Below are 131,995 nucleotides of genomic sequence, written 5' to 3'. Positions count from 1 at the left end.
TTGGCCCTCTGAAGGCTGATGCAGAGCTCCTGCGTGCTGAGCACCCGCGTCTGTGAGCCAATCCCTTCCCTTCTGGCATTTAGGCTCTGGCCTGAGCCCCAAACCCTCAACATCCTTTGAAAGTCCTGATCAAGGCTCCCTTTTTCTAGAGGAGCAGCCCATGGCGGTGCCTTCCTGTCACTGAGGGTGATGGCTAGAGGACACAGCCTCACTCTTTGCTCTCCCTGTAGAAAACTTTCCCTACAGCTTTAAGTGCTATGGGTAGCAAGACAGTTACTTCCAATATATACTTCCATATCTTCTAGCCTTTATTGCTGCTTAATTAGTGACTTGAACAGGAGGAAGCCAGGAGCTATCCGCACGCAGGATTGTGCTGTGCATTGAAGGTTAAGGGCTCACAATAAAAACACATGGACCAAAACCACACACAAACTCAGTTTGCACAACTATAATAGCGGTGACTCAGCTTGCCCCAAAGAAGGGATGGCTGAACATGTTCTACCTGGCCCTGAACCTTATCATTTCACCCAAGGGTAAAATATTAGCAAGTAACCATTAAGGCAAGTACGTTACTGTCAGGCCATGGGCAGCAGCTGTCTCAGATCATTTCAGCCTTAGCTCGGAGGTGAGGAAATTGGACATGACTGAGAGCCCTGCCAGGGATGCCAGTGGCCAGCTGAGATGTACAGGTGAGGAGGTGAAGGCGAAGGCACTGCGTCCCACACAGGCTGTGACCGGCTGCTGTCTGGAAAGGTCTCAGGAGCAGAGAGAGCAGACTGAAATTTTTTCCTGGTGTTTTTGGAGTGGTGTTCCCATGGTCAGAAAGCAGCACAGAGTTACTGTGGTGTTTCACAGGAGATGAAGCCCAGCCAGAGAGTCTGGCTGGGAAGACATGGAGCACAAACTGCAGCACTTTACTCCTTTTCACATCTTCGGGAGGAACAGAGCAGAGCCTTCCTTCTGCCCCATCTGAAGCGAAGTAATGCTGGGCCCAAGGAGCAACCTGGTTAACCCTTGCATGCCTGGTTAACCCAGGGCATCTGGAATGCCTTTGGGAATGCTCTCAGCTGGTTCAGACAGCAAAATCAAACCCAATGAGGCTGCAGAAATGGGTGCCCAAGACATCTGTACTAATACAGGCAAATTTCCTAAGCCTTATTTTTTTCCTGTTCATGCTGTGTTAGCTGGTTATGAGCATCCCCATGGCGAGTGAGAGAAGAGCAATGCTGGCCAGGGTGGCCAGGCATGACAGGAAGAGAGAAGGTCCAGGTGATGCTCCCAGAGCTGGTCTGTGTCTCCAGACAGCACTCTGCCCTTTTCCCCCTCCTAGGTTAGAACAGGAGGATCCCTGTTTATACCGAGTGTGTCTGCAAGGCAGAGCCGCCTTTGGACTACCATGGCCCAGCAGTGTGGTGGCTAATGACTTGCAGAGCTGCTGAGGAAGGGGAAATCAAAGGGTCCTGTTGGGTTTTCCTGAAAATGAGAAGGTATTTAGGAGAAATCAAGCAGCAGCTGTGTCAGCCCTTGGGAAGAGTGGAAGTGCTGGCAGCAAGATGCAATTTACACTTGGAAGGCAGCAGGGGAGAGCCCAAGGCAGTGCCTGGGGTGTGCTGGGCAGTACTTGGCTCTCCCCTTCAGTGCTAAGTGGTGTTCACAGCTGGGGCAAAGAGGTGCTGAGGGATGGCAAGTCTTCTACATGGCCTGGAGCATGGGCTACCCAACAGGAGCTTCTGACCTGAAAATTTTCTTTTGCTGCAAGGCCCATCACGAGAGGAAGAGAGATGTTTGTTATCTTTTGTCTGGTGGCGCCAGCGGTTGAGCAAGAGGAGCGAGAAGCGGGAGATCGGCTGCCGGCAGCTATATTCGTGCCATCCAGAGCTCCCACCTCATCCTGCTGGGTGGAGGAGTCACAGTCTTGGTAACGTTCCTGGTATGGCGTATCTCATCTTTTGTTTCAGTGTAATTAGTCTGAAAGGGGAGAAAGGATGTAGCATCTTCTACCTCAAGGGGAACCACTAAAGATTCGTTATGCTCCCAGAGCACATGCGATTTGTAGTTTTGGCTGGATTCCCCACAAGCGGCAATGCTGACAGCTCCAACCAATACCGTTGGTCCCAGTAGCTGAGGGCTGGGCAGGTGTGCCAGCCACTCTCAGCCACGTAGATCCCACGGTCAGGCTGCTTTCAGGATGTGGGTCATGGCTGCTGGGTCAGTGCTGCAGCTCCCAGTGCAGATGTTCAAGCAAACAGGGAGGAACATGCATGGTGCCAGCTGAGTGTGGTAGGGTGGGTGCTCACCAGCCAGGCTTTCCTCCTCCCTGCAGCACCTGGGTTTGGTGGGTGTGTGTTTACTTTCCTCGCAGCCTCTCTGATGGCTCCAGAGGGGTGGGCAAGCCCAAGCGGCCAGGAAAGCCTGGTGACAGCACCATGGGCTTGTGGCTGGCATGGTGGACCCAGCAGTTTGCTGGGCACAAGAGAGCACGGCATGTTGGTCGCTCATGGCTGCGGTTTTGGAAGATGCATGTGAACATCCTTCTCTTCATAGCCATGAGTGAGGTGGGAAAAACCCTCCTGAGCCGCGTTGTGCTGCGAGGGCCGGGTGAGTCACCTGGGGAAGCACAGGGCACAGCCAGGCTCAGGAGAAAGTCCGTGTGTACTTTGTCCCATCCTTAAGAGTCGCTGTTGGGGCCGTGTTTCGATGTGGGGATGGTGATTGTGAAAGCGTTTGCTCGGAGCACCTCAGGGTGTCAACCGCACACAGCTCAGGGCTTTCCCTGGGGACCTTCAGTGACAAACCCCTTCCTTGCAGCTGTAGGAAACAAGGCCAGGCTATGAGGCCAGGATTTTCAGCCATCACCCCACGGCTGGTGAGGAGGTCATAGCCTGCCCCATCTTCTCCCAGTGCCACGGGCTGCCCCTATTAAGAGGCTTCATTTTTCCTTTGACCTATTGGGCACAGCAAGGAAGGATGAACTTTCACTAGAGCTGTTTCCAATGTGCTTGAGTGGAGGAGGAAATTAAAAAAAATGCCATATGAGGTGGCTGAGGGCTTTCCCCACCCAGCGAGCTTGTCCCCCCGCACCCAGCTCCTCTGCTTGGAAGAGCCGAGCTGTGGCCCCACCACTGTAGGCAGGTAACTGTCACAGAGAAAATGATAGACATGAAACTGCTCAGCTCCTTCTGCCTCACCCAGGGCCAGAAGGGTTTTTTGAAAACAAAAATACAGGGGAAAATTCAGTCTCCACCCATCCACCCAATTTGGCCGGCAAATCAAATAAAACAACCTCGGAGCTGGCACCACCGGTGCGGTGAATGCCAGCTCCCAGCCTCTCACACGAGGTGTCGAAATGAAAGATGAACAAACAACCTCCAGGTGCCTGGGGGCAGCAAACTGGTTTTAAGATGCTGGTGGGTTGGTTTTATTTCCTGTGTGGTGGTGGGACCAGCCCCCTGAAATCCCCCCAGCACTGGGCAGCTGCCTCCTGCAGCACTGGCCACCCCCAGGCCATGGGCACACAGAGATGGGGCTCCATGAGAAGGGCTTCAGGCAGAAATGCATGTCATCACAGATGGTTTTCGTGGGCATCCTGGCATGAGGTGAAGGCGTATTGGTGAACTACCAATGTGGTGAAGGGGATGTCAAGCTCGGGCATCACCTCGGCTGTGCCCAGCCGCTGCAGAGAGCCTGGCACTGAGATGCCCCACTACTGCTGCGGCCCCCTGCCCTGGCTGGGCACACTTGGCCCGTGCGTGTCCCGTTACTGCGACTAATATGAGGCTTTTAAAATACAGAGCTTTTGTTTCAGTGGTTTTCCAGCCAAAACTCCCCTGCTAGAGCTATGTACACTCAGAGGTGGCTCTAGGTTTGCCATGAACAGGCCTTTCACAGGCACCACAAAGATCCTTGCAAAATTTGCCAGGGGGTCCACATTCTCCTCTCTGTGAGAGGGATGATAAAAGAGTTTATTCCCCACCTTTGCTATGGTCCATTTAAAGCACCATGAGCAGCTGGGAGATGCCTTGCAGGGCATTCACACCTCCTTCCAGGTTCTGCCTCACTGCAGTCAAACCAACCGGTTTCATTTCTTGTGCTGGAGCTGCCCAAAGCACATTGGTGGCAAGCAGTGGCCTCAGTTGTCACCAGCAAAGCAGAGACCAGCCTTTAGCCTGGCACTTGCAGCCGGTGTCAGGTACAGAAGGAGGGGATGGTGATGCTGGGCTGTGCTGCGAGGTCAGCCACGCTCCTGGCACTGCCGGGAGCAGCGGGGGCCAGTCAATGCAACGTGTTTCCCCAGACTTGGGAGCGAAGCCACCCTAAGGCCATTGCGAAAAAGCCATGTGAGATAAAACCAGCTGTTTTTTCCAGTGTTTTTTCCCCGTGTGCTGGAGCCGCTGGGCTCACACGCGAGGCAGCGCGGGAGCTGCTTATCGGCTCACCCCATCGTGGCAGCAGACTGGTGGTGCCGCTGCCATCTCTGCTGTTAATCTCATTACAAATAAAGGAGGGGTAGAAGCCGAACTGAGCTCATATTAATTCCCTCTGCCCTGCCCTGCTCAACCTCAGGAAATACCCACTGGAACTGCCATTCTCGTTATCCAAACCACCCCTGGAAACGATCATTAGCAGACTCGTTCATTTGCCAAGCGTGTCCACTTGCCAGCCCGGCTCCGTTTGCCCACGGGGCGCAGGTGTTGCCTGTTCCTGTCGTGGCACACACCGCGGTTGCCCGCACCACGCTCTCCTGCTGTGGCCTCGCCCGCCACCGCCCAGCCAGACCACGGCTGACCTCCGCTCCCCGGCAGCTTGACGGCTCTGCCATGCCCCAGAAACAAGGTGAGGGTGGCCAGGCAGCTCTCCAAGTTGCCTGTTTTTGCTTTCTCCAGTTCCTGTAGTGCACTAGATTTATTTTTGGCAGGGTTGGATGGTGGCCAGGGGGTTGGGACATGTTGACATTTATGATTTTTTTTATTATTTTCGTTTTTTTGCTTAACAAAGTTTTGCTAAATGAGAAGGAAACAAACTCAGTGCCAGCTTTCACCATGTGTTTAAAACAAGATAAAAGTAATGCTGGGCTGGCCGTGGCAGCCACTAGACCTACGGACACAGCAGGTTGCTGCCACAGAGTGTGCTCTGGGGACAGAGGAGTGACACACACACCCCGTACACTGTGCTCCGGGAGGATATGGGGGGCCCTGCCACGCTCAGTGACATCTATTGCACTCTCCCAGGTGGGCCCCCCCCGGCCCAAAGCGGAGGCAGGGCTGTGCCCGGAGTGAACAACGGTGCAGGATCCGGCCGCGTGCACGGCTGCGCTCCGTTGGTTCGGGGGTGCCGGTGCTGCCACTGGCACCAAGGCACCTTATACACTGGGTTTGGGCTCCCACCGTGTAAATGGGGTGGTGGGAGGAGAAGCATGCACATATATGAATCTATGAATCTATATGTGCCCATCCACGCCTGGGGAAGAGCATAACGTCATGGGACCCGGCCAGGGTCATACCCCGATGTACAGACAAGCAGCAACATTTCCCATAGGAGCAACTGCAGAAACAAAAGACGTGCGTTCTTTCCTTTTTTAATATAGTTCTTCCCCAAAGCAGGACTAGCCCATTTTTATCTCACTGCCAGCTGTTCTGTTCTTTTTTCCCTCAGGCTGGGCAAGGGTGTGGACAGGAGGAAACAACCTTTTTTTTTTAATGACAGTTTTTCATGGGAAGATGTTTGGCTGCCTGTGAGATGTTGGCTCTGCCCAGGTTTAACCAGGAGGGATAAGCAGTGATCAGTGCAATCTCTCTCTCCTTCCTCCACTCACATCTTTCCCCTGGCCAAGTTGCTGCTGTGCACCAGCAACCAGCTGCTGTAATGCAAAGGTGACAAACCAGTCCAGGCTCTGCTCCCACAGTGCCTCCGAGGTGGGGACACCCTTGTACAGGGACTGGCCAACCTTAGGTGCAGCAACTGATGGGGATGGTGCCACCCAAATTGTCCATCACCAGGGCAGAGATGCAGCAGCAGGGCAGGGAGCTGGCAAGAGGGCTGCAGCTGCAGGGTGGGATGAAGTGGCAGCAAGAAGAGGGTCTTCAGCCGGGCTGGCTGCGTGCAGAGCTTGTCGCTGAGACTGACCAGGCTGTCAGTCCAGCTCCTGGGAAATAACGATGCACAAAAGGTCCAAACACACCATATTTTATAAACTTATGCCTCAGCTTGGAATCAATGGGGATTAGTAATCATCCAGTGGAACTGCTGGAGACTGACCTGTCCACATGGCCCTAGGCCTCCACAGCAATACTGGCAAGGTTCAGTTGCTTAAAATTAACCCTCAAAGAGTCTCACAGGCTAATGCCAGTTTTTATTAGACTCTGTAGCCACTGGACATAAAGAGCTTTAGGTATTTCAGCCTTAACTGTGGATTCAGGAATTTGTAAATGCCCGCAAGTCTTATTTTCAGGTGAGGTTTCAGAGATGATCTTTTGGCTGGAGGAAAACTTCAAGCAGCCAAAGCAGCCACTTGCAGTAAGGCATTTACAACTCAACAGGGCTCAGCCTCAGGCTTTCTGCTGGCTCCATTGGCGGTTCTTTACTTGTACAAGGTGTTTTCCATGCTCCTACCCTCTGCACAAGGTGTTGGTTGCCTTGCTGGGCTACTGTGACCACTGCTAGCCACTGCTCACCATGCCTCGGTGCCCTCACTGCCACCAGCTCTGCACACTCTGCTGCTGCATCCCTGACCATGAAGTGCAATGATTCATCTTCTCCTTAATGAAGGCATCCATTTCATCTGTACTTTTTCCTGAAACATTACTGACTCCTCGTTGCTAAGGGTACACCTGTGGCACAGGCTGGGCTCCCTCCTTCAGTTCCGCTCACCCCCTGCAACTCTTACCAGCAGCCTTGTGCAAGGACCCACCAAACTTGGCTGAGGCCTCTTTGAATGTTAAAATTAAAGCTCCTTGCTAGTAAAGATCCCCTGGCATTGAGTAACACCTTGCAAGGCTTTGCTGTCAGAGCAAGGGCTGCACCCAAGCACGCACACACCTGCGCGCGCACACACACTCTCTCTCTCTCTAAGCCACTTCAGTTGTTGTTTTACATACTTTTAAATTCTATTACCTTTCCTTTGAGTTTTTTTTTTTCTCGTTGACTGTCATAAATCAACCCTGCTAATCCCACCCTGCATATATTATTAGTATTAGGAAGGGCACGGCAGAGTTAACAAGGAACTAAGACATGGTTCAAGCACCTCCATCTCCAAGCCGCTCCCCTTGCTGGTGATAGAACCAGGGCATGGATAACAAATGGCCAACACCTAAGTAGGTTGTGGCTCCCTTCGGTGGCCAAGCCTTGGCTAGAGGAGCTCAGAGTTGGTCCGGGAGCTGCGAGGCTTGCTCTGCAATGCACATCAGCTTTATTCTCAGTGGCATAACTGGGCACTGCCTCCTTGGGGAGCTGCTTCACGAAGGGGCTTTGGGAAGCAGCAATTACCAGACTGGCATGGCAACAAGAGGGGAAGAACAAACGTGAGTCGATGTAGCAGGAAGCAAAAATGTTAGTGCACCAGGCTGTCCCTGGGGCATATTTGACCAAGGAGGAGTATATGCATTTGGGTTTTGTTGTTAGTTTTCCTTTTCCAGGGATGCGGGTGCCCTGCGGGGAGTATGGATGTGATCATGACAGCTCTGGCAGATGCCAGCCCCCTACATAAAAAGTAAGAGTTAAAATTAATTTCTCAGAGGCTAAGCCACCTTGGTAGCAACCCATCCCACTCAAGATACAAAAGAGACACAAAAACCTATACTATATTTTGGTGCATGGCCCAAAGAGCTCTGTAACTTGCTCCTGTGTGGCTACAGTGTGCCAATAAACTTGGCAACCACCTCTGCTGTTGCAGCAGAAATACAAATCCTCTCCTGAGCTAGACTTTGCCAGAGCAGAGAGCTGGAAAAACAAACAAACAGGAAAAGTGCCTGTGACTCACTGCATTCCTGTTTCCTGACTTCAGCCTGGTCTCAGTGGCAGAGCAGCGTGATGAGCGGCAAGGCCAAGGCAGCTGAGAGTCCTTCCCCTGCTTGCGGATTTGGGGTTTGTGCTTGCAATTGAGTTCTGAAATGTTGCATCCTTCTGAGGCTGCTCCACCATTCTCCACCAAAGCTGTTGTTTCACTAGGTGTCAGCTTCACTCTCCAGCCTGCTGCACATCCCAGCACTGCACAGGGGCTGTGACACCCTCCTGCTCTCTGAATTGCCTGGTGTGCCAACGGTATGTAAGTTATGAGGCAGCTGGATGCAGCGCAAAGGAGGCAGACAATGCGTGTGTGTGCTCCAGGGCCTGGGGTACGAACCCCCCAAAGGGAGAGGCACCATCGTGAGACAAACTCCACACCCCTCAGTCTCCCCTTCTAATAACTGGCAAAAGAAAGACCAAGACAGGCCCAGATGTTGTGTTTAGTTTATTCCCCCTGGATTTAGACACAGCTCTGGCTAACCACCACAGTAGCAAATAAACCACGGCTGGTGCCAGCCCCCCCCGCCACCTTCCCAGGCGGAACCAGCTGGTGGGATCCCCATGCCCAGGCTGGGAGGGCAGGGGCTGCACCCAGCTGCTCGGAGGGGGCAGCTCTGCAGGGTGGGCTTGGGCAGACGTGGTTGTCAGGGTGGGGAGGGGCAGCACAGACTCACACTGAAGGTGCAGCGTGTAGGAGTCAAGCCTTGGATGCAATAGCATGGTGCAAATGGGGAGGGGACAGCATAACTGGCATTTCAGCTCTCTGGCTACCCTCCCCTTCTTCCCTCCAGCTATTCCTCTGGCTATTTTAAAAAACGAGGTGTTAAGCATTTACAGGGGAGGCATTTAAGCAGGGAAGGGTCTCTGCAGGGTGAACTGTGGGCAGTTCCTTGGGGAGCCAACACTAGGACTCTCTTCAACAGCCTATGAGGAAAGGCGATAATCTCAAAGAAACTGGTGGTTCATAAACACTCAGAGCTTTCTCCCCTGCAAATTTGACATTGGAGGATGTGTAGCAAATGACCTTTCCATCGTGTTCTAGGTGATAATGCTGCCCTCTTCACAGTCTGGGCATTTGTTTTTCCAGTTGTGCTGAGTTCCCCTTTATTTTGCCTAGGACCAGCTTTTGAGGAGGTCTCTACAGAAGGACCATCTGTCTATGGCCTTTGCAGCCAGTGACTGGACGAGAAGATGGTGCTGCTGAGCCTGTAAGATTGGATAGACACAGGCTGCATCAACAAAGAGAAAAGGCAAATCCCTATTGCAGATTTTAAGTTCTGGAAATGCCAAAGCTGGCTGAGGGGAGCAGAAAAGGACTGAGAAATTGTCAATACAGCAGGGAGCTGAGCAAAGCCGCTCAGAGATGCAAATTCCAGCCAAGCTCCCTGCAGTGCTTTCTGGAGAGACAGCAGCCTTGCAATAAATTCAACAGTAAAGATTGATGCAACCTGCCTTTTAGGGACTGCTTTCTAGCAGCAGAAGCAGCTGTTGGGTCAAAATAAAAGCTGTTCATATGTCTGGGGCATGGGCAATTCTGTGACTTCAGTGCTCGTTCTGATGGAGGTAAGGGCTGCTCTGGTCCCAGGCACAGGAGTTAATTTAATGGTGGGAGAGGGATGATTTAGTAGCGTAGCAGTAGTAGCTTAGCAGTACTACTGGTGCAGTAAATCTCTTGTGATAAGCAACATGTGCTTTCACTGCAAAACTCTCAGACTGGGTCAGAAATACTCTGAGCAAATAGATGCTACCACACCACGAACATCCGCTGCTTCTGCACTGTCAGGATGGGAGGATGCAGCCAGGACATCTGGAGTACAAAGCTGCACCATGATCATCCAGCAACATGGCACTGTGACATCCCTGAGCCTTTCATCTGCTTTCCAACATGGACCTGGAAATGATGACTTTTAACCTTGGGTTTTACCAGCAGTAGCACTGGGCTGGAAGCCATAAATGACATGATGTGAAGCAATTTCTTTCATGTACCCCAGGCCATTAGCAAGAGAAGAGACTGAACATGAGTGACAGACCCTATTTCACCTGAATCAGCTGCAAATCAAACCCCTTTGTGCCTTTGCACAGCTCATGCCCCTGCCCAGCAGGTGATTTCTGCAAGCTCTGCTCAGAATTAATGCCCAAACACCAGCTTTGCATGGCTACAGAAATATGCATTTTGTTAGCACCTGGGTTTTCCTTTCGGGTTTGTTTTTTTTTTTTCCTAAAAAGCATACTTCAAATGCTGAAGGGCTCTGCAATGGAAGGACAGTCATAACTGACTTGTGCTCCAGTTTCCCCCATGGCAGCACTGCTCAGGTCTTCAGCCAGAACTTAGCAGGGGCAGGAAGACTGGTCTGTTAGCACGCCTGAGACATTTCTATAGCAGAAGCTAAAGAGAAGCAGCTGTTTCTGGTTGAGGAAGAAAAAAAAGAGGTCGTCCAAGGGGATACAGTGGGCCTGAATGAGTCCTGAGAGGTGCTAAAGGAGAGAGGGAATGCTGGAGGCAAAGTCAGTCCCAGCAGGAGATGCTGGCACAGGGATGAGGGGTCCCAGCAAGAGCTGTGCTAAACACAGAAGAGGCACTCCTGAAACTCCACAATCATATTAACCTGTTAATTTATACAGCGTCTCTGTACAAAAATAGAAGGGTTCTAATAAGATTAACAATATTAAATAAATATTTAATAGAAAAAGTCTTTGGCCTAGTTCATAGCTCATCCTTTGGGTTGATGTTCATTTCACTGGGTCCTAGATGCTCCTGGTCCAACATTGCGATCACTTCATCTGCCTGGATTCGCTCCTGCAAGAGGGGAAGGGAAGAAACCGTAACAGCAGAGCTCCAGTGCCTACTCACAGGTTATTGAGTGCGGCTCAGCCTGCTGGGAGGACCCACAGCAAGCAGTTCATCCAAGGACCAACAGTGTAGTGGAGAGGACAGGGGACAGCCTGGGAGTCTAGCTGGGAATTTGCTGGGCAAAATGAACCAGATCGCTTTGCATCTCAATACCTAATTCTGCCCTCCCTCCAGGGCCTTCGATGGATGGGGCAGAGCTGATGTAGTGCTGATGTAGTGCTCTTCCCTTATCATGCTCCACTGGCAGCCACTGCCACAGCGCACCCTCCTCCACTTCCCTCCGCTTGACGTGGATTTCCAGCTCCCTGGGCAGGGCTGATGTCCTTCCACACATGCACCAAGCATGGAGGAATTACAGCTAGCACCAAAAAGCAGAGGGACAGTACAGTAAAAATCAGCTTCTCCCAAAATCTCGCAGCCCACCTTCATCACAAGGCAAAGGCACGAGGGTTTTGCTCTCTCCCTGTATTTAGTTTTCCTTGGTCTTTTATCTTCTATTCTTACAGATCAGAAATGCTGCTGAAGAGAGACAGGGGCTGGTACTACAGGCTTTTAAAACAGAATCTGGAGGTTGCCTGCTGAAAGGCACCATAGCCTAGATCTTCCAAGGCACCCAAGTGCCCAGATCCATGGACTTAAAGCTTCCAAACCACCTTCAAGGACCTGGCAGCAGCTGGACACCACTGGCCTCTGTGCTGCGGATGGTGGAGGACTTCCCCGTTCCTCAGGTTGTTGCCACTAGGTGTCAGAAATGGCCAGCCCAGCCCTGTGCAGAGCCCTCCGGCATCCCTCTGCATCACCACAGCCCAGCCCTGCACCCCACGGGCCGAGGGTGATGGGTGCCCAGGAAAAACTATTTGGTCCTGGGGCCACAGGCTCATGTCCCCGTGGTGCAGCGGATGGGAACACTGCTGCAGGGGGCTGCGATGGAGGAGAGAACAGATGTGCTGGGACTGGAGGCTGAAGATGGTCCAGGTTCCTCCAGGATGCTAGGTACCCCCCAGCTCCCCTCACATTGCGATGGACTCACCAGCTCTCTGTAGAGCGGATCCAAGGTGAACCAGAGAGCCACGGCACACCGCTGCCCTTTGGTAACCGCCTTCACCCCATGGGGGTTCTCGCCGCCCGATGAGAAGCTGATCATTCGCCCGCACTTGGGTTTGATGGAGGCCTGTGGGAAAACCGGAGACACCAGGGTGGCAAGGAGCTGCATGCACTGGCCATGCCTGGGATTACTGTGGTCCAGGGCCTGGGCATCTCTCTGCATCGCCCTGGGACATGGTGAGCTGCTCTGGAGCACATGCAGAGCTCTGGACATGGCTCCAAAAATGCGTGGGTAAATAGGAAGCTGTGAGGCTTGGTCCTGCTGCACAGACATCATGCAGAAAGGAGATGGTGGCATGAGTCCTTGCAAAGCCTGGTAGGTGACCACCTACGGCAAAACAAGGCCATGGCATAACTCCAGGAAGGTTCAAGCTAACCCTGGCACAGGCTGTGAAATGCCTCTTTCTTCTCACTGCCGATTCCACAAGAATCATTCTACAGGACGTCAGGGGCAGAAGTGCCAACCAAATCAACCCTCAGGCACTTAGGTAAATGCAATCTACCCTCCAGCATCTACTGGATTCCAGAGCCCCATTGCAGTGCCCAGACCCTCTGTCCAACCATGGAGCAGGTGCCCAGCTTCCCTAATGGCCCCATGCAGAGGTTGGGGCTTGTGCCTGAGCCCCATGCTTCTCAGAGACTCATGTCCACCACTATGACCCACTCTGGAGCAAGAGACCTGGACCAGGCACTGCATACGTATGGAGGCATCACTTCATTTTTGGCCACGAGATGGGGTGGGAAGCTCAGCAGTCCTCCAGGCAGGGACCACAATCAGCCATCTCATTGCCTGCGCAGGGCTGGTGTGAACCCCTGACTTGCAGGTTTCCTGCTCGGCACAGCCTCTGGGAAGGGAACAGGTGGTCTGTGCATCTCTGCCAGCAGGATTTTGTATGGGCTGGTTGCAAGGCAGGAGCCACACACCACCTGGGAAAGCCCAGAGCCCCTGGGCACGAGCTGCCGAGGAGCAAAGTTTGGTCCATGGCATCCACTTACCGTCACAGTTTTGGCATCCATCTCGGTGAAAATGAACTCGCCTCCTTCGAAATCCGCATTCATGTACAGCAGGGCACTGGGAGAGGAAGCGGGAGACCCCCGTGAGGGCAGCAGCAGGGAGGGCTCATGGCTGACCCCCACCTCTAGGGCAGATGCCACATTGCTCCACTGAGACCTGGGTGGGGGACTGTCAGAGAGGGGAGAGGTCCCACTGCGGTGCTGGTTGGGGCCACCCAAGTGACCCTCATTTCAGAGGCACAGCTGAGAATCAGCAGATCTCTCCTTGGCTAGGGAACAATTCTCAAAATAGCCCTTGGGTCCCATCAGCTCTCACCCTCCTGTTTTGCACCAAAAACACCTGACAGAGGCACAGTACTCTGGGCCACAGCTGGGATCTCCTGACCCTAAAATGACACAGAGCCATTGCGGTTAAACTCTGGCTAGAAGCTTAGCCACAGTGCTTGCTGCCACCAGAAACTACCTGCTGGATCTCACTTCTGCTGTGGCTGGGATGTACCAGCTTCGGGTCCGTGAAGCAAGCTGCCCTGCCTTGGGGAGGGTCCCTGGGCACCCTTGGGAGCAGCTTCCCCTTCCTTCCTACCTGTAATCCCGAAAGGTGTACGCAGGAGGCTCCTTCCAGCACTCGTTGGCCTCAGGGTCCAAGAGGCAGTTGTCAGCGTGGATGGGGTGGCTCAGGTCATTCCTCCTCTCCTGCTGGCCTAGGCAGGACCATGTGGAGGAAGGGGGAAGGAGAAGGGGTGGATGAGATGGAAATGCCATGCTCTGTGGGGTCCGTCATGGGGTGGGAGCCTGCCCCGACCCCACTCTGGGTGGTGCTCAGAGGTGAGAGGAGGAAAGGAAAGGCTGGGCAGAAAAGGCAACATCTGAGAACTCAGATCTGTACAGTTCTGCTTGTTCCTTACTGCAGGGGAGTGAGATGGGGGTGGGGGTGTGTGTGGAAAGGAGAAGGTACAGGGAGAGGAGCCAGAAGAACAGAGAGGAGAAAGAAGAAGAGTTGGAGACATGAAAAACAAGAGACATCTCAGAAATGAGCTTCTTTGGGACAGCAGTGCCCACCCTTTGCTACTGTGGGAACGGTGATTTTGCCCAGCCCTCGGCCACCAGTTTGAGCATCAGGCAAAACAGAGCTCCTCTCAGGCTTTGGTCCCCTACTCATAAACCCGCCGTGGGAGGCTGAACCCCTCACATCCTCCCAGCCCTGCCCCTCCACCAGCCCCTGAGCCCTCACCAGAGAGGGCAGTGCGGCACACCAGGTGGGTGTAGGAGAAGTAGAGTGTGGAGTTCAGCATGAAGTAGGACTCGACGATCCTGCGAGCCTTCTCGCTGATGTCGTAGAAAAGCCGAGCACTCTTCAGCGGGACGCGGCCCTCATAGCCGTACTGGGCAAGGAGAAGGGGTGAGAGAGGGTCAGCACCATACGTCAGCTGGGAGGGAGGGCATGGGAGAGGAGGAGGAAGGAAGGAGATGTACCTTGAGGGCTTTGAGGACAGTGGCTCCTTCAAATCTCTCGTTCGGGGTGTGGGGGGAGGTTTTGCCCCTGTAACCATCTCCAGCCAACATGATCCCCTGGAAGACAGGAACATGGGTGAGTGGTCAACTGGTTCCCCAGGAGAGGAGGAGCTGTGACAGAAGCACCTGAGACCTTCTTCACCAAATACCCCAGGGCTGCATTCACTGGGACAGGCGAGCTGGATGGGAAGGCACTGCAGCTCTCCATGAGCACGGTCCATTCTGAGATGCTAGAAAACAGCTGCTCACCTTCTGACTGGGGATACTCAGGCACCCTCAGTCCTTCCCCAGGCTCAGTTGCTGATGGATGAGAAGACTCCACCAGACTTGTGGATAAGCATAGAATCACAGAGTCATAGAATGGTTTGGGTTGGAAGGGACCTTAAAGATCATCTAGTTCCAACACCCCTGCCATAAGCAGGGACACCTTCCACTAGATCAGGTTGCTCAAAGCTTCATCCAACCTGGCCTTGAACACTTCCAGGGATGGGGCATCCACAACTTCTCTGGGCAACCTGTTCCAGTGCCTCACCATTTTTTGGGGTTGTACATAACATGGGACAAAGAGCTATTTCCTCATGGGCTCTGTCTTGCAGCATGTTTCTAAGAACAGCCCAAGGTGGAGCTTCTGCACTGTCGTTATGGATGTGTTATGGGGATAAGCATCTGACTGCTCTCCTGGCATCAGCTGCAACACTCAAGAGTAAGGCGTGAGCCTAGAGCCTCTCCAGGGGCTGGTCACACATTCAGCTTTCACAGCCGAACGCTGGGGAAGACATCAGGCACTCAGCCCAGGTGGCAGTCGTGTCCCCGCCAGGGCCACTGCTCACTCACACTGGCCACCCTGTGAAGCTCTCGGCACTGCTCCTCCGAGATGACGTTATCCAGTAGCACTCGCTGGGTGCCGTTCAGCTGTTGCGAGTTGTAGACAAACTTCACGTCGCTGTAGAGAAGCGGACCCCCTGATGGAAAGAGAGACACAAACTGACCCTGTTGAACATGCCCTGGCCTCGGTGACATCCTGTACCTTGGCCGAGGGCCAGCTGAAGTCACCAGGGTGTGCTGCCAGGGAAAGCTTCACAGCAGAGAGCAGAGTTTGTTCACATCAGCAACAAAAGAAAGAGAAGCAGAGGAAACACCCGGAGACCAAATCAATTTGCTGCAAGAGCATCAGCATTTTCCACCTTCTCATTAGCTGCCTTGCAAATGCAGGGACCACAGCCTGAAAACACCAAAACATGCAGGACACGATGAGAGACACAGACACTGGCCAAATTGTCTCTCCTGCCCAGCAGCCAACATCGACAGAGACCATAAGTCTCCACTGCATTTGTGCTGTGTGGCCCTTGCTGATTTGTCATGCAAAGCCGCTCTCTGCAATTGTCACCAGTGGGGTTTTTTATGTCTTTTACCCATGTAGAAAACCCGACACGGTGCTGAGCTTGCAGCAAGCATCACTTGTGTGCTCCACCAAGAAGAGGGGCTGGGAGTGGGTGAGCTGGAGGACCCTGAGGACAATCCTTCTCCACAGAGGCGAAGGAGCTGCCACAGCCGTCCCTGCCATCCCTTGCTCCCCAACTCTGAGCTGTGTCTTTCTGCCTAGCAGCAGGCAGTGGCTTGGCTGTGTTTTGGAGGTCCCAGATAGCCATGGAATATAACCATGGCTGGGCTTGCACACTGCTGACCCTCTGCCTGGTATGGGGCAAGTGAGTCTTGCCATGTGCTGAGTGAATGGGTGAGGAGAAGAAAGAGATTATCTCTTTACAAGAAGTTTGGATCCATCTCTATCAAATTTGCCTGATCAGAAAAACATGGCAAGGCCACTAAATCACCATCTTCTGAAGCCTATTTCCCCTCATCCCCTTGACTAGAGCAAATGGAAGAAATGGCAACAACAATAATAACCTAAACCAGATGTTTCTCCAGGAGGAAGGTGAAATGCATTTAAATCATGGGAAAAATTATCTGTTGTCACAGAGCCACAATAAAACAGAGGAAACGGAGCCTCAGAGCTCCTCTCACCATGTGGCACAAGGAAATTTCACTGTTACACTGCTTTTATAATTACTACTTTTCCTGTCTGTTGAGGCACACTGTGTGTTTTTGGAAGGTCTCCTTGGCCTAAGGAGGACAAGTAACCCAGAGGGCAGAGCCCCACCACTAGCCCACGACTTTATTTCTGAAGAATTAGGTTTCTTGGAAATGGAAAAGATGGGACATTCCTCGTGTTCACTTTGCTGTTCCTGTTGCTCGATAATAGCATTTATTATAAATGCAGCTGGATCAGAAACAAGACTTTAAAATCCAAACTCCTGGCACACTCCAACTCAAGGCTGAGTTTTCCAGCTTAGATATTGCTCTTCCCCAGCCGTAGGCACATGAGGAATGAACCTGGAAGGCATTGCTCACCACTGCCCCAGCTTCTTCTGTTCCTCCCAGGGAACTAGCAGGGGCTTCCCTGTGCCATGAACACTGAACCCTTGTCCCACACCAGCAGCGTGCTCCTGGGTGTCTTCCTCGCCCCTGCTGCCGCTGAGCACCAGCAGAGCGAGGGACTTGTTTCCTGTGTGTATGCTCTGTGAAAACTTCCCAAAGAAACTGGGGAGTTCTTTGGACTTTTGGGAGTGAAGGAATTGGCAGAAAGGAGGAAGGGGGGAAGGAGAGAAGTACAGAAGAGTACAAAATTAAAATGGACTTTTCTTTTTCTCTTTCAGCCTTTTCTCTTCTTTTTTCAAGTGAAAAGAGAGAAAGAAAAAAAGGCAACAGAGGAAGGGAGCAGCTGGATGGACAAAAATCCCATTTTCTTTTTGAACAGTTTCAGTTTTCTTCGTAAACTTGAAAACATTCTGCAACTAAACCAGAATAAAAGCATAGACAGAATTCAAACCAGAGAAAGACACTCTCTGAAATTATTTGGTTATAGAAGGCAAACATGCCAATAAATATAAATCAACCAGCTCTTGGCTTAAGCAAGGTCTTCAAGATCTTCCTGTGGTATTCGCCTATTTTACGTATGGCTAGAGAAGGGATAACGATACTCTGAACAAGACACCGAGCAGCTGGAGACAATTTGGGGCATGGAAAGCTGTGAAATTCCCCCAAAAGCGCGACCATCCATTGCATTACAGGGAGGTTTAATTGCCTGCTGCTGTGGAGCTAGCCCACTAGACACACAAGACTCCTCCCGGCTCGGGATCCCGATGTTTCGCAGCCAGGAGCATGCTTCGGTATTTGGCCCCGATATAGCTTTTCAAAATTGTTATGGGGGAAATGTTGTCTTTAGTAGAAAATGTTATAGTATTTTCTGTGGCTGTCGAGAACGTGCTGAAATCAGTTGAAATCTCTGATGATGGGCTTTCAAACCAAGTGATTTTATCTAAGTCAAGACATGAAATCACAAGCCAGTCTGCAAACAGAAACGGTTGTTAACATGATGTGATCCAGTCCACTTAGCAAAGCATCAAGACTGGAGTTCCCAAAACCTATTGTCTCCAGCATCCATCCTTCTGCAGCCTGGAGAACAGAGAACATTTTAATCTTAAAAGCACCTGGCAGAAAGACTCCTGTTTGTTGGTGTCACCTTCCCCACGGTGAGGAGGAACAAGCCTCCCAGCCCTGAATCTCAGGGCTCTGCATGGAGCAGCTCAGCAGGTGGGAAAGGCAAGTCCAAGAGCAAGAGCAGTGCTGGTGGGACCCACAGACCAAGAAATGCTATGGCAGCATGAAAGACTTCTCTGTCTCTTAAACAAAACTTCAGCCCCTCAGGTAGCATCATTGCTCAGCTGCCAGCCTTTGCAGTCTGTAGTCTCTAGCAGTAGGAAAAAACCTTCTGATTTTGTTGAAACGTCTTCATCAGACTTACCCTCCTTCAACTCTCGATCTGGTTTCGGCATGGGTTTCTTTGCCAGGGACAGCCGGGGCCCATCCTCTGGTTCACTGCTAATACTTGATGGGACACTGAGGAGCAAGAGAGAAGAGGAACATCATGACTTTGGCCACACTTCTCCAATTCTGGGAACTGTGCTGTTTTGTGCTCCTTGGTAACCAATATATGAAAAAAAAAAGAGGAAATTGGTACTTCGTACAAATGCCACAACTGTACAAGTAGAAGCCCACTCCCTGTCCCATGGAAAAATGTGCTCTTCTGGTAACGAGAACAATGGTTTCCACCAGCAAAGGACAGACACCAACTATATCTGAACAGCACCACTTGCCTCATGGACCAAGTTCCCTCTAGACTGTTGATGGTTTTGAGGCACTTGGCTAAAACAAGGTGCTTGTGGGAACGTTTGTAATGGTAAGGGGCAAAGGGCCCTAATTCAACCCCAATGGTGTGCTGGGGTGGGTGGGCAGCACACCTCAAGTGGCAGGCTGTTCCCCATCACGGGCACGTCCCCTTCACAGCCGTGCTGCAGGGAACAGCAAAGCCGTGGGCGCAGGTAGGGGGGCAGGGGCTCACCTGTGCTCATCCTGCCGGGCACCATACCTGTTCCAGTAGTTCTGCGGGAAAAGAGAGAGGTTGTGCTTCTTAACTAATGCTCCGACCAAAGCCAGAGAGCGAGGCTCTGCCTCGCATATGGGGACATCGGCCAGCCTCTCTGGTATGGATCCGATCCATACAACGTCGGGTGATCGCCTGGGGTGACCAAATGGAAAATTTACCCCAAACCCAAACTGGCATTGTACGATGAGTACAGAAAGAGGCCAGTTTGCCCAGCCTTCTTTGTACCACCCCATCACCACGGCTGAGACACAGCCAGACACCGAGACAGGAGAGCTGGACTAGGCTGTGTCTGCTTCTCCTTCACCCTAGGAATGGTTGCCTCCCTTCCTTTGCCATCACCCTTTTCCCATAGGGAACAAATTGGGCCAAGATGAGCTCCTGAGCCACCTACATGGGACTCGCGTTACAGGAGAGAGAGGGGGGGGAAAGCTGGTCCTATAGCTGTGGACTCCTAAAGGTCCTCGCCATAGCAGCCACAGGCATTACCGGCTCCGTGTAGGTGTATCCGAGGCCAGCCGCAGCCACCTGCAAGAGGTGAGACTCCAGCTTATGGCGCCGCAGCAGCGTTTTTGCTTCCTGAAAAGAAGAGGAGAAGGGGAGCAGTTGCACATGTAGCTTTCACAAGACACAGTCAATGTACGTCTGCTTCAACAGGGGTTTGCTTGTCATGCAACACTGTAGACTCCTACGGGGCGAGGGACGCCTGGGTCATGCCTTAGAGTACCCCTAGACATAGGGTTCAGCCACTCATACATTACAGAAGGGGAGGTGTTCAGCAACTCATTCGGGAAGCCTGAGTCCCCCGAATACACGTGCATAGCTAGCAGAGAGTGCTGAGCACCTTGGAAAGCCTCTAAATATCCATACAAGAGGCCACCCGGAGAAATGCCGGTTGCAGAGTGGGAGGCAGGGTCAGGCTGGCGGAGCAGGGACCCCGGCTGGGCTGTGCCTCCCTTCCCCATCAGCAACGCAGAGCCCCTGGCCTGGCGGTGGGTGGGCTGCAGCATTGCAGCCTGGGACGTGCTCAGGGCGCTGGGATGGGGACCACAAAGCACAGCCAGCTGGAAATCATCCATCAAAAGTGTGGGGTTTTTTTAATAAAAAATATGTAAACAAAACACTGGATTTTCTCCTAGAAAATTACTTCGCAAAGCAAAACATTTTTTTTACAGAAAACTTCAAAACACTGGAAACACTGACATGTTTTTGTCAACTTCAGTTTTTTTCCTAGATTCACTTTGAGAGGAGAAACTATTGTTTTTGTTTTCTTTTTTATCATTTCCCTTCTCCTTTTTAGCATTGCACCAAATACACCTTGATTTTCCTGGAAATGAGGGAATACCCAAGGGAATGGAAAATCCAATTCCTATCCCCCTTCTGCCTACAGCACAAGGTGATTGAGCCTCAGCAGGGCTGGGATGGGATGGGAGGAACTTCTCCTCTTCTGCATCATGAGAAAGGCAGCCCCAGGACTGCAGCTGAAGGCTGCCCGGACCGGAGAGGAAGCCTGTCTCGCTGGGTGACTGAACACGCTCGGTTGTTTGACCCCAGCCTAACCCTGAGATAGCAAAGCTACTCCCCGCAGAACAGGCTGAGTGCTGAACTCCAAGCTCAATGACTGGAGAGGAACGCTGACATCCCAGCTTCCCCTTGAGAAAATGTTTCTTAGCCCTGTCTTAAGGGAGGTTGCCCTCAGCTCAGTGCTTCATCGCATTCCTCCTCTGGAGCACTGAACGAGGGGAGGGTTTACATTGTTGAGGCACTCGATCATCGCCCTCCCTGCCCTCACTTGGGCTTTGCTAAGCTGAAGACCCCATTTAAAGAAGATCCTGCCCTCCAGCTTCTCCCCCACACCAGCACCCCGACAATTTGCATTGCCAGCTACTCCAGCATCTCCACATGTGTCTCCAAAGTGGTCCTACTGTGGGAAAGCTGCCAAGCTGCTTTTATTTCCCGCTGACGCTTTTGTTAAAGTCATCCACCAAGGGCTCTTAGGTGACACTCGTTCTCACCTTTCTGGGCTTGATGGTGCCTGGATCCATTGTACCTTCCAAGAGGCCTTCGTAATAACCTGCATTCTCCAAGACATCTTCATCGTCCGGGTGGAAGAGGAGGTAGGACTTGGCGCACTCCAGGGCTTTTACGTAGTCACCGACTGGGAGGCAACACAACAGGTGTCAGGGGGGGCAGAGGGGGGCACAGACCCGCTGGCGGTGCCAGGGGCTCACGCAGAGCACGGCGGGGCAGAGCCAGGGAGGGGAGCCTGCAGAGAGGGAGAGCATGGCCTGAGCTCTCCATCAGCTGAAGGGTAAGCCCAGCTCTTTACAAGGCTCTTTTGATACAACTTCGTCTTAACCGTGCCATTTCACCGGCGGGGAAACTGAGGCATAGAGACATGGCTTCTCTGTGGTCATGCACAGGTCAGATGGTATCCACATTGGATCCAACTGCATGGACAGGATGTGGATGCTGTTTTGTAGCAAACTGCCTCTCTCTGTGCAGCATCTCTCAGGGCTCCGCGAGTTTTAGCCACCACATTAAACCTCTAACTGGGCAGAGGAATAAAAAAGCCTATACACCATGCACGAAACACTGCTGACTTCTCCAGCTTTCTTCCCACTGCATTGATGAATGAAGAAGCTTTAGCTTTGAGTAGCAATTTTGACCCTCCCACATTCTGCCCTTTTCAGGAAAGAGCTCTTAGCACAAGCCTGAGAGAGCAAATTTCTGCCCAGATTTTCTTTTGTGTAACAGAATGTAATAAAATGCCATATAGGACCACAGAACTGGCAATATTTTATATAACTGCCAACTCCTGATATTTTGCAATGTTGCCAACTCCTGCAACTTTCCTGTAACTCTTAAAATATTTGGTAATTAGCAAAAATTGGCATCTTGGGATAAGTTTGGGCTAACTTGTATATCTGTTATATTAACTTAGAAAGTGTACCAATTGGTCTCGGAAAATGTGAAACGTACAACATCCCCAGAACTTTAATATGAAAAGGCAAATGAAAGCACCCTAAAAAAACGAATGGTTTATTTAAAGAACAATAATGTTTAAGCTAAAGGTGAAGCTTTTAAAACCTGACTGATGATTTAAACCACTTTTTATAAAAATACTTAATTGAATTTCAGTCAACCTGAAAGGAAAAGGACTTGTGGAGAGACAATTTCTAATGTCCTTTGCTTTCTGACTCTTTCAGACCATGCCACTGCATCACTGTAACACAGACATGGGGGGAAATACCCTGATTTCCACATGAAGCAACTCAAACATGTACAAAATGTGTCAAAACTCAGAAAGTGCTATGAGGAACAGCCAGCCAGCCTTTACCTCTGTAATAGGCAAACTGTAAGTAGTCGTAATGGAGGGGCAGGAAGTTTTCGATGGGTGAGATACGGCCTGAACGCGTGGCGAGTTCTCGGACACAGTCATGTTTGCAAGCCAGGACCTGCATATAGTGATCTGCCAAGGAAAGAAGGAAAAGACGGTCTGAACTGAGAAGGATGACAATGGTGCTGAGATGAGGACAGACAGATGTTGAACCTCCTCAGCCACAGGACGTGCAACTCTTGCTGCTCTGGTCCAGCAGGCTACTGAGCACCTAGAGAAAGAGCTCAGGATCCTTCCCAAAGCCAGCGGAGAGTCACAGTCACGTTTTTGCCTCCCTTGAGAAATGCCTTTCTCCTTCTGTCGACTGTAGAGGGAGCCTGAGCATCTCTTTTGTGAGCTCCATCCTGCTGCTGCCCAGGAAAGCCGGATGGACGCGGGGACATGCAGGTGGCTCTTCAACCTCAAGAGCCAAACCAAAGGTAAGGACACCCACAAAGCAAGTAGAGATGTGAAGACAGGGTAGCCACATGTGCTGCCACAGGAGAGCCACCTCCACACTCTCTCCCTTCAGCTCATCTTTAATCCTCCTTTTTCTGCAGCACAAAAGCTCCCGAGGGCACAGGGGTCAGGGTGGGGGGGTCAGGCAAGAGGGGTTGGTGCAGATTTCAAGCGTGGCTGAGCGAGGCACCCACGCTACGCGACTGAAAGGTCTAACGTGCAAATATTGGCAGTAAAATCCCCATGTTTGCTGCTTCTCAACGATGAGATATCTCCCAGGGAAACCCAAGCACGTGGTAAACATCTGCCATTAGCAAGGTTTCTTAATTGGCAGGAGTCCACAACATAGGCGTTGTATCAGCTGTACAATTTTGAAGCCAATGCTGACATCTGATTCCAGTTTGGAGCCTTTGCTGCAATGTACTTACAAATCTACTTACTTGCTCTGTCTCTGTACACCATTAAAAACCTTAAGAAACAAACACAGGCTTGAAAAAAAACATGTGTTCAGCTATCAAAGCATTTCTCAGAGCTGCCAAAAAACAGCCTGAGGAATTTGAGATGAAATCAAGTGGAAACTCAGAGCAGTCCCCATTTGCTCTGGGCAGGCAGTCTGAGTAGTTATCTGTTTTACCATACACATCCAGCGTATTACACTAAGGAAAGCGAGAAGGAGGACATAAATAATTTTGTTGTAATTTAAACCTATTCATGCATCCTGGACCTAGAATAATCCATCACTGCTTTTTCTTGGCACCTTGTCGAGGTGCCCTAGAAACAGGCTATATAGACCGGAATCAATTCCCTGAAATGCATCTGTCCCTGGGGTGGAGAGGTGAGAGCGTTTGAACCCCGTGCAGCAGCACAGCAAACCAGCCTGGGACTAAAAAGAGAAATGAGATTTGAAGAAACTTAAACTCTCTTTTCATGGTGTATTAGTGTTTCCACTCCCTGCCAAAACATCTGGGGCTGAGCGCCCTTGGTCCAGGGGTAAACACTGGATGATGCTGTCCCATAACCAACCACTCAGTTCCCTATAGGAAAGCAGTGGCATTACGAAGCTTATTTCCCTCCATGTGCGCTCACTTCCCTGTTCCTGGGTTTTAGAGTTGTTATTCCCAGGCATATTTGGCCAAGCCAAGTCATCACGCTTGCAGAGACCATTTCGCTTGTTCTCACTCCCAAATGACGTGCTGGGCTGAGGACCACCACACCATGACCATGTCTGCGCTCCACACAGACCAGCACGGAAACTTTAAAAGAGACTAAAACCTGTTCCATAAGCAGCAGATTTCAGTGAGAAGGAAGGTGGGTTTCCTTTGCTACTGAAGGTTGGCGCCTTGGAGGGCTTGGTATAGCCCTTGGTGTCTTAGTCATGGCTTTAAAAGCAGGCACGATCAGCTGACAGTTATACTGGTACCAAGTCAGCTCTTACAACACTCCTCATATTTTTTGCATGGGTAAATAAACCCAACAAAGGAAGCTTCCCATCCGGTATGTTGGTGGTTTCTCATCTTGATCGTTTCAATTAGATTTCCTGTCTCGACACAAACAGAATTATGCAAAACTAAAAAACAATCTGCATCTGACTGAAGTATTTTCCACACAAGAAGCAAAACTCCAGAGCTTGATCAACTCCAAGACCATGAGCAGATAAATAAGATTTCTGTCACCAAACAAACCTTAATTTATTGCTCTTCCTTCCCTTACGACTAATTAAATGTAATCTCATTTCTACTGAGAATGAACCATTTTAATCCCCGCTGGCTCAGAGCCACACATGCAAATCTGAAGATTGCATAGCAGTGTTCAATTCTCTCCAGAGATTTCAGAGAAGATCATAATTAGGTGGGTCTCTGCTAATAACAAATCCATCCCTTTGGACGGAGAGGAAATCTATGTTCTGAGTCTTCCTGGCAACTTTCCTGGCCATCTGGAGTGTGGCCAAGAGGACTCTGCTGCTCTCTTCATATGCATGAAAAAAACAGAGAAAATATAAACAGGGCCCAGCAATGTCTAGATTCCAGTGAGGTATGCTAGACTGTGTACAGGGGGAAACTGAGGCAGTTTATGTTAAAGCACCTGTACTTCCAGCTCTTATAGAAAGCTGCAAATGCTCCACACATCTGGAAATGCAATTCTTCCAGCCCAGCTTCTATTTAGGACCAAAATGAGATGTTCTAGTTCCCTGTCCTCTGTATTTGCACCTTCTGGCCTTACAAGTGCCTCCTGCAGCGTCACTCATCATGAGCAGCGATGGAAGGGAAGACACTTCACCAATTCCAGCCAAAGGCCCAAACTCAATAATTAAAAACATTGCAGAGCCAAGGGTAAAAACCTAAGGATGCAAAAAGATCTCACCTGCGATAGCTTCGTAGAGGCCAGCCTTATATTCCAGGTACTCGTGCTCCTCAAATCTCTGCGGTCCCTCGCACATGATCTGGCAATCTTCATCCTCGGAGTAGTACCCTTTCAATGCGCGCTCCAAGAAGTCAATGGCCAGCTCATACTCCCCCTTGTCATAGTGCCTTACCCCAGCACTGTAGTCCTCCTGCAAAGTGGGTCGGCAGAAAACAGGACCATGAGCAGCCTGTGCTGCTCAGACCGCAGCACCCTGCCCTTGTACAAGCAGGCAGAGGCAGAACGACCTCCCATGGTACCTACGAGGCATATGTGGTTGTACCAAACCACATTTAAGCCATCAATGGACTTTTGGACTGGTGGAATCTTGTAAGCCTGCCTAAATGCTCTTCTGAACTCCTCCATACTTAGGGCACCGTCAGTACCACTGCTGGATTACACATTAGGTGAAAATCTACTCCTTTTCTCTGTTTGAACCCTCCTACCCAACAACGCTGAATGCCAAGGGGAAAGACTGCACTTGACCCAGGCAGATCTGTCTTAGAACCTCCATTAATTACACCAAATGGCCACTTCTCCTTCCTTGTGTCTTGTGGGAGAACCCAGCTCAAAAGGAACACACATAAGCCAAGATCTGTCCGTCAGTGCCCATGGAGGCTTCCATCAACGCTGCCTGCTGGTACGTGTTCACAGCCGTGGATGACCTCAGAGTTCCCTGAAGAGAGGGACTACGTTGGGGACGCAGCCATCAAACAAACAGCAGAGAGTGCCTTGGAAAAGCAGGAGCTGGCTTGCCTTAAGGGAGAGCTCCGAAAGGGAGAGTTTGTTCTGCTGTGCTGTAATATGCACCTCAGCAAGAATCTCCTCACTAACAGATGACACTCTCCTGGCCTCCTAAATCTCTTCTCTCCAGACTGCTTGACATTTAACCTGGGCACCTTTCTAGCTCAGACTCACCATGTGCTGTCTGGCCTCCCGGTCAATCAAGCTGACCTTCCCTGCTGTGGTCTTGTAGTTCTCGATGTCCTGCTGTATCTCCATGTGCTCGGGGTTTGCCATGAAGAAGGTGTGAGCTGCGTTTGCTGCCTCCTCCAGCTTGTTCAGCTGTAACGAGATAAGAAAGACCAAGTGAGCTGGTGATGCAGGACAGTAAATACGGCAGTCTATGCTGCACCCTGTGACATCTATCCTTCTGACACCCTTTTGACACCACTAGGCTGGGCAGTGATGGGATAACCAAGGAAAATCTGAAAGCAGAGGTTAAAGAAAATGGCTGAAATGAGAGGAAAGCCCCATTCAAGGAAAGTCAAGAGAGCAGGAGTTCCCTAGAGGCAGGCAGGTCACTCCTCTGTCTGTGACATGGTCTGTTGGCAATGGGGTCCAGCCTCTCTTCCAGCTGCACATCCTCTGAACTCAGCTGCTCCAACCCCCTGCACAGTCCCAGATGGAGAGACGGTCTCATGAGATATGAGATGAAGAGAAGAGGGGAAAGTAGCTGCTTAGACTGCTCTCTTTACAAGCCTTGGAGGCTGAGCTATGTCCAGGCTAAGGGCTTCTGCTTGTAAACTATTAAGCTCAGCTTAGTATAGCTGCAAAAACCCAGACTCTGCTGATTGTGGCAAAGATATAAAGAGTTTATCTTGGTATATCAAGTTACTTTGGATTTAGAGATTCAGAACTGAGACCAGATATTAGTTTCACCCTGGAGAAAGCCTCCTGAACAAACAGAAACGCTAGTGCTGAACACACCCACAGCAGCTGCCGGGAGCATGGGGAACACGACAGATGTTCAGGTGCAACATCTGCATGACCTAGCAGGAGAGAAGCCACTTCTACAGCTAATGCATGCACTCCTGAAAGAAAGCCAACACCACTGAGTACCAGCAAGGTGCAGAGTCAGGCCCCTGGGATATGTCTGCAGGCTGAGCAGGCTCACCCAAGCTTGTTAGCCAGGACCAGGCTAATGCTAGCCCTGGCAAGGCTGTGTCCAAGTGTTCTTGACAGCGAAACCCACACCGTGCCCCTGCCACTGCTGCTAGGCTCCTCCTGAGGCACCGGAGCCAGCCGGCTCAAGCATGTCTACCCTGCACTGCTGCCACGGTATGGCAGCTCATCTGCAGAAACCTGCACACTTACCCACCAGGCAACCCGACCAGCAAAATGATGAGAACTGAAAAAGAGACCTGCAGAGAAGCAAGAGCTTCACATCCTGTTATCCTATGCCTGGAGTAGGGCAGAGAGGCCATGTGAGGTGAGGTGAGGCCATGGCTGCCCTCAAGACCCTGCTCATCCTGGGAGACAATGGTGGCTTCCTCGGGGCTCCTTAACCCTGGATTAATATTTGCATGAACTTCATGAGCATTAACTACAGCTTGCCTTTCAGCCAAGCCATGAGAAACACCCAAAACCTCTTTCAGTGAGCCCCTGTGAATTGCCTAGTACCCTGCATTTCTCAGGGGCTCAGAGAGGGTATACAAACACTCATCCTCAGCCACACATACAATAACTAGTTTAATCTCTGACATATGATTATCTTCAGAGATGTGGCTGAACTGTCAATTGTCTGAGTACCCACCTGGTCAACAGGTTGCTTGTTACCTTTGCAGAAGTGTTTGCAACCATCTTTAAAATTAAAATGCACATCCAATAGCACATGAACCAAGTGGGACTGACATCTGGGTGAAATCATGGGGCCTTCTCCTTGAGGGATGCCCCTGTGTATGTATCCTATGGCAATTTTGCATGTGTGGCTTGTGAGAGCTTTGTGGTGAAATATTAAGAGAAAAAATGTGAAGGATTTGATCAGGCCACTCGGTTGCAGCAACAGCATGGCAAGAAGTCCTCTTTTTATGAGCAGGAATGGCCAGAGTGGGGCAAGAGCAATAGCTTTGATTTAGCTGGGCAAGGAGAGTCCCCTTGGAAGCACCGAGTCCACACCAAATCACTCTGGAAATCTGTTCCTATTTGGAAAGTGGGGCTGTCTGCGTTAATCAAATGCCTCAGTTGTTTAACTGGCAGAATGATGCCTCCTTTCCTACTGCACGTAAAGCTTGGCAAGACTCAGGCAAATACCGGGCGAAGACATGCATTATTTTTGCAAGGTAACCTTCCCTAACGGCGCAAAGGAAACAGCCGGTGCCTTTTGAATCTCCGCTCCCAAACGCAATTTCCAAGTGGCGAATATTTAAAAATGACTGTAACAGGTTTTCTTTGGCTTTTCCTCAAAACAAGGTGGAATTAGAAAGTGCAGCAAGCTGCTGAAAACAGTTTTTGCGTTAAAAAAATGGGAGAGAAGGATGGTGGGAAAGGGGGGGAGAGAGAGATATGACAGTGATTGGGAGCCCAGCTTAAAGGGAAGGGAAGCGGGAAAGCTGTGGAGCACACCGGGACACACACCAAGCCTCCCGGCACACAGCAAATCCCCCTGAGAAGTGCCCCGCGCTTTCATTTGCGCTCTGGGGCTGTTTAAATCAGGACGAGTGCAAAACCAGTCTGCAGAGCAAACAAGGGGGCTACCGTGAGTCAAACCAGTGGCAACTGGAGACATCACAGCTGTTGGAAATCACTGGCTGAGCTTGATAGAGATGCTTGGATGATTCTGATCAGGAGACATTGAATGGGAGCACACACCCAAATCTATCAGGGAATTTGTGAAGTTGGCACTTTTATATCAGATGAGCCATTCTGGACACACTCTCACATTGCTCACTTGGGAATGGAGATGTTTCGAAAGCAGGTGCCCAGGCACATGAAGACTTTTTGGAGGAAAAGTCCAGCTGTCGCCACAGGGCCAGACCCACACCAGGCGGGTACTCTCCTAAACCCCATCTGCTGCTCCAGCACAGCCAAAATTGCTCGTCCAGTTCCCAGAAAGGCCAGAGCAGAGCTGGCCAATGAAGCACGCGTGAATACCTCCAAAAGGAAGATGAAAGCTCCAGTCAGACGGCATCTCAGCCCCATCCCCAGATCTGCCCTTTGAACAGCAAAGCACCGCTGTGCTGCGATGCCCACAGAAACGCAAAAAATTTGCCTCGTGTAAACATCAAAAGTTTTTCAGGATTAGCTCTGTGCTGACAACATATGCAGGGAAGCCAGCTTCTACTGCAAAAACAAGATCTATTCCAGTCCTTCGCTTGGAGTTTTCCTAAGGACACTACTCTCCAGCAGAACTACTCTCCAGCATAACCCTTTGGCTTCTCAAGAAGTGAGCAATATGACTGTAAGAATTTTTTATCCAGGGCAGCACAAAAAAAAAAAACAAACAAGCCCCTTCAGTGTAGAATTTTATTTTTTTTTTTAAAAAGGGACATTCCTATTGAGAAACATACATCCCATCCTGAAAAAGCTTGCCTCAACATAATCCCATCCTGGAAAAGCTCATCACAGCTGGATAGTATCTGATACAGGATAACAGACCAATCAGAGCATCTTATGATGGGAATTTTCAGGTCATGCTGAGTGTAGGTGGGACTGCCACTGCAGCTGCTAATTAGAGAGGTCAAGATGGGGCAAGAGGTTTGTTGGAGGCACATGAGCTGCTGACCTGATCCAGAAGACTGCTATTAAGCCACTATTCGAGCTGCTCGGGAGAACTGCATTCTTCCACACCACACCACAGATCTCTGTTCACAGACAGCATCCTGTCTGTGCAGACTTAAAAGAGACCAAATGGATCTGAGCAAGGGAACTGGTCCCTCGAGACACAAGCCACAACAATCTGTTGTGGGATGTCCTTTTGGTTCTTTGAGAATCCTTTGGTTCTAGCTTCTTTTCAGAAAGCTGTCAAAAACTGTCACAGATCCTAGGATGGGCTTAGTTCTGCCTGGGTAAAAATCCACTCGTGTGAGATAGGAATTGTTTCTAGACATAACAGAAAATCCCTTTCCCACCCTCGAAACAAGGCTCATACTGTGTCTAATCCTGCTGGTTCTTCACAGCAGAGATGACCTTTGGATTTAGCTAAGCAGACTCGAAGCAGAATGTTTCAACTCAACACTTTTCAATTTATCACATTCCATATTTGCCTTAGAAACATTCAAGTAACACAAAGAAGTCAACAGCTGCTAAGTTTGGGGGAGTTTTTAAGTGGATGCATGTATATAAAAGCAAATTCCTAACTGGTAAGACACGTTCAGAGACTAGCACTGATATTAATTATGAAACACTCTGGGGAAACTTTTGCCAAAACATTCTAAATTCACAAGGAGGAGGATATTTTGGTGTTTAAAGGTCTGGGCTGGGACTCAGGACACCTGGACTCAGTTCCTGGCCCTGTCGCAATCTCACTGTGCAGCCACTGGAAAAAAACATTTTGTTTTCTTTATGCCTGATTTTCCATTGTTTTAAATGAATAACAATACAAATAATAGCATTCCCCCCACAGGGTAATCATTTTGTTTACTTAGATGGCAAGCAACTCAGGGACCATAAGCATATGCAAGCATGTAACACAGGGGGATTTTGAACTTTGTACTGAATGAAAATCAGCAAGGAAAAGATGACAACTGTAGAATCACAACCTTAGTATGTGCTCTAATGGGGCTTGTTCACCCCACTGGAATGACATTGCTGGACTATCACTGCAGCTTTGCACCGAACTCTGTGTATTTTAGCCAGAGAGGAGACACGAAATCAGAACACCAGCACTGAGAGAGCCTCGGGAACACCCTGTCCATTTTGACCTTACCATGCCAAGAGCTAGAGCGAAGAAAGGGAAAATACAACATTCAAGTGCTTTCCGGGTTTTGATGCTGAAAAACATTTTTTTTCCTCATTCAAATGTTAGGAGTGTTTCATTTCACAGAAAAACAAGGAAATTATTTAAGAAGCAAAACCTCAGACTACAGAATTTCAGAAAACTGCAAATCATAGAATCATAGAATGGTTTAAGTTGGAAGGGACCTTAAAGATCACCTAGCTCCAAAACCCTCTGCCATAAGCAGGGACACCTTCCACTAGATCAGGTTGCTCAAAGGTTCATCCAACATGGCTTTGAATAGTTCCAGGGATGGGGCACCCACAACTTCTCTGGGCAACCTGTTCCAGTGCTTCACATCCTCACAGTAAAAGATTTCTTCCTTATATCTAATCTAAATCTACTCTCTTTCAGTTTAAAGCCATTATCCCTTATTATATGTCAAACGCCTGGTTTCATTCCCATCTGGGACAGTGCTGTCCTGGACTTCAATGGGACAGTGGCTTCCAACTTACAGCAGTGGCTTGGAATAGGAAGGCTGTTTTAACTGGAGCATTAAAAAGGACCAAGCACAGGCTGGAGAAAGGACCTTGAGTGAAAATCTTGAATATCACTATACAATCGATGCCAATTCTCATTGATAACCATAGAGAAAAATCCTTTAAGAAGCTTTCACAGGCAGCGTGATGAAACATACAATTTAATGTTAACAGTCCCTTAATGGTATATAGTCATTTTGGTACTTGTCAAGCTACGTATCAGCCAGTACACTCTATGCCAAGCAATCAGATTTGTACCTGTAAGGCCCCTCTCACCAACTTGCCACGCTTAGGAAATAAACTGTCTCACTGGAACGTGTCTAACTTGCTCTTTGATTTTATCATCACTTCAGCTGCTGCGTCCCTCAAAAAGAACACACAGGATTCACCTCATCGCTAACCCCCACTCGAAAACAGCGCGGACTGGCTCAGCTCCACATGCAGGCACCTGCGCTGAGTTCACACTTGTCCTCACTATTTGCAGACGCACGAATTCCAACCGAAGCCCCTCTCATGCCCGATGCTCAGCAAGCCTGCATAAACCTCTAGCCCCTTCCCTAGGAGACACACCACACAACAGCACCGTGGGTTTAGCTACAATGACCCTAAACTTGCAGTCCTTAAAGTTTGCTCTCTAGTGCTCGGCAGTGTGGATAAGGAACTGGAACAGGCGTTGTGCCAGCTCTGAGAGATGAGCATTGCACAGCTTTACAGTCTGCTCTTGCAGCCGGGGGCACAGTGGCCGTACCACCACCACTGCTTTGCTTACATCGAAGACTGACATAGTGCTGCTTATGAAGGGAAGCAGTTGTAGTCAGAACATCTACAGGTGTTCATGTGCTCCCAGCTCACGCTTAAGTTTTCATGGCAAAAACAAGGAAAAAAGAGATGCAAAAGTCAGAGGATTTTAGCAAAAATGTAGCCAAAGCAATCTCGATTTTGATTGTCTGAGACAAGGGGACACAGGGTATGATATAACGAAGACCTTCCACTGTTTTTGACACTGATTTCTCATTTCATTGAACATATTATCAGATATTGGCAGCTGCCACACATTCCGTGTGACTATCGTAACCCAATCTCTTTCTATATTAAGGTATCTTCAGCGCATAAGACACACTTTGAATGTAAACAACTTTTTTTTGGTGGGTAAGGCTTATGCACTGGAAAACGTGTCAGATCCCTCAAAATCCCAGCGTTTCTTGCCATGCCAAGACTGGACCTACCTGCACAAAACCTCAGTTAATTGCTGAGTGCATGAGCCTGGCGCATGGAGCTTGCAAGAAAAAAATTTGAAACCATTTAGCTGACCTAGAAACCAAAGTCTCAAACTTTCAGACAACTCCTGGTTTGCTGAACAGATAATGTTTTTTTTTAAACTTTTCCACAGCTCCACTGCTGCTGTGTTATATCAAAGGCTTAGTGCACTGGGCTCCACAGAGGAGGGAGGTTCTGGAGTCAGTAAGCACAGATAACAAGGGAAATAAAAGGTTCAGTGTCATGAAGGATTAATCTCGTTGTGTCTATGCAGAGTTTACTGCCTGGGCAAGTAGAAGCAAGCAGCAGTGAGATGGCTATAAATAGCATGTGACCTTGTCTCAACTATTTTATTATTGCAAATGAAAAAGGAAAAAATTCTCCAGAGAAGTTAATCAGGATATTTTCCCTCTGCTGATGGGATCGCACACTTGCAGAAGGATGCTTGAGCTGTCTGCAACCCAAGATGGCACCCGCTGACCCTGCAGAAACACTCAAATCAGAGAACACGGCAAGCATATGGCAGAAAAGGGCCTTTGTCAAGTGTAGGGAATAGGTACCAAGCGACAAAGACATGAAGCAGCCTTTGAGTTCACTAAAACACCATCCCCTGTTCTCCGAAGAGTTTACCAGTTTCTTGTCTTCCAACTCAAGATCAATAGTGCTGGTCTCCCCTCCTTGCTACTACTGTAATGAGGCGCAGGTTTGATGCCTTCCTGGAGGCTCCACATGCATCTTTTCAGAGGTCTCCTCCATTTTCAAAAGGCAAACAACCTCCAATGTGCTTTGGACGGTTCTTCTCAGACCACCCCAACGTGCCTCGCTGTGTGCTGCTGCTCACCAGTCGCTCTGGCAAACTCAAATCCAAACCAGAACAAATCTGGGGAATTGGCTCAGGGAAAACTTCTCATGAGAAAGGAAACTTCAGAAGGGTTTGGGGTTTTTTGTTATTCCAACAAGCAATTTTTCAGTACACAAACATATGTGGCTTGGTAGGTACATGGTCAAAAGAGCTGACTAGACATTGAATTAGTCTCCAGAAAGTGGCAGATGCTTGGAAATTTAAAACTAAACTGAACAAATCACTTCAATATTCTTCACAAAACAAATTCTTTCAATTAACCAAGACAGAAGTCAGATTTCCTAACAAATCACTCACTTGGGCCACGCTAGCAGTATTTTACGGAAGCATTCACATGTACATGCCGAAGGGACCAACTGCATCCCCCAGCCTGAAAAGGCCATTTGCATCGAGAAAGCAAATTAGACTGAGACACTTCCTTCCCTCTCTGACATGCTCCTCTTAAACTGTCACAGTCAGGTAAGAATGAAGATTTTCACAAGTTTCTGGCTGTGCATTATATGCTTCCATGCACACGTGGTGTAACAAACACTGCACAAGGAGCAGGACATTACTCACAGCAAGTAACTTGCAAAACCACTTCTCAACAGGAAGGACCCTTCCCACATAAATCTCGAACACACTGGGGCATTGCAGGATTCATCCACGGAGGAAGCAGTGGGAAATGTGTTTGTGTTTACTGAACCTTCGATTCGGCTGATTGTGAAAAACTCTCCAAGCCAGATTTTTGTCCTGTGTAAACACTCAGTTCTGTCTATCACACTCTGCTGACAGCTAAGTTGTGTGTGAAACAGCATTTTCAACGAGGAAAAATTCCTAGAACATACAATGTGGGCTCTCCTGGCAAAAAATAAAACCCCTAGAACTGGGTTTTAAAGCTTGGGCAAGAAAACCCTTGTCAATGGGACTCTTCCCTCTGTGCCGTAGACAGCAGCTGAGATCACAGACAGGAGCTGGCAGAACATGGATTTCAGCACACTACTCTGCACAAAAAACAGTCCCTTCTATCAGCTGGTAGCTGGCCAGTTGTCCCCCTCCCTCCAGATGCAAACACACAACCACACTGCCAGCCATGCCACAATCAGTGGTGCAAATTACCCTGGGCCACGGGAGGTCTCTGAGCAGCTCCTCTGAAAGCCATGTCTGGCTAGAAATGGATCCTTTCTCTATTTTTAAGGATGCCAGGATCATTGGAAAGCTAAGTAAGAGCTTCCCTTATAATTTCCACTAGAAGAGGTGGAATATATTCAGCCCTCAGGAATCTGTGCAGATGGTTATCCACAAGGCTCCTACACCCCAGAGTTTTCCTCAGTCAGCAATTACAGATAAGCCAGTGGCCATCAGAGATCAGTAGCACAGGAGGAGCCATACACTTAAAGACTAAAGACAACAAGCAGTGCTAAATACTAAAAGATGGGGAGTATAAAGCCAGCCAGGCTTTCCAGAGCAGAGGCCTTCTCATGCAGAAGTCTTTCCTCCTGTTACAGCATCCCAGCGGCAGCCCCAGTTGTTGCACACCTGGGAAATATCAGCCTGTGCTAATGAAATTGAGCAGCTGGAAACAAGCAGTACATGACTATCCCCGCCTCATGGACCACCAGCAAGAGTCCCGTGGGCCACAGCCTGTTAGACAAATAATGAGCTTTCACCTGATATATCATAGAGTCATAGAATGGCATAGGCTGGAAGGGACCTCATATCAACTGATATATTGACAGAGAGGCACGTAGCCCTCTGCAGAAAGTCTCGGAAATACCTGGGAGGAGAGAGGTGAATCTTACTAAACCCACCAGCAAGGAGTGAGGGAGCCCTTTGCCTGTGAAGGGAAGAAGGTCAAGGCTGGAATGCTTCAATCTGATTAAGGCTAAAACTAATGGCATGCTTTCAGAGGAAAAACAGAACAAAACAAACTTGGCGGGCAGTTAAAAGGGCTGAGGGGTGCATCATGTGAGTCAAGGGAGAAGCAGACAGGGAAGACAAGGGGAAGCATCTCCAGCAACAGACATGTCACAGGAACATAACAATATTCTACGTTTCCACAAAGTCTTCCAGCCTCAGGAACCCGAAGGCATTTGATTCGGGCCAGAAACAAAGCAAACTCATCTGTGATGAAAGAACTGCAGTGATGACACAGAGATGGAATGGGGGATACTTGGGAGAGGATCACTGGACAGTGATTTTTCAGACAGTGTTACGGTGTCTAAGATCCCAACACGAGTATAATCCGCAACACAGAGTCATTGGCACAGAAACAAACTTAATAGTGTTTATTCTAAGGAGGATGAAGGCCAAAGCACGCTGCACCACGTCTCTATCAAAAGACTTTCCATCAGTACAGGACTTCATTAAAACAACGGCGACACACAACCTCCTCTCCCAATGAGGGGATGAGACTCTCATGACTGAGTTGATTAACAAATACTACACAAGCGATGGTGAATGACCTGGGGGCTGTGCATGACAGGCTGATGCCATCCATGCGCCAAGAATGAGGCAAAGCAGCTTACTCCGGCAAACTTCCAGCCATCAGTACTTCTGCCTGGAAAGGATCAATGGCATTTCTCTGGTATGTTTGCAAGAATGCAGCAACGCAAATTGGAGACTGGACTCAAAATTAGCAGAACTGTGACATATTCTGTTTTCCAGATTCTGCGTTTTTCCTCCTTGTATTTATCTTCCCTCTCTGAGACCCATAAAGCAGCAGCTTTACAGTTTAAATGTGAATTTTCTCTAGCATCCTGCCTTCCTGGACATTGCAACTAGTTGAGCTGCACTAGTTGATAACATCAGGAACTGGGGCAGACTCCTAACCAAGCTGTCTCTGCCTTGGTACCTCTATAGAAATAATTACTAAAACACTCAAGAAAAACACAACAGAAAAATCCGAGACAAACAGGAAAATTCTTACAGCAGAAACTTTCCTCCCTTTCCAGGATTTAGCAATGGCTCAGCACCTTTTAAAAGAGTCAGACATGATGAGCTGTTGAATGCCCTTTGAGAGCCAAAGTTTCCTGTGAAAATGCATATGCTTGTCTGCTGTTACACATCATCATCCAAACAGCTACACATGCCTCTAGAAAACTCCTTTCTGAGAGGACACATGGATTACTCATGACCACCCTGGAGTCAGGACGCCACACTCATCTGGTGACAAAATGATACTCCTTTTTTGCAGCCCTCTTCTGACATAAACAGAGTTTTGTCAAATGGATTATCTAAACCCTGTCCCAAGCGTGAAGAATGCTTCTTCCTATCTCTTCCCTAAGCAACAGAAAGGTCATCTCCCACAGAAGCTACCGACCCTGACAGTGATTATGGTCTGTTAATAAAATAAACACCAGAGCATTTGCTTGAAAAGCAGAGTGCATAGCCCTGAGGGTGGACTGCAAACAGGACTGTGCTATCTGAGAAGGAGGTTGTTATCTCTCTCTGCCCTGAGCCACACCGGTTCAGCAAAGGGAGAAGCAAACAAACCGTAATTCCCAAGGAGAAAGCAGACTCATAGCATATCGCTGCATCGTCCCCTCACTCAAAACCCTTGACAGTCTTCAAGGAAATGGTTTTAATTATCACTTTTTTTTCCAGACACAATATTTCTGGAATATCCTTTCCAGGGCCCAAGTTATAAACGAATCACGACTCACAACTGCTGAATGCTTGGAAACCATTGTGATGGTGAAACATTAGGGCACTGCAGACCTGATTAAATAAATCATCACATCACTGTTCCAATTCAACAAGCATTTTGCAAAGACTAAAGAAGACCTACAGATCAGGGGTTGGCTGTCCTCACCATGAGGGGAACCGGCTGAAGCCACAGGGAAACAAAGTGAGCTTATGCCTTTGGAGAAAACTGCTGTCTTTGCAAAGAAACTTCTATGTTGATCCAATAGATTCACCACTACTGGACCAGCGTTGAGGAATTGCATTTACTTTCTGCAAGGAAGTAATGCTTGTAGCAAAAGGGAGGGAAGTGAAAATACATCTATAGTTCTGCGGTATAATCTCAGCTGGTCTGGAAAGCAAAGGAAAGGTCCTGCAAGGGGCACTACCTGCACAGGCTGCCAAGCTAGCTCAGGCCAAATGCTCACAGATCCCAGGAACCTTCCCCCAACAGTGGCCGGGTGGACACTTGTGGGCAGAGCGTAAGGACATGGCAGGTACACAGTGACCCTGGCACACAGGGTATCACCAGCAAAAGCAGAGCTTACAGGCTTCCTGAGTCAGGATTTGCCTCTGGACCACTGTGCTTAAAAGCCCCTGATGGACCTATGCTCCGGGGAGCTGTGTAAGCCTTTCCGGAACATATTTATACAAGCTGCAATAAATAAGGGATTTGGGAGATTTTAAGACATCAGTGTATTATTTTCACTGCAGTATATGCGTGGCTGAGAAAGACCTACCGCTAGGCCATGGTAGAATTGTCAGGATGTGGAGGCAGTTGCCTGGAAGGTAAGAGCCATTGCAGCAGCACTGCAAACTTCCTCAGGTTCCTCCAACATTTGTTACACTAAAACTCAAACCCATCTGAGTAACAGGGATGAGTTTTCCCACAAAAATGCATCTTCTGAAATGAAGGCAGACGAAACAGGGCAGGGGAGGGTGCCCACAAGCCACCCTCTCATCCAGGACCATAAGAGCACATCAGATCTCAAGGGCGCTCTCTTGGTGGACAGGATGAGTATGCTGACATGAGATGGACTGTGTTGGTTTCATAATGTAGCAACTGTTGGACATATACTCAGAAAAATCTGATCCTGCAAATCCTGGAGGAGAGGTCTTCTTTCTTAAGAGCTTCTGATTGCTGCAGCTGAGGCTGACACAAGGTATGAAAGCACACTGAAGAACCCACCTTCATGCACTTCCACCTTCAGTTTATCCAGCACTACTGAAGAAATATGTATTTCATTTGGAGAGGATGTAATTCTACCCTTGCAAATGTGACTCTTACCCTACTCCGGCTCCCCAAGCTTCAATGAGCATTGTGACTAATTTGAGAGAGGAATTGCCAGCTTTGAGAGAAGAGCAACACCAGTCTCCAGAATGACACCTCCATCACTCAGCCCAGGGGCATCTTACAGACAGTGCCTGCTGCTGCTCAGACTCTTGGTGCAGCTCCAGCATCTCCTGTGGAGTTACACCAGGGTAAATTTGGTTCTTGCTTCAGCAAGCGAGGCTGCATACCACTTGGACAACTGCCTCCATACATGACACACGCCACAAGTCTCAGCTGGATTTGCTGCTTCTGAAATGAAAACATTTTGCTCGCTTTCCCCAGCCATAGCTTGGTAATCATTACTAAACACTTATCAACTAGACAGCCTTCATTTCCTGAGAGCCTGGACCTAATTACACCAGGAAACGCTCCGCTTTTTCTTCAGACACTGAGAAATGTTGGTTTCTGAGCCCTCCTCTACAAAGTCAAACTTTACTCCAATTTAGTAGAGGGGAGAGAAAAAAGGCAGCCAAATCTCACAAGGCAAACTGCAGTGATTATTCAGAGATGCCCTGGCTTCACTCTACATCATTAATAACAACAATAAAAAATCACAGCTATTTCATCTCCCCTCCCTCCCTTATTAATCTTAGCTGAGCCCTGTGAGGCCCCTGCAAAGAGGTATCATTTTCCCTGGCTTGCAGGTAAGGAGTCCGACGTCTCATGACAAATCAGAACCAGATCTCAGGGTCACTGGCTCCAGCGCCATTCCTCAAAGGAGCGAAACAAGCCCCCTCAGCTCCGTTTCTTTATCAGAACATACGATCCAGCAGCGGGATGAAGGAGCTTTTGCCAAAGGCGCTGTGCACAGAGCAGCACTTTCAAATCCCTCCTTTGTGCTGGGGCTGGCTGGGATGTTCAGTTACAATTGGCTTGCTTGTAATAGAGCTTGGAATATCGCCCTCAAATCAAACCATTGGTTAATTATTGCATAAAAAAAAAGACCTACAAATGCACAGTAATGGAGTCAGAACACCAGTAGCACCAAATCACAAGATCTTCTGCTGCAGCAGCATTCGTTTTCTCCCGTGAGCCGCCCAGGAGCTGCCACCCGTCCCGGCGGGTGGCCAGGCAGTGGCTGCAGGTGCTGCATCTGATGGGGGTCACCTGCAGCAAACCTGCTCGGGGAAGAAAACATTAGGAAAACTTGTGGTAAGGGGTTGTACTTCCTCTGACCAACATTTCCAGGCAGGCTCGTTAATCCTATTATCCTGGTTTGAGAAAGAGCCTACAGAAAGGCAGAGCAGAGCTGTGGGCCCTCCCAATGCTGCAGTTTTCCCTTCTCAAGAGTTGGTGGAACGGCATGAGCGTCATCTCTCAGTTTGGCCAGTGCACATGTGGCCAAAGGGGTGACCCAGTGGCAATTCAGCATGTCTCTTTTTGAGAGCAAGCAAGAGATGTGCCCTCTGCAAAGGGCTGATCAGAAGCACATCCCACGTTTCTGACTCTGGGTTGCTCTCCTACAGGTACCTTCATCTTGCTTCTTCCTCGCAGCCAAAAGCTGGAAATAAGACACAGAGCTATTACCCTGGCCAAGAGGAGTTCAAGGACTGGACTCCTGGGGACTGGTATAATCCAGAAGGGAGGCTAGAGCATGAGAGCCAACCCTTCCCATTGATCGCTCCAGCACCAAACTGGAAGCACCAAACAGCCTGAATGAAAGAGTGCTGAATTTTCCTGTACCACCATCCTTCCTGACCTCTCTCACAAACACATTGCCACTGATGCAGTTTATTTGTAACCCACAGTACATAACTCACAGGGCTCAGAGATTGCAAGCACGTGCCTGCCTGGACTTCCCCTGGAGATCCAGCACGTTGGGGAAGAGCTGCAGGCTCAGGGTGCTCTGGCAAAGCACTTCTTACCCCTGGCACATATTAAGTCCTGACCTCGCAGCTCTGCCATGCTTGTAGCAACTGCTGTGGCCCTTCAGCAATGCGAGTCTTCCCATTTCAGGCCGGCAGACGGCACTTTTGGGAGTGCAGTGCTTAGCGGTAGGGGAAGAGCTCAGTCCTTGGGCCGGGAGGCTGCTGAGCCCCGACACCGTGTCCCACACGGGCTGCTGCTCAGGCACAGGGTCATCTGCAACAGCTGCTTGTGGAGCAGGACTTCAGAGAGACTTGTGTTCACCGCTGGAAGAAACACAGAGACAAAATACAGTGATATCTACGACTGAGCAGATAAACACTTGGCCTTCACAGATTCCTGTACAGGGGGCAGATACGGATAGAGCCAGACTGGATGGCAGCCACAACCTGGACAAACTTAAATGCATACAATGTTCAGCTCCAACTTCTGACACCTTCATGCCCTACTCGCTGGAAACCCTGTGGAGACCCACTCTACCACAATCTGCTTCAATTTAGGGGCTTAAAAGCATCCGCAGTGGCAGACAATCTTCACTGGTCTCCTATCCAAGCGCTGGCTCCTTAGTTTCTCAGCTCTTACTGGCACCAGGAAGCAACATCCTAAAGGATGCGTTTGTGTCACTTGTAAGAACACCGCAGGTGTTTATTCCATTACCGCTTGCTCTGCTCTGCCTGCCCGAGACAGGGAAAGCAGCTGCTTGGTGCGGCTCCAGCGAAGGATGGCAGCCCTCCGGAGAGGGAGCCCCGCCAGCAGCTGCAGGATGAACAGCAGCCCGGGGCCTGCGGGGAGCCGGACGCGAATATCGCACGGCGGCGTTCCTGGGCGGTGGCGTGTCTCGCAGGGATGCCAGCAGGGATTGCTTCCCTTCCCTCCAGCACAGGCTGCTGTTACTCACGGCACCGACACGTTCTGCATCCCGGCTGCAGCCCCACCACCGATGGGCTTGAGAGACGTTACCCGCTGTCTGGGGCAAAACTGTTTTCTAGTATGCAAAAAACGAGAAGCTGTCTGCCCCCGCTGAGGACACGGCTGAAGTCGTGCTCCTGCCAGAAGCCAGTGTTTTCCAAGCACTTCCAAGGGGAGTCTGCGTTTCTGCTTTTAATTCCTGGCTCTGGTTCTGACTTACTGGGAATGCTTCAACGAGTCACTAAGCGTCTCCATGACTCAGTTTCCCTGTTAAACAGAAGCACGAACCTTCTCGCCCTGGCTGCTGGGAGGCTGAATGACAGCATTGAAATACCTCAGATGATGTTTCAGGGCTTAAGACATTGCAAGATTTTTCTGTTGATCTTAAAATCATGCACCGGTCTCCTGTAAGAGCTCACTCAATCCTTATAAGTGGCTCTTTGTCACTGTTCCCACCCACACCCTGGTTCCTCTTTGAAAAGCAAATACCAAAAAAGGCTGTTTATAGAGACTGAGATCTAGAAAGGAGAAGTCAAATAGGGTCAGGCTCACTATGGCTTTGCTGCCCTGAGCTGCGGCCAGGGAGGGCTGAGCTCCCGCTCCCCCCGCAGTCCATGGGGAACAGCAGCCCGTCTGTCCAAGAAGCCTCCAACATGGGTGGGTGTCTCCTGCCCCTTCGCAAAGAACCGTTTCATCTCCAGTGGAAATAGCTAAGACGGAAAAGGTGGGTGATGCCAAGATTAAATAAGAGAATTAGGAAAATAGCAAGCGTCCCTAATCAATCACGCTTGGACAGTGAGGGTTTTATGTGCACAAAGACTTCACTTACATTCCTTTTCGCATTTATCCACGAGAAAGAAAAAAAAAATCTGGTGACTGAGGAAATTGCCAGATGTTGATTCACCCTTGCTTTCTGCAAATGTTTTCATTTTGTTGAAAACCCAATTTGCAAACTCAGGAACCCTCAAAAAAAGATTTTTTTTATTTTTTTTTTAGAAAATAAAACTTGCAAGCAGCTCCAATGATAGCACATGATGTGGATAAAGGCAGAGGAACTCTGCCATCTAGCAGACTTCTTGCTAACTTTTCCCTGGCCTGGAGCAGCAGAACCGAACTGGTCGCTCTCTCACTGTCTGGTACCAAGTCCGGGTTTTCCCTGGCACACAGTGCTTAAAGAAACAAGTATGTCAATGCAGAGATTTTTAAAAGAAAAGACAGCTAATTATATTAATTAACCTCATTGGTATGGATCCTAATCATCATCTGGTCCACAAGGTCCTTTAACTTGGTTAAAGATGATCCAGGGTCACCACTGAGAGCAGCAGAGACTGAGATAGAAGCCACAGAAGGCAGTGAGGTGGCCAGGATGTGATAACATCCTATGGGACTTACCCCAAGCACCTGAGTGGAAACCACGAGCCCTGAGAAATCCCATCACAATCAGCCAGAAGGATCGGCGTTTTGCATCTCAGTCCAAAGACAGCATCTCCAGTACAACAGCCCCTTAGAAAGAGCTCCAGAGTTATTCCAGTGTTAACTTTAAAAAGACATCACTGAGGAAATCATCCATAATTTCCTATCTCGTCTCTCATAAGATCCAAAGCACCCTTGCTCAGCCTGAGTCATCCACAAAACCTAGAGCCTAACCAGTGGGTACAGCTTCCCAGAAACACTAACCCTGTGTTCTGGTTGCAGCAGGCAATGGTACCCCACAGACCATGCAGGGAACGGTGCGTTTGCACCACTAACAACATCCCAGAGCATCCCATGGCGCAGACTGCATGAGCTGCACCACATTCCAATGGTTCTGTTCTAAACACAAATTTACAGCCAGCTGTTGATGGATTAAAGATGAGAGGGGAGACCGAGTCACAAGTCTATTGTCTCATTTACTCACTTAGCCTCCTGGCACGTGCACCTAACCATAATATCACATTTAATTTTGTTTTTGTTTTTAAAAATAATCACTTTGGACTTACTTTCCACAAAGTCCGTCTGTTTGATTTACTGCAAAACAGCTGTTCATTTCAAGAAGCTGTTGGAAAAACATTCATCTCCTCCCAGCCCAGACTACTGTTAAAAAAGCAGAGCATACTTCTAAAATTAAAAAAAAAAAAAAAAAAAGATTTAAAAAGTACAAATATGAAGAACTTTTGACAAATATGTTTCAGTCATTGTTGAGGCTAATTCAAAACATAAATCACTGCAGGTGTAACTTCACTGGAAACATGCAGCTTTCCATCCAAAATAAATCTGGGCCACAGAATAAAATCCGCACCACCTAAATGGACTTGGTCGGCAAACGGAGGCACAGCTAGTGCCATTATTGCATTCAGCCCTCCAATTATTTACAGATGCTCCCTATGACGACAGCATCCCTCCCTTCCTGCTTTCCCGGAGTGCTTCCCCAGCGCAGGATGCTCCTGAGCCTCTCCCTGGGCGGGGAAGCACGGCTGGCCAACCTGAAGCCACTCAGCAAGCCCAGAAGCAGGGAACAGGGCACAGGTCTCTCACTTGCATCGCAAAGCCCAGCAAAGCTTGGCACGGCAGGGCTCAGGTCGGGGCTCTGGGCTGTACCTACAAGCCCTCGAGGTCTGGCAGAGCGGGCTCAGCTCACGCTGCCAGGCTGCCACACAGGCGCGCGCAGCAGGAACATCCCAGGAACGACACAAATATAAAAAAAACTGGTTTCCAGTGACAGCAGCAGAAAGCTCTCTCACTGCCAGACCACAAACAAGCTGGAGATGTTTCCCTCCCTCATCCTACTTGACACGAGACCTGAGCCAAGCTCCTTCTTCAGCAGCTCTCCAAAGGGTTTACCACGGTCCACGTGTCTGATTCCCAGTGGCACGTAGACCTGTCCTTGCACTGGCAAGGTCGAAAGGCTCTGATTTATGGGGCACTGATGGTAGCAAAAGCACTGTCTCGTGATGAGCCAGGAGGGAAAACACTGACTTCCAATCTTCCAGCAACTCCAGGCTGCATTTTACACCAGATCAACAAGAGCATTAGCAGCTTTCAACTCCTCTGGAAAAAACATAGTTGCTTTGAGTGAAGCACCAGGAAAGGCCAGAGGCCCAGCTGAGCTCCTCAACAGTGGCGCACCTTGGTGTGCAGGGCAGGACAGGGTGGGCTTCTCACTGCAGCTCGAGATTCAAACTCTCCTCCAGGCATGGGCTGAGGGCTGCCTGCCGTGCCTGGACACCTCAAACTAGAGCTGCAAGGCAACTGCCATATCTCACTCCCATGCCGTATCATGCGCTGTCCTCTTGTGCCCCACAGGTCAGCTGGCTTGCAAGAGCTTCTGGTCCCAGGCTATGCAGGGAAAGGGGTCAGACTTGCACATCCACTAACTGCACAGAAGAACAATCCTCTTCATCAGCCCTCCCATGGAAAGGATGTTACTTACGTGTCTGATGACAGCGGTCCAAAGAGCCAGCTCGGTGCAGGGCCCTCTATGCCAGCTGGCCAGTGCAGTCCCAAACACATACAAGAAGGTGGGTAACTCCTTCTCTCTTCTTAAAGCTTTCCAAGTCAAAGTCAATGGAAGGCTTTAAGAAGCCCTCAACCTGGAGAGGTCATGAACGAGGTTAAGGGAAGGCACCAGAGATCAAGTCTGGAAGAGAAGGGCAGTGAGCACAAGTGGAATACAATAAAGCTTAGCTTTTGGAAAGCAGATGGGCCCAAATCATGCAAGAAGGCTTTATGATCCGTCAGGCAGGAAACAAGTGATGACACACTGTCATGTTGCTGTGTCAACAGCTGACACAACGCAGCAGGATCATTTCAATGGACTCCCACGTTATTTTAAAAGCTCTCTTCAAAATTGCAGAGCTAGGGCAGAGAAGCCTCAAGCCTTGCAGAGCAAAATAGCTCTGCAGAAGATCCACTGCTGTGGGAAACCTCAGTCCCTCAGGAACCAGACTGTGCAGAGGAGCCGCAGCCAGTCCTGCCACCCACAGAAGGCATCTGGGGCTCACCACAGATGGCTGCTGATACAAGACCAAAGCACCAGCCTCCCTTCCCTTTCCCCCTCCAAGAAAACAGTACTCTGACCCAAAACGTGTTCAAAGGGTTCATTGTTGTCTGGCTGGCATACATGATGCTTGAAGCTAGCCTGGAAGTCCTCAAGGTTGTGGGCAAAGTTCTATATCTGAGAGTCTCCTTTATCGTTAAGAGGGGTTTTTTTTGTTTGCTTTTAACATTATGCATCAGAAACAAAACATTCCTCCCTCCTGCTGCTCTCTCTCTCTTTCTTATCAGAAGCAGCCACTTACATTTTCACCAACGTAATCATTGGGCTGTTTTTCTATGGGTCTCAATATTTACTTTCTCTGCTTTTTTTCAGCAGTGGGATGAAGAAGTCAAATCCTTGAGGACTGGCCCACAGGGCCCTGCCATGCTGGAACCCAGGAGGGGTATCTCCAGGAAACCTTGGACTTCATAGCGCTGTCAACTGGAACTGCGTTTCTGCTTCCAGCAGCGGGTTTGGCACAAAGCACTTACTCAGGTTATCAGCAGAAAGAACAAAACTCATGCTCCCTACGAGTCTCATGGAAAGGCTGCTCCTATTCAGCACAAATTCTGCAAAACCCATTCGATCTCTAAGGAACAGCTTTGTTTACAACCCAATTTCATTTTCCGACCCATGATGTTAGAGATATCGGCATAGATGCATCTCCCACGTGGTTTTGCTTTTCAGGGTCATCCTGCCTTTGGGAAAAGTTTGCTGGACTTACCAAGTGAGCACACACAACCCTCTCCCTGGAAAGCAACACGTTAGGACATGGTCTGGGCTCATACATCAGAGTAAGCTTTTTCGCTCAATAACCTATTCATTTACTTGCACCAGCAAAGCCTCTCCCCTGCTCCAGATTAATGCCCCCATCCCCTGGAGCAAAGCCTTCTGTGGGTGGCAGGGCTGGCTGCGGCTCCTCTGCACAGGCTGGTTCCCAAGGGACCAAGGTCTCCCACAGCAGTGGATCTTCTGCAGCATCCCCAGCAGGTCTGGCTGAAGCAGCCACAGTGCTGCCGGCCAAAGCGGGAGGCAGGATCCCGGGCCATGGCCGTGACTCACTCTCCCAGCCTTGCCAAAGAAGTAGTTTTGGAGTGAGAAAGCGACAGGGAAACTTAAATTAGAAAGCTGGTGAAGAAAGCAAAAGAAAATCCTTCTCAGCTCTCCTTGCTTGGGTCCAGCAGGAAAAAAGGGGAAAGGGTGTGCAAAGTGTGAGGGGTGCCAAGGCACAGCATGGTGCTGCACCGACACAGAGATGGGCTCTGGCCAAGCAACCTTTTCTTCTACCCAAGTGAGACACCCTTTTCAGCGTTTCATCCACCTGCTCTAGTGGAGCGATAACCATGTCCACACTGCCATTTGGCACACAGCATGTGAGCTGATATGCTGTACTGGCACATCGACACACTCTATAGGGTGCTGCCAACCACGCAGGTGCTGGGCGAGTTTCCCTCATGATCCTCTGCCATAGAACACTGGAAGAAGTAAAACACACCCCAAATATTTGCCCCGCCACCACATGTTAGGCTGAATGTTTCTGAGTCCACACACAGGTGCAAGAAATTATCAAGACTTAGAACCACTGCAGTCAATGGCAAATCTCCTTACACTAAGGGGTCTCAAAACACAACCGCAGGTAAAGTGGCCCAAAAACCAGGTTTGCCTATCCCTTCAAAGCCACCCCCCAAGCCTTCTCTCAATTTGGCAGGTTAAATCCAGCTGTTTCTTACAAACTAACTACACAGCTTGCTGCTCTGCTAGCCGGGCTGGCAGTCCCACAGCAGCACAGAAGCAGACAGGACGGTGTTCGGCCGATGGCTCTGCTCCCCTCCAGCTCACACTTCTCCATTCTTCACCACGGAGACCCTCCCAAGAAAGGCACAGCCACCTCTGAGCATCTCCACGGACAGGCTGGGTCACAGAGGTCCCTACACACTTTCTGCCCTCTGTGGCCAAGGGTTGACTCCACAGCTTACTTAGATGTTTTTCTCAAATCTGCAGATGGGGAGAGGGGAACTTTTTAATTTTCCCAGGGAGAAATCCATATTTCTTTTACAGTACTTTTAGCACCGTAATGAATGACCCTGACAAGACCCAAGCATGCATTTAGGTGGCAAGAAGGGGTCGGAGGTACAGCAGATCAGCCTGAAGCACAGCTCACATATACTGACGGAAGAAATCTGAAACTACGATGAGTGCTCTGCCCGTAAATCACACTGCTGTGAAGAAAGCCAGAGGCATGGTGATGATGGTTCAGGCTGGCAGTAGGCTTGTAAGATAATTTCCTGCTTTGTGTTGGTTTAAGGCAGACCCCATTTCTCTTGCTCCTCAGGTCAAGGTCTGCTTAGGCAGATTAAACATATAATGTGCTATTAATAAAGAATAGAAAAAAATATAAGAAAGCCAGTGACTTGGACTGATGACCATCACACTGACCCAAGAGACCACAGTGCTAAGACCCACCCAGCCACATCCACAGGCTCAGCGCGGACAGAGCTGAGAGCGGTGTCCGTGGCTGCAGTCAGCACTGAGCGCGATGCCAGCCCACAGCAGCATAGCTGTGGTACGCACGATGCCAGGACACGCGCTGGTAAGCCCTGGGAGCTCTTCCAGCAGGACTTAGTCACGTCAGCTCAACACCAGCGAGGACCATGTGCAGAGTAAGCTCAGCCCTGGTTAGGAGAGTGCCGCATCTTCTCACCTGCCCCAGCTCCCAACATAAACCCAGATGTTATAGCTCCAGCAATTTGCCAGTATAACTTCTAGTTTAACATGCAAAATAAACCACGACAATTAATCGCATCTCTAAGCATCAGCAGCCAGAGTTTCCAGTGCAGAACCTCTCCTACTAATTCTCCCAGCCAACTTTTATGGTAAAAAGCCGTCATTGGGACTGCTAGGAAATGGAGACGAGTCACTTGGGTTGAGTCTGCAAGCCAAGGAGAAAGCAGGCTTGGCCATGGGAATGGGCCTGGACCAGCTCTGAGCTGGAGTAAGCAGACCCTTGCTTTTGGGATTCACAGTTGTTACAGGATACAGATGCTAGAGCAGCTACAACCAAGGCAAACCTGACCCCTCTTCTTGTGCTGTGTCCCTGATCCAGGATGCTTCTTACAGGAAAATCCATTATATCCTGTCCCACACACACACGCTTTGCCCAAATACCTTCTTTGCCAAGTTTCAGCCCACGGCTGAGATTTGATAGCCAAGTTAATAACCTGGGGAGGTGTCAGTTCAGAGCAAGGAGGATGTCAAAGTCAGGCTCACTTTTTCCCACAGCCCTCCGTGCCTGGTAAGTGGGACAAGCATCATGAACAGGAGGAGGAATTCCATGCTGCAGCCCTTGGGAAATCCCACTACATGACCGGCCAGGAAGGCTGGGCAGATATTGTCAAGGAAAGAGGTCTGATTAGGCCCTTCTACCACTAATAATATCAAAGTACCATATTGCTTTCATTGGCAGTTGAGCAGAAAATTGAACGGTGCAAAAAGGAGAAGCTGCAGGTGAAATGGACTGGAATAACGTGGTGTCTGCAGAAACGACAGCCTTCAAGTTCCCTTAATACTTGAGTTTTTCTCTTGCACATCGGGAGGTCTGTGAGGTACAAGCTATCAACTCCTACTCACTCCCCGATGGGAATCCTCCCACACTCCTGGCTCTGCATTGCTGGTAAATTGGCAAGTGTCTCCTCCATGCTACAGTAAGCCCCTGGGAAACACAAGCTGGAGGGTCCTCTCGCCCACTCTAATGCACTGGAGGAAGGACATCCTCACTTTCCACCTCTAGGGGCCATTAAAGCGCACTTTCTTCAGTGTAAATGGGAGCAAAAATGCTTTTAGCTGGCATTAACCCCGAGAATGAATTGTCCCTCAAGAGTCTGACCTGTAGGCTCTCAGCTCTTAAATCAAAACCTGCAGAGGACATCTTCTTGTTGTTACACAGAATGACAGCTTAGACCTCACCAGACTTTGACAGCTTGGCTCTCCTGCACTGGGTCCATCATACACCACCTGCCCCACAGCCCAGACAGAGCCTGGGCTCTCTGGGGCAGGGAGGGTTTGAAAACATGCCTTTACACTGATCAACAAACTAAAGCACCGACCTTTTGTGACTTCCTGCTGCTATGGCAGCAAAAGTAAATAAAAGTAGGAATACTAAAGAATTAATTTAAGTGACTTATTAGAACTCTCTAGAGTGTTTCTAATTTAGCTTTCTTTTTTTTATTTTCCTGCAGATCCTGAGCAAAACCCAGAGCACACACTGGGAGGGAAGCAGCATGTGTATGAGAGCTGAGGTAGGTACCCTGTGGTGGGAGATAAAGGCACTGTAAATCTTCAGGATGATGTTCTCAGGCCACAGCTTCCTGAAAGCATTAGAGCTCTTCTCATCTGAACACACAAGCGTGCTCACACACAGCAGCAGGCGTGTTGCAACAGCATGCAAACCACGTACAATGTTTGTACAGACCTACATTCATTTATTATAATGCCTATGTCATAACAGGGGCCAACTGTTTGCCTGGAGTCAAAGCTAAGTGGAAAGGATCAGTTTAGAGGTGGCGCGATGTACCTCGGCTCCAGAATTCAAAGAGCTGGAGAGAGTCCAAAGGTATTTTTCCTTTTTCCTCTTTGTGCCGAGAGTCTCCTCCTCCATCACCCTTACCCTCAGGAAAGGCTGAATGCAAATTGTCGGCTAATTCACAAGAAGAAACTGAACAAAACTGGGCTGCAGCAGGGCCAAGCACACTTCCGAGCTCAGCTGCCCTTCAACCTTCAACCCAAACCAGCACCAGCAGGGCTCAAGGAAGCGACTGGAAACCCCCAGGCTGTGAGACCCAAACCTCAGCCTGCTCAGAGCTCTATTGAACCTGCAGCCCAGCAACCAACGCAGGGCCCATCGGTGGGAGAAGGCTCCGTGCATGAGCAATGCGAATCTGCCAGCCTTTGCAGAAACAGAGCCACAAAGGGTTAAAGGTAGGGACGGTGGTTGCTGTGGGTGAGCAGGATGATGGAGTTGGAAAACCCCTCAGCCCTCCTCTTCATTGGGATGCTAAAACCGGATGGCTTTTGCTGCTTCCAGTAGTCTGTGCAGAGAACAGATGCCTTTTCCATACACAAAACAAATTATTCCCTTGCTCCCAAGGAGGAGACACTTCCCTCCCACACATCCATCTAGCAAATGTACATTTACAGCTCCTCAAGAGGAGGGAAAGGCCAGGGACCCCCATGGCACCTCAGCTGCTTGGCACTGCGCATCCTACGAGCAAGCAGCCCCTTTGCTGCTGGAGGGCGGCGCTGCGGAGCAGGGTCCCCTGGGAGGTGAAGGGCAGCCATCAGGGCCAGGATTCAGGTCGAGCTGGCTGCTGGCAGCACTTCAGCTGGCTGTGCCAGAGAGAAAAAAGCAAATTAAATAAATAATAAAAAAAATAAGGGGCTGGGGAGTTTAGGTCATTAAGTATCTGACAGCTGGAAAATGTGAGCAGCCATTGTTTGCAGCCCCCCTACAGCTCCTCCCACCAAACAAGTCTGCTGAAAGCGGCAGTAATAAAGCATAAAAGCCAAGATTGGAAATACTGACTCCCCTCTCTGCCCTGCTGCTCCCACCAAGGGATCGGGGCGGCTCCGAGGTCACCCCACCCCGGCTCGCGGGCCCATGGCCTCCTCGCGCCCCCATCCCCCCGTGCTGCTCTGAGGCAGCGGCTCCGGGACTCGTGCCGAGGGGCCTGGAGAGGACATGGCAGGAGCTTTCTCATCTTTCACCCGCTCAGGGCAGCTGCATTACATCTCCGCACGTAGCACCGATGCTGCTGCTGTCACCATGGGGGTGAGCAAACCTCTCTGAGCGCGGCTTCTGTCCCCACCACGCTGCCACGGGCAGGGAAGGAGCAAGCCAGCTACACCCGCATCCCCAAAAACTCAAAATCATTGCTCCTGCCCCTTCTCCCAGCACCACTGATGGAAGATGCTAGAGACCCTCGGAGCTGCCAGCTGCCAGCTGAAACAAAACCGGTCCTCTGCAGCCTGAGAAAGGACCCGTAAATGCTTCTTCAGTAGACACCAATGTTTTAGCGTTGGCTGCATGAAAAGAGAAAGAAATCCAGAGCTTAAGACACATGCATCGTCCTCCACCAGCCAGCTGTGGTCAACAACTCCAGAGATATCAACAGCTTACTTATCCCTTAACCTTCAGGCTACCTTCCCTTCTAGTAGCTGAACCTGAGACCACGCCAAGCTCCCCATGCACAGGCTGGCCACTGACCTGCTCCCAGCAGCACCCAGAGCCTCCCCCAGCATCCAACTGATCTGGTGCCAATCTGAGCAGGGGCATGCTGTGCTGGAGAACACTGGAGTGAGGAACGTAGTTCTGGGGAGAAGATTTGACGGTAAATTTTGGCTTTTTTTCTTTAAAGCTTCCAGAGGATTTGCATCAAACTCAAGTACTGAAACTACATCCCACTTCACCTCCCAAAACAATGCACAAGTAAACCAAAGATTCAGTTCCAGGAGGTACTTTCAGGCAACTCCAGCTGCATGGACAGATGTTGTGGGACTCCTTTTCCTCGGCCCACATAGCAGGCTTCAGGTTTGTATCTGATCACAGACAGGCACTGTCATAGCAGTCAAAGGACTCAAGGGAATTGCCATGGGTGCCGTTCAATCTACCCCACACTTCAACAAGAAATGTCAAATTGCCTTCATAGCAGTGTGAGAATTAAAATTGGCCTGTGTTCATACCTAGATGCTCCCTTTCACATCTTGATTAGATCCTCCTGCATCCCACTTCAATAACAAACTCACAACTTACCCACGATTTTTTCAGTCCCCCTCACCTGAAGGCAAGCAGCAGTTGGGAAGCAGCACTTCCAAGACGCTTCCTTCTCTTGGTGGAAGTAAGCAGATTTGACTGTTTTGTAATAACTAGCATCTAAGAACAGACCCAAACACACTGCCTGGGAGGGCATAACCACAGCTCCTTCCCTCTCACATCCCTAAAAAACCCTGTGGAAATGTAAAGGAGGACCTTGCATGGTGTGCAACTACCAAAAGACAAATTCCCTAGCACATCCTAAAGGAGACAGCAGGTAAGGGGATGTTCAGCTTAGGCTGAACCGGCAGATAGGATACATAAAGTAGCCACATGTTTCAAAAAGTATCCTTAAAACATCTGACAGCATATCCACCTTCCAGGTTTCAAGCCAAACAGTGGTGTGAGTGATGATGTGATGGCCAGCCAGACACCCATTCCCAGTTGGTCATAAAGGAGAAATTATTTTTGGCCATGGCAGATTTTCCTCTGTCCTGTAAACCTGCTAATTACTGGGTTCTTGGAAAAGACCAGGGTAGGACTACACCTCTTCCTTGTGCTCAGATGCAGGTGCAGACCCATTCTTGCATGCACCAAGAAACATGACTCTACTATAACCCTCTAATTTGAAGGCTCAGATGGTGCGTAAGTGGAATTTCAGAAAACCAGGGTGAGGAAGTAATTGAGAAGAAACTTCGACTTTTTCACCTCATTGTGTCTCTGTGACCTGGCAATGTCCTTTAGGAGTTTGGTGACCACGTTTCATAAGCAATCCGTGTCCTGGAGTGGTAACACACTCACTGAGGTGGCTCATTAGCTTACTCGTGTGGATCAAATCCTGAGAAATGCTGAATGACACCAACACCCCTTGACCTTCAGAGCTCTTTGCTCAGCACCTCATCAGATGATACAACTGCAACAGATCTACAGCAATAGCACAACATGTACACACACACACACGTACGTGCGACAGCAGTAACTGAGATCCCAGACACATTCACCTTCTCACTGCTTCCCCCACCGAGTCCCACACACTTCCACAACAAACAGGAGGATTCTGATCAAGGCAATTCACATGGGTATAAGCCACATTTTCCCTGGCATCTTCCTCCCTAGATACTCACTCTAAAAAGAGCATCAGATCACCCCACAGCAGCTTGCTTCACAGCCTTTGTGCCTCCTTCCAGGCCAGCTGCCTTCCACTCCTTGCCTTTGTCCAACTGGGAAACACATATTTAATTACATTCATTTATGTTCAAACAGGCCTACTGAAAAATAAGTGGATTAAAAGCTGGCCTGGAAAAATAATTAAACCCTATTGTGGTGCAGAGCAGCCTGTGTACTTGGGCTGCGATATAATGCAAGTAATGGGAATTCTTCCTTGCAAGAGGCATTGGGAATCTAAAGTTGCAGCACAGCCAGCCCCACTACCTGTGATGCATTTAGCAGATGGCAGAGACGCACAGCCTCATCCATCTACCTTTGATCTTTTGTTCCAGTCCTTCCTTCCAAGTCTCAACAGCCATTTAACCACCGGAGAGGCTCAGTGCATTTCTGCAGATGGATCTAAGCCGCTCTCTGAACTCACAAGGGTAGGAGCTGCACACATTCATTTCCGGGCAGCAAAAGAGTACACCCGCTCATTCATACCCTCACTCGCTTCACCGGCATCCAAGCCCCACATATGGATAATTCTGCTTGAACACGGCCTTTCCATCGCAGCAGACGGTCAATGCTATAAACGAGCTGTCTGGGAGCTGGCTACTGAGTTTGAACATCAACACCTTCACTTCCCACTGGTGAGCGCAGCCAGGCCAGCGCTGCTCAGCCTCCAGCTTCCCAGGAAATGACCCCTCTGCAGGTGGTGAAGAGACCAAGACTATGCAAAGCCTTTCCTACCTCTATGTCCATTAGCGCAAGGTAGTAAAATGCTAAAAAAAAAATAATTTTAAAAAATCTTGCAAAATTAGAGCCAAAGAGTCAGGACGGTGGAGCACCAGGCATGTCCACCCCATGGGCGTAGAGACACCTGACTGTCCATAACACACACCAACCACAGCCCTGGAAGCAGTGGGACTGCTCAGGCCAGACATCAGGGCAACGCAGCTGGGACAAAATAAGCACATTTCCAGGATGATGTGCTGAAATACGTTAAGTTCTGCCTGGAGTGTTTCTCAGCTGAGGGCACAGCAGTGTGCCAACACAACCACGCTATCTCCAGACCCACGCAGGTCTCTCCGCATGGTGCCACGCAGCTCCACGCTCACTCGCTGGCCCAGGCGCTCGCTGCCACAGGACACCCGCTTCCCTCATGCTCAAAGCAACCAGAGGCATAACTAGACTTGTTCCCCAGGACTCGTTAACCCAAACACCTTCTCTTCCAATCTACACCATACCAAGCTGCTGGCTCTCAGAGCTGGCTGTGTAGGGAAGAAAAGCAGGGACAGGAGAAAGAAAAATTTGTAACAGCTTTTGAAGCCCAGCAAAAAAGTTCAGCAGCATTTGGTAGACTGCTAAGACCTGCACAAAACCACTTTGCTCCAGGCTTCCTCTGAGCTTCTCCCCTCCCAGCTTTGCTTGCCTCCCTTTCCTAGCATGGCCAGCATGCAGAGCTGGCACGCTCTTTCGTTTAATTAAGCAACAGCAATTAGGCAACACATTTTTTAAGTGGTTCTGTTGAAGCCGAGCTTGCTGGTCCTTGGGAAAAGGCTGGTTTCAGCATTAAACCAGCAGCTGTGTACAAAGTGCCAAATCACTGGGTCAGAAACAGGGAGCTTAATATGTAAACAGCCTTGTCACTAATTACCCCATGCCTCCAAGTGAATTGCTGAGCGAATTGCCCTGGCTTCGCTCCATTAGAGCCTCGACTTCCTCGGGAGCAGGGTGAGCAGGCAGGGATGCTGCAAGAAGCAGGAGTTTGTCTGATGGTTAAACCAGAGCCCAGGAACAGGAACAGCCTTGCTGGATATTTATGGTGGTGTACAAACCCAGCCACCAAAAGCCAGTTACACGGAGTGGTCCCTGTCAGCGCAGGCTGGGAGGAGGATTTACCCATCTGTCCCGCAGGCTCTGGGCTGATGTTTATTACAGCAGATTGCACAGGAGAGAGGTTTTCTCTAGTTTTTTGGAGCTAATTCAGAGATTGATGTCCCCTCCTCAGACACTCCTCAGGAGGGACCTAGCAGATCCGAGGAAGGGGAGGACTCCATTGCACTGGCAGAGAATTGCACCCAGCTTTACTCCTCACTCCAGTGGGAACCAGGGACTTCATGGGATCCACGTGGTGCTGAAAACATGTTCCAAAATCCCTGAGAAAAATGCTGAGCGACTCTCCCACAGATAGTGTTCAGCAGCTGCAAAGTAAGCAATGCCTGGAGGACGGCGGCTGAGGCACCACGGCTCCGGCTGTGATTCACCAGGAAGCAGCACAGGTCCCCAGGCAGCACCACTGCTCTGTGCCTCCTCTCCGTGCCTTGACTTTCACTGGGATGAAAGAGCACGACCATCTAATCTATGTGTTCAGGGACTCTGCAAGCAAAATCCAAAGAGATTTCCTGTGGGGTTTTTTTTTTTTTTAAAGTAATGGCTGTTCCTCCTCTGCTTCAATAACGGAGAAAGCTGCCAAGAACACCCAATAAATCTATCATACACACATGCTCCGCTTCTCTCTCAGCTGAATATTTACAAATTTCCAAAGTGCTGAACCTCTTCAATCCATTCAGCTTCTGCTTTCATCTATATTATCTATAGTGCTTCTAAGATTTTCTTGCAGCTATCCTAAATTAACGAAGATCGGAAACTGGGCTTCATCCATAACCCTAAAGGTCAAACACATCATTTTGCTTCAACATGCCAAACAGGCAAGAGGAAAACAAACATATGGAGTTTCCCAAAGGAAGATGAATGAAGAGTCCTGTCCCAAAGGAAAGCAAGTGCCCTAAACTTAGAAGGATAATTTAAAATAATTATTCCTGTCTGACTAGATAGTGGCAACACATGCAATGCCTAAGTGCTAGCAAGATACTCCAAGCCATGTGGGTTTTCCCTGTACTTCCAAGGGGTGGTAAAACATTCCCTGCTATTTTGGGAGAATGCCACCATAAAAATTTGACATTCAAAATTAAATGCAGTTTTGCACATCCAAAGGGAGTTTGGCAGCCCCAGGATAGCCCCAAGAGGCTTCTCCCCAGTCCAGCCCATGGCACCCGTGTTATGCTGAGAGCGCAGCTGCTAGAGCTGGAATCCCACCCCGGGGAATGGGGAGGGCTTTACAGCCTGAAATTACTAAGAAGATCAAATAGCAAGTTCCAGATTAAAAGTCACTTCACTGGATAGCCCCCAACGTGGGCAACAGCATGCACTGCTTGTCCAGAGCTCCACAGGTTGCCCCATCTGGTACCGCTCCTCAGGTTTGGTTCCAAGAAGGTGATGGGCACTGGGAGCATGGAGGATGCACTGGGATGCATGCAGAGCTGCCTTAGCTCTGCGATGCTGGCATGCAGTCTCCCAGCTATCCAGGGATGGGTGGGACATGCCCCACCATACGCATTTCAAGGATCGAGTACAAGCGAGGCAAAGGCAGAGCCACATCTCCAGCTACAAGACCAGCTAGTTCTGCCCTTGCCACTTGTGCAGCCCAACAGGCTGTCACACTCCCAGGGAGATGTCAAAAGATGAAGTGAACAGAAAAATACAGTCACCAACAGTTCCACACATGAGTTATGGGGCTGGAGGACAAAGCACATCAAAATGAGTAATAGTGGTGAACGGGGACTGAACACAGCTGGAAAGTTGAGTTTTCTTGCTCCCGTCAAGGCAGAAAAAATCCAGCATCCTGTAGCAGCTCCCAAAAGAGTCTCTTTTTCTAATCATACCCATTTCCACCCACATGGACCAGCGGGGAGAAATGGTTGCATGTCACCACTGACAGCCATAACCAGCACCCACTCCCGTGCTCCAGACCATGCATGGAGTCTCAGATTGCAATCCCCACAAGCATTGCTCAGGCTCTTGGTGCAAGATACGAAATTATGCTCCAGGTGAAAGCACACTATGGATGTAAATTACATGTTTATAAGCTGTGTTTTCTCAGCAATTGAAAATAATCAAATATAAAAGAAGTATCATGAAAGCTTCTCCAGTGACCTCCCTTTCTAACCAGCCTTCAACTCTCAAAGTAACACCCCTCATTTCTAATTCATGTACTGCTTCATTGCCTTTAATAGCACTTTCCCCCAAATCTGTACTCTCTCTTCTGCTTAAAGCACTAATTTCCATTACCTCAAGAGGTATCAAATTCCAAACCTTTGCTGCAGTTTCAGGTTTTCACACTCTGGTTACAGACACCTCATTAGCCTCCCCACATCTGGTCCAGGCTACAAGGTGTTTGTTCTGCGACATGCCAGAATCAGTCAACACAACTGTCTGATTACATACAGGCTCCAAAATGTCTCATGTATAAAAAAAAAAAGAAGAAATTAAGCAGATGGCCTGTGGAGCACTGAGATTTGCAATTTTCTTCCTGGAAAACTTCTGGTAACCCCAGTTCCAAAAATAATACTAGGAATAGCCCTCCATGTGGGAAGGAAGCATTTTCTAAAAACCTTTGATCTCTGTGTTCCAGAGGAGGGAACTGACACATTAATTAGAACATATTGCTGAATAGGGTTGCTATCTCACACCATAGGGCAAAACCAAGGCGGGTATTTAAACGTTGGTGGCCAGCTCCTTATAGAAATTTACTGCGTGGTGGGTTTTTTTTTTTCCCCAGGATCTTTTTTCAACTAACAAAGCAGGAACTTATCAGTTCAACTTATCCATAATCCCTACTATATGTCCTCTAAATCATTGCTCATCTCCTACTGAAATTTCTTTCCAACAGTCTCACCCAGAATTTTATGCAGGTTTGTATCAGCCCTTTTTTAATATGTAGGTATTATGAGACTTTCCAAATATAATGAATTTATCTATGGCTACAAGCCTCATTTTACTAGTGAGGCACTGAGACACCGTGCAGCAGGCATACACTTGGTGAGAACTTCATTGGTTTACATCCAAGGGATAAATCCAGGTAGTCAACACTCCAGCATGACCCCAGAATGTCCCAAAACTCCCCAGGCTAAATGTCACACCCACAAGTACCCTCTTCCCACCTAAGTTTTATTGCAAGCCAGAATTTACAGGGAAAACACTTCCCAGACTGGATCTCCTGCATGCATCCTCCTCTCCACAACTGGTCACCACTCTGAAAAGACATCTGTGAAGGACACCCATTCCTGCCCATCTCCTCCCCAAATCTTTACCTAATCAGTGTGAAGGGCCCTTGTCATCTAATTGCTCTTCATAAGGAGGCTTCCTCATTTTGGAAGCAGCATCTTCAACTTGTCACTGGCCCCTTCTCCCCATACTCCAGCATCAGCAGAGCCAAGTCCTCAGACATAGGAGCACGTTGCAGAGCTCACGTCCTCTTACAGAATTGCCTCTGTCTGTAGAGGTCACAAGCTGACAGCACTTGTTTGGATTCCTTTCTTGGATCAAACCTTGCTTGAAACACTGGATTTTCTCCACTTCTTCCACTTTCCTTCTGTAACATGAAGCAATACTTCTTCCCCTATAAAAACTGAAATTGGGAGCATACAACCTTAATTTCAAGGTATTTATAAGTTTTGGCCCACGCAGTCTCAGCATCACCCTGCCAAGCACTACTTGCTTCTTGGAAAGCCGACAAAATGTGCTGAGCCATAAACAAATGAACTTTAAGTTCACTACAGGAAAGGATGGGAAAGGATGGGAGAAAAGAGGGGGAAAGGGGGGCGAAGGGGGGGGAAAAAAGAGGGGGGAAAAGAAGCAGGGGGAAAAGAAGCAGGGGGAAAAGAAGCGGGGGGAAAAGAAGCGGGGGGAAAAGAAGAGGGGGGAAAAGAAGAGGGGGGAAAAGAAGAGGGGGGAAAAGAAGAGGGGGGAAAAGAAGAGGGGGGAAAAGAAGAGGGGGAAAAAGAAGAGGGGGAAAAAGAGGGGGAAAAAGAGGGGAAAAAGAGGATGAACCTGCTGCAGAGTGACAGCACACTTAGGGACTGGTCTGCTGTAACCAGCAGTTCATGGTAAGTTTGAAGCCAGGATGAGGGGAAGACAGGTTATCAGCTCTCTTTGGAGTCAGAGATAACAGAGTGAGGGAGAAAATATGGACAGCACACCTCCAGTTTTCTAAAGAGAGCTCATCAAAGAACTTCAGCCCAAACAAGCACATATTCTGCGTGGCTATATCATATCCATAGACATGATTGTAATAGAGACGCGTGGGTTGAGCTGCTTAGTGATGCTCACATCTGAGAAGGGATTTAGAAAGGCTGAAAGTCAGCTACCCGATTTGGATAGCTGGAATTTGGCATAGCAATCTGACCTATATTAAGTTTCCACTACTTGAGCACTACTTGCAGGATATTCTTAACCACTGTTCTCGTATCCTGCGCTTCTAGTTTGTAAAACAAGTTAATTGACAAAGAATCCGAGTTACCTCAGAGGAGGAGAATGAGGAGAGACTTCCTCTGTCTGGATCTGATAATTCATTACCCAGTTGAGGGGAATTTGCTCGTACGGGTGACCACAGGCAACTCAGTAAAACACTAAGGACCTCATTGTCTTCAACACTAGATGCACTTCATGGTGCTGCGTAGCTGGCTCAGATCCCTGCTATGACCTTATCCTGTTAACCAGCTCCCTGCAAGGCAGGCGGCTCCCCAAATGGCATCTGCTTCCAGAGCAATACCCTGCAGCTCTGCCCCTGCTCTCTAGACCCCTCCTAATGAACTCAGCAGTGTTTTCCAATTTGATTGACAGGAAGCAGCACCCAGCATCTCCCGTGTCTGCCGGCAAAGCAGAGCACACATGGCCATTGCCCTGCACATCATTAAGCAAGAGTTCTGCACCATGAACTCTCTTGCCCTGGGAATCAGAGAATCCCGCTGCAACACTGAACAACAGGAAGTATTAAATCAGCATCTTCTCTGGAAAAATACCACAAGAAACCACCCACGGGACTCTTCTGCTCTTGCTCTTTTGGCCCTGAACGCAACTTCCTCAGCAAATTAACCATCTCTAACAGGAAATGCTGCCTTTGTCCATCCTATCACCTCCGAAACATCTGCTCATCTGCACACACTGTCAGCGTTCTCGAGTAGGCGTCACGCCCCCTTGATCTGTATCTGGGACAGGTCTCTCAGTAGGAAGAGCCCTTTCTACAAGCTCCAGGAAAAAATACCTCTTTAGCCCAACATAGTTTTAACCCAGCCTTGGACTTACAAACACAGAGGATACACCTGCACAGCAAATAACTTGACTTCTGCAGAAACAGAAGTGCTAGAATAACTTGAAGAAAGTGGTCTGCTCTTGCAAACAGCATATCTCACAATAGCATCAGTCTTAACAGTCCTATGGCAGGACATAAGCAGCAAGAAATGCAAAGTCTCTGCTTTGGGAAAAGTGACCACGAACTAAACAGAGTCCAGCAGAGTGGGAGAAAAGAAGAAAAAAAAAAAAAAAGAAAGAAAACAGCTCTGTAAGGTCTGACCCAGAAGGGAGGGCTCAAGTCAGGGGTTTTCTCAATAAAATTTAAAAAAAACTGAGAGGCAAGCTAAAAAGAGCCTTCAAATACATAAAAGGTGATATATAAAAAGAAAGGTGATGAACAGTTCTCTGTATTTATTAGAGTTTATCCACTTGCTCAGTTTGTAGTGTGCAAAGATGTTTATCTAGCTACCAGGGAAAAAAATCCTAACTTCAAGGATAGGCGATCTCAGGGATATTTTCCTTTGGGAATTTGGGATTCTCCTTCTCAGAAGGATTTTAAAAACACATAATCACAGCAGGTGGTTGGACTAGGTAAGTTTTTTAAGTGCCTCCCAATCCAACATACACATGAATCTATGACTTTGCAGAATTAATTTCAATTTCTAAAAGATCTTGAGCACTTTTAGTTCAGAAAATTCTCCAGGGCATACAATTTGCCCTAGTTCTTAAGGAATCATTGCAATTGCTAACTGCCCTTTATATTAGAAATTAGCATTCTATTTGTGCTCTGAACTTGTCCAGCCCCAGCTCCACCCCATCGAACTCGCCATCCTATCTCCATCCCCCACACAAATAGACACACACATCATTAATATGGCATAGAAATCTGTCAATCAGAATGTCAATCATTTGCATGAAAGGATAACTTAAATAGCATCACCTACACAGTGACACTGCCCTCTTTTTTAAAAAATTGGGTTTTTTCAATAAATTTTCAGCTTCTGAAGGAATTGACTGAGTCACCAATAAATAAATACATGACAATGAGGGGCAGCAAGAGGAAGGAAAAGGTGACAATTTCCCACCAAAGGCCAGATGGCAAGTCTCCATGCAGAGCATCATTACACTTTGAAGAAGCAGTGGATGCAAAACCTTTATGAAAGTTCAAAAGCAACCAGACAAATTCACAGAGGAAAACTCCAGTCGAGGCTCTCACAGGCACAGACACCAACCTCAGATCTAGGCTGCCCCACAGCCACCAGTTCTGGAGGCTAGAGGAGCACTTGAGGCAAGTGTCACAACATTTTCACTGTTCTTCTGTCCTTCTCTGAGTGCCCAGCGCTGGCCACTCTTAGGGACCTTTCTTCTAACTGGATACAGCTGCTCTGGTCCCAGTTGCCTAAAACCGAAAACCAAAACCAAACCTCCCCCTCCCATCACACCATTAATCATCTGTTTTCTAGTGCACACAATGTTACTAAGAGTAACAACAGCAATAACAAAAAGCCTGGGACAAATAAGTTTTATCACTAGAAAATCCTAACGTGGTTTCCATGCTGCATGGCCCTAGTCTGTTATTGCAAGGAGCTTCAAAGGAGTAGAATTGCAGGGAAGAGTTTACGACACATCTGGTAAGGGGCTCAAGTTTATCTGGAAGGGAACTTAATTGAAACAGAAAAGTTGTAATTAAGATTGGAATCCATAACAACCTTCCCAGCACCAAACCAGGAAATTCCAGGTGGGAAACTGCTTCTCTTCCAACTTTGCCTCCTCCTGAGACCAGAAGTCAAAGGAGCCCTGAGCTGGCCAGGCAGTGTGTCACCGCTGATTTTGTGCTGCTCCTTGGCACCCTGTTGAACCCAGTGGTGTACACTTGGGAAAGAGGCATACGAAAATAAGTTGCTTGACAGATGTCATGGGTGTCTTTGAAAACACAGGAGCAGAAATCAATCTGCAGTGCAAGATCAGCGCACCAGGCACAGGCAGGCAGCCACTCATGCCCCACTGCCTTCATCAGCCTTCTCCTTGGCTGATACCTCAAGCTTCAGCCTAATTTACTGCTCTCCCCCAGCGTGCCCGTAGAGCCTCTGATTGTTTCCTCATGCCGGGACATTTCAGCTAAAGCATCTATTGCATGCGAAGCATCAACAAGCCACTTGATGAAATTCACATTAGCATCTCACACCTTTTAGTATAAAAATAACCAAAGGAAACTGGGATTCATCCCAAAACACACTAGACAATTCACATTACTCAGAGGATGATATACCTGCCTCATTTTCAATCCTTCACCTCCTCTTCTCCAGCAAGATAAATCGCAAAGAAAATAAACCAACACCCTCTACATTTTTCTTCTGCAAGCGTCCAGTTTCCGCAAGACTAGTCTGCCTTGGCTATGAGCTGGAAAATAAAGCAGAGCTCTCTGCTCTTTCTCAAGGGCCAAGACGAAGAGGCTGTGTACAACCAAGACTGAAAAAGCCCATGACTCTACATTTTCCAAGCTCCATTCCAGGCTGGTTGCTTACAAGTGAAGTTGTGAAAGAAGTATAGCAACTCTCTTCCCGGAAACAATCTCTTTTGGACAAATGTCACAGTGTAGGTATCTTCTAGCATCTTCTCCATCTGCCTTCCTGAAGCAGCACCACAGTAACTTCCCAGTCCAGCAAGGTTTCCCAGCTCCAGGTGACACAGCAGCCAGCATCACAGCCTGAAACATCACAGCCAGAAAGAGTCCTGGCTCCCCAAGGCTGAAGCAAGAAGGTGATCAGCTCTTCAAGAAGCCAACACCAGCATTTGCTTCTGGAACTTCAATGTGAGGTTCATGGCAGCTGTCAGTGCTGAGGTCTTCTGAAAACTTATTTAGTTGCTCTCCTACTGGATGAGATGCCAAACTGCAAGCGCCTGGTTTCCAAATGATGTGACCAAATGGTTCTCAGTGAGGGTTTGGTCCGTTCTGCAACTTTCCAGAAAAGCCACGTTGATATTTCTACTCTGACCTATTCAGTGTCGCTTCCGTTGACACAGTGCCAGTACAGCAATCCCTATATCCCAGTGAGGGGCTCAGAGTTGGGAGCAGTTCCCGGATTTCATACATCACAGGGCTTCAGGTAATGAGCTCCTGAAACCATAGGATCAACCATGCTTCCAGCATGGAAAAGATATAAAAAACCAGGCACTTCCTCTGCTCTTTCTCTGAAGGATGAATCAAGTCCCTTAAATTCTATTTTTGGCTGAAACCACAATGACCAACTGGGAGGTCTGCAAGGCTGGAAAAACCTGCAAAGTCTGAGATGCAACCAACATCATCTCTGGGCTGCATCTGTTTGACTCAGCAAGCTGTAAGAGGGTAAGACCAGCATCTGCGGTAACCGAGAGCCTTCTCCTCCCCTTGCAAAAATGTGCAGTTGTGCACAGAGATTCTTAGCAAGCAGTGTCTTTGGAGGTGAAAGGGAGGTGAAATAAAAATACTTTCCTTATCTAGCAGATTACAGCAAGACTTTCTCAGTAGGGAATGTGAAATGTCAGCTGTCTGGAGGAAGCAGCTCTAGCACCACGGCTTTCATGGTAACACGGTTTCATTGCCCTGTCTACTGCACATCACACTTGAGACAGCCAGAGAGGGACCCGGTGGCAATGTCGGTATCCACTGAAAGACGCCGTAAACCTCCTTCTTGGGAATATTAAGGGAAGACCAAGAGTTGTTTCTCCCTTACACCTCACTTGTGGCTCTGGTTAGGTCTAACCAGAAGCATCAGGTGGAAACAAGTGTCTGTGCTGATGAACCAGATAGCATCTGGAAAGGAGACACAGAAGAAACACAACATGAATTGCAGGCAGCAATTCACACCTGCTGCCCCACAACAAGTTTAGATTGAACATTCTTGCTAATAAAGAGATAATTCCTGTCTGCCTGCCAACACACACAGTTCAGCCCAATTCCCACAGTGTGGTGAAACCGCCTTCCTTCTGCAGTTATCTGCAAGGAAAACGTGCAGAGCAAAACCTCCCACCTGCACATGAGTTTAAACAGCTGTACCCACATGACTGAAATTAATTTAAAAATTAAGAAAGAGGGATGGACTTGAAGTCACTGGAGATATCTATACTGTCCGGAGCCCTGGCAGTCCGTTTGCCATCGCTACCCTTCAAACATACATTGCTTTTCTTTTTCTTTTTTTCATTTTCTATGGAAGGCAGTTTACTGGGGCCTTTTAGTCTTCTAAACAGAATAATTCTAACAAGTCACAGTGTGATCTGCGGCAAAGCACATGATTAAACTTCTAGTATCTTCATATCTTTTCATTTTATTGGGGTGGTGGGTGTCTTTTCCTGGCAGGTTCTGCCCATAATCACAAAACGAGAACATGGAACTCTCATTCCCCCTTTCACCTTGCTGAACTTGTACACTCTCAGTAATTTATCTACCATAGCAGTGCAAGCACTGCACGCTCTTTGAGATGAAAGTCCCTCAACCCCAGAAGTTTGCACACCTGTTACTAGCTCTGAGCATCTCATCCACTAGCACTGAGCAGAAGTGCACACTGGCTCTGTGCAGATTGCACATGAAAAAATCATTAGCCGGAGAAAAAAAAAAGCCATCAACACTGTGAAAGAGGAAAGCTGTTGGATGAGCTTTGTGTGATTATTTGCCCAGCTACGGTAAGCTTCTTGCCTTGGACCCCCCACAGCACAGACAGAAGTAACAACTTTTCATTCTCAGGACCGAGAAGTCTTCTCATCTTTTTTTCATACTCCAGCTTTGTATAGGATATGAACAAATAACATCAATCATTTCTGTCTGATTGCTGCCTTGCTGCTTAAGCAACAAATAACATGATTAATGAACCTCTGAGGGAGAAAACAGAGGCTTTACTAAACATAAAATACCAGTTAAGCACCATGAACGTTTCTCAAATTCCCTAAAAATGAAGAGCAGCTGCCTGGCACCGATTCCCCCAGCAGCAGTAACTGCAGCATTTGGAGCAGCTCTGGATGCTTCTGAAAATAGGCATGACCCTGTGCCAAAGAAAATAATCCCTTAATTTTATAGGTGTCTGAATAAAAAAAGCTCTGGAAATGAGAGTGTCTGGGGAGACACATATAACGCATTGCCTGGTGTCTAAAAAGGTCTTTCCCTTTGCCTCTCTCCAAGTGTCAGCAAGTGGAACTTGACTGAATTTAAACTGAGAATTCAGGGGGTTCAAATCAAAAACTTCTTCACTTGATGTTTAGTTTGCCATTGATTTCAGTTGTTTGGGGTCAGGCAACTCAAAAAAAAAAAAAAGGGAAGGAAAGGCAAAAATTGAGATCTTCCCCAAATCCTAGCAGTATCCCACTGCAAGAAAAAGTTCTCAGCAGCTCCCTGTATTGCCTGCTGGCAGAGGTTTGCCTAAAATTTTTAAGAGGAGATTTTAGATTTTAGGCTCTCTACGTAACAGTGGCAAACACTGTCACTGTCTCCTGGTGTGAAACCAGTCGAGACAAAAAGTTGAGCAAAAAAATACATTTTGTTATTCCTGGTCTACGTTACCAGTAGCAGGAGGAGTCAGGTTGGAAGGAATCTTCACGGGGCTTGGTGGTGAATGCAGGAAGGGGACGCTCGTGCTGAGGAGGATGTGACATTCTGGGGAGAGCTGAAGTCTCTCTGCCAGGAAACCTGCATCTGGGATAAGGAGCGATAGAGAAACCTTGTGACACTCCGTGCCACGATGCCCTGCTAACCCCATGGGGAATCACTGAAGCAACACATGAGCCTCTGGAACAACTTCTAAAGAGAAAGCGGGGGAAGCTCCTACCAGAGCCTGACACGAAGCTCTGGAGTTATTTAAAGCATGGAAAATACCAAGAATGGCCCATGAAACGGCAGCTGTTTGGGACTGGTTTTTTATAAGCCACTCTAAAGAAAGCACTGAATATCTTACTTATGTTGAAAATTATATAGATCATCTTCCAGATTTAGTGCAGAGATGCACAGACGTAGCCAGGGCACAAGACACGTTCACACTCCATCTTTAGCACAACTGCTGCTCACATCCATATGTGATCTTGGCCTTCTAACCCTGTATTTAAGCTACAATAAGCTGTGCTCTGCATTCAAGGAAAAAGGGAAAAAAAAATGAATCTAGACCTTTGTGGGGAAGGTTTCAGTGAAAAGGCTGGCTGCTTTTCTGTGGTTACTGAGGTAATGAGTCTTCAACAGGGGCTTACACAATGTCAGAGTGGAAGAAATTCTAAGCATCTACTAGAAAGGTTTTAAGTTACTCAAAGGCCTTACAGATAGGATTTCAGAGCCAGCTACTCTATTCGGACACTAATGTGCAAGCGAACACGTCTTTCAAAACCACATGTGGCCAGGCTATTCATACTCCCAGTCTTGTTCCCGATCATTCATAAGTAGGAGTGTGAAGCAGCAGGGCAAATCAAATAAATGACTTCATTCCTCTGGGGATATGAACAAATGTGAACAAAGAAGCAAACATTTACAAATTCAGGATGCCAGATTTTTGCCAAGTTTTCTTCCAGTGGGGAACTCTGGAGGATTCAAGGAATACAACTGCTGCCTCCTCTCCTAAAGCTCTGCGCCCACGAGTGATCTGAGATCTCCCAAATCCACAAGACTCCCCACTCAGCTCTGTGGAAGACATCCCAGAGCAGTTTAATATACTAATGCTTGTGTAATACAAAGACGTATGTCTCAGGTAAAGCAGAGTTTGGGGTCCTGCATCACATGCCAGGTAAGCGTATCCCTTTTGCTAAAGCAAAGGCCAAAAGCTCCTGGAAATCCTCACTTTGTAGCAGAAAAGGTGTTTATGAACAGGCTAAGATGCTCCCTATTGCTGATTTGGGAGCCATCAAAAGACCAACCAGCTCCGTTGCAAATTTTCTTCTATAAAAATACATGTAATTGTAGTTCAAAAAAAGAAATGTGTCTATGCTTGCTGCTGAAGAGCAATGCTGTACAAAAGAAAGGTTATATTGCAAATATGAAACCTTTTAGTGGGATCTAGAGAAAAAAAAAATATCAAATTTTGGACATGCTTCAGTGATGGGAAAACCTGACATGCACTACCTGAGAGCAATCCTGGTTAAATCTTTCCAGTTACCTGGCCTGGAGGACCTGTTCCTCCTGGGGGAAGGACCAAATCCCACGTGTGACAGCGCTTGCTTTGCCAGACACCTGGCACATAGGCTTTACCGGGGTGGACGCAAAGCTACATGGCCTTTAAAAGTATGATGCAGACAAGATACCTGACAAGTTAAAAGGCACCAACAGTCATTTGCTTCGTGCAGGGTGGAGACCCTGTGAGATCTCACCGTCGGCTCCCTCTTCCCCAGCTGCAGAGGAGCCTGCCTGGCTGCTTCCGTCCCAGCACCAACTCTTGCTCCAGTTTTCTGCACAAATAAGTTCAAATCCAACCTTTTTGCAAGTTTCTCCTTTCAAAACAAACGAACCCATCGTTACTCATCCTCCTCAAAACTTGCTACAGGTGAGCACCTTGCAACATGATCACATCCCCATGACCTCCTCCTCCAGTTTGGCACAGGAGTCTGACAAGCACATTTGATGCTGTGATGAGTTTCCCCTGATTTCTCTGCCATTTCTGTTCCCTGCCCCACTTTTCTCACTTAACATTTCTCTTTTGACTCTCCCATGGGAGGAAGACAATCTGAAATTACAGTTCACCCCATGGATTTGAAATTAAGCAGAATATCGACTTTCCAAAAAACTCTCACTGGATGTTGAAATAACTACTTTTCCAGCAGTGATTTTTTTTTTCCTTTTAAAGCAAAGCAATATGAAAAATAGATAAAGTCTTGCTGCAAAGAGAGAGTCACTCTCAGCAACTCTCAAGCAGCATAGCTGCAGCCAGGATGAGCTGTCAGCCCTGCTCAGCCCCATGGCTGCTTGGGCTATGAAGATGGGTCTGACCCTTCTTGCACTAGCTCATGCTGATTGTAGGGGTTCTGCTGATGAGATCCAGCAGCAGAGGTGTGCAGAGCAGATTCCCAGGGGAATTTGTGGTGTGATGATAGGATGGGATTTATGGCGTGGTGTGGTGATGTGACAGAGGGATAGGATTGGGTTCAGGACATTGAGGATCCCCACCTCACCTTTCATCCTTGGCCAGATGCATCTTGCTCTGTGAAATGAAAGCTGTTGCCCCCGGACAAAGCAGCCAGCTTTCCAGACTTCATCCAGGTCTCAACCAGAAAGTGTTTGTAACCACTCCAAAAAAAAAAAACCCTTGGGTCACATTTCCTACAGTGATTCTATCAGGCTTTAGAGGTCCATAACAAGCAGAATCATTATTCTGCAGCCTGGCAATAATTTAGGTCTCCCACTCATCTGAGATGCTCAATTTCACCCAGATCCCACGGATATCATCAGGTTTTGAGGGCCCTTTAAACAGCAGCAGTAGCAGCCCTGGGAAAAACATCTGGAATAAAATATATGGAAGGTTCCAAAGTCAAAAAGATCTCTGTAAAGTTAATAAGGAACATCTAACTACAAATTTTTGCTATATGGAGTCCTGCGTCACTAAAACACAGATACTGCTCCCTGCAAAGGAGCTTTAACGAAGGGTTATGTCTGAAGCTGACCTGTCCTAGACCCACATGGCTGTCACGTATGTCTCCTCTTTCATATGTAGGATAGTTGTGACTCTTCATACTGCTGTATGGCCGGTTTCCACCAGGAGGACAGTTGGCTCATGCTCTGCTAATAAGCCAGGCAGCACTGTTGACTCTGAGCAAACCACTTCCATAATTGGGCTTTTCTCTTGCAGTACAGGACATCTTTAATTAATCTGCTACTGTTTATGCATGCTATTCCCATTGGAGCTCACTCGCAGTGCACGGACATCATGCAGCGCATCTGACACTCTCCAAACACGTGATGTCAGTTATGTCTCACAATGCCAAGTGCCTGGTCTACAATTACTGCACATCAAACTCCATTCCACAGATGGGCAAATCGGGGCATGAAGAGCTGGTTCCCCTTCTGCCCCTGAGATGACAAAATACGGGCTGGAACAGACCAGCTCCAGCCATTTCTGTCCTGCCTCACAAACTGCTGCTGGTGGCCACAGCAGCACTTGACCGGGTGACACACTTCCAAATAAAACAGAGTTGGGACCATCCGGTGTGGTCTGTCAGATCACACCTGCGCGCTGTGCAGAATGAAAACCCAACACGCTGGATTCAAAATATATGGTTCAACACACCACACAGTTGTTGTGCTTTAGTAAGTCACCAGGCATCAACCCGAGCCATCAGAACTGATGTAAGTCAGTCCACAGCAAATACAGGTACCAACTCTGCGAACTCTTTTTCTTTTTGCATAAGCTAAGCCACGCTCCCTTCCATTTGTACTAACAACCTCCAGCTCAGTGCCTTCAGATTAAAGGACAGATATATCTATACCATTACGCAGTATAAAACTGCAATCTGCTATCAACAGATTTCAAATCCAGACACCTGTGAGGATACTCTGTTAAATCCATCACCAACTTACAGCGCAGTCTGGCAGTCAGAGCAGCCATCCTCAGGATGGACCAAGAAAAAAGTGCGCAAACTCAGGATGCTCCAAACCCTGCTATTTTCAGCAGCATTCGGTACATACCTCTGCCTGAAATTCCCTAGCACTTACATCCTGCTGTTGTCACTCGTCACTGGCGGGACAAAGTCTCTGCTTTCACTCAGCAGCATCCTGGCTCTCAAACAAAAGATAGCTGAGCAGTGCTCTACGACTCCTGAAGCTAAGTAAAAGCAAATCCAGTTCTCTGTGCTCAGGACTGCTAAAGCACTAAGTGTATGTAAGAGCAGAGGGCTAAGCCTGCTGGCACATAGAAGGTAGATTGCTGCACAGCCTAAGTCTACTGCAGTTCTGCAACAGAAGAATCTACCAGGATAACCTCCAAAAGGCGTGATGGGGTGATGGGCCTCCTGGCACACAGGGAATGCTATGATACGAGAAGCAGCTTCTCCCTTCCTTGTCTTTCTTCAAACTCCACCTTTCCTACCCCAGGCCCCAAGAGCAAACAGCAAAATTAAATATGGTTGAGAGGTCAACTGTCTGGGCTTAGCTCTCCTCCCTCAATAGTAGAGGATAACCCCAAACTTGGCATTAACAAGCTTAAATAAGATGAACAGTGAAGTGGTTCATATAATGCACTATTGACCCAGATTCACCATGGCACCTAGGAGCACTGAAAGCTACATCTGCTTCACTTGGCACAGTAATCTTGGTTGACTTCTAGTGACTAGAACCAGTAGAAAGATGCTTCTTTCTAGGCTTGAGTACATTCTTACCTCAGTGACATAATCTCTCAATCACGGGATCAAGCATTGCTGGCTGATCCTGAGCAGATCCTCCCATCTCAGGGGTGCAGCACAGGCAAACACCAGTGAGGTCTTCCTGTTCATCACCCCAGCTCCATGCATACCTGCGCACTATGATACACATCTAGAGCATGCAAGAGCACAACTGTCCATCCTACATAGCAGGACTTTGCTATTCAGTACAGGCCGGCTGCAACCCTCAATGCAACCCCAGAGTGTCACAGAAGATTCCCCAGGACGGCGCGGAGGCCCTTTCTGAGCACGGCACCACCGCCTGACTCTGCTGACAATTCCACTTAGGAGTTGAACTGCAACCTCCACTGCATTAAATAACAGCAAAGGAACAGGAATGTAAACAGTAAGCCTGAAGTATGCAAACCTTTCCTATCTAATACTTCTCAAAAGCATCATGAAGGACTGTATGGTTTCTACACTGCATTTTCCAAGATAACTGAGCGCACTGATTACTGGCACGTCAGTGACGGCTTTAAACACTGTAACTTTCAAACAAAAAGTTCAGGCAAATGATTATTCAGGACTCTCTACCTAGTTTGGTTTGATTCAAAAAACATTAGAGGTTAAAAATGGTTTATTTAGGAGTATATAATCTAGCTAGATTTCACAGCAAGGATCCAAAAATAGATCCAGAAAACAGAAGTATGCTGATTAAAATAACAGTGATTTGGAGTTAAAACATCGCTGTGGGAAGCCTTGTGCTACAGTGCAAAAGTCATTTTCCAGGGACTGTTTCGTTGAGCATCTAAAACCCAAACAGTAATCAGGCTGAAATGAGTCCTCCTCAGGATGGGGAAATCTCTTTTGTTAAGCTCAGACCTGAGCTTGGGAGCATTCAAAGAATCACAGAATAGTTCAACTCCCAGAGCCTCAGCTGTCATGCTGGAGAGTCCAGCTGCCAAAACTGAAGCTCTCCTGCACATCCCAGTCATCCGAGGAGCTACAGGCCTTGTCCCCTACAAACCACTGCCTTGCAGAGCTGACTCCCCCATGGACCTCCTCTCACTGCAGCCTCCCCATCATCCATCATCACCTTGAACCACCCACCCAGGCACTGGGGAAAAACCAGGCACCGATGTCGCATGTTGTGCCTTAGTGACACTCAAGTCATTGAGGCTACTAGAACGAGACCCTAATCCAGCGTTAAAGCACTGGGCATGTCTAGGATCTGCCCCTTTATACGGTGCTGAGCCAGGTCTAGGGATGTTCAGCTCACAGCGAGAAAGATTCAGCCAGTATGGGTGGCGGAGGGCAAACCCGAGCAGCAGGAAGGATAGCCAGGAAAGCAGCAGAAACAGCAGGAGAGTGCAAGGAATGTGTTGAAACACTTTCAGCTGCTCCAGGCAGGCATGAAAGTGCTGCACGCAGCCTGCCCCAGCCATGCTCCAGTTGTAACCCAACCAAAGGCTCTGGGCCAGGTACCCATGTTACTCAGGGACGGGGCTCTGTCCCAAACAAGGTTAGAATAACCGCCCAGCAGATGCACATACAGCTAGAACAGGGCACTGTTGGTCTGCCACGGCAGCAAGGTGGAGGGGACTGCAGGATGCATGGGCAGCTCGGATGTGGCAAAGCTGTCTGGGCACTGCTGGAGCTGACTGCCTGATGTAAAGAGGGGTGGGAGCCTGAGGATGCCCTTTGCATCCTTACAACATGCAGAACATGCTCACAGAGAGCTAGCAGAAGCGTGCAGCACAGCCTGGGCTGTACAGGAGGGACGTGCAGTCGACAGCTGCTGAGTGGACAAACTCTGCTCCCTAAAGTGGTGTGCTGCTGTTTAATTTGCTATTTGCCTGCCTTATAAAAAGATCCAGTCTGAAATCCAGTTTTATTAGCAGTAGCCTAGATAGCCAAGGCGGCTGGCTGGAGGAAGAGGCAAAGTTGAACTGGCAGTCAAAGCCAGTGAGTCCGTGACTGACCCTGGAGCACCGACACCGGAGAAGCAGCAGAGTCACCAGCATCTGGACACGAGGGTGCAATGCTTATGTTAAAGGAAATGGAATGAAACTGCCAACCAAGGGATGAGGGGAAGTACTTGTTGCCAAAAGACATTAGTATTTAAAGCAAAGGGAACAGAAGTGACCCAACGCAAGAGCAGCTCAACTCTTGCCGCGCTGTCTGCTTGAGAAGCCCATGCATGCCGCCAGGTCCCCTGGTGCACACCAATGCCAGAGATGCTGGCACTGGGGGGCTGCATTTTCACCCATCCATCCCCAACTGAGTCCATTTGGAGACAAGCTGTGAGGCTTAACCCCTTCTGCACCATGTCAACCAGCCTCACAGCTGCACAGAGCTGTGTGAGTGGGTACCCTCTGCCTGCCCCAGGGCTGGGAGTGCTGCAGCAGCCCTGGCGAGGCTGCAAACCAGCTTTCCCAGCAGCCCACACCAGGGGTTTGCAGTTGTTGCAGCACCCTGAAGTGCCTGTGCCCAGCGTGCTCGCTCTGCACCACAAAGACTCACAGCAAGAGATGCACCAGCAGCAGTCGCTCAGGCTGCAGCAAGCTCTGCCCCAGCCTTCTGTTCTCACTAGGGATCAGCAGGACTTGGGAACACCACCAAGCCATAAAAGCTTTTCCCGAAAGCGATGTGAGTCCCCTCTAACCAAACGGGCTTCCCTCACCCACCTCCAGAGATCAGCACATCTCACAACTCTTGTTTAAGAGTCTGCAAATACCTCCCTGGGATCAGCACTGCCCACATGTGAGACAACTTCTGTCTGTTCTCAGCCTCTGCGACACAGAGACCAGCCGTCCTGGTAGGTAGGATGCTTTGCAATACACCTGAAAGGGATATGGGTGAGGCAAACTCTCTGAAAATAATGTTTTTAATTAATTCCAGCTTCTTCAAAATAGAACGAGGTTTAATAGGGTTCTTAAAAAAAAGCAATCACTTATCACCTATCTACACATCTTCAAGAGTCCTTTTGCCATTTTTATCCCTAGAAAGACTCTCAAGAACAAAATGAAACATTTTGTTTTATGAAGCATCTCAGGAATATAAGTCCATAAAAAAAAAGCACTTGTTACACAGATCTATAACCGAGAAAAATGGGGATAAGACACAACACTCTTTCCTTCTCATCACTAAGGTATTTTGTTTAATCACAGATCCTGCAGATGAGGCTGGTAGCCTTGGGTGAAGGAGTGTTTTCCAGCAGCAGCGTAGTGCAACGTACCACAAGTCAGTGCTCTTCCTTTCAGACTATTTCAATGAAACTTCACAGTTTCTCATCTGTTTCCAAAGAGACAGAGTAACTCAGGACACGGATGCCCCAGAATATATATACGCCTTAGAACAGGCAGTGCCTTGGCAAAAAACACTTTTAAACCAGAGCTTTCTAAGCAAGGGAATGAACAGACTCTGCTTCAGTCCCTGGGCAGTCACAGCAACACCTTCAGCAAATATTTTGAAGGATATTTTCCAAGCTCTTTCTCTCTGTACCACGCTGATCTTTTCTGGGAAGGGATACGGCTGGCTCCGTCTTCAAAAGAAGTTGCACCCACAGTCCTGGGCTATGAACTCCAGCACATCTCCCCATCACACCCTCGGAGCCCAGCCCAACCTCAAAGAGCTGTGGGTTTAGGCAGTGCCCTCCCTACCTGCAATGCTCTCACGCAGGATTTGCCCACCCTTTGTTTTTGCAGCAAAGCTGCAGGCAGAAGGTCCTCCGGATTCGAGTGCTCCTGCCTCTGATCTTGACAGGACAGAGCACGGTCTCAGGCTCCTCTTTCTACAGGGACATGACGTGAGATCAAGGTCACAACTGCAGCTGGTTGCAACAGCAATCAGCATCCCCAAAACATGCTTCTGATCTGCTACCAAATTTAACTCCATACCCTAAGTATGCAATTTGCTAGAGTGGAAAAAAGATTTTTTTAAAGGTGCAGACGTGAGTCTGGCTTTGGACTTAAATCCCAGTTTTTGAGCACTGAACGTATTTCCCGTAGGAGCCCCTGTCATTCAATTCGGTACGTTCAGGGAAACCACTCACTGCACAAATCTGACGTTAGTGCCTTGGCATGAAACTCTCGGGACAAAGGTATGTTTTGGTGGTGCAGAGAGTCCATTTCTGACAACATCACTTCATGTTCTGCTCCTTCAGGTGTCTTCTGCCACCTCCAAGATGTTTCCCCCCACCCTTAATAAAACCTTTAGCGCTACAAAGACAGAAATTTCTCCTGCTTGTGGCTACTCCACACTTAAAACCTCCCACCAGCTGCCCTGTCCCCTGGTGTAATGACATTCTCCTAGGGAGCCTGTCTGCAAACTGCCTGATCTGAGAACCGGCATCAGGGCAGGGAGCGGAGGGTGGTGGCAGCTGCCACCAGACCGCCTCTCAAGGGCTAGCTTGTCACCTCCACGCTGCAAGGGGACAAGTTCTCAGCATGACAGTATGTCAGAGTCCTGTCCCACACCCTATGTGCTTCCTATCTCAGCACAAGCACAGACTCAGCCTTTCATCCCATCCTGAAAGAACATGGTTTTCTCCTCTTTTTTTTTTTTTTTTTTTTTTTAAAAGTGAACAAGAAGCTGCAAGTGAGTATTTGGCCTTCACAACCGATGGGCTGCAGCCAAACTCTGCCATATGTTCCAGCTAATACATGTGGGCTTTGCTTCCCGTCCAATAAAGGGAAAAAAGGACATTTATGAGCTGCGATTCAGCGGGAGCATGTGGGAAGGCAGGGGTAGGGAGGGGATGCTATTTTTGTTGTTATAATTATTCAGTGGCCAAATCCCTGACCCTTGACGTCAGCTCTGGAGGGTCTGTTTAACTGACCAGTTGTCATGGAAAGGAGAAGGACTGGTTGGGAGGCACAGGCTGACGAGGAACAGTTCTTTGCTGCCTGAACCCACACATAGGCAGACCCCTGCCTTCGTTAGTCATCACCAGCTTGCAGCCAAGAAATAAAAATGTCAATATCTTATTGCCGATACATTGGCTGGAAACAAAAGCATCCAGAGAACTTTGCACCCTCCTTCCTGCCATCAGTTACCGTCAGAAAGCACGGGCCAAATCCTGATCTCAGTTTCCCCAGTGCAAAGGCAGAGAAACTCCACGGCCCTCAGCTGGGTCATCCCGGGTTCACATCAATGTATCCAAACTCAATTCGGCCTCGGTCCAGACTACAGACATGGAAATGTGCCATATGCAGAGCGCAGGGGTCCCTACGCCTCAGGAACAAACCCAATCACAGTGACTAATTCATATCACCTCCAAAGGAAAGAACTAAGATAAACAGCCCTTGAAACCACTGCTCCAGATGTCAAGCACTGGCTAGCAAGGCTCCTGCAACGCTCAGGAGATTGGCAGCAAACGGCTCAGTCACTGACACGATGGTTTCTCATTACTGCCCACGCCATCCATGATGAAATCATCAGTTGTATGAGGAAATGGGAATAACCCTTGTTGAAACCTCAGGCACAGCTAGTGAGTACTGGGCATAAGTTTGCTTAGTAGGGCTAAATTGCATTGCTCATTCACATGCAGGTCATTATCAGCTGCCATTAGTTACTCTTGTGGCCAAGGACAACAAAAGGACTCGGCAGAAGCCAGAGCAGGGCTCGCTAAGACATATGGACGAGAATTAACAGGCAGTGCAAAAAGCCATTTAACAAATGCCAGCGCAGCACGGCACATGGACGGGGCAGTTCAGCAGCAAGGCTCTGCCAAGGAGCACCAAGCGCAGGAAGCTGTCACACAATGAGCAATCAGCAAGGGGCAAAAACCCACGGGAAACTAAAGAGATAAAAGAACAGGGAAGGGGGAGGCTCCCAGGTTCCAGCACAGCAGCAGGAATCTGTTCTCCAAAGTCAATGGGCTCTCCTGCGCTATCAGCACCCAGTTTTACCCCGAGCTGGGATGCTAAACTAGCTCATGCACTGGGATGCCTTTAGATCAAGACCTCAAAAGATCCAGTGAAGCCATGTGAGTCACAGTACTGTCTTCATCACCCAAGCCACAGCACCAGGCATTGCCAAGAAATAAGAGGAACCTAGACTTATCTTTTTTTCTCCAAAAGATGAGAAATTTTGCAAGCTGGGACCTGCTGCCAGTATACTTTGGAGCCCTGGCATGACTGTATGGCTATGAGGTGAGAAAGAGGAACTTGGCAAGACAAAAAGGTAGCCCTGGCCATCAAACAGCTGACTACTAGCCTGCATGAAATGAACTTAGCAGATCTAAGACTAGTTTGTGTTAACTGGTTATGTCCTGATTCGAAGCAGTGCTGAGCAGGGATGTGCGAATTCACTATCAGTTGAAATGATGTGGAAATTTGCAAACACCATAGTTTTGCTTTTGGATTTGCCCTATTTTAAAAAATAATAATTAAAAAAAAAAAAAAAGCAGAAAATCACTACAACCATCTAGTCTAACTTTTAGTCAGCATCAGCCCAGAATCAAGCCCAAAAAGTCAAGACTGAGTCTTCTGTGAAGACAGTGAGGGAGTCCAGTGTAATTCTTGGTACATTGGTTTCAACCGCTAGCTCACCTTCTCCACAAAACCATGTGGATTTGCTAGTGTCAGTGTTGAACCACTGGGTCACCTCTTTCCCTCCCTGATAATACTTTCAATCCAAAACGAAACATTTCAGAAAAAATTCATTTGAAGTGGTCAGCAAGAACAGAGGCAGAGACAGTTGGGTCAGTGTCCTAGGTTCAGGGCAGGATATTTAGTCCTCCCCTAAACCCAGGACACTAGCCCAACCATCAAGACTCAGAGTTTTCCATTTCATAAACTGAGTTTATTTTTGTCTACATAATTTTAACTTTCTGAGCACTAACATTTACCCTCTGGTGAGAACTAGGAATGCTCTCAGAAAATCTAAATAAAGAGACGTTCCAAGAGATTAGTCCTGGGATCTATTTATTTATCCAGTATCTGAGTAGTACCAATGCTCAAGATTAAAGATAAATAAACATCACTAATAGCAATAATCCAAATAATAATGATTATCTGACAGTTCTACTATAGGGATGTGTCATATAAATCCTACAAAAACAGGACCAACTGATGGGGCAGACCTCACAGGACAGGTGGTGGCTGCGGTGAGAAATAGCCTCAGTAGGCTGCTCTCACAAAGACTTTCAAGTAGCAGTTTTTCATGTTATTCTGTGTCACTACCCATGAGATGCCACAACTGAAACCACCATCTTTTCCGCAAAGGCTGCGGTTCACTCCAGGACAGGACACTACTATCTGCTGCAGTCCATGCAGCATTGCGGCATGAAGGAAAACGGAACAAAATGTTCATGGAAAATATCAGCCCTTGAGTGAAACAAACCAAATTCCCAAAGGGACTACATTGGTGGGAATCCAGTTACTCTGCGATCGCTAGGTAGGTAATCCAGATGTCTGTCAAGGAGACAAAAGACTCTGGCCCAGTGCAACAGTGCCGAGATGGGCAGCAGCGAGTAGTTACTCCAGGTGGAAAGAATTTGGTGGAGATGTCTTAAGAATCATCCCAAGGCTTGCTACAGGCACTCAGAGACAGATGCCGAAGCATGGCTGGTGGTAAGGCTCACATAAGCACTGACAGAAGACAGAGAGATCAGCCGGGAGTGGAGAGGCCAGGTTTATATACACAAGTCTCCCACTTTGAGTTTGGATTCCAATAAACAGGGAGTTTTCAAAAGCGCAACTGGAGTAGGGTGATAACCCGTATCGCAAAGGTTTCTGTGAGCTTGGGCTCCCACTATTTCCTTCTCTTTTGCTTCCTGTGGTCTTTTATCAAGTCATTATTGTGTCTGTGTTGCACTCCAGAAATGTCAGTGGCATGGGTGGGCAGGAGGGCACGGCGTTGACGCAAGGACACGCTCCCAGCAGTGCCTCCAGCCCTGCCCCATCACCTGCAGCGTGGAAGATTTGGCAGAGAAGAAAACAGTGTAAAGTCAAAGCTGTCCCCAAACAAGACCACTAGAAAGATTAAGCTGCTTGTATAAAGTTTATGTGACCAGAAAAAGATGATTTTTTTCAAAAAGAAACAGCTTTAAAGAACAAATAAACAGTCTCTCCTACAACAGGGAAAACCTAAACATTATTCGTTTATGTTTGCAACACATGAAGTCATGATGGTAACAGAACTGAAGGAACAGAACTCAAGGAGGAACTCAAGACAAAGACAGAATAAGCCAGATACTGTCAGACTCTTGCACCTTTTGCTCCACCTACGATCTGAGGCGGAGAGAAGCAATGCCATACATGCTGGAGACTCAATTTATTTATTGTTTTAAACTCAAGCACAGACTAAAAGGCTTTTCCTCATCTAGATCCAAGGCTGGTGGTTACAGACTACATATGTACGATTCCTGCCGTGCTTCACCAACATGCACCAGGGCACACAGGCAAGTGGGAAGATGAGACCACTGCAACTCAATATTTAGAAAATGGGAACAAGTGCTCAGCAACAGCACACCAACAGACAAAGAAAACGAAAACAGGCTATAGACAGCAACCCAGCGAACAGGCCAGGGGATGCTGTGGCTGGGAACACAATGAGACAAGGGATGGAGACCTCAAGAGAAGGGTTAGAAAGATAGAAGAGAAGCAAGACCTGGTTTTGTAACTGATACAGCAAGCAACTTTTCCAGGTAAGTGGTTATTTTTGGACCAGGCTGACTTGCAGGAGTCAGCACCAGGACTAGAAGCGATGCTCTGTCACAGGGTTCACAGTAGACCATCTGCAGCAAGCTCCAACATGGCTACTGAGTCAGCAGCTCATGGCCAGCAAATGCTCTCATGGTGTATGTTGTTTCCTCCTTCTGCATCCACTCTCAGAGCTAGAAACCCTCCCAAATAGTAGGGGTTAGAAACACCATGGTCTGCAGGCTAGGTTTTAGGAGAAACAAGATGACTAACGCAGCAAAGCGAGGAGGACATGATTAATAAAATATTTAAGAGGGCAAAGAGATCCTCCCCACACCCACCTGCCAAGCCCAGAGGGTATTTCACTGACAAAGACTAAGCAGGCAGCACACAGCAGAGAGCCACCAGCATAAGGCAAGCTGCCCTTCTGCCCATGGCACATGACATCAAAAACCCACTGACAGACCTTTTCTCTATGGGCTGGAGAGTCCACGACATGCACTGCAAGAGTTAAATCCCATGTTCTCATCACCTCCTCTGTTTCCACATCTTCTCAAAACCCACCCCACGCTAACTGCCTCAACTAGCTGTATCCAGTGCATTTCTAAATTACCTGAAAAAAAAATCAGCTATTCTAGGAATAATCCTGCCTAGAGGAGTTTTCCTACTTATGATACATATTTGGAAACTGCAAAGAAAACTTGGGAGCACATTTGGACTGAGGCTGCTTGTTCAAAGCAATTTGTCTAGACTCTGTAGGGACTGCCGTCAATCTCTAAGGCCTGATCCAGAGCCCAAAGTCCATAGGCACCCTCAGCTGAATCCACAAGCTGTCTCAGTCTTGCAGGGCACCACAGTTTCCCCTCACATCATGTTAGAGTCACCAAAAACACTCTGATCACATCTGTGAAACAGAATAGTGGTCTTCAGAAGGCCGCTGTTTCTATTTCAGAAAAGTACAAAGGAAAAAAATAAAATTAGGAAATAATTTAGGGAACTGACAGGATGACATGGATTTAGAGGCCATGTTGTTACAGAGGGATACCATTGGTATTTAACCTAACCACATCATCACCTCCATGCACCTCCACTGTGCTGGAGCATCTGAAGCATCTGCTCAGAAGCAGGAGCAACGCAGCCCAGCACAGCTGCTTCCACGGTCCAGTATGCAGCAAAGAAAGTCACAAACCTCCAATTATAACATCAGTTTTCTACCAATTCACTGCAGAGACTAATTCACGTCACCACGTCTGGGCCAGGCTCTGCTGGCACTGGCTCTGCAGTGAGAGACAGGAGGCGGTGGGAGACTCCAGGGCACCCGGGGTGGCTCCGCTGCCCCAAAAGCAGCAGAGGCACAGACAGTGCAGGCCAACATCTGGCAGGACTAAAAGCCTTTGCTTTTCATACCCCATAGGAGTGTTGCAAGTATTAGCTCATATTTATTCAGCACCATTTTTCAAAGCACTGCATGAGAGCCAAACCCTTCGATTTTTTTAATCTGTTCCTTGCTTTGTCACTCCCTCCCGAAGGGTCGCATTTCTCCCCTCCTGAGAAACAAACAAGAAGTCAGCAGGAGTGAGAGGTGGGAAGAACATTCCAGGCTGCTCCTCCTCTCTCAAACCACAAATGCCACCAGCCCCTGCTGTCTGTCCAGCCCGACCAGCACCCTGCACAAGTGCCCAGCATCCAAGCAGCCTGGGCAGGGACCGGACAGGATACACAGCAGGACATTTAATCTCATTTCACTTCCTTTTTGGTTTCAAGGAGCAAAACAAGGTGGTCAAACAGCTGTCCCTGGGGCCGTGCAGCCTGCCCACCACAAGGCAGGGGGGCTCTTCACAAGCCCCATTTTGCAGTTCCCCTTCTCAGACAAAAAAAAATCCAAGCAGATTCAGCAGCCAAGGTCTCCCCAGAGGGTGCATATGCCGATACAGCCCAACCCTTGAGGGACATGCCAAAGCCTTGGCACTCAGCCTTGGCACAAGGGGATGGTTCACAACCAAGAGCATGTAAGCATTAGACATTAGACCTCGTGTTTTGTGCAAGTGCAGGCAAATCCGATGTGGGGCATTTTCTTCTGCGCACAGACTTGTTGAGCCAGATCAAAAGAGCAATCCTGGAACTGAGCTCATGCTCAGGCAGCAGTGGGTGAGGATGCGAGACAAACCGCTATGGGATCCTCTGCAGGACAAAGCTGATCAGACAGATGCTTACAAAACACAAGGGCATCAGAAACGGTTAAAGAAAAAGGTATTAAAACCACAAACAGCTCTGTTCAAAGAGTATCTTCCCTTGGCTACAGTGCCTGAAACTCAGGCATCCACTCAAACAGCAAGAACATCCGCTACTCCATCAGCGAGCGGGAAAATCAAAGTGTTAGCACGAATATAAAATCCCCAGACATTGCGAAAGCAAATTAAGATGAGTCACACATAACAAAAAAGACTGTTTTCACCATTGCTTTGATAAGTTTACAAAATAAGTTTGCAAAATAAAACCCTCAGACCCAGCAGAAGCAGAAACAGAAGAATAGACCATCTTCCCAAATCATCCGGATTTTTGTATATTGATGTTACTGAAACAGGAGACAAAGAATCGATTTCCTAATTTAGAGGAAAGTTTTTCAATGAGCTTGATGTGAGCAAACCTTAGTGACTCTGGGAAAGGCTTTGAATTCAGGAGGAGTAATCACTTACTTTTTTAGCATGATAAATTTAGTATCACTTCCCACTGATGGTGACATTACACAGACAGAGCATCTTTCAGGGTAAGAACTCCAGGAAAATTCAGCCAGCTTCACTGGGACCACAGATGAGCCAAATTATAGTCCCAGTTCACTCCCAGGATTTCTTTCAGGAACTCTCTGCAGCACATGGGCACTAGAGTTTAACCCAACGAAGTTCTATCCCTGACTTGTAAAACTGACATTAAGGCAATGAATGAAAAGGAAATACAGAACAAGTAACACAGCTATGATTTTCCAAAAGGTTTTAAAATGCAGTAGCTGATGATGTGCCTCCTTGTTCTGCTGCTGAACAGGCACTGCACCACGGGAACTGGCACTGCCTAGGGCAGATGTTTGCTGCTCCAACTGGAAATGGATGTCAGCATAATCACCCTCCCCATTGTCCGCTGTGCAGGTCTTCTTCACCTCTTAAGTTGCCTATAGCAACTGAAAGGTTATGAACGTACTCAAAGAAAGCAGAAATCCAGAGGGAAATATTCTAGACGTGTTTTAAACATTCAGCTTGGCATGAACTAAAACTCCCTCAGTTTCTGTCCTTACTAGTCATGAACAGGAAGACTTACTACAGGTACCTGGCTTGACAGAGCACAAGTCTTGAACTGAAGGAAAAACACCCTCAACTCTCCTGGTAGGGGTTTCTTTGGGTTTTTTTGTTTGTTTTGGTTTGGTTTTTTTCTTCTTTGTCTTCTTGGGAAGGAAGTTCAAAGAATAACACCATTTTTCCTCAGGGAAGGTAACAGCAACAAGGCAGAAGTTACTGGGGTAAGAGGACAATACTCAAGGTGTCATCGGCTGCTAAATACTGACAGTGTCATGTATAGTATTTCACATAACATCATCAGATCCCGGCAGTGGAGGTTTTATATGCCCCAGCTTCATGCACAGTCCCTGCTCCTGGAATAGAGCATCAGATCAGTTTGTCTTAAAGAGAAACACCTCTGGCACAGGCATCAGTATGTTACCGGGGGGAAGAGGGTCTGGGGGCTTTTGTCTGCAAACTCTCCACTGAAGGCAGATCATTTTCAGAATTACACTATGTTACACTAAAGACAAACAAAAACATCCCTCCCCTCCAAAAAAAAAAAAAAAAAAAAAAAGGAAAAGCACAGATAAGGCAAGACTGGACTGAGTCCGAGTTGTCATCTAGGATGCTGTGTGTCGGGAACAGGTACAGATCGGTGAGGCTGGAGGGGGACACACACCATACCTGGGCTGCTTGAGAGAGGTGGAAGGAGGGGACTACACCTGGGATGTTTCGGGAGGATGGAAGAGAGGGTAACCTTTTGGAAGGGGGAGGTTAGGAGGGACGGGGCGGGCGCTGCGTACCTGGATGTAGGCTCGCTGCAGGTAGCTGTAGGGCACCCTGCGCTGGAAGTCGGCGCGCACCTCCTCTGCGGCTCGGTGGCGGGAGGCGGCTCCCAGGCGCGGTTCCTCGCAGCGCCGCACGCAGCCGGCCCGCCGCAGCACCGAGCCGAAGAAGGGCAGGTCACCGCCGGCGCCCGGGCCCGGCGCCGCCAACCGCACCTGCCCGCGGCAGCGCCGCCGGCACCGCAACCGCGCGGCCCGCAGCTCCCGCCGGCTGCGCAGCGCCCGCTCCAGGCACCGCGCCGCGCCCGCGAAGTCGCCGCCGTAGTACGCCTCCACGCCGCTGGCGTACAGCCTGTCGAAGGGCTCCAGCGGGCCGCCTTCCCCCGCGCACCCGCCGCCCGCCCGGCACGCCGCCGGCAGCAGCAGCGGCAGCAGCAGCAGCAGGGCCCCCCAGGGCCGGCTCCCGGATGCCATGCCCGCCGCACTGGCGGTCCGTGCGATGGGAGTGCGAGCAACGGGGCGTGGGGGTCCGGTGCAATGGGGGGTCCGCGCGCCGTGTAGCGGGGCTCGGAGCGATAGGGTCCGGAGGCGGGCTGCAATAGGGGGCGGGGCGGTAGGGTCCGGGGGTCCGTGCTGTGGAGTCCGCCGCGGTGGGGTCCGGGCGTCCGTGCAACGTGAGCCGGGCACCGTCCAACGGATCTGGGTGCGATAGGGTCCGGGGGTCCGTGCAACAGGATCCGGGCACCGTACAATGGATCTCGGTGTAGCAGGATCCGGGGGTCCGCGCAGTAGGGCGAGGTGCGGCGGAGCCCGGGGGTCCGCGAGGTGGGAGCCGGGCACCGTGCAACGGGTCTCGGTGCAGGGGGATCCGGGGGCCGTGCGAGGGGCTCCGCTGCGGCTCTGCCCTCGGCGGTGGCGGGGCCGCGGCGCGACTCTCTGCACGCCCGGCCCTGTGCCGCCCTCCCGCGCCGCCGGCACCTCTTAAAGGGCCCCGCGCCGCCGGCCCGCCCCGCCCGCGCCGCCGGCCCGGCCCCGGCCCCGGCCCCCCCGCAGCGAGGTGGTGGCTTGGCGGGGATGGAGGGGGATCGCAACCACCGGCCGGGCGCCGCTCGGAGCATCCCGGCTCTGCCGCTCGCCCCGTGGCTACAGGGATTTTTCGACGACGTCGTGAAACTTAAATTGCCCTGGGGCGGTTTAAATGGCAGCAGCCTTTCCTGCCTCTTTTCCCTTCCGTGCTCCACACCTCCTCGTGCTTCCCCACATCCCTGCGGCTGGCGTCGTTATTTGCAGGATGCTTTTTTTGCCCCTCTGTGAGACTGTTTCTTGGAGCCGTTTTCGCTGGGTTGTCCACCCCAGGCCCCTCTTGCCCCGACAGCCTCCCGCCGCTGGGAATTCTGCAAATAAATCATCTGGGATGGGCACAGTGAGTGGCTGGTGAAGCCTTTGCAGCTCCCAGCTGTGTGTCTCTCACTTCGTCCAAGGTTTTTCTCTTCCAATGTTGCAAAGCCCTACTCTGCCAAAAATGTTACTCATTTTTTTTTTTGCATGAATTTTAAGGCATTCTTGTGACAAGACGTTTGGCAATGCAGCCTAGTGACACACACAAAAAAATGTTAGTTGGCATTTTAAAAAATCTCGGTGTTGAACACCTGTCAGCAAGAAGTTTTTCATGTTAGAACAGTTAATTTGGCTGAAATCGACTGTTCCTGAATGAAAGGGAATGGGCAAATCCTGGATCCCATTAGATGCTTTACTGTAAGCTGTTCTGGGCTCAAGTACTCCAAAGTCTGTGCGTACAGCACTGTGCTCAGTAGGGTCTCTCACCAGGGATTGTGGCCTTAGTTATTTCAGACATTTCAGAAATATCTCTGTATCAGCTGGCTATCGTTTCATAGACTAAAATAGCTGTAAGTGGGAGATCCTTGAAACCTATGTGGTCCAGATTCTGTTATTGCATCAAGCCAGATGTTCCCCACGGTCATACCGGGATTTCCCCTCTGCTGCTCTAGAGGCTTTGATCAAATTGTTTCTTGTTTACGTGCCTGCATCCAGGATCAGAAACAGGGCTCAGCACCCTCTCTTTGGGCAAGTGATCAGATTATGGAGTCTGGTTTACAACAGTTTCCCATAGGGAAGTTCTTTTTCCCACGTGGCTGGAGATTTACTGGAGTTCTTGGTGAAGAGCTTTCCCATCTGGCAAAGATTTCATAACAATCTTCCTTGTTGCTTTCTTGCAAATTGGCACAAAAAGTTTTAAAGGTCCATCCTTCTGCCCTGCCAGACTGGCGTGCTGGAGAGGGTACTCTAAATGCACTGAAGGGAAATCTCCAGCAGGAGAGGTACATGCTGTAACCGCTGGCCCATGCGATACGAGTTCTTAGGTCCAGAATAAGCCTTTTGCAAGGGAAGGGTTATCAGCACTCCTGGGGAACAGTGGCGACATTATGAGGGGGCTACTTCAACCACCTCGAGGGTCACTTGAGGATTTGCTGCCTAGATATAAGACAGAGGTGCCACTAGTGACTACACAAGTTTAGAGTGGGAGTCAGCTCTGCTGCAGATCACAGTGATAAAGCACCTGGCTCCTCGCGTGCATTTTCTGAACGATGCACCTCAGATGATCTGTGTGCAGAAGTACTGTATGTAATTCCATATTGTTTCCAAGTCAGTGACATCTCTGCGCGTGCAGTGATAACATTGAGGCCCTGTGTAGGATGGAATGCAGAGAGTACACGGATGACTGGAAAGAGAACGAAGTCAAACAAAATGTTAGATTTCAGACTGCTGCGTTTTCTGATCCAGATGTTTCTTTCATTAAAAATCCTTTTTGAAACAGTAGAGAAAAGGTTCTCAGAACTGACACCCTGCAGCCCAATTCTGCTGCCCTTCCTCCAGGGGCTTCTCTGTAGGCATCCACTCACTCTGGGACCAGACTGCCACTACCCCAGCTTTGCCATCTTCCTGCCTAGGGTCATGCTTTCTTTGCTCAGAAAAGTCTGTGCTTTCCCTCACCTTGATGCTTCCTCACTACCTAATTGCAGCAAAGAGCTCAGAAAGAGTTGTCAGATAGAAGTCGCTCAATCCAGGCTGTCTCTGGGTCGTTCTAGTGCGGTTGCTTGTGCAACCACCCTTCTTTCTATGCCTCTGCTTGCTGCCTAAAGGAAAAGGCAACCACTGGATGGAAGAAAGTTTATTGGTCTTCCAATTTGAGGTCTTGTTCTTGCAGAAGATCTGAACCATAACAATTCAGCAATGCAGTTGCTACAGCCAAAAGCATGGTAGGCAAGGTGGGCTTGCTTTGTTAGGGTTGGAAAAGAGCTGGGTTATAAGACTTGGCATGTATAAAGGTAGGATTTCACCCAGCAGAGCAATTACTAGTTTAGGATGTTACGACTCTGAATCAAGCCCCAAGATGCCTGAGATATCCTTCATGCCTCTAATGAAAGGAATAATTCTAAAAATGTAACAACTCAGCCCGTGTTCAGATGTTGATCCTGGCCCCTGTGCAGTTGTTTTGAAAGAGCTTTTCCTATGTAAATAGATTCATCTGAAGCTGGTTTTGTTTGTTTGTTGGGTTTTTTTTCTTGAGGAAAACTCTGATATATGGGTCAAACCACTGATGATTTGGCAACAAGATAAGAGCAAATTTTAGAATGTCTTTCAAAATGGCTTTTCAACGCTCACTTTACTAGCAGACCTAAGTTTCAAGCCCTCTCTGTTTCATTTGTAGGCTTGCTTTCGTTTTAATTCATGGACAAACTTTATAATTCCCAAATCAAACACAGGTGACCTCTTCAGCCTTGCACCTTAGTGAGAGAGAGAGAGCTTTGAGTCAGATGGAAAAGTACAACATACCATCACTGAAGGGCCTTGATCCTTGCTCATGTACAAAAGTACAGGTTCATCAATATATCAAAACTATGACTGAAGTACATCATAATTTAGATCTGAATCCAGACCTTGTTGCTCACCAGCCTAGGCTGCAGCTCCAAGGACATCATTGCATCTTCCACAGCCAGGAGGAAATGGCCCGCCTTTTGTAGGCAGGGCCTAAACCTTAATTAGATAATTACAAGCCAGCAGGGTGATAGCCATAATTCCCCCTTTTTGTTTTGCAGTTTTGTTGTTGTTGTTGTTGTTGTTGTTTTCAGGAAGGTTTTACAGTGAGCAGAGACCCAATTCATTCATTCCAACTCCAGCTCACTTCCCTCTTTTGGGGTAGCAGCTTTACCTTCTTTACCAAAGGACTTCTCGCTCTGGCTCTTGGCTCAGGCTCTGGCAAGGGAGTCGGGGTCATGGTCTTCAGGGTCTCTCGTGAGGGTATCACATCAGGGTCACCAGATGTTGCTCACCAGCCTGAGCTGCAGCTCTAAGGATGTCATTGCATCTTCTGCAGCCAGGAGGAAATGGCCTGCCTTTTGTAGGCAGGGCCTAAACCTTAATTAGATAATTACAAGCCAGCTGTGTGATAGCCATAGGACCTGAATTCTGTAGAATACCTCCATCTACCCATCACCTTTTTTATTTAAGGAGGAGCAGAAGTGATTGTGAACATCAGTGGATGACCAGAGAAGAATACCAAATAAATAGATGTGCTGAAATAACAACTCTTTGTTGTATTTTGGGACTCTCCTTCTAGGAAAAATCCATCATCAGAGTCACATAAAACTAGTCTAGGCTCGGGAGGGATGAAAGCATGCTTGACCAAGGAGACATTTTCTCTGTAAATCGCTATTCTTGTTATAGCAAGATGTAGCACATTGTAACAGAGCAGGATATGGATGGAGAGAACATAAGGTGCATGCTGGGGATGCCACCCCATCCACTCCAGGTTGTACCTGCTCTTCCTTTGCTGCTGACTTACAAATCTGCTTCCCCACAACTGTTGCACTGTGCATTTGAGCCTGTCTCTGACACATTACTCTGAATGGGTCATTGATGACTTGGCATTAGCACAGGTGAGCAACAGGAGGACTTTAATTTTCCTTTCTGAACCTTTTCACTTTTACTTCCTTCTAGCAGTATTTCTGTAGGCTTAGGACCTGGGAGCCGCTGACTGTCGTTTTCTCCCCAACAGACATCTGACCTGTGATCAAACACTGTGTGTTCTTCCATAACCTACAATCGCAAAAACCTGGGATGTCCTCTGTCCTAGCAGGCCTCTATCCTGACATTCTTCCAAGGCACGTCCGTGTCGTATCTTGCTGATGACAGCCTCTTTTTTCATGACTTCTTCTTGACATCTGGAGAGACATTACCTCTGCAGATGGACTGCAAAATGATTGCCAGCAAAGCTTTGCTTACAGTGTTGCTCGAAGTGCATCACCCACTTGCGTATCCTTCCTCACATTCACTGTCAAGGTCATCTTATATCCTCCTTTGCAGCATCCAGTAGAGTTGCCTTGGCCCAGGCAGAAGACACGTGCTTGTCCACATCTGTCTCTGCTACGCTCCAGTATTAATACCAGCCTCGACAGCTCATTGTTTTCTTTGTCCTGATCTGGCCTGTCTCTCTGCTTCGTTTCATGGGATTTATTGTATCTCTGCCTGTTTTGGACAAGGTTTTGTGCTCTAGAGTTTGCCATCGCTCTCTTCTGCAGTACAAACCCAAACTAACTCCCCAAAGCCCTCTCTGCGATGATCCCTCCCCATTGTGCCTCTCAAGGCTTTGAACATGTGCTTTAGTTTGCAGGCATGTTGTGATACACAGAAAGCCCGTGCTGGATCCGTTACAAAAACCTTAATACAAGAGCACAGACAAGTAGAACACAAGGCTGGGTGTTGGCACTCAGCAGAGAAATACAATCATATAAATCATATAAGCAGAAGATTCTTGTGTCTTCCCATGTGTAGGCAACAGTAAAACCTTATTAAATTTCAAGTATCTGTACACTTTTCTTACTTGGAAACTTGGACTGCGCTTTACTGCTGTTATAAATTTAAAACCAATAAAAATAAAAGTTCAAAAAGTACAAAATACACAACCGCGGGCGCACTGGTGTTTTGGAAGGGTTGGCCATGTGCCTGTATCTTTGAGCTTGGGTTTAAAGTACCTCTATGGCCTATATTACTCAAGATGACAACAATTAATAACACTAAGGAATTATTATGTTGTGCTCTATGTAGCGCTTTTCCTACACTGACAGCACAAAAAGTTTTACACGTTTAGAGAGAGTTGCTGTTATGAACAGGAAGGTACCTATAAATGATATAACTGAGAAAATTTAATCATAAACTCATATGACACAGTTATTTTCAACACATAGTCCGGAGTTAATGAGATGTGTGAATAGTTTCATTGTGTAACGGTCTGAGCTTTAGCTGTAAACTGTGGCAGTTTCAGTTTCAGAGGGTGAACAGGGTTCAATTCATGACTGCTGTAATTGGATCGAGTCGGTGATATCGCCAAAATGGTGGGTCAAGTGTAGAGCGTGTGCACGCACAGCCCGAACCTGGCTATAACTCTGGGAGGTCCCACACATGGTGGATGGATGGGGGTGGGACAGGCTAGATGAAGTGCCCTATTTGAGTAAGGTTTGAAGGGCATGAAATTCATCTAGGAAGAGTAGAGCCACAGGTGATGCTTCTCTCCAAAGTGACTATGGTATCCTGAGGTGGTGTGTGAAGGGATAAGACAGACAGGGGATGGAGGAGACATGCCACACATAGCAAACCCCCTCTTCTGCCCAAAATGAGGTTGTTGGTGGAGATGAGAATGTGTGGATGGAGTGGCCCAGGCTCCGGTGTGGCTGGTGTGGATGTTTGTGGACTCACCACCTCTCCAGGGAAGAGCTCCCCATGAAAAACCATGACCATGAAAACTATTGGGGTAAACATCTGGTGGATTTGACTCCCAGGCTTCCTTGCACTGGCAGCTCTGCTGCCTGCAACGGGGCTGTTCGTGCTGAGTGTGAGCAGCACAGGAGAATCACAGTTTGTGAAAGCGAGATGTAGCCACTGAACTGGGACAATAGGGAAAATATTCAAGGATCCTTCAAGAGCTGTCTGAAGTAATTTGTATCTTTTAGTGGAACTGTCAAATGAACTCCCATCAAAATCAATATACTACTCCCAAGTCCAGTGTGGCCATATTTTCCTATGCATGACCTCATGCTTATTTTTCCTGTGCATTAACTCGTAAGCTGGGCACCTTGATGCATTTATTATTTTTGTCATTCCCTTTATCAGTTCTTATCTAGTTTCAAAATATCATTCAGCACTTAGAAACATTTAAAAATACGATTATGTGAAAGCCACAGGGCTACTGATGCTGCGTCCCACCCCAAAACATAACCTGAAAACAGCAAGGTTTTATCCACTGACCTTTCTCCCCAAGTTGCCCAGCAGTGAGAGACTCGATCTCCAAGAGTAAATATGTCCTTTCCCCACACAGCTCCCCATGTGAGCCAGACCCTGATTTATTTTGGGGAGAAAGAAGGAAACATCAGGCAGAGGGCAGATGTGCACTAGAAGGGCAACCCGGTAAGGGGGAAAGGAGAGTCGTCGCAGCAGGAAACCCAGCGTCCTGCCCATGAAATCAGAGGGAGAGAGCCGCAGGGGAAGTCCAAGAGACAGAGAAGGTCCACCGAGGAAATGAAAAACAAATTCGGCAACAGTAGGGTATGCACTGCTGTCCCCTGGCAGGACCACAGCACACACCAGCGGCTCTTGCCACCGGCGGCATGGCGAAGGCTCTCGTGTTGCCAGTCTTTCCTGATTTTAATTTTTACAATTTAGTGGAAAGGTGGCGGGGCTGAGAGGCTATGAAAGACATTGAGCTCACATCTTTCACAAGTATCGGGTTCCCTGCGGCTCCCTTTCACAGTCCATCTTTCCTGTTTGCTAATGCAGTCTGACTAATCCCACCAAGAGGCATAAACCAACATCCACGAGCCGATCGTCTGCAGCACGAGGGAAACTGGAAGAAACGATGTGCAGTTAAGTACAAGTCAATGCAGTTCTATACCTGCTCCTTGATCTCCTCAAAGACCTGCCCTGGTTAAAAGTGAAAAATCTTCATTAGGGTGAAGGGATGTTGGGGCAGATCACAGATACACTGTGCATGCAAAGATAGCGGCCCAAAGATGGTTAAAACTAAATATATTCCAAAGTGCATTTGGCTGAATTGTTTTTAGTTCAAGGTGCTAGGTTTATATGGTGATAGTTCTCATCCTAGAGAATCCTAAAATGCTCTGCTAATGCTATACACATAAAACTCACTTCACTACAGCTGCTAGGCAGACAGGTTGCTGGGACACTTCTTCCCACCCAGATACGGAAAGGGAATAACCAACGCAGGACATCTCAGCAGAATCCTGTCTTAAGGGAAATTACCTCTGGGAAAGGAATCAGAACATGAATTCTTAAAGTTTTGTGTAATACACAGACTTCTGGGGGTCCTGGTCTCTCCTCACATGGATGTAATTCTGGAGGTGGAGCAATGAAGCCCATTGTGCAGCCCTGGGTCAAATGAGAGGAAAAAAAAACGGTTTCAGAGTTGGGCTGTGAGTGTGCAAGGACCAAGCCCGGAGTCACCTGGGGGTGGGTCCATAGCAGCTACTCTGCCTTGCTTGGTAACAGCTAGGTTACACACAGCAGCAGGAGTACCTCCTGGCTCCCAATCCATGAGAAACTTCCTAACACTTAATCAGCCCCAACCAAGAAGCCCAGCCAAAGAGAATCAAGAGACTGAGGGTCTATGGCCAGCCAGGGCGTGCAGGAGATTGCCCTGTCATTCCTCCTCTCACCCCATCCTTTGTACCTGCATCAGTAACTGGGGAAAGCTGGATGCTGCACAGGTACTGCACAGGGCCATTCCTGCTGGAGGAAGATCTGGGAGGGCTGGAATGGGTGAGTGGAGGAAGGAGACTGGAATGGGTGAGTGGAGGAAGGAGACTGGAATGGGTGGCTGAATAACACCGTTATTTGCAGTGCTGCTGCGGGTCAGCGGAAAACATTCAGTTTGGGAACAATTCTGCCAATCCAAGCAATGACATGTTCCAGCGTTCCCTTTTCTCTTTCCTTCTCTTCCTTCATGGCCAATTTTTAGGCTTTGTTAAAGCTGAAGTAAAGCTGGATGAATTCCCTTGCAGCAGCATATTCACTCTGGTTTCACAGCGGTATAAATTACAGAAAAGTTGACCATTGAAACTGTGCGATATGGTGGAGCAGTGGTATAAGGATGCAGAGTGATTTCAGTTTGCTCAAGGTCAGCACTGAAACCTGTGAGATCAGAATCTGCCTTGAGCTCCCCTGTGCCACCCTCTCCTTCCCACCTAAGGGATGCCAAGTGCCAGGGACCACAGCTGCTCGCCAGCCAGCCGTGGCACTGCAGAGGGTGACTGGAACATCAGCTGTGGAACATATGGCAAGAGCAGCAAATCCAGATGGTGATAACGAAGCGGAGAGGAGCAAATATCCTGTCTCATTGAAGAGTTCCCTATAATTAGAGCAATTGCAGAAGAGAAACACTGCTGAAGATGGGAGGGGAAATTGCCTCTATGTTCCCTGTGGTGTAGTGCTCTGTGAAAGCTGATGTTGCTGTAATTAGCGTCAGTTTCTCCAAAGGGAGCAGGAGGACGCTTCGGAGAGAGCAGATTCCCAACACACAAGGTGCTGTGCACCCCAGCAGGGAAGCAAGCAGCCTGAAATCAGTCAGGACAGAAGAACCAGGTCTCCTGACTCTCCTCCCTGAGACCTGGCATGGGGACACCTTTTGCTAGGTCAGGCACCAAAGGTGAATGCCCCAGCAGAGAGGGTGTCACTGGCACAGGCTGTTCACTACAGCTTCAGAAGCTTCTCAGGGCCTTTTTGGGCTGAGGATGGATTGGGGGAGTGAAGGGGGAGCAGATCTCAGCCATACTGTAATTGCTAAAAATAGACTCTAGTGTGCATTCGCTCCTTCTCTACTAGGTTGCATTGCCTTTGGGATTTGTCCAAAAAAAAAGATTTAGGAGGGTAGCCAAGAGGAGATGATCTCTGAACACGGTAGCAAGGACTCCATTTTTCATTAATTTTCTAGTTTCTGTAACGTAGCTTCTAGTGAAAAATAAGTAAGCCACAGACAGTGCTGCTTTTGTATCTGCTCCTTGCATCGACAATCTCAGCTGTTAGAAATTAGAGTGTGGTTACTTCTTTGACCCCTGTAATTTCTGCAGAGAACAGTGATCTGGTCTCACAAGCATCCCCCTGGCCAAACCTTCAGGACTAGGAGTGAAATTTGCTCAGTGTGCCAGGACAAGGGTGCTTTTTGAAGTATATGCCCAGAGAAGAGGAGCTAAAAGCTTCAGCAAACTTTTGCTGCATTAATCCATCATACTCTGACAAGCGGATGGCTCGAATGGGCTGAATCCTTTCTGGGAGGAGGAGGGAGCTTTCTCATGAGAAGTGGGATTTTAATGGCAAGAGAGATATGTGAAAGCTTTAATCTGTGTGCTAGGGTGTGTTTCTGTTTAAGAAGATTCTGACCTTATTTGTCAGGAAATATTGCTGTGAACCTGGCTTTGCAACTGACCACACTGTGTATTTATTTCTTTAAAGAGCCTGTTGTTATAAGCCAAAAGGGTCTCTCTTGAGCAGCAGCTGCTGAAGAGGCTGGCAGGCACCCCGAAGTAAAGGTCAGCAGAGCATTTCCAAGCAGGGTGTAGGGCATTTCCAAGGGAGTAGCAGCTGGTTGGGTGGAGATGCAGTCCTAAAAAGCATCTCAGAAGGTCCTCGGCCACAGCTGGATGCTGATCTGGGGGTGCCTCATGTCAATAGGACTTAGTGCTGCTGTGTATGACTACAAGCTTCTGAAACAGTGCACGCTTTGAAATGCTGGGTTTGGTGGTTCCAGAAAGGGGCTGCATGAACAGCCCTGAAGAGTGTTTCCCCGCTGGCTCACAGCTGTAATCAAGGGCAGTGTCACTGATTTTCTACCATGCTTTTTGCCATCCTGTGCTTCAGGGCCTCAGTCCAGTTGGCATCTGCAAAGGCAAAATTGAGCCTTTATTCATCAGTGGTGCCTCTGCTGCGCTACCAGCAACACTTATGGTGCAAATCACTGCATATAGGCAGAATATAGGCTTCATTGTGGTATTTCCCACTGGAACAACCAGCAGAAACCCTTTTCTGCCAAGATTAAGCAGGATGTGAGAACAAAAGGGGATTCATACCCCATTTTAGGCTCAGACCTCTTCTTGCCACTTCAGTCAAGGCAGAACTTGAATCTCTTCCTTATGGCAGTCCCTGAAGGGGCAGGGCAGAGCATCCTTATGGCCAGGAGGTCTTCCAGGTGGAGTTCCAAGCAGACTTTTGAAGGTCAAGACTCGACCTGAAGCAAGACACATGACAGCATGCTTCTGAGAGAACAGGGCTCTTACTTCCCTGCTATCATCAGCCTCCACAGGACACGAGTGCTCATTGTGACACAGGTAGATTCCAAAATTGTCTTTTGCCACTACGAGAAAAGCAGGCAAGACAACAAGAGGCCACTCTGAGGGCTCAGAGATGCTCCCAGCCCTTGGATAGGGGTGGCAGAAGAGCCATTCAGAAGGCAGAAGGACAGCACAGCCTCCAAAACTTTCTGAACGCCGGTGTAGAAAATGCCATCAAATGCCTGAGCCCTGCAGCAGGGCAGGTAAAGAGGCAAATCATTACATTGGATGGAGTCCTTCAGCATTTCACACGCACAGGGCTCTGAAAGGGATAGAGTCCAAAGAGAAAAGAAATCAGGGACAATGGTGTATGTGATCAAACCTATACCCCTTTGGAAATCTTAATGAATAGTCAGTCTGCTGTTTTGCAGACAGCAATGTACACTGGGACAACTTACGCTGATACGTTACAGGACTTTCCAGCGCATCTTGCACTAATTTTCCAAACTTCCGGGAAAAGGAGAGTGTATGGGGGATTTTGTACCTAGTTAATTTTATGGACTGCATTGAGTAAGGGTGGATTTATTTTCTGAGCGAGACATAATTTCAAGCCTTGCTTTGTGTTTCTTCACTGAGGACACAGGGTACCGTTTTATTGCCTTGTGTAAATTGCTTGTTGTTTTATTGAAGCATAAAAACACTTGGCAAGGCTACAGTGTCCCATTATCTTTCAATTGGGTGAGCAATAATTCCTTAAACAAACACAAAACCTTATTAAACTCTCAAATACCTAGAAATCAAAACAACTTAAGAACAGAGACGTCCAATACGCTGCAGGTAACAAAGAAATGAATGTGCTTTTTAACTATTTGTTATTTAACAATTAAATCTGGAAAACCACCTTGAAAGCTAAAATAAAAGCAAGTTTGATGTTAGTGTTGCCTGCTCCTTGTTTTTCTTTCTGCTTCTGTCTCTGCCTACAAGCATGCTACATTGCTGGTTATTAGCGCTGACCAAATCCCAAGGAACTGCAGATACTTCTGATTGCAGACAAGTTTGCAGACATTAATCCAGTAGGGAGACACGGCAAGGGGGAAACTGAAAGAGCTTCTTGGTTTTGCTCAGCCCTTGGAGAGGGATGCATGTCAGCGTTGGACTCTGCACTGGGGCTGTTACTGGTGCCTCTTCATACACAAGTGGGATAGAGACCAAGTCAACAGCTAACCCCCTTCCGCAGCTTTCGTGCTTTGTGAAAGCTGACCTCATCTCAGACAAACCTCAGCACATTCATCAGCAGGAATTTGTGAGTCACCCCTGGAAAACTTTTCTGCCTGTGCGCTAACCATCTGAGCAGAACAGCTCACACTGCATTGGCCAGAGCTCAGCTGGGCTTCAGGGGATTTTCTCCGACTCACCGTGAAAGCTGCTTGCTGATCAGGATCCTGTGCATCAGTGGCACATGGAGAGGCTGTGCCCACAGCTTTTTCTTCAACCTCTCTCTCCTCAAAGAGCGGCATGCTGGTAGAGATTCAAGGGTCAGTCCCTAGGTCAGGTGGGATAGCTCATGGACAGCACAGCAATGACAGACAGAGCCTGAGGAAAGAAGACAACACAATTCAGCTGCAATGAAAGTGCTGAGGGTTGCCATTGGCATCTGGGTCAGTGCAGGTAGCAAGGGCATCTCCCCAGGCCTGTGGTCTCGGTGAGACACCATCCACTCCCTAGCTGCTTCAAAACTGCCACCACCTTTAGCTCCTGTCCTCAGCATGACACACCTCCAGCTGGAGGTTATATGGGAGTGAAGAAGCCTGTTTTGGCATCTCTCCCAGAAATGAGGAGTCAGTAAGATCTACCAGGAGCCCAGTGCCCCAGCTGAAGTGAGAGGCTGCACTGATTTTTCAAGCTCATGGTCAGGCTGATAGGATCACCAAAGGTCTGTGACTCTCTTCCTCCCTAACAAGTTGTGTCAAGTCTCTGCCAGACATTAACCACAGCTTTGCAGAGGCCACAGAGGCCCCTTGCCCTAAGAATAGAAGATGTAGAAGGAGACTGAAGAAGGACCTATGTAAAACCATACTTCAGCTCCAGAACAAACTGAGCATCAGATTGACAGGAAGAGAGGAACAAGCAAGTAGAGAACCTCAGGCAAAATAATGCTGCCCGTGTTACGGTGGGGAAGATACCAAATCACGCAGCCCATCTGCTGGTGCTAGATTTTCCCTAATTGATGCTGTATCCAATACACACAGATTTTGTGCTTCCACAAGGGGAAGCACTGCCTGCTAAAGGAGCCCAAGGGAGGCGTTTGGTTTTTCAGGGAGGCTTGAGCTAGCATGTTTATTTTAAGAAAAACGCTTCGATATTTGAATCCATCCCCATGGGCATCTGCAGAGACCGCCTGCTCATTCAGATGTTTTCTCCAAATTTAGCATTTAGGAAAAAGGAGGCTAATTCCTGCTCTCGGATGGGAGAATGGTGTGGAAGGAGTTCAGGCAGCTGGAGGAAATGGCAGTAAAGGCATTAGGAATTCTCATAAATCATCTGTGAGCGTTTGGATGCTTCGTTTTATGCTTATGCCAACATACTCACTTTCTGGGCCAAACGTCACTGATTTTGTTGAAGTTTCCCCAATGAGGCTTGGCCAGGAGAAAATGGGATCTTTTTGCTTTAACTGCGTATTGGCTTTTTCATCACAAAACATCACAGCAACTCATTCTTCCCTACACTGCACCCCCAGCTTAGCACACACACAAACATTTCTGTGTGAATAGAGTGAGCTTCTGTGCTCAAGAAAGGATTACTTGAGGTTTGGTGTGTCCAGCCTAAAAGCTATGTCACAGCTGAGTTCTTTCTGTCCTGAATGCATAGCAGGGTCAATACAGAAGTGAGCAGAGTCAGCCCCAAACACAGGGGAAATCAGCTATCGGTGCCAGGAGTCCTTCACCCCTCTGCAGCCATTTGGCCATGGAGATTTCTGCTGCACTTAGCACAGCAAAACTAGAGACTAAGACATTTCAGTGACATTCAGCAATCTGACACTGAAACAATAAATCCTTGTGCTTGGGAACTGGGATGCTGCCTCTCCTCATGTCAAAGGGTAAATGCCTGGGCACGCACCCATGAATACAGACCATCCTCTTCTACACCCATGCCTTCAACCAAAGTATTTGTCTTATATGTGTCTTAGATATGTCCTTTATCCAAACAGCTAAGAGAGAAAAGATCGTGAGTTCCTTCTCCTATACATGATAAAAATCTGGCTCAAAATATGTATCAGTGCTATCTATTTTTTTCAAGATGTTTCTCCTGATTTCCAGCATGCTGATAAGATCAGTAAAGCACAGAGCTGAGATTGGGTCTCTGGGGTAGCTGCTTCTCCCCGAAGAGTTGATAAGAGATAACCAGCACTGCCTGGTACCAAATCACCTCTCACAGTGACAGGTGCATGTGAGAAAATTCAGACAGAAATCTCCAACCACATGTAATATTTCAGTGACTCTCAAGTTAAATATAGTAGTCCAGCTACCACAGGACAAGAACCAGTCAGCTACATTGGTTTACACAAGCTGTGGAGCTGGTCCAAGCATTAGATGTATAGGTTAATCATGCACCTCGTCACGAGACCAGGAAGCAACATAACCTGTTATAAACACAGGAATTTTTAGAATCAATGTGCCTTAAAGCAGCACTCAGGACTTGTGCAAAGTGCTGTATGAATGCAGAATGAAAATTAGAAAAACAATAGTTCCTTCTCTCAGGAGCTCACAATATAAAAATAGAAAACAGCTAGATATAGAGAAGAGGAGATAAAAAAGAAACATATGATGCTTAAAAAAAAGAAACCAACAGCACTCATTCAGTTTACCCACCGTGTTGATTGTCACCCAATTCCTTGTGTCTGCAGTCAGGTGTAGTTTCACAGGAAACTGCTAGCTGGGGAACAGATATTTTGGTTAAGAACATTGTGTAGGGACTGGCCTCTGGGTGTTATTTAAATGCACAGACTATAGACACAGAAAGGTGGAGAGCAAAATATTTTTATGACTACTTTTAGGATGACACCTAACTTCTTAGCATAACCATCAGATGTCAAGCCTTAAACAAGCAATCTTCTGCAGGGTTTTACCACAAAAGGAAACAAAGATCTTCCAGTCTCTCTAAGGACACATAAAACCACTGTGTTGGGGCTGACTAGATTAGTGGCTGCTACCTGAAGGCTGCTGGTCTCTGTGCCACAGCTGCTGTGATGAGGCAGCCTGACATGAGCTGTGAAGAGGAATATCATGGTTATATGGAAAAGTCTGCTACACACATCTGAGCCAGCAAAGAGCACAGACTCAGAGCCAAGTCTCTGCACAAACCTCCTGCCTCTCTGGAGCCACATCCCCAGGATTCTGGTAATATTTGAGCAGGACTTTGAAGGCTGCAGGTGCTACATATATGCTAAATGCTGTTCCTAATTGGAAGTCAATAGGTGTGATATTGCCTACATTTGTGCCAAAAAGCACAGGGGTTTGCATGACTTTCACACTAACCTATAAATCAGCCCAGGCTCTTTGGGAGCCTAACATGAATTTACTCAAAACTTGTCCTGCTTTTGGAGAAGGTGAGTGAAAGGTTTGCAATCCAGAGTCATGGGTTCATATGACAAACAAACCAAGGGAAACCTCTCCATTCCCATCACCCCACCCAGTCCTGAATAATAGAGACGGATCCCGGCTGCCTTCCCTTCTCTTAGTCCCAATCTGGCATCTCAGCATGGAGGGGAGAGAAATAAACCCTACAGTGATTTATAAATTAGGTGGTTTTGACATTCATCTAGTATACTAGAAAACTGAAGAGACATTAAGGTTGAGCCTGGCCAGGTTCCTGAAACAGGCATAGGACCTCAGAGATCTGCAGGATTAATGCAAGCCCGAGGGAGGTCGAAGAGCTGAGGATAATGAAGGCTAACCACAAATAAATGGCTTTAGCATGTCATGTAAGGAAATTCTCTGTTCCTAAATTGGCTAAGCAAAATGAAAGACAGTTTTTCTCCATCTCACAGTAATCCAAAAGCCTGGGAGTTGTTTGTTATGAAAATAAGCTCAATGTTGTGCAAAGGTGGCTTCTTTGTGAGTGAGACCTAGTCGGGGCTTTCACGAGGAGAGGAGAAACAGAATGGAGACCTCATGTTGCAGACACACACCTGGAGTGGATTTTTAGGGTGAATATAGTAATGGAAGGATAACGGGGTTTTTTAGACCTCCAGGCAAACAAACCAATATTTTCAGGAGGTGTAAGCAAAACATTTTGACTGTGTATATTTGCTGAATAAAAAAAAGGAAAATATTATGAGAACGTGAGGTTTGTACTGCCAAACACTCTGAAATTAGGGGTATCAGAGCAAAGGTTGCTTTATGTTGCTTCCTGCTGTACCCATGAGATGAATGCACTACAGGAGGCCTCCGGGGCATATTGTTCATTATTTACTCTTTCTGCCTCCTTCCCCCTCAGTGTTGTGGTCTGCTCAGACCACACAGCAGACGTTCATGTCATATGAAATCATTTCGTGTTTTGTATTCTCCTCATTCTTCAGCATGCAGCTCCAGGCCTTATTCAGTGCAAGCATTTAAGTATTGCTCTGAGGACACGACTTCACTCTAAGCTTTTCCTTGACTGTTTTATGCTGTCCCTAAATGCTGCTCTTCCATGCATTAATTTCTTTGCGCACGAAGGAAATACTATTACATTCATGTTAGTTGTACAAAATTAACCCACACAAAATGAAGATGAAATATAGCAACAAATTTTGGTGTGCCTTGTGAGGCATCAATAAGATCATTTTTCAGTGTATGGCATATTTAACGTATCTCAGACACAATGTCTATTATCATCAGCCACATCAGTGAGCATCCAGAAGCACTATTATCCTAAACAAGTCCTACCAGAAGGTTTTCAGACACCTGTAAGTCAGTCAATTTGGGGAAAGCAGCAAACCTCACACTCAAGGTGGGCACCTCCTGCCAAACCTCCAGGCTTGGGCAGCACTTTGTTTTCTCAACAAACCAGAGACAAGAATGCTCAAAACTACATGTGTGTCCCAAATCTTAGCCACAGAGAATAGGACAATTATAGCTGAAACTTTCCAAAACCACAGAAATGCCTGAGGCAGACAGACCACATGGAAACCTTTAGCTCAGAGTGTTTGACAGCATCATAGAGAAAGGTCTTCTGCTGAGAGGTGCTGCTCAGAAGTGCAAGTGCCTATGCACTGTGCCTATGGTGCCTATAGGGGCAACGCTGCAGCGGTCACTGGGGCTGACCCCACTGAGAGATGGGATCCTGCGTCATGGCTAAACTCTGGCGTCCCTCCCAAGCCAGATGTTCCTGCACTGCTGCCCCTTGCTGAGACAGAGCCTTGACGAGCATGGCTAAACCTCATTAAAAGCAGCATGAGTAGGAGGTGGCAGTAGAGGCCCTGTACAGCCTCTGTATTCTCCTCCTCTGATGCTGAACAGAAGCCTGGATGGATTATTTTCAATATCAACAACTATTTACTGCTCTGGAAGGGCTCTGCAGGATTGCAGCACAAACTTTGTTGTCACAGCATCTAGTCCCTGCTTCAGCGAATAATGAAAGAGCAACAGCCGGAAAGAGGGAGAAAAAATGCAGCGCAGCAGAGGCTGGTGTGCAGCACGCTGAGCCAGGGCCACCGCGCCTGGCAGGGGCTGTGCGAGCGTGGCTTGGTGCCCAGCTACTGTGCGATGGCAGAGGCACAAAAGATTGTGCTGGACTGAGGCCTTGGGATGGATTCAGAGGGGCTGTAGGACTGGACATGCCAAACAACTTCTGGACATTTTTACTCATTTGAAAGAGCAAGTGTTTGAGTGCTGGGCAAATTCTAGGTCGTATAGCATCATTATGCCTAGTTAAATGGTCACGGTGGTTTTCATTAAACTCATAATTCTTTTTGATTACCCTCTCTAGGCTTTTGTGCAACATCACCAGACACTAATGGACAAATGTGAGATGGGATGTAGAGAGCTCTGAGATCCCCATGGCCATGCCGTGATTGTCGTTGCTATGGTACCTTTTACAGCCAGGTTGTCACTAAATTATTTACACAGCAGATGTTGGCTATTCTGACTGCAAGCAGGTGCATCTGCCAGGGTGATTATCTGAAGGATGATGGCTTCAGGGCAAGGGTAACAAGCTGTTAGGAGTTCTGCTTGGACTGTCCTTGCTCTGGCTTGCCTAGAAGTATAGAGAAAAGACAGCAAAAATTAAACTGGTGGGTAGGTATATGTATGAATCTCAGATCCATTGCTGGCACCTCAGTCCAGAAAGACAGAGGTTCAGCTCAGTTTTCTGTACAGTATGTGTCTTTGTTACCCAGGGTCAAGGCTGGGTTGGGTGGGTCCATCTCATGATCCACTCAGTCACCGGCTTTACTGCTGGGACTGCTCTGAAGCAGCCGGGTTCGTCATTATTCCCTGGGCAAAGGGAGCTGCAGCGTGGCAGAAGACTGAAGCCATTAGGCTCATTTTGCAGAGTAAGCACTTGACTCCTTCCTGATGGTCTTGCACAATGCTTCCCACAGGAGGTCCCAGAGGACAAGCATCTCAGGACACCATGAGCACAGAGGACTTGAGGCAGCCCTTCTCCTTCCCCATCCTGGACGGATTGCAAGTAATCTAACTAATGTCCAGGCATTGTGGGGTTCACGGCACTACTTTCTAAAAGAAGCCTGTTTGATACATGGGACGTTTGGGGTTGTGGAAAAATTTATGAAGTATGTTGTGCTTGACAGCTTTTTCCAGAAGGGCTTTGAGTCAATTTTTCTTCCAAGAGTCTGCATTCAGTTATAGTTCGGAATATGTGATCTCATGGTGTTTGTATTTATACCTCTCACAAAACCATTTTTACAGCATCGGTATCTATAGGTTACTGTGAGGCACTAAGTGAAGTCATCATAAGGTCACTCACACGATACTGCCTCCTATGTGGAGCACATCGGTTTGGCTGCAGGATAGCCGCAGCTGAAGATACTTTCTGTAGCTATGAACTGAAGAAATACAAGCGAGGGATATTAAAGTGATGAAATAACATAATAAAAAGGGAAAACACACTACAGGGAAAACACCCCCCTGGCTAGGGGCAGTTACAAGTGTTTGATAATGGAAGGAGGCTTTTCCATCACCTAGTCATGCATTAAGAGAAAACATGCAGTTCCTAGTTCCCTGAGCAACAAGCTCAAAGGGTTTTTTCTTTCATGACTTCTTTAAAGAGCCCCTGATGTCTCACGAATGAACAAAATTTCCATACCGAGATATTTCTGTATCTTGTCCAAGATTCCTAAGCTCTCTTGGGAATATCCCCCCCATCACGCAGGTGACACCCATGTTACCTATCAAACAGGAGGAGGCAAACTGGCTTCATGCCACACAGAGGTTTGGCTCTTGCATGGAGGGCTCTTCCCTCTTCTCAACCCATTTTCAGAGGGAAAAAAGGAACCTCCTTATTGGAAGAAGGAAAAGCACGGCACAACAGACCAGAAGAAGAAAAGGTGCAGCAAAAGTTTGAATCTCAGCCTTTGACTCTGAGGTTGCAGTCTTCCTTGGGTAGTTGTGGAGGAGATACAGCCTCTGTGAGTCCAACATGTGAGCATGGTGGCATGGAAACATCCATGACGTAGGAAAGAAGAACCTCATGCGCATTGTGGAGCTCCTGGAAATCTGCACGTCAAAGGTCCTCCCAAAATGAGCTGTGCTGCATACACAGCTGCATGAGTCCACAGAGTGAGACTTGGACCTTGTTGTGCCATAGGAGTGTGATAAACACAGGCCTTTTGGGTAGTCTGGCTTCTTTGCCAGATAAGTTCTTTGCTCAGAACAGAAATACCAACTTGTCTGACCCAGGCTGAATGTTCCTATAACAAACCAGGGTTAAGAAACATCCTAATTTCCAAACCGGTCAGTGCTCTAAGGTGACTCACAGTGCTCTGAATGTCCAGAGCTTTGAAACAAAGAAAAAAAGGGTTTTTTTTCCCTTTTTCCTGCATTCAGGACTTTTTTTTCTTTTGCATGAAAGATACCTGAGCAATAACACAACCATTCCCATTTCCAAAGCTCACTGCTGCTGTTTATTTTATCCAGTGAAAAATCTAAGCCCTCCTTTATTCATTAAGACAGTCAAGTTTATTCTGCCAAATAGCTCAGAGGCATTCCAGCACCCTCTGGAAGTGGTGGTAGCTTTCCCACTAACTTCAATGGGCACAAATGTTCCCAGGACTAGAAACCCCAAATTACCTGCATCTGTTCTGCACATTTCTGAAGCCTTCCAACTACTAACAAGACCATCATGCTGCAAGAATAAGTACAGCTATGTGAAACATCCATGAGATTGTGTGCCTCGGTGTAAGTCCTGGTCTACTCCAGTTTATTGGAAAAGTGCCATAAACAAATCGGCATTTGGCCTCAAGTGTGCTGAAAACTAAGGCCAGGTTCTTCAGTTCTTCAGCCCTTGGCTCGGGGTGCACGGAAGGGTATTATTGAACATTACAATTTCTATAGAGGCACAGGGAGTTTGAATGCTTCCCACTCACCTTGTCCTCAGCTGCTTGGCTATGATGGGTGCAGGGTGTGAGAAGGAGGATACAGAACCCTGTAGATTGGAGCAGTGAGAGTGGCTTCCCTGCTCTCATTGGAATGGGGAGTAGTGCAAGAAGGAGAGTATAGGAGTATTATAGAGAGAGTATAGGAATATATAGGGAGTCTTTGAGGAGTTGCTGGAGGAGGTGGAGAGTAGCAAGCAAGCAAGGGATCTGTATTGCAAAAGAAATTTGGGCTGCAGTGAGACGCAGTGATTGTGGGGGGCATGGTGGGAGAATGAACCCCTGGAGAGAAGCTATGGTCTCCCTGGTCTTTCCCTTCCCTAACTTCTGCCCCGGCTCCTTATCTGTCCACCCTGCTGCCCTCCTCCCAGCTCTTCCTCTGGTCTGGAGGATTGCTGAAAACTGGTGGCAGAGTGGAGGAGGGACAAGGAGAGCCAAGAGGAAGGTGTGAAGGTCGTGCTGGGTGCAGGCAGCCACGGTAGGAAGTCCCTCCCTTTCCCTTCCCGTGCACCATTCCATCCAGCACTGCCCTGTCTTGCCAGAGCAGTAACACATCCAGGAGAGATGCTACTGCCCCTCACATCCCCTTGCTCTCTGTTGTCTCATCCACTCCTGCAGAAATGGTGCCTCAGCGCTGAATTCATTCCCTCTTGGAGGACTAAGGTGTCTGACTCCTTGCCGTCTGGGAAGCGCCTCGCTTTAATAGGGAAATGTAAAAAGGAAAATTAATTTGGTGGAAGGATAAGGATTAAGTTTGCGTAATTCTTGCATAACAGAGCTAGATGCTGCATAAGGCAAACAAAACCCAGGGAAAAGGGGAGTGGTATCACAGGTAAGGCAGAGAGGGGTTGAGCCATCCTGTTTTAACATCTGAAGTTTTAACTGGCAGCCTCTCGAAAAGGCCAGTCAGCATTTTGGGGACAAAGCCGTCTGGCTGCACCGAGGAGGCAGAAAACACACTTTGAGACAAAGCCATGCCTTTTATTGACCCGTGTCGGCTCACGGGGATTAGCAGGGCACAACGCCGCCCTTCTGAGTCACCCGCCGGCCTTTCGCTCCCTGCCAGGCGGGTGAGCCGCCGCCCCTGCATTCAAGCAGGGAAGAAAGGGGCAACGGCAGGGAGGTCAGAACTAGCTGGCTCGTAGGCAAATTCCTCCCTCCTTCCTCCGCACGGTCACCGGGCTACAGCCTGGGTCACAAACACCGGGCACCCAGCAGAGCGACCGGCTGTAAGCAGCAAACTCACGGCTGTTTGGGATACGGTGGGACTCTGCGCTCGCTGTAGCTGAAGGCACAGGGCTCTACGCGGCGAGATGCTGTGCTGAGGGCTCGGTGACCCGGGCAGTGGCTGCCGCTCCCCGCGCAGCCGCCCGCCCGCACCGCCCCAGCGCCGCGGCGAGGGGCGCCGAGCCCGCACCGCCACCTACCGGCCTCTCCCCGCCGCGCAGCCGCCGCGAGCCGGGCCAGGCACCCGCCCGGCTCCTCGGCAGCGCCCATAGAGCCGCCCTACCGACCGCACGAAGCTGTCCCAGGATGCGGAGCAGCGCCACATCCCTGGGGTTTCTCAGAGATCCTCTGTACTCTGCCGGCTTTTTTCCTATAGCGTGGTACCTTCCTAGTTGCCCTCTTCTAGTTTTGAAGCAATCAAGGCACACTCAGCTCCACACTGTACTGCTTGGGTTTGCAGTGTGTGTAAGTGAGTGGATGCTATTTACGTGCTTCTTGCCAGCTTACTAAGTATGGAAGAAATTTTTTACTCAGAGGGTGGTGAGGCACTGGAACAGGTTGCCCAGAGAAGGTGTGGCTGCTCCATACCTGGAAGTGTTCAAGGCCGGATTGGACGAGGCTTTGAGCAACCTGGTCTAGTGGAGGGCATCCCTGCCCATGGCAGGGGGGTTAGAACTAGATGATCTTTGAGGTCCCTTCCAGCCCTAACCATTCTATGGTTCTATGGAGAGCTTGCAAATCTGCAGGTGAAGCCAGGCCAACAGCAACCCAGCTGTGCCCAGAAAGGCAGCACATTTTGTCCAGGGGCCTCAAATCCCATGTGATGGTCTCTCCATCAGACAAATGCGCTGATGAAAGAATCATGCTTGGCTACCGAAAAAAAATGAACAGGATGACAGCAGTTTATTTCATACAGACCGGTCGCATCAGCCCTGACAAGGTCATACACACAAAAGGTTGCAAAAACTCTTCTGGAAGTCTTAATGAGAGTAGTCCGCCTTAAGTTGTCCAATGAAGTGAACATTGTTTGCCTGTGTGGAAGGCAGTAATATTAACATTGCGTTTCAGATGGCTACAGCACTTTGCAGGGATTAACTAGTTAATCCCCATAACAGCTCTAGGCAATTTCTGCTTAAGCATCATTATCCCCCATTTTATATGTTGCAGGTGATGGGATATCTTCAAGCCTAAGTTTCAGAGCTAGGAATTCCCAGACTCTGGGCTCGTGGTCAGTTTAACTGTCCCTGCTACCATCTTCTCCAGATGGGTGGATAAGCAAGGGCTCTGCAGGTAGGCACCAGAAACAAGGTGCAAAGTACTTGTCTGGCTGACAGGAGTGATCATGCTCACATTTTCTCAGGTTAATAGGATTAACACATCCCATGAGCTGCTCAGCCTCAACACATTGCTTCAGAGCTGGAAGCCTGATGGACTGACCATCTCTGGCTCCTTTTGTCAACTTTGGTTTCATGTACCAAGGAAAACTGTTGAGTTAAAAGCCTTGTAGGCCAGTGTGCCTGTTTATCTCATAATCGTGTACAACAGCCACCACTGTAAAATCTTACCTGACAGTGAGTCAGCCCTGGGCTGAGGAGCCTCTTTCTTCCTGGGTGGTTTTTCCAGAGTCTGCTCTAGTACCTCAATGTTGTCACCTGTGGAGAGTTTGCCCAGCTCTGCCCACAGACATCTCAGAGCAGGTGCCTTTCACAAAGCACAGCAAACAAGACATCAATAGCATATGCAAGCCCCACAGTAGGTTTTGTGGAATTGCTGGTAACGAGCTTTGTGTTGCTGTTATTAATAATGCAAGACCAGAAGGCCCCTCCTCAGTACTGCCGCTCCTGGGATATTGATTTGAGTTGCAGATAGGGGTGTTGAAGTTCTTCCCAATCCTCATATCCTTACTTTGTTAGATACAAGCACAGACCACCTGGTTCAATGCAGTAACCCTATGGCTGTGGTTTCAAAGGCATACAGAGCCACCATCACAACCATTGGTGCTACCAAAGGAGCAGTGAGAGCTGCTCTGGTCTTTGGATGATGTGGCCTCTCTAGGGGAGAGACTGCCAGCGGGCAGAGGGACCAGCCACAGCCCTGCACAGAGCTGGAAGCAGGCTGCCACGGTCCTCTGCATGTCCTTAGGAGCACTGAGTGAAGAGGGACACCAAGATGATGAAATGTTCTTATAGGATCTGGCTTAAATGTTGGTGGACTGTGCACTGAGGCCAAATGTACCTTCCTGCCTGCTCCAAGGATAGTCACATGCGGCAGAAGTTACTGTGGGCAGATGGGGACAGGAACTTCTGCACACTCCTCAAATCACCTTCCCAGGACTTGCTGCCCATGGCTTTGTGGTCCTATTTCTCCAGAGAAACCCGGCCGTGAGCAGAACAACTGCTGGAAAGTTTAAAAATGTGGATGTCAGCAAGTGGTTCACATCAAGCCAGCAGCCCGCGTCCCAGCGAGGACCAGAGCTAAAGATACCACTACACACCCTTCCTCTCCTCATAGCTAGACGATGAATTTCTCCTCAGTGTCCCAGTGAAATCCTGTCTCGAGGGAAGATCTGAAGGAGGATAAGAAGGATCTTACAGACTGGTTCAAAGAGTTTGGAGGGTAAAGCGTGAGAACATGCTGCGTAGTGGGGCAGACAGTGGGACAGCCTAGTGGAGCAGCACCCCAGTGTCACAATCAAGGGCAGGAGCCCGGCGGAAAGGGCCAGACAGCAACGGGCTGTGCAAGCCCAACATGACCAATGCAGCCTGGTTGGAAATCCAGGCTGCGGGGAGCTGAGCTCTGCGCAGGCACAGCCTGGGCTCAGCACCTGCAGATGGAGCTGCGAGAGCAGCGGTCAGCGGGCTGCAGGCAGCACCGCCCCTGCCCCCCCCCACCTCCAGAGCCCGGGTGGGTGAGGCAGCCGGGCAGGGGTGGAGGGGAATACATTGACCCTCACCTGGCCACAGACTTTGGCAAGGGAAGGTCAGGGCTCCGCAGGCTGGGAATCAGTCTTTGTGTTTGGAGGAATCCAGCAACGCGTTGCAAGCTGTTTCCTAAACAGAGTAGGAGAAAAATCCCAGAAGTGGTGGAAAAGGCCCTGACAACAGCACAGATACTCAAACCAACAGCCACTAACTCAAATATCAGGATATTTGCTTAGAAAACAGGCTGAAAAGCATGTTCTGTGCAATTTAAGGCAGGGATTGGGACTACCACCACAAGGAACTGTAGAGGTTGCTTTCACCTTGCCAGGCTTTTCAATTAGCATAAATATTCAATATTCACTGACTCAGACTGACCCTGTCCCCAGAGCCTGGCTATGGGAGATCCTGCTAGACTCAACTTAGATTTCTGCCTTTTCCTGCAAAAACTGCTTCCCAAATGATAGAAATTTGCCCAAGAGAAAAACCTAAATGCCACCTTATGCCACGAAACACTCCACAAAGTTTTCCACATTTATGGAAAATTGTTACCATGAGCCCTCCTCCTGCACAGCCTCCCCCAGAGCAGCAGCTGGGGCAATCCCCCCCTGCCGCTGTACCACAGCCCAGGGAAGATGTGGGGTTCCCCATGCATCCCTCACTCCAGCCTCACGTCCCTTACCTAGGCGAGGCCGGCTGCTCCAGGCAGTTTGGGGGCCTCCAGCAGCCCCTGCCAAGCGTTTTCCCGGCAGAGTGCAGTTCTCCGGCGGCTCGGCTGGCTGCACTCTCAGCTCCGCTTTGGAAGTGGGAGCGCTTGAAGCGGAAACTCATCTCAGAGCCGTCCAGGAGCAGCAGGTTCCTGCATTCTTGGCAAAGGGAAAAAAAAATAATAAGCAAGTGAGCAGAGGCGATGGCTGTGTGTGCAGAGGTGGGGGATGTTCAGCTTTAGCTACGTGTGCATCAGTCTGCAGGAGGGGTTAACGTCAGGGTGCTACAGCCCCTGCAGAATGCCCTGCTGTCTCTCTGTGCCATTGCACCCAGGAAACAGTCCATCCCTGTGCACCCCTCCCGGGTCAGGCATCAGCCCCATTTCACCTTAAAAATGTCTTTTTATTGCTGTTTAGTGTGAGAGCAGCCAGGATGGGTGGGGGTGTACAAAGAAGAGGTCAGCTGGTGAGAAATGCTCAACAGTACAGAACGTACCCACAGCTCAGCTCATTTCTGTGCCGGGCTCTTTGCAGCCCCCAGAGCCCGTCTCCTCGCTGGCAGCAGCAGGATCCTGTTCCCTGTGAGATGCAAACCCTCTCTGTGGGTCCATTTCCCAGGCTCAGCTGCTCGGAAGTGACCCCACTCCTTGGAAAGGGGCTGTAGGATCCAACTATCTGGGGGGCCAAACAAGGAAGGCCTTTCTTGGCAGGGGAGAAAAAGGACCTGGGAGGCCTCCTCAGCTCAGGTGACCTACCCGACCCGCATTGCAAACGGCTATAAATCCTCCCGCTTCCCTGCCGCAGCATTCCCGGGCACTCCCCCTCTTGCTGGAGCTGGGCCTGGCTCTGCAAAGCATGTCAGTGCTGGCCAGTGTTGGAAGGTAAATACGCAGCTGGCTGACTTATTTATCAGAGGGTTTTTCTGGCTGAAACGGAGCTGACCTTAACCAGTGCACGGCAGAGCTGGGCAGAAGCTGGCTCTTTGGCTCCCTGCACGAGGGGTTTACCCAGACCTTGTTATCTGACTTCATCAAGGCTCAGTGTGGTCCCTGCCAGGAGCGCCAGGGGGGTAAGCCTAGCGCCAGGCACTCATCCCACTGCCTGGACTCACTTAGTCTCTGCATATGCTGAGTTAGCAGCGAGTGGTGCATTTCCACCAGGTACAGAAGGATGAGGCATGAGGGCTGGCTTCTGCATGCTCCATGGATGAGCTACCTGTTCAGCAAGTCTTTAGAGAAGCGCTAACTGGATAAAGATTAGCTGAGTCTCCATATCTGTCCTCAGAGCCTCCCCACCTCTGTTCATTTGTGGCAGAAAGCTCAGAAACAATCCACCGCATTTCTATTCCTCTGCTGGCTCTTTCCCCAGATCCATCACCCCAGCAAGGCTGCTCCCAGTGTCCCGACATTCTGCTGTCACCTTCTCACACCTTCACCAGCCTCTCCTCCCCAATCAAGCCTCCAAGCACTCCCTCCCCCCTCTTCAAATCCCCCCTTCGGTGCAGCCTCTCCTGCCTCCTCTCTTCCAGGATCACCCTCTACCTCCTTCCCATCTCAAATCCTTTTCTACTGGCTTGGTTCTCCCTCAAGATAAGCCTGCCGGGGAGGTGTGAGTATCCACTCCCCACGCAGGGGAAACCCCTCTGGCAGGGCTGTTACCTTGGCTCCCTGCCACGCAGCATCATGGTTTTGGTTAGCCTGGGGGAGCCCATGGTTGCCTCTGCCAGAGAGCAGAGGGGTCCAAGAGCTCCCAAGCACTCCACCTGCAATTTATCCCAGTTCATGGGTGCCAAATACCCTGGAAACCTGGTGTTTTATGTAAGTGATTGCCAATCATCACCACGGGGCTTACCCATAGTAATGGCACGGGCTGCAGTCCCCGTGAGTCACACCTGGTGCAGACGGAGAAACGCACAGCTGAGATGGTGCGGATAAGGGTGACAGAAACTTGTTCCCGCTTCCAGGTGCCAAGGAATCGCCCATGCAGGAGGCAGGGTGCTGGTTTTGGGGGTGCTGCCCTGCGTCCCGGCTCCTGCTCCATCCCAGCACGAGGTGCGGGCAGGGAGGCGGCAGCGTCCTGCCGCGGCTCTGGGTTGCGGGGCCATGGGCTGAGGACGCGGGTGGCGGTGCGGGGTGCGGGTGGCACAGGGCGGGCAGCGGAGTGGGGCAGAGCCCGGCAGGGCCGTTTCCAGGCAGAAGGGCTGCGACCCGGGCGGCGCTCGGGCGGAGCATCAGGCAGGTCGGGTGAATCACGCCTTCCTCCCAGTTTCTCCCCATCGATTATGAAAGGAGCCGAGATGGCTGCCGCAGATACCAGTCCCCGGCCCCCCGCCGGCTGCCGTGGGCTCCGCTCTGCCACAGCAGCCACCCACAGGGTGATCCACCACCCTACAGTGACACACCACAGAGGCTCGGGCCACTGAGGATTTGCAACTCTTGGAACAGAAATCCAACACCTCTAAGATGTTTTTAAGAGATTTCTGGCACTTTGGTTAAGCAACGTTGCTACCTGCAGGGCAGTTCGCATTGCAAACAGCGCCGAGGGACTGCTTCCTCTGGAGCTCCTGCTCCGGGGAGCCAGAACCTGCTAAAACTCACCAAACTTTCACCATGACTTTTTTTTTTTTTTTTTAGCTCAGTCTTTAAGGGTTGACTGCCCATGCCTAGCTGCATTCCACCCAACTTTCTGAGATTCAACAATATTATCCTTGGGAGGGTTACACTCAAATAGATAAGTGTCACATGTAGTTAACCTAAATAACAAGCTGAGGGCTTCCAAGAGATACTTCCTCACTAGCCCAACCCAGCTACCCAAAATGTGTGTGCCTCTGAGTAAGAGGTAACATCAGGATATTTGCTGTCATCTCCAAATCTTTCTATTAAACTGTCTTCTGGGGCTGTAATTGTTCATCATGGTCGTGTGTTTTAAATGGATGAAAACAGTCTCGACTCCTGTACAGGGGAATATTGCAGTCAGGGACATATTCATCACCTCTTTACCTGTGTGCAGTGCCTGCGTTCCATCTGAAGCACCCAGTGCTCAGATAAACTCCCCTTCATCTGAATTTTTTTCCTGTTTCAAAAGTCATCAGTTTCCACTGGCAGAATATCTCCCTGGCTTTAGGCAAGACCTGTGCTAAGATTATTGTTTAGAGGGTGCCAGCTAGCTCAGTTCCTCCACACTTCAGTCAGGAATGCTTTTTTTTTTCTTTTCTTTTTTTTTTTTTTTTTTTTTTTTTGGTTTCAGGAATGTTGTAAGTAAATTCAGAGCTGAACAACAGTGGGAATGGAAACCCTCAGAGCTGAGGGCTGCCAACGTTACAGGTACGGTAATTCCAAACTGATCCTCCTTTGTGCTGATAACAGGGCTGGCTATTGTTTTCCTGAAGTCCACATGTCTGAAAACACCGCAGGCATAGATAATTGCAGTGAGCATGTGCTTTTGAATCTGTTTCTAAAACATGCCTGGGATTTAAGCTTTTTTAAAATCATGACCCTGATTCTGCTTTTTTCAAACTCAAAAGCAAAAATTCCCTTGGCTTGAAATGAAGAAGGGTCTAGCTCTTAAAAACAACTTCTGAAGGGACAACATGCCCCTATTTTTTTCTTTCTTGTGATGAAAGAACAAAGTCTGAAAGCTTTCAGCATTTCCCCAGTTTATTTCTTTTATTTTCTTTTTTTTTTTTTCCTTTTGATTTTATTTCCTTTTTTTTCTGTAGAAAGTCAGATCTTATCTGAAGCGACTGGACAATTTGAAACTCTCCTGCTTTTGCTATTTTACTCTGATGATGCCGCTGATTCAGATTAAGCTATGTCTTTGGCTATAGGGTTGGGTTTTCTTTTAGCTTTTGGTTGGACACTTAGCTCATGATGGCCATCCTTTTGTCCTTTCACCTTGTGCCACTGTGCAGCCAAGACTGCAAACTTCATACAGCTAAAGAAAGAAAACAAGAGAGGGATAGCTTAATGAGCAGGATGCTTCCATAGGCTATTTTCTGGTGAAAACCAAGGTACCTTTTGGTCTCTTTGCTATCTAACAGGGTAGTAGAGTTTTGGGAGCCATTCACTTGGGCTCTGAACCTCCACTTTACTTTTACTGGATGTAAGCTGTTGCTCTGCAGTCCCTTCATCATTGATACTCCAGCAAAGCACATGACACACAATGGAAAACAGGGGAAAAATCCTGAATAAATTGCTCTCCAGTTAAATATTTTTAGGATAGGACACAAGAAAAGAAAAAAAAAAATGCACTGTGTCCCTCTGTCTCTCTTCCCCATCTCCTCTTACACTTGAAAAGATTTTGGTCTGGCCAAGATAAGATGTGCTCACAGTTACATCACCACTGAGCTGGCTCGGCCGGGACAAACGTGAAGCTGTAAACATGTTGTTACTTGGGGCCTAATTCCCCTTGGTGTAACATGGCTGCACGGCTGATGTTTGTGTCATGGATCCTTTGGCTCCTCCTGTCCCAGCTTAGAAGGATTATAATTACATCTCACCTTACCGATCTTTTCAGCTTGCCTGCCTTGAATTGCTTCCACAGACCTGCTCGACTTGTTTGGCTGCTGCTTATTATTCAGCACAAGCCCCCACCCACTGCCCTTTCAAGTACGTTCATATTTGTGTCTAAAAGCCACAAAGGGACGTTATTGAGGGGGAAGGTGATGAGCACTGGCTGCTGACCGGACCCCCGGCTCCCTGGGCTGCTGGGGCCAGTTGTGGGGCAGGAGTAAGTCGTGTGCTCAGTTCAGCACGCACAGCAAGGACAAAAGAGCAGCTGGTTTGGTAAGAGTGAGTCACTCCATTTCAAAATACGGAAAAATGAATGAGACGCTTTCTGAAACTTGAGTTTTGCTCCCACAAAGCACAGGGGCAAATGCAAACCAGAGTAAAGCAAGAAGCTAAGGTGAGTGAGAGATACAGACTTGATTAGAGATGGAGCCTAGTCCCTTCCCCTTACAACTCCAATGTGGGTATCACACAGGAAGATGCAGGCAGCACTGAAGGAAACAACCTCTCCAGGTGAAACTTCACTCCCTCCAATAATGTCAACTCCTATCTAATGTGGAAAACTTGGCCTTGCACTGGCCTTTGAGCAACGTGTCTCTGCCACTAGCAGCAAGAATTCCCTTGCTGAACACAGGGCTGCTTTTTGACTCTGGGCTTGATACTACCTATTGCAAAAGGACTTTCTATGTGTAGAGAAACACACTAAGGGTTAAGAATGATGCAGGAGATCTCAGACTGCTCTGATTCCCTGTGAAGAAATGGCTGTGCAGCTCCATGAGCAGCAATGAAATGGAGGAAGGTTCTTTCAGCACACCTCTTGCTGCCTTAGACTTTGCATTTGGTGTTGCCTTTTAGACAATGATCCCAGCCTATGGCAGCAATGAAGCTTGCACTCAAATCCATAAATCCTAGAGTGACTCCTTCATCGAGTGTCTGATTGACCCAAGTCTGAAGTCACACCATGATTTAAGAGGTGCTCCTCAGTAAAGTCAAATGGGAGAATTGGGCTGAGTCAGCCACTGAGACTGCTGATTGCCTGGTATCAGCTGGTGGGAATGGGCTGGGCTCCTAGGCCATAGCTCCTTTCACAAGGGTGTCCACAAACTCAGAAGGATCCCAACATTTCACCAAGTTGTGCCAAGATGCCCAAGACCTGAGGTCCTGCGAAGGAGCAGCTCAAGCTGGATGCCCTAAAGGAGAACTCATGGTCATTTCCCCAGCCTCTGCCCCAGGTGTGCTCAAAGACGAAAATAGGATCAGCCTTAGAAAAAGCAGCGTGTCCAGGTGCTGACAGTTGGAGTGACCACGTGAGAGGTGGAAAATTTAATTCATATTTCTGCTCTGGTCAATTTGGAGGCTGCAAACGTCCTCCCAAGGGAGTGCCCTCACCTTGGGCTGGCAGCTGTTCTGGGTGGCTCCCTGTCTTCCACGCCAGTCAAGGTGTGTCTGGGTGTGAGAACACTCATCAGGAAAGACGGGACTTGGACAAGACTCCTGTGCTCCTGGTGAGTCTCCTAGTGAGTAAGTCTCACTCCGGACATCTGAGTGACTCAGTATTTGTACCCAATGGCCCAGCTCCAGCAGGTGCGATCCCTCCATTTCCGCTCCCAGCGCCGTGCTGCTGGGACAACATTGTCGCAGGAAAACATCTCCACGGCTTCTGTTTGGGTGGCTGGGCACAGGCATGTGAGGGGAGCGGGGATCATTAAGGTTTCATCAGACTTCTGACACGCTGGTGTTGGAGCAAGCCCGAGCATGACTGAGGGAGGCAGTTGGGACAGCAAATTCCAGGGGAGGAGAAACTGCACCAGAACAAAGGAAGTTTGTCTGAGGACAGAAAGACAAAGAAAAGTCCTTCTTGTTGCAACTCTGAGAGATTAAACTGTTTCTAAAGTTAGGAAAAGCTCCCAACCGCCTCGCCATCCCTCATTTGTCACCCAAATTGGGTTGAGTCCTGGCACAGCACCTGTCTTTATTAAACCGAGTTATTTGCATCCAGAAAGAGTCATTAAAAAAAAAATTTCAGGCAATGCTACTGATCTTGTTCACCTGACTTCCTTTAAGATTGCAGTCCAGCTTTGGAGTTTATTTACATTCTTGTTCACGCATTTGATTCCAGTGGAGTTATTCCTGCCTTGCCACAGTGTAACTGAACTGATAATCACGTTTATCCATACAAAGGATATACTTCTGCGAGTGGTGCCAGCAAGGGGCTGTGGCAAAGGAGGCGGGAAGCCTTCCTCCACCTGGACTCTGCTGCCGGTGCTGCCAGCTCAGCCTGGTGCTGTGCTCAGGCAGCCCGCCCTGCCTGCTCCCCGCTGAAACTGCTTCTAACCTTGATGGAAAAGGGGAGAGTCCTTCTGGATGACTCACAGCATTGAATATTACATTGGGAAATGAGCAGTTCAGATCAGTAAATTCGCTTGCTTTCATTTTCAGGAGTGACTGTTCTCTTGGATGGGAATCAGGGAGGAAAAGGGTGGTTTGTTTATCTGAAAAGAGAAAGGGCTTAGTCAAAGATTTGGTGGCTGATGAGAGTCCAGAGTCAGTAGCCAAGGATTGCTTCGGGGCACTTCCAGATCTGAAAATCTGAAAATAGTAAGTCTGGAGAGACTGCGATCATTTCTGGATTTGAACTGATGTGAGAACCCAAATGAAGCAAGGGCTCACTACTAGTTTTGTCAGAAGCTCCTCAACCACTTTTAGGACATTTTAGCCCAGAACTCAAGAGCTTTCTATTTGACCAGATGCAGCCATGAGTTTCTATCATCAGAACCAAGCGAGATGTTTTCCTAATGAGGTCCAACACACTCCTTCCTGCACTAGCCTAAGGAAAGGTAAATGTGTTACATCTTTGATCTGCTGCTTGCTTAATTCAATCTAGATAAAAGCTGGCTGTAGCTTGTTACTGTTTACTGAATAGTAGCTATGGACCAGACCGTTTCTAGTTTGAATACAGATCTCAGCCAGATGAGAAAAGGGATATGATGACAAAGGTAGCTGTAACAGCAGGATAAAAGGAAAACCTCTTCCCTTCCTGTGTTGTTACAACAAACAAGTGGACTGAGCCTTTTTTCCAGTGGGATCCCCATATAAAAATAACAGAAATTGCCCCAGAAAGGGCAGCAGTCCCAAGCTTTCATTGCTCTTATGATGCTGCTAGCAGCCTTTTCCAAGCAGGTGCTGGGATCTTCTCCAATGTTCTGACATTCACCTTAGCAAAGTTAGTCCAGTGTGCATGTCACCTACACGTGTACATATGTCACCTACACGTGTACACACTCATACAAACACACTTTTACTCCTGCAGGTCCTAGAACAGATACCCGTTCTCTGCTCTACTGAGTAGTTAAACCCTGCTGGAAGGCTGCCTCTGTTGGGCTGTGCAATGTTACACTGAGACACATGTGCAGTGTTTCCAAAAGACAGAATTATCCTGAGAGTTTAACTTCACCAGTCAGCTTAAAATTTGACTGATCATCTGTAACAGAATCTCGCTAACTGGTTGTCACAGATGAGTAAGAACAGATACTGCTGCTTTTATTTAATTGCTACCACCAAGCTTAATTGGATGTTCAAGCTGAATGAGTGGAAGTATACAGAGGCGGGTGTGGGAATGTGTCCCAGATTGCACCCACCACATTCTTCTGGTCTTCTCTGAAAGGAGATATCATCATTATAGTAACTCTCCTTAGCCGTCCCACAGGTTTTGGGCTGGATGAAGCCCAGAGCCTCCCTTCCCCACCTGCCCTGGTCAGCCGGAGATAACGTGTGGGAAGCTGACACTGCTCCCACTCCGTTCCTCTGGCCTGCATGCACAGCAGCCTCCACAAACAGAATTAAATCCACATGAGAAACATCCACCAGGAGAAAAAGATCTCTCTGACATGTAAGAGATTGCAGTGCCGAGGGGCCTCCAAGGAAGGAATGGAGCTGGTGCTGCGTTAGGGGTGTTGGGAGCAGACCCGTGTGCCATGCTTGTGAGGAGGAACACCTTGTCCCATCTCAGGCTGGGCGTTACGGCACGTCCATCAGCAAGTGCACTGGTGGTCTCCACAAATATGTGTGTCCACCTATGCTGAGAAGAAAAACACTGGTACAGACGGTGACAGAATCAGCCCTTCGTAGGAAATCACCTCAATTGCTCTCAAGAACAAAAGGCACAACTCTGAGAGGAACCTTTCCAGTCTCAATTAGCTGCATTGTGAGTTGTTTTGCAGATGAACTCCAGGGGGAGAAGGAAAAGTGTTAGTTTAGCTTTTATCAGCATTTCTTCTGAACTTTTTTCAGTTCTGCAAAAACATAAACCTCTAATGTCCTGAAAGAACCTCCCACATGGAAGTCACAGATGTTGTAATCACGGCTTTTAGCTCCCATTTGTCTGGGAGATGTGAATTAAAATCACCCTTGTCACACAGAAGCCCCAAACAAGCCTTTCTTTAAATATCTTCATGGCAATACTCACACTGCTTTACTTGCACATCAGAACATGCCCTGCACTCCATCTGTCATCTGCAGCTATTCTGTAAGAAATGCTTAACTGACCAAAACAGGGATGGGACTGTGGTCATTCCTGGGACCCTATGTGCTTTATTTGTCCTATCATTTGTCCTATCATAGGTATCCCTTCTTTAAAACCAGTGGGAAGAGCCAAGTTGCATTTCAAAGGGGGGTGCAGATGCTGCAATTCCCAGTGCAGGCTCAGGGACACTGACCACAATACTGCATGCTTCACCAGAGCTACTACTGCGCTTTGCTCATGCATGAGCATGTTGATTTAAGTGTACGTATTTGGTTCAGTCCCACTCTTAATACATTATTTATCTTTTCAAGCTCTGAGCTCTTTGTGCAGCACCCGACACAGCTAAACTGAAGCCACTGCTCAGAGGGGGTGGGGAACGATGACATTCATATGATACTGAAAGAATTAGGGTTAGCAGAGCACCAATAGAAACCTCTGCCAGTTTGCATGCAGAGTGCATTGCTACTCCTTTCGCACAGCACAGATTTCATTATCCAGGTGAATAATAAGAGGAAAGGGAGGGCTAACTTCTGAAAACCAGGACATAGATAAGCAAGTTTGCCAATATTAGGAGAGGGTAAGCTGGCTTAGAGCAGATACTTTACAAATCAGCTTGAATCCCCACGAAAGCCCTTGTGTTTTTGGGTCCAAGCAGACAAAGCAATGCAATTCTTCAAGTGTTCTCAGTGTTGACACATACTGCTGAGCTCCGTGCATGCCAAGATAAAAAGAGGCAGCCTCCACTAGTCCATTATTCAGTGCTAGACAACTTGATTATGATGGAAACAAAATACACTTTTGCAATATTGACATTGTGATCTACGGTAACAAACAAGTTATAAAAAGCCTGTCACATTTTGAACTACTGCTGTTGCTGTAATTAATGTTTTTAACTCAATCTGAAACACCTGATCTGTCTTCTTTGGAAAAAAGGTTCATGGAAAGTGCAATTCTGTGAGAACAATTTTCATCCGCTCCTAACTTGGGTCATGATGTCATTACCTTTCATAGCTGGCCTGAGCCTGATTCTGGGGAAAAACTGTAAGGAAATTCCTGTTAAAGCATGGTCTTGTGGTGATAAGGGCAGCTCTGTGTCAGGACTAATTCATGCCTTCAGCAGAATTAGGTGTGTACAAGGAAAGCTTGGTCATTTCTCCGCACCATAAAACACCAGAGTCTTACTTATTTTATAACCCAGTTTCTGAGAAATTCTGCAGAAAGCCTGCGAACTTTGCTGATCTGCCATGCCCCAGGGCTCCACAGTGCCAAAAGCATGGTTCTATCCCACTGCTCCGCTTTTCTCCTCCACCTCTGACCTGAAGGGTCTCAGCCCTGCTCCCTGCCTTCTGCTGCTCTGACCACCGACTTGACAAACCTGGCAGAGAACTGTTTGCCCAGCTTCGTGTGCTCCAGAGATGGCAAAAAGAAGGAGGCATGAGCACATGGCCAGCAAGGGCGAAGTGAGGGAGACCTCCCGCTTTCCAGGGCAGTTTAAGGACAGAGTGGTCCATCTTTGTCCAGCGCCTGCACCCAGAGCCGAATAACTCATCACAGCTGGTCAGTCCCAAACCAACGCACATGGAGCTCCCCGAGTGCATGGTGGATCTGTGGAGGAGGAGGAGAAAGAAAGTTAGAGCACCAGCACCAATGACAGGAGACTCAAGTTCAAAGCCAAATGGATCTGTAGGCACCTTCCTTGATTAAAACCTTCAGGGATTTAAGGTTCAGGGCTATAATTTGCCTGCTGCCCCTCTGTAAGCAAGAATGAACGCACTTTCCTAACCCACCAGGCTGCCGTGAGGATGATGAAGAACTTAGGTGTGCAGATAAACTGTAAAGAGCCATGTAAGTCCCATGGAGGTGAATACTTGCTCTGGAGTTAACCCAACTTTCAAACAAGTATTTTCTTTATCTGCAGGGCTTAGTCCTGCAGGCTTACCCTGAAATGCGAAGCAGGCAGCCTGGAGCAGTCCCGTGAGCTCAAGTGCTGCAAAGGTGTAAGCAATTATTAATAACAAATCTACCAGCCAAACAGGAAGGCGTGTTTGAGCTGTGACAATGTTGTATCCCAAAGCAGGACCACATCACAGAGCAGTAATTATTCGCTCTCAGTGCAAGTTTGTCTGTCCAGTGTTCGCACAGGGTGTATCACCCTAACACCCCAGTCTGTGCCTTGAGATCACTCGTGCTACTTCTGCTGTCATTGTTGGTACTAACAACAGTATCCTCACCATCCTTGTCTGGACTCAAAAAGCAGCAGTTAGGGGAAAAGTTGTAGAAGGGGGATGGAGCTTTGTTTTTTGACACTGTCATCAGTGATTTGGGGCCACTTCAAAAGCTTTAGGGAAATATTGCTTGCTTCAGTGCTGACACTTTGAGTCCAATTAACCTGGGCAGTAGCTCTTAACGAAGAGCGAGCGTTACGGATGCCAGGCTGTCACATCCTATTTGGCTCTGGAGGGTTCAGGGGGCTACTCTCACTTTATGGAAGCCCCAACAGCTCAGCCCCAGCCGAGCTACTGCCCCGTTATTTTCGCAAGGATGGCCCAGCCACAGCCCAGCACAGTGTTGTTTTTCATGTTGACGGAACATACTGCAGCTCCAATGTGAGTGAACGTGTTAATATCAACAGAGCCTTTTCCCCAAGCTAAACACATTACAGCATCAGCAAATTACAGGGCACAGTAAATTAGACTCCCTCTTGTGCAGACTCTGCTCGCTGGGCCAAGGCCACATCCCTCCCTCGAGGAAGGCAGCGGCAGAGGGTTTCATTACTCCTCGGACTCCCCTGCCCCTTGTGCAGGGCTGTGTGCTTGAGCATGGGCATGGTCACATCTCTGCTCATGCTCCCAAAGCATTCATCCCATGCCTACTCCCCCAAGGATGCTTTTGTCATGTTGCACTACACCAATGACCAGTAAACCTCCACAAAAGAGACAATCCATAGGTCTAGGTCAGTGGTGTGGTGTTTTTACCCATTAAAAAATAAAAAAGCATATAGGAAGGGTCAGGCTTCCCTTTTCTGTCCCCAGTTTCTGAGCACCCGAAGTCAGGAAAAGTTTTAACAACTCCCCAGAGCACCTGCTTTGAACTCCTGGAGTCAGGTAAACAAGCAGACCCGGCTCACTGACAGTCAGTGTGTTTTTCCCAGACCTTTTCTAGAGAACTGCAAAGTGTGGAGAACTGCTATTGCAGGTCTGGGAAAAACAATAATTAAAATGAACCGTTGAGCTCTTTTTGCTGGAAAAACAACAAATTCAGCCCACACTCTCCCCTCCCCCTTACCACAGCTGGCAGCTTTGCTCACAGGAGTAACCCAGGGCCACCGGCTCCAGCTCTGGTCGCGTGTGACAGAGCCCTGCCAGCTCCAGCACCAAGGTCGTTCCACGCACACCTCAGTACAGCCACCCCTCTGGGAGCTGCGTTTAAGAAGAAAGGCCCTAAAAAAAGCAACAAAAGAGGATCACACATAGGTAAATAATTATTTACAGCTGCTGCATGGGGAGTGTTACACAAGGGGAGGGTGGAGCATGTTCCACCGCCCTTCCACGGCTTGTGGGCAGAAAAGCCTCTCAATGTTGTGGTGTTTCTACTCCCCCAAGGTGGAGTTAATGCTGTTTACCTTGTAATAAGAATGCTATTTCTTGCTTTTTTTCCCTTGGCTGATCTTGTTTTTATGGCTCCCCTGCTGCTCCCTGGCTGGGGGAGCTGGCTCTGAAGGCAGCTAGGAGAGCTGGGCTGGGAGTACCAGCATCCCACCCCTCCCACCTGCTGAACCTTGCTGTGTGGTTCCTAAATTAAAAATAAAAGCCCTTGGCTGCAGTGGGAATCTGTGGCAGGAGAGAGCACTAGTCCTAGCACTGAGCAGCTCTCACACAGCTGGGTCTTTCCTAGGAGCCAGGGAAACAGGAAAGCTTGTCACTGTCCTGCACGAAAGATTCTTTCTTACCTTCTTTTTTTTTAAAACAAACAAACAAACAAACTAGAAGCCACCTGCAAACTATAGGGCATTGGCGAAGGCTGTCTTTGTACCCCTCAGTCCTGAGGATCCTTCCTGGCACTGCAGATGGAGGTCCTTAACTGTGATGAGACGGTTTGATCTCAGCCCTGATACTCAGCAGTTCTGTTCTTATGTCAGTCTCATCCTTCGCCTTCCTAGACAAGAGCCGACGATGCACCTTCTGCAGGTATGGTGTTCTATGATGTGGTAGGTGAAGTACAACACTATGGTAAGAACGGGACTTGTGCAATGTCCCAGACAGAATGTGCTACCAGCTCGTCTAATCTAGCCCAGCTGTGCCAATCAGGAACAGCCTGGTGTGGTCAGATGGACCTGGCGATGCAAGGACTTTGGAAAAGTTCTTCCTCAAGGAGGAGGATCTGAACAACTGTAAAGAAGAAAAGCAGATGAGGAGTAGAACACAATTTTGGAGCAAGGCAAAAACTGAACATAAAAAATTACCTAAATATGGGAAACAACATCAAAATTCAAGTTTCTGATATGAAACCTGCTCCTGGGCCTGGCTGATGAACTGGACAGGAGTGGAGGGCAGTTTCTGTACTTCAAGGCAAACCCAGCAGATGGGTTGCCTGGTGCTTGGCCCCCAACCCCAGGCAGGACTCACCAGCTGGCAGCTGCTTACAGCCCCTGAGGCAGCAAAACAGAAGCACTCACAGGTTTTTCATGACTGGGTGCTCCTGGTGTCTCTGTAGAAAAGTGTAGACCCTAGAAACACCAAGTTCCTGATGCAGTATGCTAGGAATCCAGGCAGGGCTTTTCTGGAAAAGCTGTAGGAGTTGGGATGTTTTCCAATGGAGCACATGAGACTCAACAAAGGAGTGTTTTTCCCTTTCTGCTCAGTGATGCAGATGCCATAGCACGCAAGACTTCTGTGGGAACTGCAAAAACGGTCAGAAGCAATCTGCCATAGAGGAGCAAGCTCCTTGTCACAGGCTGGGCTTCTAGAAGAAGGGAAATGGCAACCAGGCAAATTCAGGAGTCAGTGGGATTGAAGGGGTGAAGAGTCTAATAAATGGGGATAATGAGGAAATCTTTGCAATGCCATTGTGTTGCAATCAAAGGGTCAGATTGGAAAGCCCAGGTGAGTTGCCCAGTAGGATGTAAAGCCTCAGCTGAAACACATGGTCATTGTGAGTCTGTGGTTGGTGGGGTAAACTGCAGCACCCTCTGAAATATGAGTGCACCTGGACCAGGTCTGTGCTGAGCAATCCTACCCCTGCTCTGTGTGACACCAGCCATCTCCTCTGCCAGTCGGTGGGTGCTAAGGTGGGCAGACAATGTCGTGGGGGAGAAACTCTGATGGCGTACCCATGCTTATGCGTGCTGCTTGCTGGCAGGACCGTCTGGCCACGTGAGAGGTCTTACATTGCAAGATTTGACTGCAGCCCTGCTGCTGTGCAAACACAGCTGACTGTAGGATGCCTTTTCAGCTAGACACTGGTGTAAGACCCTGGAAAAAGATGCTGGTAATGTTGGCATCATTCAGATGTCCTTTGTGAAAACACTTGAGACAATTTTTACATCACAGTCAACTCACTGGCTGCCTCAGAGTAATTTCCGATGTCTCCATTCTCAGGACAAAAGCTCAAGCTCTTTCAGTCTGGTTACTTATCTAGGTTTGTAAATCTGCTACATTTGAGCAACTTCAGGAAGTTACTAACATTTCTGGGGTTTGCTCTTAAGCAGAAGTGCTGCATTAACTTACTTCCCCCAGTAATGCCATTATTTCTTCTTCTGCCTTATATTAAAAATATTCTGAGCTTGTATGAATATTTTACAAACATTTCTTATTGCCAGCTGTTACCAGCTCGTCTGGTTATTTCTGGGATCTCCATTATCAGAGAGTTATCAGTGCTTCAATACACTATATCTATGTGCTCAGAGCAGTACAGAAAACAAAGGCAGATTTATTATAAGAAGCTCATGTGTAAATCAGAAGCTGAATCTGATAAAAGCATTAGCACAGACAGTTTCTTAAAATTATCGAGTTGGAGAATCCAAGAAATCCAATAGGCTGATGCTATTCCAAAAATATCTTGAGCTCTCCCATTTCTTTGAAATATCTAAGTAATATAAACAAGCATGTAATTCCCACTGACAGCAAAGTTCCCTGTGCAGTACACACAGCTCTGGCATCATGTGAATAATAAATATGGTGTGGAAGAATATGCCAAGAAGCAGTCAAAAGTTCCCATTGTCTGTACAGACAAATGCCATCATTTCATCGCAAGATGGCTTTAGCAGCAGGAATGTCAGTCACATGCAAGGATTGAGATCCAGTGGGAAACTCTCCCCCAGCTTTCAACCCATGTTACTCCTTTTCTACACAACTGATAGTAGAGATGGCCAAAGGGCTGTAGAACACATGGCCAAGTGGAATTGCATGATCATGCATGAAAGGCAGGGGAAAAGGGTTGGAAAGCTCCATCCCGAGCTGGGTCAGGGTCATCTCTTAGAGACATTGGCCCTCCAAGAGGTACTCTGCCACTCGTCACCACTGGACAGGAACTAGGATCATGAGCCATATGATACTATATTTAACCCCAAACTTCATCCTTGGCTTTCCAGCCAGCCTGCTGGCAATCCACAAACCATACCCAAACGAAAGTTTGGCTGTGAATTTTGTCATGTTGAAAGTATAGCAAACACATGAGCTTGCCGCTGGGTCTCTGTGCTGGTCTCACACACAGATCTGTGTCTCCAACAGGGGCCTATTTTTGCCATCAGCTGAGAAGTCCTCCTGTCCGTTTTATGGGTGGGATAGCTTTCCTTCCCAGTTCTTCTGCCCAGGAAACTTCAGAGTGAAACTTGCAAAAGTCCTTGGAGAGAGAGTGAGCATGAAAACATGGGAAAAAAATTAATCTCAATGGAAATCCTTGACTAATTGACAGGTTGGAATAAGAATGACCATAGACCCCAAACTATGCCAGGCAACCAGTCTGCTCCAGGCACTGCAAGCTCACTCAGCCAGCCACATGCCTGGCTGTTTTGCTCTGCCAGCTTTACAAGACCTAATTAGCTCTATTCCTTTTGTTTGTAGTTACAAAAGGAAACAGCCCTTGGAGAGAGATGGAATAGAGGAGGCAGCTCCTTCACTGAGCTTAAAAAAAAGTTTTAAATACAGTTTGCCTCTCATCAAATGTACTTGAAAATATGAAAGGGATGAACAGAAGAGCCCTAGTGAATGGAGAAAGGTTTCTAGGCCAGGTAGAAGAAGGAAGGATACAGCCTTGCTACCCTGGGGCAGTATCAGGGCAGGTTAAGAGAGACCATCCCCAGCTGGAACCAGTCTCTACCTGGCCTGCAAAAAATGTACACCTGACTGGTTGTGGTCATTGTCACATCTGGGAGAAGCACAAAACCCTCCCAAAGGGGCTTCAGAGTGAGAGAGATCCTCCCAGGGCCCTTCTCTTCATAATCGTTAACCCAGAAATATCAAGGAATTGCACATAAGTGTTTAAGAGACATATAGATCAGCAGGTCTCTTCCCACTTTGGAAGCAGAGCATCTCTTGCAGAGAGCCACAGTCTGCATGTACCCTACATCCCTGATAAAGCTACAGAAAGCAAAGCTGAAACAGAGAGCATCTCTCCCAGGAGTGCCTTGGCTCCACACCCCATCCCTTCCCCATTCCTGCAGCTCCCACTCCCCTGCAGAGGAGCCATCTGCCTTCCCCCTGCCCCTTCCTGCTCCACCCAGGGTGCAGCCTGCCTTGCCGAGGAGCAGACCTGCTGGTTCCTAGGCTGCAATTGTAGCAGATTACTGGGTGAGTTTCTGCCAGAGGCCACAACTGCCTGACTCACTGCAGAAGATCTGTCCCCACCTATGCCTGCCGTAGATACACACAGCTAAACAAACTCCATACTGGCAGGCAGGCTCCCAAAAGACCAAGCCCGCCTCTTCTCTTCTATGCACACCGTCCAAGTTCTGCTCAAAAACAAGAAATGAAGTAACACAGTCTGAATTTCCTTAAAAAAGTCCATTTATTGAAATTGTTTAAACACTTTATACAAGTTCCCCATACAAGCATCTGCTCCCTGGCTCAGGGTTAATGCAAATACAAAAGCACAGGCTTCAGCAGCTCTTTAATGTGACCTGAGCTGCTACCTCTTAAGACAAGGTCTCATGAGGCAGCTGCTGTGCACAGGCAATTCCCCATGGAGAAGTGGAAGCCACATGACCCAGCTCCAAGTACAGGCCAACATCAACTCAAGCCTGAAGCAAATGCTCTGGCTAGTTTCTTTTAGTAACTTTGATTTATGTCGCAGAGTCAGGTCAAACAGAGGTACAAGGCTCATACAAACCACCAATGCCATGGTTGTACACAGCTCAGCCCCAGAGGCTCTCCCAGTCTACAGAAGGAAATAAAGACATCTGATGCCTCTGAACACATACACAATTATAAAGCCTGATCAGAAGCAACCAGTTTCCTTCTGTAGAAAATGCAAGGTTAAGCTTTGGAGAACTGGTACCATCTTTCTAGGACTTACAAGACTTAACTCCAGCCAACCTCAGCCAGTGTTAGTCAAACACCAAGTGACTGACTAAGAGAAGGGGCAGGAACCTTTGATGAGCTGCATTTTTATTTTTAGATATGACTTAATATGCAAGGATGGCTTTATCTTTAAAACACTAGTTTCTTCCTCTTTGGTGAGCTTGGATTAAGAGCAAATGCTATAATCTTCATGTCAGTTTCCTTAGAATTTGCCTTCATATCATCACTGAAAGTGTTTACAAGAAAAAAAAAAAGACAGGATCAAATGGCAGTATGTGAGGTATCCTTGGGGAAACATCAGGGAGCAGCAGCGCATTGTTTGGTTTAACACATTTAGCTGCATAAGGCAAGCAAACTGAGATCGGTAACTAAGCACAAATGAGAGACTCAAGGAAAGGAGAGTATTTGTTAAAGGGTGGCCTGTAACACACACAAGGGGATAAAGCTTCAAGCTCAGTTGGGTACTAGGGTGGGAACATGGATAAAGAATCACTGGCAGCACCCAGTGCCTAAGGAACAACAGCAACAGCCCCACAAGAGACACCCAGTGAAAACAGAAGGCAATCGTTTTTCTTTAGCTCTTCCCCAGCACCAGGGAAACCCACAGCTGCTTTGGGAGCCTGATAACCTCTAGCCACAACTTGGCAGCCTTTTGCTCAGACATAATCAACTTACGAGATCTTATCAAGAGAGCAATGACAGAGTTAAGCCAAACCACCTTACACCGCATCTTCTGTTGGCCAACAGCATGTGCATGGACAGTTACAGGTTTCAAATTGTTAAGTCACAGCAATTTAATTGTGCCTGACCCTTTGTCATGCCAATCTACACAGAAAGGAGGGTGCTGAAGGTGACACCAATAAGACAGTACGAGAGCATCTCAGATCTCTTCAAACATTCCCACATGTAAAGTCTTTTCCCTAAAATTATATTTCCCCTTATGCTATTTGTTTCATCACTTTGTATATAATATATGTTCCTTTAATTCCTACACACACCACACTGGGCTCTAACTTAGTGGGATATGGGACTGAATTGTTACCCTCTATTTATTTTTTTAAAAAAAACAGCTAAAAAAAGCACCAACATCCATCTAAAAAAACAGTATCATTTTTCCCTTTTACTCCCAAATACTAAACTTAACCCAAGCTTGGAGGTTTCATCTTTCCAGTGGCAATACCTATGAACCTAGGCTAGCCTTCCTCCATGGGCTGGGAGAGAAAGGAGAAGTTATGTCCAGTAGCAAAGAGGATTACAAAAATATACACGTTTTTGGGAGAAGAGGAAGGCAGAACCTAGAGTCTGCACTCTGCTCAGGACAGTGGCATTGTAGTGTCCTTTCCAAAATGGTTTCACTACCAGTGCTGGTGGGTCCTCCTCTTTGTTTCATTATACGTAATCCTTCCCTGTGGAAGGGGCATTTTTTGGATAGCCTCGGGTGGGTGGATATGAAGTTTCTCTCCGTGGACAGGAGCAGCAGAGGAAAGCTCCCCCCAGCATGGCCAGAGAAGCAGCTGCCCAGCCTATGAAGAGAGCTGATCCAAACTCAAACCTGGAAGAGAAAGAAGGAAGAAGGTGAATGCTACAAGCAATGCCTCTGGATTACACTGTCCACATGTTCACACAAAGCAAAAGGGACGGGATGAAATTGGGATGGAAGTGGCTTCCTGCAAGGCAGTTTGGAGCTCTGTGCATTAAGCATTTAGTGGAGAAAAAGCACAGAAGTCACAGCACTTAGGCCCCTGGCAGTGATGTTGCCTTAAAACAAAGCCAAGACTTCTGAGCCACATGGATGATGAGATCTGGTCCCAGTGCTCTTTCTGCACAGTTTGAAGCCAACCCAGCTAGCTGAGTAAGTTCCCTTCTTTGTTTTGAGCCACACTTAGCCCTGTGAGCATTTGTCATGTTATATTATAATGTTAGATCAAATGAGTCAGTACCTGGTGTTGACGGGGGTGAAAGGGTCATAAAAGGCCCGAGCAACTCTGTTGCCATACCATGACGTGGCCACCAGTGCTGCCAAACCTGCACATGAAGGAAACACAATGTCATGACTTATCAAGAAAAAATAATAAACAAAATCACTGCAAAAATAAGTGCATAGCAGAACCAGCATCTGGAGTGATGCTGAGCTGCTGCTAGCCTGGGAAGTTCTAAGCTGTTAATTAGTGCTGATTGGGAGAGAAATTAAGAAAGGATTTGAGGTCACCCACTGTTACATTGCGCCAAAAGCAGGGCTGCTGACAGCCTTTCACTGAAGCAGGATGTACAAGTCAAACTCGGCTCTGCTAATAGAGATGGAAGGCATACAGACCACATAGAAAGTATAATGCTGGTGTGTCAGGAGACCTATTTGATGCCTCAGACTGACACAGTAACCACTGGCTAAGTCTGCTAGGGAATTTTCCCAGCCGAAAACGCTCTTGGAGCCATCCTCTCACATCCTATGCAGGATAAACACTGCTTGGGAAATGGCACATTTAAAACTAAACACATCTCTGTTACCAACCTGCAATGATGAAGATCACCCCACCCAAGACAGCCATCCGCATCTTCTTCACCTGGTCGTCTTCCATGCACTTCATGCATTTCATTCCAGTCACAGCAACAAATACAGCGACAAGGCCCAGGAGTATCGCAGCCACCATCAGAGCCCGAGTGGCTTGCAGACTGCCTAGAAGACATTAGGGTTTGAGTTACTACAAAGAAAGCTCAAGACAAACAGAAATTCAAATTACTGGACTCAGTAATTATGTGTCAAAATACTCTGCTCCCTGTTACACAAGATACACCAAGCAAGACATTCCGTTTTAGTTTTAAGCTCCCAGAGCCTGTCATGTGTCTGGATCAGAGGACTCTCAGCCTCTTCTAAAATGCGTGGCAAACAAGGGCATGCAGCTTTTTGCAGGAAATGACCTGGGAATTGCCCTCAGACATCTTTTGTTCCTTGATCATTTGAATCCCAATTGGAAGGGCATATCTGTTTATCAAAAGAAGTATTCAGATTTAGGCTCTGCCTTGACAAAGCATTTAGGCACATGTTTTAATATGAATAGTGCCATACATATGAATAGTCCCACAGCAGAGAGCAAGGTCCCTTTATTGCTCAAGACTTCCAAAACCTGTCTTTTATACAAATACCTCGGTGCTGATTTAGGTATTTTTTGTGCTAAATACTCAGAGTTCCATAGAGTACAAAAATACAATTGCAGCCAAAAAGGATTTTCCCAGCCAAGTGAAAAATAGTTGGTTTTCCTACCTAAAATATTTAGTTCAGACTCAAAGATATTCAAATGTTTTAAGAGCCTCTTCATGCTTTTGAGGAATTGGAGCGTGGGGCGATGCCTTCGATAAGCAAGGGCTGTGTTTGCCTGATTTCTCAGCAGACAGACTCAATGTACTTCATCGAAGTTTTCGTTTTATTTGACTCATCTGAAGGCACAGACACTAACCGCTATGCACGTGAGCAACTGAATTCAGATTTTCTTGACACCAACGGAGAAAGAAAATCACGATATAAATTAGGTCATTGCTGAAAAAAGCTCAGGTGACAAAACATCTGAGAAGCAGTGAAATAAGAGCCTGAGCTTTATTGCCTGGCAAATCAGGTTTGTTTGAACAGAATGGATTTTAATATACAGTCCTGTTAAGATTTGAGAACAAATGAGGCTGGTTAATCAAAGGAAGGAGCTCCCAGGAGCACAACGTAACCAAGGCAAAAGTGTCCCCTGACACAGAAGGTTACCTAGCACTGACACATGCACAGTTTTAGAAAAGTGTCACCAGGATCTGCTCCCAAGTCTGGAGCTCTGCAAAGCACTCCGAGCTTGGACGACTGCGGCTGCGAGATTTAAGCCTTCAGCAGAGCACCTGCAAACTCATCAGTCAGCACTGGTATGGTGACCCCGCCAGAGCCTGCACTACAACAAAGGGCTCTTACACCGGCAGGAGTTCGAACCCGATGCTGGCCAGGAGGGTAGCACAACTACACACCTATCTGCTGCAGCTTCTTTACGACGCTTAGCTCCTTAACACTACTTGTGCAGGGAAGTTCTTGTGACCCACACCAACAACAAGCTATTAGGCTCTACTTCTGCTTTAAAACAGACCTGGAGCTGCCTCTACACACACAACATTATTGTTCCGTAAATAGATGAAGAAAGCAGTTAAAAACAGTACAATAAAAAGGCAGTATTCAGGGCAACAGGAAGTGACACGTTTGTAAGAAGAGTCTTGGCTTTCTTGGGAAAAATCCCACAATCAGCTTGGCTAAATGTCATCTCTCACTTCCTTCAAAGGGGAAAGATGACTCAGCTCTGCATAACCCAGGTGTTAATCAAAACCCATCTGCTCCATTGATTGCAGAAACCCATTTACAAAGCCATTTAGCACATTAGCATAGATCACAACAGCAGCATCCAAACACATTTTTAATAAATTTATCTCCAATGTCAGAGATTACACTCTAAAAACAATTTGTAGCTTACGAAAGTTATGCCAATTTTCAGAAAGACTTCAGCTGACAGGTTACCACTCAGGAGACCAATTCAGCTGCCATACATTTAAGGCTAAGTTGTGCATTACAGCAGCAGCTGTGGAGAAGCCAATAGCTGAACACTAGTTCATACTTTGCACGCAAAAGGACATTGTCTGCAGAACTATCAAATCTGTTTTATTAAATCTAGGTAAAGTCAAGTTTAGTCTTGCTGCAGAAGAAATTACTTTATAGGAGAGAGTTTTGTAAGAGCTCCTCCTTGAAGCTGAAAATAGGAAGTGTTATCTCAAACAACTAGAAAACTAGTTATAAGGGTGGGAAGAGACCTTCTCACCTTCAAGTACAGTACTAAAGGACAAACACAGGAAGATGCTTGAAAAAGTTTCTCTGACCTCAGGAGACCTAGCTATGAAACCTGCTAAACTCTCAAGATGTACAAGTATTAACTGGATGCGCACCATGACAGCTTTGCAGAAGCAGCTGAACAAAAAGCAGCATTGTGAGCATTTCCCAGGGCCACCTGCTTTCAGCAGCAGACACTGGAGGGACATCTCCTGGTGTCCTCACCCCTCCCTTACTTACGGCTCCATGGCGTAAGAGGACAGAAGCATTTAGGAAGCTTGCAGCGGGACAGAAAACCAGATTGAAGCACTTGCAGAACAGACTGTCCCTTTATCCCAAGAAGTTTTAATGTGACGTGAGCATACTAGCCAACCATCCTGCCCACTGCCCAGCCTGGCTGCCCTGTG

General features: G+C 48.2%; 2 protein-coding genes across 3 annotated transcripts in view; both read right to left on the bottom strand.

The window, feature by feature from the left end:
• Positions 1–10,705: 10,705 nt before the first annotated feature.
• P3H2 (prolyl 3-hydroxylase 2) lies at positions 10,706–83,878 on the bottom strand. The gene is made up of 15 exons (XM_086618280.1): positions 83,423–83,878; positions 26,140–26,286; positions 25,183–25,372; positions 22,324–22,455; positions 20,999–21,141; positions 19,473–19,562; positions 18,942–18,982; positions 18,345–18,439; positions 15,317–15,444; positions 14,444–14,539; positions 14,202–14,352; positions 13,554–13,671; positions 12,953–13,028; positions 11,883–12,023; positions 10,706–10,798 (listed from the first exon to the last, which is right to left on the bottom strand). Exons 1-15 carry the CDS (start codon positions 83,876–83,878, stop codon positions 10,706–10,708), a joined length of 2,097 nt encoding a protein of 698 aa, XP_086474406.1.
• A 44,262-nt stretch (positions 83,879–128,140) lies between these two features.
• The window catches only part of CLDN1 (claudin 1), a 9,849-nt gene continuing 5,994 nt past the window's right edge, over positions 128,141–131,995 (bottom strand). Inside the window, exons 2-4 of one of the 2 annotated variants that reach the window (XM_086618412.1) lie at positions 129,261–129,421; positions 128,692–128,776; positions 128,141–128,303 (exon numbers count right to left, since the gene is read on the bottom strand). In XM_086618412.1, the coding sequence (XP_086474538.1) occupies positions 128,141–128,303; positions 128,692–128,776; positions 129,261–129,421 (409 nt within the window). Of the gene's footprint in view, positions 128,304–128,691; positions 128,777–129,260; positions 129,426–131,995 lie in introns of both variants that reach the window. The other variant, XM_086618411.1, reaches the window with a different exon arrangement.

Source organism: Tauraco erythrolophus, chromosome 11, assembly GCF_009769465.1.
Source record: "Tauraco erythrolophus isolate bTauEry1 chromosome 11, bTauEry1.pri, whole genome shotgun sequence".
NCBI classification, from domain to species: domain Eukaryota; kingdom Metazoa; phylum Chordata; class Aves; order Musophagiformes; family Musophagidae; genus Tauraco; species Tauraco erythrolophus.
This window is presented reverse-complemented; position numbering and strand designations above follow the sequence as displayed.

Coding starts and splice junctions, on each gene's coding strand:
- P3H2 (XM_086618280.1), bottom strand. CDS start 83,878: ATGGCATCCGGGAGCCGGCCCTGGGGGGCCCTGCTGCTGCTGCTGCCG. Junction 14,353..14,443: donor CTGTCCTCAAAGCCCTCAAG/GTACATCTCCTT, acceptor CTCCTTGCCCAG/TACGGCTATGAGGGCCGCGT. Junction 13,029..13,553: donor TACACCTTTCGGGATTACAG/GTAGGAAGGAAG, acceptor TTCCTCTCCCAG/TGCCCTGCTGTACATGAATG.